The 121,188-nt window shown below is 26.5% G+C and overlaps 7 protein-coding genes and 1 pseudogene across 15 annotated transcripts; 5 read left to right on the plus strand and 3 right to left on the minus strand.

Annotated features, from left to right (window-relative positions):
• Positions 1-32,032: 32,032 nt before the first annotated feature.
• Positions 32,033-36,482, plus strand: LOC113554745. The gene is made up of 6 exons (XM_026958747.1): positions 32,033-32,104; positions 32,173-32,323; positions 32,491-32,633; positions 32,695-32,826; positions 36,186-36,251; positions 36,312-36,482. Exons 2-6 carry the CDS (start codon positions 32,287-32,289, stop codon positions 36,480-36,482), a joined length of 549 nt encoding a protein of 182 aa, XP_026814548.1. The 5' UTR covers positions 32,033-32,104; positions 32,173-32,286.
• Positions 36,483-39,337: 2,855 nt separating this feature from the next.
• On the plus strand, positions 39,338-46,014 carry LOC113549924 (COMM domain-containing protein 2). 6 transcript variants are annotated; one of them, XM_026951447.1, is made up of 6 exons: positions 39,338-39,629; positions 40,649-40,726; positions 41,443-41,525; positions 41,593-41,766; positions 43,162-43,361; positions 45,122-45,182. In XM_026951447.1, exons 1-5 carry the CDS (start codon positions 39,566-39,568, stop codon positions 43,357-43,359), a joined length of 597 nt encoding a protein of 198 aa, XP_026807248.1. In that variant the 5' UTR covers positions 39,338-39,565; the 3' UTR covers positions 43,360-43,361; positions 45,122-45,182. The 6 variants fall into 6 exon arrangements, with proteins under 6 accessions (XP_026807248.1, XP_026807250.1, XP_026807251.1 ...); XM_026951446.1 differs by lacking the exon at positions 45,122-45,182 and adding an exon at positions 45,608-46,014 and having other exon boundaries at positions 39,339-39,629; XM_026951445.1 differs by lacking the exon at positions 45,122-45,182 and adding an exon at positions 43,442-43,624 and having other exon boundaries at positions 39,339-39,629.
• Positions 43,150-46,951, minus strand: LOC113549923 (opsin-1-like). Of its 4 annotated transcripts, none has more exons than XM_026951440.1 (8): positions 46,717-46,951; positions 46,504-46,632; positions 46,200-46,438; positions 46,035-46,141; positions 45,843-45,949; positions 45,622-45,769; positions 43,636-43,913; positions 43,438-43,567 (listed from the first exon to the last, which is right to left on the minus strand). In XM_026951440.1, exons 2-8 carry the CDS (start codon positions 46,629-46,631, stop codon positions 43,438-43,440), a joined length of 1,137 nt encoding a protein of 378 aa, XP_026807241.1. In that variant the 5' UTR covers position 46,632; positions 46,717-46,951. The 4 variants fall into 4 exon arrangements, with proteins under 4 accessions (XP_026807243.1, XP_026807241.1, XP_026807244.1 ...); XM_026951443.1 differs by having other exon boundaries at positions 46,504-46,663; XM_026951442.1 differs by lacking the exon at positions 46,717-46,951 and having other exon boundaries at positions 43,150-43,567; positions 46,504-46,631.
• Positions 46,952-53,484: 6,533 nt separating this feature from the next.
• LOC113556121 lies at positions 53,485-59,621 on the plus strand (annotated as a pseudogene).
• Positions 59,622-71,412: 11,791 nt separating this feature from the next.
• LOC113558816 lies at positions 71,413-100,040 on the plus strand. The gene is given in 18 exon segments (XM_026964406.1): positions 71,413-72,288; positions 84,369-84,597; positions 84,656-84,854; positions 84,923-85,306; positions 85,812-85,950; positions 86,014-86,369; positions 86,434-86,940; positions 86,942-86,955; positions 87,040-87,142; positions 87,476-87,697; positions 87,799-87,880; positions 87,942-88,151; positions 95,008-95,113; positions 95,201-95,429; positions 96,116-96,315; positions 96,843-97,013; positions 97,530-97,700; positions 98,530-100,040. Coding segments are annotated over 18 exon segments (3,720 nt in total). The 5' UTR covers positions 71,413-72,164; the 3' UTR covers positions 98,804-100,040.
• On the minus strand, positions 90,018-93,238 carry LOC113558889 (zinc finger protein 551-like). Its single transcript, XM_026964498.1, has 2 exons — positions 93,120-93,238; positions 90,018-90,821 (listed from the first exon to the last, which is right to left on the minus strand). Exons 1-2 carry the CDS (start codon positions 93,131-93,133, stop codon positions 90,224-90,226), a joined length of 612 nt encoding a protein of 203 aa, XP_026820299.1. The 5' UTR covers positions 93,134-93,238; the 3' UTR covers positions 90,018-90,223.
• Positions 100,041-103,287: 3,247 nt separating the features above from the next.
• LOC113561201 (26S proteasome complex subunit SEM1-like) lies at positions 103,288-104,254 on the minus strand. Its single transcript, XM_026967490.1, has 3 exons — positions 104,010-104,254; positions 103,816-103,912; positions 103,288-103,429 (listed from the first exon to the last, which is right to left on the minus strand). Exons 1-3 carry the CDS (start codon positions 104,113-104,115, stop codon positions 103,390-103,392), a joined length of 243 nt encoding a protein of 80 aa, XP_026823291.1. The 5' UTR covers positions 104,116-104,254; the 3' UTR covers positions 103,288-103,389.
• A 329-nt stretch (positions 104,255-104,583) lies between these two features.
• Positions 104,584-107,064, plus strand: LOC113561200 (leucine-rich repeat protein soc-2 homolog). Its single transcript, XM_026967489.2, has one exon. The coding sequence runs from the start codon at positions 104,874-104,876 to the stop codon at positions 106,548-106,550; it is 1,677 nt and encodes a 558-aa protein (XP_026823290.1). The 5' UTR covers positions 104,584-104,873; the 3' UTR covers positions 106,551-107,064.
• Positions 107,065-121,188: the final 14,124 nt, after the last annotated feature.

Consider the following 121,188-nt stretch of genomic DNA (forward strand, 5'->3'; position numbering starts at 1 on the left):
ATCAGTCAGTGAGTCAGGTTCAACACTTGGTAATTTCTAACTTCAAAATCTTACATTATTTTATAAAGAAAATCCTGCATAAATCTCATGGTTTTACATGCAACATAAAGGAAAAATAGGGCGAATGGTGGTGCTACCTATCGCGCCCCACGGTACTATCAAACTGCCGTTCAAATTGGCATCACCTTATATTCTTTACATCGTGATTAAAATGTATAAAAATATGAATAAATAATAGAAGCGTGTACCAAAAGTAAGGTCTCCATAATTATAATAATCGAAATAAACTTTATTCAAAATATGTTTTACATGGGTATTTTTCCACATAATCGCCATTTACTTGGATGAATTTTTCAAGGTGGACTGAAAGTTTTTATATGCCAGCCTCGTAGAAACTTGCCGTCAGCTCCTTATTTAGATATTGGATGACTTCTGTCACCAGAGTAGTGTAAATTAAGAATTTAAAAAAATCGAACTTAAATTTATAAGGCTCAGCGCTTCTGAGTGTAGGCATCAATATGTATGTTTTGCAGGTCATTTTTAGAATGTTCGCACGTGCGTATTAAATATCGATTATTATATAAATTACAAAAGATGATAATTAATCTATTTTTTTAATTTTAATAAAAGTATTGTCGCAATGAACAACAAAAATATGAAATTAATTATTACAATGACAGTGATTATGTACCTATATTTTCCATGTATACTTATGTACACAACTGCATTGTCAGATTTATTAATCAAATACCAAATAGTTAACCTATTTATATACCTATTACTAATAATGGTGTAAAAAATTAATACATAACTTTAATGTCTAATTAGTATTAATTCAATATGATAAAATGAGTAGTTTAATGGTTAATATTTTTATTTTACTATTATATCATTTTGGTCAATGCCATTCACTGAACTAAATATATATATATATAACATATATATTTAGTTCAGTGATGCAACTACAACGTCTGGTAGTGCCTACTTAAACCTATATTCGTTTTTTTATAATCATTTATAGCACCTATTTACCAGTGTTTCAATGGTTAGGTATAATTCTATTCTAAACTGAATAGCATGTTTTATAATTCCTTGAATTAACACTATTTCCTACTAATAAAAATCTTTTTAAATGATCAAAATTTTCGTTTTTATTAGTTAAATTTTTTTGAATCTATTTCCTCACTTCATTACGAATTTAATAATCGCTTTAAAGATTTTAAACGATGTTCACAATATTTTTAATTATTCCGTTTAGCTACATATTATTGATGTCGATGATGTTCCTGTTGAGTTTCAAGCAGAAATAATAGATTTGCAATCTTAAGATATTCTTAAAAACGTATTGAAAGAATCGTCTTTACTTTATTTTGCTGAACTTACCCTATAATTTTCAAAAATTAAAAATATAGCTGTATGATATTAATGTATGTTTGAATCTACCTATGACGTGTGTTCTCATAAGAAAAAAATTAAAAACCTACACCGATAAAGTTTTTTAGATGACCATTTACACTATATGTTCAGAAATTATTAGTCTATAAGTATATATGTAACATGTAAATATGTATATGTTAGAGGCAGTAAATAGGAGATTAAATATTGAAATGGGAGTGTGTGGCCCAACAATTTGGACATATAAATTGCTTGAAAAGGGTATAAACAGACCACGATGTTTTTATAGCTCAACTAACTGTTGGAGGGAGTTCCCCTAAAAAATAAAATAAAATATACTGACCTAAATCGTTGATTATATAAAATAGTAAGTGAATATAATATAAGAATTGCATTGATTATTTAAAGGGAATCGCACATAATATTTCTTTAAAGTAAATTTAAATTTTATATTATTAACATTTTATTTAAAATATTATTCATTCATTTTACCTAATACATACCTACATTTTACGTTTTTTAGGAAAAACTTACTAGGAATACTGTTTTACCTAGTGTCCATTTGTGTAAATGTTTTAAAATGTTAGTAAGAATGATTTGTGTGGGGTTATTAAAAATATGTTGATGAACCAAATAATATAAATTATCGTATTTAAATACTTATGATTAAAAAACAATTTAATATCACTAAATTTATTTTGATCATAGTAGGTATCTCATCTATAATCTATATGTCAATATAATATATTATTATGTATATATGTGTTGTGTGTATAACTAATATCAAATTATAATTTATAGCAGATAATTAATGTATTTAATATATACCAATATTATTATTATTTATTACAGACCTCATAAAAGGACTTGTAGAATTTAGTTCTAATGTGTTTTTATTTTATGGTCACGATGATTTACAATATTCGTTTGAGGCGGTTGATCCCAGAAAAACTATAGTCGAGGCTCAAAAAGTGAAATAATTTATCGCCGATAATCCTGTTGCGGGATTGATTCTAAAAGGAATATATTATGATTATAATATTGTAAGTATTGTATTTATTACAACGAATAATTTTATTTACTAACTAAATATAGGTACATTCAAAAAAATAAGTTTTCATCCTGTTACGAAGACTTTTTGAGGTATATGGACTTTATTATTATTAAATTTTTTGTTATTTTACAACTACCCGTAGTTGTTTTGTCTGAAAAATATATATCTAAGTTTAATCGATCTCACCTAAGTTGTTATAGAAATTCAAAAATCTTAAAAATCCGTTGCTACAATATTGTTCTCTATTTTTTGTCTAATAAAATAAAATTTAAATTTACATTTTATATTAATCTGAGCCCTGTTATTACTAATCCTTATATAATAAAAGAACAGGCTATTTTTATTTTCCTATTTTGTGACGACATTATTTAAACATTTTTCAATTTTTTTTTCACAAAGTTGTTCCAAATACTCCAAATACTCCTATAAGTGATTTATTATTTTCTATTTCATTCTATTCGTCATTTCAATTATAAATATTATAAAATATAAAATTAATTATGAATTACACGGCTATACTTTAAATAGTTTAACTTTAATATAAAAATCAATTTATATATGAATCGATTATTTAACACACGAGTGAAGCCGGGTTATTGAGCTAGTAAAATAATATTAAATTAAAAATTTATTTATTAAGAAATTACGGGCATAGCTCTTATTTACAAAAGTACAATGAAGTAAATACTTGTCAATGTTAGAAAAACACCATACTTATTATCGAAAAAATGAACTGGACAACACATTTGCACCTAATTTGCATATCTATAACGCCGTGTGGTAAAAATATTGTCTATTGAAACGAATATAATATTGTACGTTAATAAAATACCGATCAATTCAAACAATAGTGCAGGTACCAAGAACCAACAGAGGAGAAAACGAAAATCACACAACTTGTTAATTACATATTAATTGTGGCCATTGTAAATTATTTTATCTTAAATGAATTAAATACACAACTACGTCATAAATAATGAAATCTTTGAAAAAAAAAACAAAATAATAATAAATAACTTGTAGACTCAACTAGTATAACCCAGTACAATATTATTTATATGAAATAATTCGTTTACTTTATAATATAAAATTTTAAATGTATTATAAAACATGTAACTAACTATAAATAATAACACAGGCATTTTCTAAATTAATATGTTATAATAATAATACTCGATGTTTAGGTCTACATAATAATTTAATTCACACATATCTGAAATTTTATTCAGTGTATTTTATAAAAAGCTCATCGTTTCAAAATATTTACCATAGTTTTAAGTATTCAGCTATTCATTTATACTACAAACCTATTTATACTAACTGCAGGTACTTTGGAATTGGCTTAAAATAGTATATTATGCAGTGCTTTTGTCACCTATCTATTTTTTTTAAATATAATTATTTACTAAGAAATTTGTTACAATTTGAAAAATAAGCTTAAATGATACAATAATATACAGCACAGCCATAACAGATTAAAAGTGAGGGTACTTTGTTCAGAGATAGTAGTTACACTTAATTTGATATTAATTTAAAAACATATTTGTAAAATAAATAAGTATACTCTCTTCATTGATAAATGAAACAAAAAGAATATATTATCAAAATTTACTTAACGAGTATCAATACATCAAATAAAAAACAAAACATAGAAACTAACTTACCTACTCAGTTGTAGGTACAATCGATTATCTCTCATAGTATTGAATCATGGGGATGTATTTATGATATCCATATAAATAATTTAAAATTAACACTTAATAAATAAATTAGATTTATATTAAAACTACCTAGTAGTTTTATTATTCATTTTATTCATTACCATCTATTACTATTTAATATTGACAGGTTATTTCAAAGATATTTGATATTGCTGTTATATAACCATAAAATATTTTAGAAATTATAATCACCAATTATTATAAACATAATGTACTAAAACTAATTTGAATTTTTGTGCTACTTTTGTATAGTATGTAATTATTATTAATAATCTAATATTTTTGATTTTTGTTATAATTATTACTACTTTCTTATGTAAAAATTTTCTTTTTTAAAATTTATACATGCATACAAACTATACCTTCAATGAAAATTCAACCTAAAAGAAGAATGTATTAAAAAATCTATTTGTATATGTCTATTGCTATATAAATGTATTTTTCAATAATAATAATCTATATAAAAATAAGTGTACATTTTGATAAATTTTATAACTCAAGATCCATCAAACCGATTTCGATAAAAATTTTAGAGCATATTAAGATTAATAGGTAGATGGTTTCTGTGAAGTTTGTAGGCTGTGCAATAAGTAGTTTCGGAGTTATGGCCTCTTAAGTGCGGACGAAGTGAACGCAAACCGCGTACGGCGCGCGTGTATCGTCCCGGCGTCTCCTAGAGCCATGCGACCAATGTGACGATAAATAATCGAAATCGGTTTAGTGGATCTTGAGTTATAAAATGTATTCAAAATGTACACTTATTTGTATATATATATATATATATATATATTATATCTACTATAATAGTGAAATATACGTATGTATTACAACAATAACAATTGATTGTTTATTTATTTGTTGAACGTGCCGCAGTGCCCGTAGCTGCGATCTATTTTCCGTACGTAGAGGCGATGAAAAACGAGCCTCCAAATGATTATTGCGCATGCGTAGTTCTATTTAATTAACCAGCCGCGTGCTTTCACGTACATACGCATGTCAGCATGTGTAATTTTTGTACACAAGTACAAAATCAGAGGCGACGTAAAACGGTGCCTCTCTGATGTCATTGGAAATACGCTGAAATACCGGCGTTCGTTTACGTACTAATTATTTCGTGCATTTCTCATCGGTTTATCGATATTTTTGATAATATACACGGAATGATAGGTATAATAAAATAATAAATAATAATTCGAATTAAAGTGAAATGAAGAAGAATTTTTTAAATCATAAATACGTTAAAAATTACTAGCGAAATATGTGCTATTGGTGAACCAAGAAGTTCACATTTTGAGTATTATTTACCACAAAATTTAAGATGAAGCGCCGCCTCACTTGCCTCACCACCAAATCCACCACTGTAAAATTTAATGTCTTCTTTTTTTACATTGAAATAAAAATTGTGAAAATTTGTTTTCAGTGCGGTTTATTTGTGTATGCCTCAAATGGACAAACAAAGAATATTATTTACCCAAATGTGTTGGATTGATAATAAAAAATTTGAAAAAAAATAAATGATTTTCTAGGAAAAATTATTATTTTTATTGCATTTTTGTTTTGGTGCTGCGGAGCGCACAGAGGTCAGCTTGTAATAATAATAATAATAATTCACAATTTAATATTCGCATTATGTGACCAAATTTAACATGGATGTATTTTGTATTTGCAACGAAGTACACGAAGATAACTATAATAAAATAAATGCAATGTTTTCAGCAAAAATTAATTCAACCCACTGTATTAGTATAATATAAGCTGACAAATAATATTTGCTTATAATAGTTTTTCATTTTCATTGGTTAATCATCAAATTTAAATTTAATACATACATTACAGTGACTTCTTTAATTACGAGGTACACTATAGATACCTAATGTACAATAGAGTGGCTATTGATTTTCCTCCCTTTTAATTTTTGTTGTATAATTCAATTAATAATATGTAATAAACTAATAATTATTATAAATTATAACCCATTTAAGCACATTATGGGGATGGTTACATTATATTTTTTTCTTTCATATAATAACTATAGTTGCATAACTTGCATCACTGATATTATAGATACAGAATATTATAGGTTTATAGCTTTTTACCTAACGACCCATAATATATATATATATATATATATATATAATATATAGGATAGAGTTTTTCCAATAGATTATAGGCATTATTTTTAAATGGGTATGATTGTTCACTATTAATTTTATCTTTCTCGTGATCACTAAGCACTTAAATATCTATGGCATAATTAAAGACAAAAATAAAAATAAAGATTTTTTTTCCATTCATTAAAACATATTTTATAAAGCAAAAGAAAAACAGATCCTATTTATCTTAACACTGGCTACAATAGAGTGGTTTCAATTCAAAACAGACTTTTTCCATTTTCAACAAAATCGAGTTAGGTAATGGTTCTAATAGAAATAATGGAGGGAAATCGAATGGTGAAATTAATTTTTGGCTAACCTCACTTATTCCCTATGAAATAGTGGATTGAAAATCGTGTTTTCTGCAAAACGTACCTTTTCTAGGTGTACGTTATATCAAAATGATTTATTTCTAATTTCCTACAAAATGCACTTTTTCCTCATATGTCAGCACAGGAGAAACAAATTTTTCATAACAAAATGTGCTGTTTCCTTAATTTCTGAGCAAACGTTCCTTTTACATATTTTATCAAAATGTTCTTTTTCCTTTGTAGTTGTAATATAATTTAAATATTTTGATTATGGATTTTTTCAAAACGAACTTATTTTATATTGTCTTCATCATGTAAGCAAAAAAAAGTTATTAAATTTTTCATACTCAAAATATAAATTTATACGCAGGGAAATTAATTATTTTTAATTTATATTTATTTTATATTTCAAAAAATTTTTACATATCATTCCTAACTTCAACAGAACTATAGAAATCATAAATAACAAGATCAGTTTTGAAGGGAAAATCGTGGTGGCCTATCCATCGCTATTGTTATCAACAATAAAAATAAAAAATCATTAAAATATAAAAGAAATATTGTGAACATTTTTAATTTACGTTAAATTAGTATTAGTAATAATTAATTACTTACTAAATGGTTGATATATTAATTATTTTTATTTTGTACTTTGTTTTATTATAACATTTGATGTGATGTACTTAATATGTTTCAATTTTGTTTTATTTTATTTTATTTAAGTATTAGTAAGTTACCAACAGGGGATTTTATTTTATTTTATTTTGTTTTTTATATTATTATTTTTTATTCCAAAAATTAAAACGTTTGAATACATTTTCAAATTGTTTTTTTGTTTGTTTATTATTTTTTGATATTTTGTGACTTCAGTACCTACAAATCATATTAATAAATTAATATGATTTGAGTCTTCAGTGATCTTTAACAAAAGAAAAACTAAGTACTTGTGGAAATAGTGCATTTTGATAAAAATATATTTAGTTTTTTCCAAAAAGTGCTTATTCCAGTTTTATTCATAAGGGACTTATTCCTGGTAAAGGAACGTTTTGTTTAAAATCAATATTTTTAAACTTAAAAATATACTAAAAAAATTTTAAGGAGAAAAATTTTGATATCAGAAATAAATTTATCATTTTCTTACCTATTTTTCAATATATCACATGTTATCTAAATCATTTCTAAGTCATAGAAACAATAAAAGAGCTGTCCTGAAAAATTAGAAAAATGGAAAAGGGTCCATTTTGAATTGAAACCCCTCAATTATAATTTAAATGAATTAATTATGGTAAATAGGTATAACAAAATTATAAATATAATATTATTATAGTAATAAGTCTACTACTTATATTTGATACGTAATTTATGTAATTTTAAACTAATTTACATTTATTTTCAAAATTAAACATATTTATTAAATTATTTATTTTACTGTTAAATTAAATTGTTTATTTATTATGTGAGACTTAAATTGTTAATTATTGTAAATAAAATTAAAAAAATTTATGTCGTTTTTAAGAAAAGTTTTTAAGTTGTAATAATATTGAATTTTAGAGGTAAAAAAAAATATTCGTATCCATAAATTTTCAAATAATAGTCTGTGACTTATGTGTATGATAAGGTATATAATATAACAAAATATAATACATATAATAATGTATATATTATATATATTACATAATTTGGATACATAATATAGATATAGTGAAATTATTTTAAAATGAACGTCCAGTGAATTATTTATAGAATTTTGTTTAATTAGTTTCTAATTTGTAGTGTAATTACCTATAGTAGGCATAAAATGATACTGATTGCTTACTAGCCGTTTTATCATTTGCGAATTATAGCATAATTACTGCTAAAAATATAAATACTAGTTTTTTTTTTTTGTTCATGTTTAGTAAAGAGCAAATAAATTGGGAATTTTAGACTCGGAAGCGGATAATGTAACATTTTAAATGAATTACAAATTAAATATAGACTATAAGTATAGCACAATTATGGCATTATTTATTATAATAGATAAGTACGCAATTAGTGTCATTGTGTTGACGTATGTTCACAACTGTGAACAATTTTCTAATTTATCGTTTAATACCAAAAAGGTAGCTATTTATATCATTTTTATTCGTGTAAAAATTTCATTTAGTATCACAAAATTAGATGTTCAATGTGTTTTATTACTTATATTTTATTGCATTTTATCTTTTAATTAATAAAATGAATATTTTAATTTTATTTTTATTTCTAAGCATTTTGGTTTATGTCACTACAGCAGCTGGTAATTACAAATATATACAATAATGTACCTACTTAATTGAATCATGGATAATAAAAAATCAAAATAAATATAAATTTACAGAACACTAGTTTTTAACAAGATACTAGTATGGATATAATATAAAAATTATGGTCAGCTTATGTGTTATTAAATTTTTAAGCTTTTTTACTAAGCTTAACACTTTTTATTAACACTTAAACTAACTATCTCTTTATTACGGTAACGAAAGTGTAGAAAGCCGCCTATAACCGGTATTAATCAAAAGGCTGCAACAACCATATGTGTTGTCTCCGTCTTACAAGTGCCCAACATAGCAAATTTACGCTTGGCAGATCACGTTAGCTCCGTTAATTTTAAAAAAATGAGTGAATCTGCCATTTATAAAACTTGATGGTAAGAGCATTATCTATGTTTGTATGTTGTTCTTTACGATTATTCAATTTTCAAGTGAGTTATGAGCATTTTTAATTTTTCGCTATATAATTTACGCATAAGTTGCTAAAAAATTGAACTATTGTAAAACCAACATACAAACACAGACAATGTTCTTACCATCAAATTTCATAATAGGCCGATTCACTCTATTTTTTAAACGAACGGAGCTAACGTTTATCTGCTGAGCTTATATTTGCTATGTTATGTATTTGTAAGATGGAGACATCACATGGGGGTGTGAAGCCCTCTTAACAGTGTTCCTATATGTCATACTGTATTCATATTATAAAGTATATGACACAAACTAATATAAACTAAAGACAGGTAACTGGTAATTATACGTTGCTTATTGGTGGATGCCATATTACTATCTTTACAAGGAAAAATAAAAAAGTCAGCATATTTAATGTGTCGGGTTCATAGATTCACTTGAATCATTTTTATTATAGGTTTATTAATTACAGAATTCTAAACTATTCTAGAAAAGTATTAATTTAATTTGAGTCAGTTATTTTCTTATTGATATTTTTATTTAATAATAGTATAAAGTAATAATTGATAAATTTGATTTATATTTTTAGATCTTGGTGTATCATCATGTAGGTATTTAGGTGAGGTAGATCCCGCCAATAAACGTTGTCACGTAGATGCAGTGAAGTTGGATAAAATTTCAGCACCATGTACGGCATTTGTGTATGATGGAGTAACATGTGATGAAAATTATTTAATTGGTCCTTCCTATAATCCAATGGGCTTAGGTAATAAGCTTTAATTTATAAATATACTTATCTAGTTATAGAGATATATATATTATTGTAATTAATTTAGGTGTATCCAATAAATGCTGGATTTGAAACTGTTATAGATCAAATTTACTTATGTAAAATTAGAAAAAAAAACAAGTAATTCTCTTCAGAAAAAGTTTTAACATGAAAAATAATATCGAGCATATGACCCACTACTAGCCCTACACGCGATCCATGAAATTCTTTATCACCCCAACACATATTGATATTTCATATATTTAAGATCCAATAAATTCCATTGTTTGTTCTAGTAAACTCGTTACTTAGTGTATCCCAATAGGAAAAAATTCCACAGTGCCAAATCGCAAGATCGAGGTAAAAATGTTTGGTGTTTGGACTTGTTCTCTACGAACTTGGTAGGGCAATAAGTAATCGGGCGATGGAGAATATCGTGGATTGAGTGATCGCGTGTAGAGCTAGTAGGCCCTTAACGCCCATTAACGATGCTTATGGTCTAATGTTCCTTATTAAGATTAATATGGTACGTCATTCAACACATTTATTATGTAATTATCACAAACGAGAAAATAAAATATATTTTATGATAAAATCAAACGGATTAAAAGTGTTCTAGATCATCATATTATTAATTGAAAGAATGGTTATAACTATAATTAAAAAATGTTTTAGAACACGTTACAAGTACATAGCGAAAATATAATTTATAATCACGGTTAACCATTTAAAAAGAGGTCAATGAATTAAAGATTAATGATCATAATTTTTTTAAATGTTACTTATTTTAATTTTTTACATAATATTATCACATCACTAAACTACATAATTCAACTTTAGATTTTAACTTATTTTTGTCATTAAAGTAGATATCTACGTTAATATATATTATTTTGTATGCATGTATTAATGACTTATATAAAATTATGATTCACATTACCTAAGTAATTAATGTATATTTATGATTTATTACAGATGTCATAAAAAACCTTGTAGATTTTAGCCCTAATGTGTTTATATATTATGGTCATAAAGACATACAAGCTTGGTCAAAAGCACTCGAAAATGAAAAAGATTTCAAAGAAGTTCCAAATATAAAAAACTTTGTTGTCAATTTTCCTGTGGGAGGATTAATTTTGAAAAATATGAATTATGATTATACAATTGTAAGTATTTATTAAAAGAAGAATTGTACATACCCGAGTGATGTATATTTAAAAATGGTGCATAAAAATCATTTTCATAGGTAACTTGCATTATATTTGTACTACATTTTTGATTCTCAGTGGAACAATTAATATATTATCTTATAAATTATGCGTTTTTTTAATTTATAATTTTTATGTTAGTTATCAATTTTAGATAACTATTTTATATACCTATTTACCAGTACATGGTCAAATCTTAAAATATTTTAGCTTTCCTTTAACTCTTTAATCTTGAAATCATTATATATATATATAAAATATACAAATATAAAGAATTCAAATTTATAACTACCAATCAAATAATTTATTACCATTGAATATATATAGTTAATACATACATTGGTACATTTTCATTTAACATAGATAGTTAAAATTATTTGATTATTAAATAATAATTTCTTTATCTGCAGACTCAAGACTTTCATATCCCTGCCAATTTTTTCATTCATGTATCTAACTATGTTAAATCAATCAAAGCTGCAATTCCTAATTTGAAAATTGGGTTGCATGTGGAAGCACTAGGCATGATGCATTATGATGATAATAGAACGTCTTCGGATTGTAAGTTTATTAACATTAAACAACAATAAACATTTCATTTAAATATGTATAAAATATAAATGATTCAATGTCTTAATCGCGCGATAGGTTTGATATTAGAATTATTATAATCTATTTTCTACTTTAAGTAAAATATAAATATTTTCTATGTTATGTCTTGTGTAAAAGGGTTTGATTTTACATCATTAAACGAAGTTATGGATTACTATGTGGTTGGATTCGATAATTTTAATTCCTGTACAGATGATTTTTTAAATGGTGGAGTTGTACCTTTTGATTCATCAAATCCTAGTGCGCTGACCTTAGTAAGTTTGATATAATATACTCGAATCAATAATGAGATTTAAAATATTATGCTTTTTTCAGTATAAATTTAAAATTGCTTTAAGTGGATCCGCCATTGCAAAGGACAAAGTTTATTTTGAATTTTCAATAAATCCTACAGTGAAGGAAGAAAAACAACAAGAATTTATCCCATGTGAAATATCATATAACGAGGTATAATAATGTATTTTTATTTTAATATATCTAACAGTTAGAAAAATTATTATTTATCCACATCACATAATTTATATGAGTTTATCTACTTCCAAAACCGATGTTATTTTCTCTATGTACGCATGTGACTAAATATAATAGGTATTTGTACAAGAAAGTATTGAGTTGTATTAAATTGTTAGGTAAAACTAAAGAAATAAGTTAAAATGACATAAATTAAGTTTCTCTTAGATAATGGTATTTTATTGTTAATTAATATGAAGTAGTTTGTTTAATGGTAAATTGGTAGGAATTAAGAGTCATTGTTACTTGCGTTGTTTTCAATTGTTTACATAAATTGATAGATTGTGGTTTTATTTAGGTTTTACGGTTTCAATTAATTTTTGCTGCCACAATTTTCTTCTTCCGTCTATCTCTAATATAATACACTGTGAGTGGATTTGATCATACTATTCTTGATTCTACTTATGCTATTTTGGCTGATGACCCCTAATTTTTCTTCTAATTTACTAAGGCTTCAACAGGCTGTTCGATTTAAGACATTTCCCCACCTACTTGAGTTATATCCTTTGTTTGTTGTAGATATCTTTCATTTGATTTTATCGTTATGTTTTTGTGTTGTTTCATATTTTTTGCGTTAACACCCATGCATTGAAAATATCTTATAATTAAATACTTTGTTTTATCATTAATGTTTACTCCCAAGTTCTTTGATTAAGTTCCTTTTTATTATTATTTCATTTTTGTTTTTACCTATTTGCCCATTACACGTGTTATCAACTATGACTATATCATCTTTGTAAGCAGAGAATGTGCTATTCAACAATATCTGCTAACCTTGATGAAAGTTTTTAGTTAACAATTCATTAATTTTTAAATTTTTATAGCTAAAGGTCGAAATTTTATTACAAGGTTTCTTAAAGTTAGTTTATACTGTAACCAAAGATTTAAAAGATATAGGTATATAAAAAATTATTTTTTTTATATATATTTTAAGAACACTGTTGATATATTTAAACGAAAATAACTGAAGATGTAAGTTATTTTTTGCAATTGGTATGATGCACCGGTATTCAGCAACCTACCTTTTCACATAATTTAAAATACCAATTTATGGTATCACGCAAACTTTATTTTCATTATCATAATTTTACTTACATATTTGTGGAGGAAAAATTTAATCCGGGCCGTAAGACTGGCTTGAGAAAGCGGGCGGTGACAGCGTTATCGGATATGTAGAACTGTGTCAATGATACAATACTTTAGGGGGAACTTATTATAGAATTGTATAAGATTGTGTCTTTATTGATAGTCCTGAAAAAGCCTCTTTTTTGATCAATTGAGAGAGTCATCACTGCCGCAACTACGAAGGACATTGCGTTATCGGTGACTTAGATGGGTCAACAGTAGTTGATATATTTTATCAACTAAGCGGCATCATTGTCGTTGATCGACGCCTCGTTCTTGCTTTTACTTCGCCAGGTTTGATCGTTTTTACGTTCTTGTGCACGTTTGCTGTCATTACTCGCCACTGGAATCGTTCTTCGCATAATACTTCTTCTGTAAGATCGCCGCCTCGTGTTCACGAGTATTACTGCTCTGTGTTTTCGGTTTCAAATCTTGAATTTTGATGTGTGAAATCGATATGCATAATTTATACGAAAATTATAAAACGATAACTATTTAGATATTACTTTTATTTCTCAGAAAATATTTAGATTTTATCGATACTTTAAAGCGAATTTGGAATCGACTTAGGCTGCTGTATAAGATATAACTTACCAGTTCATAATTGGCTGGTTGTTAAGAGCGCAATTTACTTGTATTGATTTGTATGGTTAATTGTCTTAGCATCGAATCGTTATTTTTAGACTTTAAATGTATGTTTATACCAATTTAATTGTTAGATGACGCTTCACCCACTTGTATTGTTTCGGTCCTACGCACGTACAGTATAGTGAATACTGTTTCACGCGGACAAAAACCACTATAAAGCTGTAGTCCAAATTAAATAACTCAATTTTCATAGTACAGAAAATAAAACATTGGTTATGCAACATCGTTTTTAATTTTTTGATATCACTATATACGAAGAAAGTTTTTATCGTTTTGAAATCCATTATTTTTTTGTGTTTTTTAAACTTGAATAATTTTTTGTAATTGTGATGTAGAAAAAATAAAAACGATATCTTGTATACCAATACTTCCTCTCTCTAGGTTAAATTGGGTTACTTAATTTTGACTACAGCCCGAGTGGTCTTTGCGCACGTGAACTGTTTTTACTATATTGTATGTCGGTATGGCGGAGACAACACATACGGGCGAAACATCCTCTTTTATTTTATATAAATGTTTACACTGTTTACAGTATTGTGAAAATCCAAACTATAAAGAGTTCATGTGTGTCGATAATCAGGACACATTCTTCGAAAAAGTAATATTATGTTATGTGTAATATAATAAATATTATTTACATTTTATTTTCAATTTATAGGGAAAATTTACTAAAGATAATTCAAAGGGGTTCATAGCAAGGTTTATAGATTTAGTTGATCGCGATCTAAAATGTGAATGTAATGATAAGTATGTAACGTTTACTATGATGTTAAATGGCTATAATAATTTAGAAAAGGTAACTTGTGCTAAATTAAGTGGTAGCTGAGTAATTAAATTATTTATTATTGTCTAATACTATAATCGCCGATATATTTTTTTTTTATAAATTATTTATTTGAATTAATACCTAACTATTGTAATGTACTAATTAAAACATAAGCATTTAATTATTTGATTATTTAAATTATTATATTATGTAGAATATATTTTTTTAAAGTACAGTAGAACCTCGATTATCTGAACTAATTGGGACCGCACCTAGTTCGGATATGACAAATGTCGGATATTGAAAATTAAAAAAAAAATTGTTTAAAATAATTAAATATTTTATAATATGTACATACATATTTATTATTATTAATATTTTATTAGAATTACATACATTACATTATTTGAAATACATTACATATAAGATAATGTTTGTTAAATTTTTTTGACTAAATTATCGATTTTTATTTGACGATGGACTGCAACGCGCTTTTTTGCAGCCAAGTCGCGAATACGAGTTGTTATGTTCGGATACGCTAATTGCAGTTCGGATAATAGATGGTTCGTATAACAGAGGTTTGGATAATCGAGGTTCTACTGTAGCTTGTTTATTTACAGTATAGGCTTAATCTAGTAATGGACAACTAAATTTGTAGAAAATATGAATTAACTCTTACACATATATAAAATTTACTATATACAGTTTCGGGGTATAATTCAAATATAAGTTTTAAAATAATTGTAAGATATAAATATAATAATCTTTTTAATAGACGGAGTAGAATAAATGTTATTGACTGAAATCATTTTTCACTGAAAATCCCTGGTTTGCGATGGATGTGCAGATATGGAATAATTGTGATTAAAATGGAAATTATATATTTATTACTTTATCAGTTTCTCCTATAGTTTTTTCTAATTTAAAACTACATTCTCCAATTTTAAATTATATTATACCTTACTGAGAGGTTTTTAGGTATTTCCACAAGTGGGAGAGTGCGTACTAAAAAAATAATTATAAATCCTATTGGAGGATTTATTTATTTAAAATATATAGCAGTATATTATAGTACGGCCAACGAAAAGTGATTCGCGATCGTTACGGACTTACCTGCCATTTTTTAATAGAGCTACTGCTACTCCAATCATTTTCTCGCGTAAAATGTAACTTAATCGTAAAACTTTTAATGTTTACAGGACGTTGGATTGTGGATTGTAGAAAGTTACTACATTAAAATAACAAGCGTATTCTCAAAACTTGCTAAAATTTAAAATACGCGACAACAATTTTGGCCGTTGTTTGTCCACTTGCAAACGTTGAGTCCCTAAATATGAAAACTATCGCGGCTCACTTTTCGCTGGCTGTACAATTGCTATTATTATTTACTGATTATTTATAACTTATTAATATCATACAATTCATCACACTTATAAAAGATTATTGGAAAAAATTAATCAGATATGAGTTATGAATTGCCTATCTTTAACGCCGTGTGTTTAAAATATTGAAACACATTATTTTACTTGCCGTAGAAAATACCAGACAATTACATTAACTGTGATACCAATAACCAACGGACAATAATTCAAAAAACACATTATTATTAAATAAGCTGTTAGTTATAGCCACTTTAGGCTATTTTGAACTTTAAAATATAGCAATATTAAAAAATGTTTAAATGTACTCTAAGAGAATAATACTGTATGACTAATAATATATTACTTACGTATATCTTGTATATTATATTAATTTGCTTTATAGAGTACACATAACTTCTCAGAATTGTTTTTTGTAGCGTTTTATCATTGAATTCAAATTTAACATAACTATTACTAACTAAAGTATCATAGATATTTTTACCAGATATATTCGTTAGTCATCTCTTGAAGTCAATAGACTATTTATTAAATTAGTAAATATTCTTTTTTATTTGTTTTTGTTAATAAGTAAAATAGTTACTTACTACTTATCTGGTTGTATTGAAACTTGTGTAGTAGGAGTATGTTTTTAATATTTAAAATTCTCCATGGTACAATTTGATATTTTGTAATTCATTATAGTTATAATTTATAATTAAATATAATTGTAGGTATCAAATGTATTAACTAATACATTAAATAAAAAAAAGTGCAACAAAAACCACTTATTTTTCTTATTTGTTTGAATATAAAAATCATATCAACGATACGTCTACTAAAACTTTGTTTTAAAATATTCCTGAATGTAAAAAATAATAATTATATTAATTGGTTATCAGCTATACTGCATGTACTTATACAATTTATGTTAAAATAATAAATAAATAAACAATCATTTTACTTTTGATCTAAGAAGTGTTATTTTTCTCTATAATTTAAACAAAAACGGATCCGGCTGCACCTTACAAACCAAGCATTCTTTTTCTCCAGGTAAGTCCCTCCAAACCAAAAGGGAATAAAACAAATAATGCTTTTCTTATGCTTAACCGATTCAAAGTCTTAAATGTTGATGACGAAACCAACGAAACCAAAGAAATGACCACCGAATCCATCCCTCAACCACCATTACCACAGACAATATTTATCACATCAACAATTAATTACATTGATTTCTGTAATCAAATAAAATATATTTCCGGCGATGAAGGATTTTTATTTAAATCTATATCTATAAACATCAACCGACAGTCCCTTGTAAACGCTACAACGGTTTTATAGTCACCACGAGTATGATTCCCTTTTAAAAATTCGTATATTTAGTTTTTTTTTTGTGAAAACGGCAAAAATTGATCAAGGGCCGTAATATAAAAACAGAAATATCGGTTATTTCGTTTTTTTTTTTTGCAGGTAATCTTTTTTGGCAACTTACCTAACAACGTATGATGTAAAGTTTAGAGTTCCAAAATAAATCCTTCACCACATAAAGTTGCATACTAGTATTTTTCAAAAAAGTGATTTTTAGTTGACATAGGTGTTAAGTATTCTGATTTTCACAAATTTATTGTTATACAATTAATAAATTCCTACGGTTCCTACCACGCGTAAAATGAAATTGTATCTTACATTATGTAATTTTAATTTATATGTGAGTAAACTTTATTTATTGTTTTATGTCAAGTTTGCGTGTATATTAAAAACATTTTATTTTTTAATTTTTAGCTCAAGAATTTTTGGATTCTTAATTCATTTATTATAATATAGTTGTATTTTATTATAATTAACCTATAGTACACACAAACAATTTTTGATTTTGTAGTTAATTTTATAGGTACCTATATTTTATATTTAATATATTTTTACCAAACCATGCACAGGAAAAATGTCTATAAAATTGCATGTACTACTACTATACTACTATTATTTCTTTTTATTTTCGTGTTTACACTTTGGGGATGTTATCATGTTTTAAAACTATTAAAATAATAATGAATAATAAAAATATAATATTTGTTGAGGCCGAATAACAACCAAATAATTTAGCTGCCGATAGCCTCAGATACCTTGTTCAAATACTTCGATAACACCATTATAATGTATTATTATCATTGTTTGAGCTACCATTACTCTTGAGTTGGCTCTACTGTCTTCAGCGGCCAATGCGGACGTCTGTGCCACAAGACATTATTATTTTTATCTTCCCGGCCTGTCTTGTGCATAGAGTACTCTATGTCCTGGTGCGGCGTACCGCTTTAGGGACGGACGCCATCGCCATTTTTTATTATCATTATTAATTGTTATTCATTTTTTTACTACGCGAGTGTTGCAACTTTGCAAACGACCTTTTTGTTTTGCGTGCCAGCCTTTAGAAGTGTGCGTAACTTCTATTTGGTTTTTGGCTTGTGTCGGTGTTGTGTTACACGTATACGACCTATATGGCAAGTGCTGTCGTTACGCGTTTCGTCAAACGATTCTAACACGGCATTTTGGTGTCGTCTTGCAGCGCTCTGCCGCGGCAAACAATCGGCTCTCCGTCACCACTGACGTGAAAGTTTTTTGCTGTTAATTTTGGCCACAGCTAAAGTAGCAGTGTTGCAGTCGAAGGTCTACATCGGAGATCCTGTATTACTGGTAATTTTTATTAAATATTTGTTATTATTATTATCTTGTTTTATATGTTTGTTGTTTATTGTATTTATTTGTATACATAATACAACATCTATACATATAAATATTTTATTTATTATTTTTATCTGTGTTGACATTTAATATTGCTCACATTGGTCACCCAACCTTTAATATTTATATATAATAATTACGCACCAACCTCGTGCAAGGAGTGCTAGTTCAACAATAATTTATTAATGTGTTGTTCTACGCATTAATGTAGTGAAATTGTCTGTACAATGCGCCGGAGAAGCCTAGTAATGCGATACACATAATATTATTAATATATTTATATTATTTGATCATTTTAGCTTAAAATGCAGGCAATATTAGTTATAGATAGTTACCATCATTGATTATAAATACTTACTATTTATAATTAATGGTAATATCTATTATATTACTATTATACATTTTATAGGATATCAGTTTTTTTTTTTAATGGTATTATTCCACATATTTGTTATATTTTTACTTACACATGCCGTCCATAAAAAATTAAATAAGCACTGAACTAAATAAAATATTTTTTTTTATAAATTCTGAAACTATTGATTTATAAATATTAGATTAATAATACATTTGTATAAAGATTCAATTTTTAGATTCAGCATGGTTTGCATTTGTTTTTCTATGTTAACTGAATTTAACAAATATTGAACTGTTTTATGAAGTCTTACACGAGTTTTATGTGCTAATAAATTCAAATCGTTTATTTTATAATATATTATTTTAAATGTATTATAAAAGATCGAGATGTATCCTACTATAAAACAGGTATTTTTTTAAATTAATACGTTCTAATAATACTACTCAATGTTTAGGTCTACCTAATAATATAATTTACACATGAAATATTATACAATGTATTTTATAAAGTTCGTCGTATCAAAATATTTACTTTAGTTTTAAGTATTCAGTTATTCATTTATACCACAAACATATTTATACTATGTGTAAATAGTTTGGAATTGGCTTAAAATAATATATTATGCAGTGCTTTTGTCAAAATAATAGATCGATCTATTTTTTTTTAAATATAATTATTTATTAAAAAAATTGTTATAATTTGAAAAAAAAGTTTAAATAATACAATAATATACACAAAAATTTAATTAATGATAATTATTAATTTAATAAATGAAGCAAAAAGAATATATTATCGAAATTTACTTAACGAGTATCAATACGTAAAAAAAAACAAAATATAGCAACTGATAAGTAAAATATCTTGTAAATCAACAAAAAGAAATTAAAGTTAATTATCAATCAAAAAAATCGCATATTGAGTGATAGTGTTAGTATTACTGATGAATTTTTTTTTTATCAATTTAAAGAAAGGTAACCGAAACAACATTTTAAAGAAAAATCTTGTAATAAAAAATTGGGAAAATTTAAAAATTAAAATCCAAAATGTGTTATAAATAATTCATTGTTTCTTATATCTATTACACAGAAATTAAAAAGTATTTGTTAGAAATTAAAAGCAAAAGGTATCAATACAGAATGGAACAATGAAGGTATATATTTAAATAACGTATTAACTCAGACAAATAGTAATTTATTCTATAAGACAAGAATGTATGCTAAGGAATTAACTATAAATATGTCTGGTTTAGAGACTGCAAAATATTTATGTGAAAAGACGAAAAAAATAAATTTATAGTTATAGAGGACGAGTATACTCTAAATAACATTGTTTAATATAGCAATATATATATATATATATATATATATTATATTTATATTTATACGATTAAATATCTAGTTAATATTTCTATAAACTATTATGCAAGTTATTAATATATTAGATAAATTTTTAAATTATAAAAAAAAATTCTTTGACTCTATTACTGAATTTGTTTATACTTATAATATAGAAAATAAGTAATGTATTAATACTTTATGTTGTAATATTAGGAGTATAAATGCGAATTTAGATGAACTACTTATGTTCATAGAAAATTATAGTCATAAAAATAATATAGATGTTATTGTGTTAACTGAGACTTGACATGATGTTAAAAATTGTAATATTAATGTATCTGGTTACAATACGTTTACTCAAAAAAGAAGAGAAATCAAAACGATGGAATTATAATCTTAATAAAAAATAGCTTTAAGTACGAATTATTCGATATAACTTTGATGAGGTTAATATTGTTAAATTACTTATTAAGGCCAATAAGACTCCAATTACTTTATTTTGTATATATAGGTCTCCGTCAAATGATTTTCACAAATTTTTGACCATTTTATAAGATATTTTATTAACAGAAAAAAATTAATGTAGGTTTACAGTGATTCTAGGAGATATAAATATGAACATAATTGGTATAGACAAGTTTGATAATAAATACTTAGATAAATTGTCAGTGTTTAATTATAAATCTTTTATTAATATATATACCAGAACTCCGACTGGTTTTAATCATTCTTGTATAGATCATATTTTTATCAAAAATAACAAAGAAATAAAAAACTTTAATGCCAGTGACATTCAAACTAATTTTAGTGATCATTTTTCAATGATTTTAATACCCGTATCGGAAACAATAAATACTTTAAAATGCAATGCATTTAACTAAATAGATATTAAAAAAGTTGATACTAGTTTAAAATCTGAACGTTGGGTAGGCGTATACAATAGTCAAAATGTTAATGTAAGTTGTGATAGATTTTATAACATAGTATCCACTGCAATAGATACGGCTACTACAAAAAAGATAGAAAGTTCTAAATATAAACGATTAAAAGACTGGATGACAGCAGGTCTCTTATGCTCAGCTCGTAAAAAACAAAAATTGTTTCTAAAAGTGAAAATGCAACTAAATAACAAATCGTTGGTGTCTTATCACACCAAGTATAAAAATAATTTTACTAGCATTTTACGACGAGCAAAAATTAACTTTTATCAAATTAAATATTTCGTGGTAGCGTCTAATCCCAAATTAACTTGGAAATTAATTAAAGAAGTTACCGACACTGAAATCCAAAATTCAAACGAAATAAAAACTATGATTATCAATAACAAGGCTATAAATACTTTAGATGAACCGTATAAAGTGATACAATACTTTAATGATTTTTTTATTCAGGTGGGAAATCAAAAAACTAACAATTGTAATAATCATATTAATACTGAAGATATTACTGAACTACAAAATTATTCTTTTGATACTGCATTTAAAGAAGAAATCAATGAACTGGATATTTCTCAAATAATAGATAAACTTAAAGAAGACATTTTAGCTGATTATGATAAAATATCGGTCAAACTTTTAAAATATATAGCTAAAAGTATTTTGAGGCCACTAACAAACATATGTAATTTAAGTATACACAATTGCATATTCCTCGATAAATTTAAAACTACAATAGTAATTCCATTATCTAAGAATGGAGATAAACAAAAAGTTAATAATTATAGACCAATCTTTATGTTATGTAATTTTTCAAAAATATTAAAAAAGATTATAAAAAACCGCTTAATAAACTACTTAGAAACAAACAAGTTATTATCAAAAAATCAGTTTGGTTTCAGACCTGGCATAAGTACCGAAGAGGCTCTTTATAGTGCCACTAGTTTTATTTATAATATACTAGATAAAGGAAATAAAACTTTGACAATTTTTCTATATCTTGCTAAAGCGTTCGACATAGTAAATCATACGGAATTAATTAAAATTCTACCTAGTTTTGGTATGAAAACGAGTAGTATAAAATGGTTTACAAGGTATTTATTTAAAAGAAATCAAATTGTTATGATAAATGGTGTTTTAAGTGAGGAAAGGGAAATAATTTGTGGAGTACCTCAAAGCAGTGTACTTGGTCCGATCTTTTTTATATTATACATAAATAGTATATGCAATCCAAAAATTGATGGGAAAATAATTACATATGCAGATGATACATGTTTGCTTTTTTCTGGTCCCACTTGGGATTCAGTATACCAAAAATCAGAAAATGAATTGTCAGAAGTTGTCAATCATTTAAGCTCAAAGAAACTATTATTAAATATTAAAAAAACAGTTTTCATGACTTTTACTGTAAACAAAGAAAATGTGCCTTCCGATAAAATCACTGTCCATTATTGTAGAGATAAAGAGCAATGTAATGATAATATTTGTAAATCAATTTCAAACGTACCTTTTACACGGTACCTGGGTATTACCTACGATGAAAATTTAAAGTGGAATGTATATATATAGATAACATAGTTATGCGTTTAAGAATATCAGTGTATACATTTTGTAAATTTAAAGACATTTTTCCTATTAACATTGTACATAATAAATATTTATCATTATACCAAGAAGTCTTTCAATATGGCATTCGAGTTTGGGGAAGTCTTACACAAAAAGGCATTAAACCACTACAACTGCAAAAAAATAAAATTATTAGGATATGTCTAAATAAATACAGTTTAGAAGGATCTACGTCTCAAAATTATAAAGAATTCAAAGTTTGGCCTATTAATTCACTGTATAAGAAATTTGCAATTATGTGGGTAGTAAAAAATATGAAAAATTGGTATAATATAGATAAATCTATGCAAACTAGGGAAAATATGGCATATGATGCTAAAATTACTTCTTTTAGTCAAAAATTTGTGGATTATCTTGGTCCGAAATTTTATAACTCTCTATATTTAGATTTTAAAAAAAATTAATCGAAAAACCTAAATATGCAACAAATATTATTAAAAATTGGTCTATAGTAAATATTGAATAAAATGTATGTCATTTATATTATTAAATATTATATAATATTATTACTTTATACTAATTACTATATTTTGTTCTAATCTAAATTTTATTTCAATTAACTTGTATAATTTGTATATAATTACTAAACGTGTATATCTTGTTATCATAAGTAATCTGTATATTATTGATAAGTAATATTAACTCTCTACTTCATCACAAGCTATGCTTAAAGAAGGTAGGTATAAATTTAAGAGATATTGTATTGTTGTACTTATAATGTGTACAATTAATCTTTTATTTTAATTTAATAAAAAAAAAAAATAAATAAATAAGTATTTAATATTGATATTTGACAGGTTATATTAAAGATGATTGATACTGGTATTATATAAACATGAAACAATTTAGAAATTATAATTATTAATTATTATACACATAGTGTACTAAAATCAATTTGAATTTTCGTACTACTTTTTTTTATTATGTAATTATTATTTTATTTAATCTTTTTGATTTTTGTTATAATTATTTCTACTTTCTAATGTTTAAATTTTCTTTTTTTAAATTTATACATGTTTACATATATTTTTGAAGTATTAATTTAAACCTAAAAACTATAGCTTCAATGAAAATACAACTTAAAAGAGGTGTGCATAAATATTTTATTTTTATATGCCTATTGATATATAAATGTTTTTTGCAACTATAATAATAATTTACACATTTTTAAATTTTTATTTATATTTTTTTAAATTTATGTATGCACATCATGACAACATTGTAATTTTAGTCTCTTTTGGGGATTACCTTGAATGGTAACTGACGAGAGTACACTAATCTACCGTGTTAATGACGAAAACATAAATTTATATTTATTAAATAATCTTCAAAATAGAGTCTGATACTCTGTCTTTTCACTCAGAAACCTTTATCTTTGAACTTAAATTCACTAATGAAAAAAAAAAAGTTTTATAATAATCGATTATAAAATATTTTTGTATATAGAAGCATACCGCTTTTTTTTTACTTGTTTGTGTATACAAAGACTTATAATTGAGTAATGAATTTAATCAAACTGAGTTACCAGGCTTGTATATGAAAATGTAAAAATGTAAATCTTTGTCACGCATATTCTTTGATCTGACTACTTATCAAATTATTTTGATTTTTTATTGAAAAATTGAGTTATCGATTTTTAAAATAATCGGAAAATACGCACATAAGGATATTTTTATTTTCATACGTGTTACCAATTATTAGTTATTATTAGAGACTAGTATTTTAGCGAATAGTTGATGTAGTATAGCAGTATAAAGCTCTTTTGTTGTTTTTTGTTCACTCAATTGAAACTTTATGAGTTATTAGTTTAAACAACGATGAGAGGGACAGCGATATGAAAACGATGTATCGAAATACATATACATATACATACATATCATTTATACAGTATACACCAAAAATATTATTTATCCACACGCCTTATGCTAAATGTTTAATTTTATTGTGTGACCAAATTTAACATGGATGTATTTTGTATTGGCAACGAAGTGCACGATGATTACTATTAGATAATAAATGTAATGTTTTCAGCAAAAATTAATTCAACTACTGTTTTAGTACATACTACTAGTAAAATAAATTAAATATTTCATAACATTTACTGAGTTTTTAGTAATATATATAAAGCTGACAAATAATATTTGCTTATAATAGTTTTTCATTGTCATTGATTTATCATTAAATTCAAATTTAACACATACATTACAGTGACTTTCTAATTACGAGGTACACTGCTATAGATACCTAATGTACAACAGAGTAGCTATCCATTTCCTTCCCTTTTTATTTTTGTTGTACAATAAACAACTATATAATATATGTATATATTATATTATATAATAACTATAGTTGCATAACTTGCATCACTGATATTATAGATACAGAATATTATAGCTTTTTACCTTTACCTAAAAACCCATAATATATTTAGACTATGAGATAGAGTCTATCCGATAGACTATAACATTATTTTTAAATGGGTATGATTGTTCATTATTAATTTTATCTTTCTCGTGGTCACTAAGCACTTAAATATCTATACCATAATAAAAGACGAAATAAAAATAAAGATTTTTTTTGCATTCATTAAAAACATATTTTTATAAAGCAAAAGATAAACAGATCATATTTAACTTAACACTAGCTACAATGAATAAAGGTAATTAAGGTATAAGAGGAACTCGTACCAGTTACTGTTCCATTTTTTTAAACTTACCCAATCTAGCGGTCTTAGAATATTATCTTTTTATTTTTGATATCAATAAATGAATGATAAAAATGATAAATGAATATTAGAATTTAAAAAAATGAATCTAAACAGGAATTGAGTACTAAATAATTGAATTAATATATAAAAAAATAAAAATGTATAATAATTAATAATATAGATTTAATTTGTCTTTATTTTATCTGATTTTTATAAACTAAATTAAATAAAAAATTAAAATAAAAATTTTTTTTTTAAATTTCAAGAGAAACTGATTTTTGTTCACGTTTCTCAATATAAAGAATTTGTTCATATTCTTTTTCTTTTATTTTTAAAGGAAGTAGTTCCAAGCTTCGTTCCTACAAAAAGAACTCGTTCCAGGAATCCGTTCCTTCCCAACACTGATAATGTATACGTTTATGTTATATGTACAGAATTTTATTTTATCAGGAATTACAAAATGATGGGAATTAAGTTATTTAATGTACAAAAAGAAATTAAATATGTACAATTATTATTATTATTATTATTATTTATTATTACGATTACAAACAACCTTCACACCACCAAATAAACCAAATAATATTTAATGTTAATAATGATTCATTCTAATTTTTTTTATAAATTTTTTTTTCTTCGCGTACCACTTATGAGCTTTCCACGTACTACTAATGGTACGCGTACCACAGGTTGAGAAGCGCTGATATAGAATAATGTACATATTATATTGTATGTTACATAATTTGGATATATAATATAGATATGATAAAATTATTTTATAATGGACATTCAATGGATTATTTGTAGAAGTGCTCATTGTAAACATGATTAATGTATTATAATGTTGTTATAGTCAATTAGTATCAAATCGCCTGTGTAATTGTGTAATTAGTAATTACCTATAGTAGGCATCCATAATATCGATTATAAAATGATACTAATTACTCACTAGTTGTTTTATGATTTACGAGATTGTAAGCGCTCAGTAAATTATAGCATCACTACTGCTAAAAATAAAAATCGTTTTTTTTTTTTGTTGGTAATCATTGACATTTGTTTAGTGGAGAGAAAATAAATTAGGTATTTTAAACTCAGTGGGGTATAATATAACATTTTAAATGAATTATACATTAAATATAGACTATAGGTAAGTATAACACAATATTATGGAATTATTTATTATAATAGCAAAGTATGCAATTAGTTTCAATGTGTTTTGCGTATGTACACAACTGTGAACAATTGTCTAATTTATCGTTTAATACCAAAAATGTGGTTATTTATATCATTTTTATTGACGTGAAAAAATTAATTTAAAAAGTAGATGTTCAATGTGTTTTATTAATTGTATTTTATTGTATTTTATTTTTAATTAGGTAATAAAATGAATATCTTAATGATTAATATTTTAATTTTTTTTTTACATTTAAGTATTTTGGTTTACATCATTACAGCAGCTGGTAAATATGAATATATACAATAATATGTGCCTACTTAATTGAATTATGGGTAATAAGAAATCAAAATAAATATAAATTTACAGAACACTTGTCTATGTTTGTTTGTTTTTTTATATATGTAACAATATTTCAAATTATTTTATTTTATTTTTTTATTTCAAAATAATAGAAAAAAATGGGAAATTTTATGCAAAACCACTTATTGGCAAAATAAATTTTATTCAAAAATAATAAACTAGCTGTAGAGTCTTAAAATACGTGACACAAACGATTATAAAATAAGACAGTATGACTGGTTATTATACTTTGTTTATTGGTGGATGCCATATTATTCTCCTTACAAGGATAAATAAAAAAGTCAGCATATTTAATGTGTCAGGTTCCTAGATTCACTTGAATCATTTTTGGTATAGGTTTATTAGTTACAGAACTCTATACTATTCTAGAAAAGTATCCAAATAAATCTATTTTTACTATTTTTTTTATTTGACACAAGTATGTAAATAATATATCTATTACAGGTATTTCGGTGTGTTATAGTTTGTGCGTAATGTGGTAAAGAAATTTAATTTAATTTTTGGTTTAAAAATTATTTTAATTTGAGTCAGTTATTTTCTTATTGATATTTTTATTTAATAATATAATAAAGTAATAATTGATAGATTTGTTTTATATTTTTAGATCTTGGTGTATCATCATGTAGGTATTTAGGTGAGGTAGATCCCGCCAATAAACGTTGTCACGTAGATGCAGTGAAGTTGAATAAAATTTCAGCACCATGTACGGCATTTGTGTATGATGGAGTAACATGTGATGAAAATTATTTAATTGGTCCTTCTCGTGATCCAATGGGTATAGGTAATAAACTATAATTTATAAATATACCTACCTATTTATATAAATATATAGTATCGTAATTAATTTAGGGTGTCACAAATAAACGCTTGATTTGAAACTGTAATAGATCAAATTTACTTTTGTAAAATTAACAAGAAAATAAAACATATTTATCTTCAGAAGAAGTTGAGTTTCAAACATGAAAAATAATATCAAGCATATATGCCCCACTACTAGCCCTACACGTGATCATACATTCCATGAATTCTTTATCACCCGATCACATATTGATTTTTCATATCTTTAAGATCCAATAAATAGCATTGTTTGTTCTGGTAAACTCGATGCTTAGTGTATCCCAATAGGAAAAAATTACAAGATGTCAAATCGCAAGATCGAGGTAAATAGGTTTGGTGTTTGGACTTGTTCTCTGTAAACTAGATAGGGCAATATGTAATCGGGTGATGAAGAATATCATGGACCAAATGATCGCGTGTAGGGCTAGTTGCCCCCCCCCGCATATCCTTGATATTACTTTTCATGTTAAACCTCAACCTCTTCTGAAGAGAATGATTGTTTTGGCACCGTCGGGTTCCTACGGAACCGGCGGTCAGGCCAGCGGATCGGGTGACAAAACTCTAGAGAAGTAGGTGACACCTAGTGTACGAGGTAATCTATCATAAAGTTGACAAGCCAGCCAAGGAAAATATAATAAAATAGGATATATTGGCGGTAATTACAATATATAACGTGTACCGGCGGAGACGTCTCTCCGTTTCGGTGTACAATAATAATAATATATCAATATGATAACAATAATAAATAATTTGCAACGAAACCGGCTGGAGGGTGACTGCGTGTGGTGGCGGCGGCGGCGGCGATTCGATCGTCCGAATAGCGTTATGTCATACGTTAGGCGTTACCAATATGGTTATGAAGATCGGATACGCACACACTACTACGACCGTGTCAATGACAGGATTTAACCGTGCGCGAACCACAAAATTGTAAGTACAGCTTACAATGTAATATAATACATAGAAACGGATATCGGGCCACGATACACAGCGCATGTTTACGCTTTAGCTCGGCATTAGCGCTCGATCCGCAAAGCACTGACTTATCGGGACCGGTTGCGGAGGCGGCAGTGGCGAATCTTGTCGCCGTTAGTATACAGTACGTTATGCCCGGGTCCGTAAATAACGTTGCTGTATTTCGAACAATGATATACTTTTTTTGTTATCTTTACATAAATAAATTTGATACATTTTCTGATTAAAAATTTAGCACTAGAAAATTTGTATATTTTATACTAATTTATTTAACGCCCGTTAACGATGCTCATTTTCTAATGTTCCTTATTATGATTAATATGGTACGTCATTGAACACATCTATTATGTAATAATAATAAACGAGAAAATAAAACATATTTAATGATAAAAATAAACGGATTAAAAGGGTTATTCTAGATCATCATATTATCAATTAAAAGAATGGTTACAAATGCTTTGGTACACGTTACATGTGCAGAGCGAAATTAATATAAGATCTAGTTAATAGTTTTGGGAAATTAAGTTTAATTTAGACAAAAGGAAAAGAGTATGAGGTAACAAATCCAAAAATCAATTTTATCAGTGACACTAATTTAACATAAATTTTTCTTTTCATACGTCTTGAAGGTAAGAAGCTTAATTAATAATAACCTTTATGATGATTGTTGGCATAAGGACGGTGGTCAATTTTGTGTATGTTAGTGATAAGTTTAAAAAAAAGTTACATATTTATTCTGCTTTAAAGACTTATAATTAATGTCTTTAGTATATTTTATAATTTTAACTTATACATTTTTTTTACATTATAATTTATATTATGTATTTTAAAAATAATAGTACGTTAATTTCTAACAACTTAATACTTAATATTAGCATTGCAGTTATGTTATGATTTATTATTTTTAACGTATTATGTTATATTACGTAGCCACGTAGGTACCTGGATTATAAATCTTTATTAAATTATATCAAACCTTGTTATATATTAAATAAATTATAATCACGGTTAACCCTTTAATAAGACGTCGATGAACTAAAGATTATTATTATATCGTAATTTTAAACAATGTTATTTATTTTAATTTTTTACATAATATTATCACATCACTAAACTACTTAATTCAACTTTAGTTTTTAATTTATTTTTATCGTTAAAGTAGATATCTATGTTAATACATATTATTCTGTATGCGTGTATTAATGACATATATACAATTCTGATTCACATTACCTAATTAATTAATGTATATTTATAATTTATTACAGACATCATAAAAAATCTTGTAGATTTTAGCCCTAATGTGTTTTTATATTATGGTTATAAAGACATACAAGCTTGGTCAAAGGCACTTGAAAATGAAACTGATTTTAAAGAAGTTCCAAATATAAGAAACTTTGTCACCGAATTTCCTGTTGGAGGATTAATTTTGAAAAATATGGATTATGATTACACAATTGTAAGTATTTATTATAAAGAATAATTTTACATACCTGAGAGATGTATATACAAAAATGATGGAAAAATCGTTTTAAAAGGTTGCTTACGTTATATTATGTATTACATGTTTGATTCTCAATGGAATAACTAATATATTAATCTTATAAATAATGTGTTTTTTTTTTAATTTTTAATTCTTATGTCAGTCATCGCTTTTTAAATTGCTATTTTATATACCTACATGCCAGTATATGGTAAAATATTATAATATTTTACCTTTTCTTAAATTATTAATAGACATTTGAAATTTTAGATTTTTTTTTCTATAAATGTAGACAAAAGATTTTCACTTGGTAAAAATGCTATATTATTGTATTAGGTCTTTCATCCTTTAACTTTTTAATCTTTAAATCATTATATATATATACAATGAGACGCTTCACTATTTGTGGAGCCCCCAATGGCGGACACTTGATATTTTAAAAAAGGTCGCCAACCACAAACCGAGGCTTTATTGAGCCAGAGTATCGTGAATTTATATACATATGAAGATGAGGAAATAGGAAGAAAGAATTTAAATCATTTTGAGGAGATATATAAAAGTTTAATTTTGTGCCGAGAAAGCCGAACGGCATAAAACTCGAACTAAAAGAAATAATTAGGATAATATTAGCGACATATACTGTTAATAATAATAATAATAATTTTATAATTTCTAAAAAACCTCACGAGGGGGCCCCAACACTCGTAGACGTCGAGGGCACACATTACAACCATAACTCGTTATGTATAATTCTTATAATATAGAAAAATGTAGTACTCATATACCAGCCGGATATACAAATACATATATTTACAAACAAAAACATAAACACCACGTCACTTATCGTTGTTGCTCACTCAGCATATCCGACAGAGGAACGATCATGGGCGCCCTACTCCATGATAATTGTGTGAAACACTATATGGCAATTTGAGAAGGGGCGTACTTGATGACCATCTGGTCAGTGCAAAGGAACGGAAGTGGTTTTTTTTTCTTAATTTATCGGCAGTTGCTAGCACAGCGGTTATCGTAACGCGTAGGGCTTCGCGCATGATAACGGCGTTAACGGAGAACTGTAAGCACGCGGCGCGACACGCTAGGAGTACTTTTATTTATTATAATTATTTAATATAGATCTTACGTTATAACAACAAACATATATTAAGAAGTCAAATTTATAACTACCAATGAAATAATTTATTGCCATTGAATATAAATAGTTAATACATACATTGGTACATTTCCATTTAACATAGATAGTTAAAATTATTTGATTTTTTAATATTAATTTCTTTAACTGTAGACTCAAGATTTTCATATCCCTGCCCATTTTTTCGTTCATGTATATAACTATGTTAAAGCAATCAAAACTGCAATTCCTGATTTCAAAATTGGGTTGTATGTGAAAGCAACAGGCATGATGTTTTATGATAATAATAGAACATCTTCGGATTGTAAGTTTATTAACATTAAACAACAGTAAATATTTCATTTAAATATGTATAAAATATAAATGATTCAATATCTTAATCGCGCAATAGGTTTAAAATTAGAATTATTAAATCTATTTACTATATTAAGTAAAATAAAAATATATTCTATGTTATATTTTGTGTAAAAGGGTTTGATTTTACAACATTAAACGAAGTAATGGATTACTATGTGATTGGATTCGATAATTTTAATTTGTGTACAGATGAATTTTTAAATGGTGGAATTGTACCTTTAGATCCACCAAATCCTACTGTATTAATATATACCTTGGTAAGTTTGGTATCATACACTCGAGTTAATATTGAGATTGAAAATATTATGCTTTTTTCAGTATAAATTTAAAATTGCTTTAAATGGATCCGCCATTGCAAAGGACAAAGTTTATTTCGAATTTTCAGTAAATCCTACATTGAAGGCAGAGGCAGAAGAAGAATTTATCCCATGTGAAATATCATATAATGAGGTATAATAATGTATCTTTAATTCAATATATCCAACAGTTAGAAAAATTATAATTTATTCACATCACATAATTTACATAATTTATCAACTTGTAAAACCGATGTTATTTTCTCTATGTACGTATGTGACTAAATATAATAGGTATTTGTACAAGAAATTATTGAAATGTATTAAGTTAAGTAAAACTAAAGAAATAAGTTAAAAAGACATAAATTAAGTATTTTATTGTTAATTTATATGAATAAGTAGTATATTTAAAGGTAAATTGTTAGGAATTAAGAGTTGTTGTTATTTGCGTTATGTTTTTAATTGTTTACGTAAATTGATAGCTTGTGGTTTTATTTAGGTTTTACGGTTTCAATCAACTTTTTCTACCACAGTTTTCTTTCTCCGTCTATCTTTATGTACGATATTTTCTAATGTAATACACTGTGAGTGTATTTGATCATACTATTCTTGATTCTACTTCTGCTATTCTGGCTGATGACCCCTAATTTTTCTTCTAATTTACCAAAGTTTCAACAGGCTGTTCAATTTAAGACATTTCCCCACCTACTTGAGTCATTTATATCCAATAGGTAGGTACCTAAGTATGCCACGTTTTTAGTAGAGTTTCTGATTTCTTTATATTTACTCTCATTCTAAACACACCATTTTCTAAGATTTGTCCATAACTCCGCCAATGCACTTTTCTCTAAAAACAACAAAACAACAAATATTTTATTTGTCTTCCATAGTTACTGCGCTCGTTTTAAATCTATATTTTATATTATATAACTGATTGTAAAGTAGTTAAGTAAAGGAGTTTGATTGAAACTATTGAAAATTCAAAGATTAATTTTTAATAAAAATTTTTTCTAATACATACTATCCTTGGTTCGTTATAGATATCTTTAATTTAATTTCATTGTTCACGTTTTTGTGTTTTTCATATTTTTTGCGCTATCACCTATGTATTTAAAATCTTTTATAACTAAATACTTTGTTTTATCTTCAATGTTAACTTCCAAGTTCGTTGATTTAGCTACTTTTTATTATACTATTTTTATTGTCATTTGCTTATGAGATGTGTAATTCACTATGTCTATATAATATTTATAAGCAGAGAGTGTGTTATTGAACAATATCTGCATACCTTGGCGAAATTTTTTAGTTAACAATTCATTACATTTAAAATTTTTATAGCTGAGGATCGAAAATTTATTATAAGGTTTCTCAAAGATAGTTCATACTCTAACCATAAATTTAAAAGATATATAAATAATTTTTTTTTTATATAGACATTTTATGAAAACTGTTGATATATTTAAACGAAAAAGAACTGAAGATAAAAGTTATTTTTTTGCAATTGATATAGTGAACCGGTATTCGGCAACCTATCTTTATACATAATTTAAAGTGCCAATTTATGGTATCACATATACTTTATTTTCAATATCAAAAATTTATTTACATATATATGGAGGGTAAATTTAATCCGGGCTGTACTACTGGCTTGAGAGGTCATATTATTAGGATACAATATTTTGGGAGGCACTTAAGTGGCTCGGAGCGAACTCCTGAACAGGCACGCCGGGTGTGCCTTTATTCATAGTCCTGATAAGGATTTTTTTATGATCAATCGCAATGGTAGATCAATTGAGAGAGTGATGACTTACGCAACCACGAAGGACACTGCGTGACCGGTGGCTAAGGTGGATGACAACCGCGTGTAAAGTTGCTGGTAGTCGACCGTTATTGCCAGAGATGCGTCAGCAGTAGTTGATATATTTTATCAACTATAAACGGCGTCGTTATCGTTGATCGTCGCCTCGTTCTTGCCTTTACTTCACCAGATTCGATCATTATTACGTTCTTGCATTCGTTTGCTCGCCGTTACTCGCCGCTGGAATCGTTCTTCGCACAATATTTCTTCTGTAAAATCGACGCCTCGTATTTACGAGTGTTACTGCTCTGTGTTTTCGGTTTCAAATCTTGAATTTTGATGTGTATTCTTGTCGAAGAATGGATGAAGAGTGATTTCATCTGTTCGAATACACCCGTATATATATCTCGATTGCCGTACCGAAGTGTTAATATCCTAGCTGGGCGGCCGATTTGGTATCTGTACAGTTTCTTATGTTATTTGGACGGTATTTGTCTTACAAAGGTTGGATTGATATCTGTGTGACGGGGACGACCTCCTCTATCCATAGATATCTTTTAATTATTTGAATAGATGGCAGGTAATTTGCCTTTAAAGTGGTGCTTATTTCTGGTTGATTGACATGGTGTAGTGATACATGTTACCTATCCACACAAAATACGCATATTATGTGTTGGCCCTGAAAGGGCCGTTTTCGTGGATGAGTGCTCCGTTACACAATTTAAAAATATTAATATATTTTATTATATATAAGGGCGCCTTATACAATAAGATTTTTAAATTTAATATTTGGAAAAATTAAATTAACCTGTTGTACTAACTAATAGTAAAATAAATTATTTTAATAGCAATATAAATATATCATTAATTTTACTTAGTAACATTGGTTAGCCGAAAGTCTTTTCACAATTTAACAAATAAATTTCATCGAATTATTTCTCAATAATGAGGTTAATTAGAAACCTACTGCCTCATAAGGCTTAGGCATATGCATACTGTATACAAAAATTATAAAACTATTATTATTTTTATATTACTTTTATCTCTCAGAAAATATTTAGATTATATCGATACTTTAAAATGAATTTGGAATTGACTTAAGATGCTAGGATATAACCTACCAGTTCATGCTTGACTGGTTGTTTAGAACGCAATTCACTTATATTGATTTTTAAGGTTATTTGTCTTAGCATCGAAACATTATTATTAGACTTTAAATTGATGTTTATACCAATTTAATAGTTAGATGACGCTTCACCCACTTGTGTTGTCTCGGTCCTACGCATGTACAGTATAGCAAAAACTGTTTCACGTGGAGAAATACCACCATAAGGCTGTAGTCCAAATTAAATAACTCAATTCTCATACTACCTATAGAAAAAAAAACATTAGTTAGTAATGAAACATCGTTTTTAATTTTTTGATATCACTATATATGAAGAAAATTTTGATCGTTTTGAAATCCATTATTTTTTTGTGTTTTTTAAACTTGAATAATTTTTTGTAATTGTGATGTAGAAAAAATAAAAACGATATCTTGTATACCAATACTTCCTCTCTCTAGGTTAAATTGGGTTACTTAATTTTGACTACAGCCCGAGTGGTCTTTGCGCACGTGAACTGTTTTTACTATATTGTATGTCGATATGGCGGAGACAACACATACGGGCGAAACATCCTCTTTTATTTTTTATAAATGTTTACACTGTTTACAGTATTGTGAAAATCCAAACTATAAAGAGTTCATGTGTGTCGATAATCAGGACACATTCTTCGAAAAAGTAATATTATGTTATGTATAATATAATAAATATTATTTACATTTTATTTTCAATTTATAGGGAAAATTTACAAAAGAAAATTCAAAGGGATTCATAGCAAAGTATATAGATTTAATTGATCGCGATCTAAAATGTGAATGTAATGATGATAAGTATGTAACATTTACTATGATTTTAAATGGCTATAATAATTTAGAAAAGGTAACTTGTGCTAAATTAAGTGGTAGCTGAGTAATTAAATTATTTATTATTATCTAATACTATAATCGACAATATATTATTTTTTAATAAATTATTTATTTGAATTAATACCTAACTATTGTAATGTACTAATTAAACCATAAGCATTTAATTATTTGATTATTTAAATTATTATATTATGTATAATATATTTTTTTAAAGTAGCTTGTGTACTTAGAGTATAAGCTTAATCTAGTAACGAACAACTAAATTTGTAGAAAATATGAATTAACTCATACACATAATATATAAAATGTACCAATTACAGATGTCGGGTATAATCCAAATTATAGTTTTAAAATACTCGTAAGATATCAATATAATAATCGTTTTAAGGAATGAAATAGTGTAAATGTTATTGATTGAAATTAAGTTTTTTCACTGAAAATCCTTGGGTTACGATGGACGTGCAGAAATGTACCAATTATGATTAAATTGGAAGTTATATAGTTATTATTTTATTAGTTACTCCCATAATTTTCTCTAATTTAAAACTACATTAACCAATTATAAATTATATTATATATTACTGAGAGGATTTTAGGAATGTCTATATGAGTCGGAGAGCGCATACTTATTGAAAAAAAATTATAAATCCTATTGGGGGATTTATTTATTAAATAATTATAGTAGTATTATAGTACGGGCAGAGCCGTGCCGTGTGGGGACTAGGGGGCATGCGCCCCGGGCGCCAAAAAATTGTAATGCATAATGATAAATAAAATAGGGGCGAATATTTTTAATTTTGCCCTGGGCGCTAAATCTTAACGGCACAGCTCTGAGTACGGGCAACGAAAAGTGATTTGCGATCGTAACGGATTTACCTGCCGTTTGTTATTAGGGCTACTCCAATTGTTTTCTCGCGTAAAATGTAATAAAATATTTATTAAAATAGTAAATATACTCTTTTGTTTATTTTTGTTAAGAAATAAAATTGTTATTCAGTACTTAATTGTTTGTATTGAAACTTGTGTACTTGAAGTATGTTTTTAATATGTAAAATGGTACAATTTGCCATTTTGTTATTCATTATAGTTATAATTAATAAGTATAATTGTTTCCAAAGTAATAACTAATACATTTAATAAAAAAAAGTACAAAAAAAATCATCAATCTGTCGACTTTGTTTTATTTGTTTGAATATAAACATCATATCAACAAAACGTCTACCAAAACATTGTTTTAAAATATTCCCGAATGTAAAAATAATAATTATATATTAATTGCTTCTTTGCTGTACTTATACAATTTATGTTAAAATTATAGATAAGTATACAATAATTTTACCTTTTTCTTTGATCTAAGAAGTGTTATTTTTCTATTTTTCCTTTAGAAATTAATCGGGTTGTGTTTGTTGTTTTTTTTTCAATAAGTTGTTTGGTATACATTTTATTACAATTAAATATAAACAAAAATATCAAAAACAAAATTATTATTAAAATAAAGAAAAAACAGTTAGTAAACAAAAACTAAGTCTTACGTTATGTTGTATACATATTTAGATACTAGATACTTACACTAAATTCAGCTTTATCCCGGTCTGTTATTTTTTCATACGTGACTGCTGAGATGGTACTTCAAATATTTTTCTTGCGTAAAATGTAATTTAATCGTAAAACTTTTAATGTTTACAGGACGTTGTGTTGTAGATTGTAGAAAGCAACTACATAAAAATAAAAATCGTATTCTCAAAACTTGTCAAAATTTAAAATACGCGACAGTAATTTTGGTTGTTGTTTGTCCACTTGCAAATTTTGAGCCCCTAAATATGAAGACTATCGCGGCTTACTTTTCGCTGGTTGTACAATAATTATTACTATTTACTTATTACTTATAACTTATTAGTATCATACAATTCATCACACTTATAAAACATTATTGGAAAAAATTAACCAGATATGAGTTATGAATTGCCTATCTTTAACGCCGTATGATTAAAATATTGAAACACATTATCTTACTTGCCGTATAAAATACTAGACAATTAACTTAACTGTGACACCAATTACCGACAGACGATAATACAAAAAAAATCAAATTATTATAAAATGATCTGTAAGTTATGGCCACTTTAGGCTATACATAACTTATCTTATAAGTTTTTTCATCCACATTAATACATACACATTTTCAACTAGTATAGCAATATTAAAAATTGTTCAAGTATACACTAAGAGACTAAGAGAATAATACTGTATGACTAATAATATATTACTTACGTATATCTTTTATATTATATTAATTTGCTTTATAGAGTACACATAACTTCTCAGAGTTGTTTTTTGTAGCGTTTGAATTTAGCACAATTATTACTAGCTACAGTATCATAGATATTTTTACCAGATATATTTGTTAGTCATCTCTCGAAGTAAATAGTATATATACTTTTTTTTTTTTAAGAAAATATAGTTGCCAACGTAGTATTTGTTATCTCTCTAACCCATCCGCAAAATAGCAAATTTTACGTTCACAAAAATTACTATAAATTAGAGTGAAAGGACCTATTATAGAATTTAAAGTTAAGAACATTATCTAAGGCATCTCATAAGCGTTTTATTATATTTTTATTTTAAAACGAGTTAAGAGTTTTTTAAGATGTATAAACAATTTACAATTTTAAAATACCATCGCCATACCAAGGTCGCTAGTCATACAACCATTTTTATATTTAGCCGTGGTAGCACTGAATATTTGGTAGTTACCTTATCACTGTCATTACGTAATCGCTATCATTATATTTAAAAATGTTAGGTTTAAAATTATTAATTCAACAATGTTATAATATTATGATAATAATCAATAAATAATAAATATTAATATATAATTAAACCATAGTATTCCTACCAAGTACTAGGTATTTTTTTTTTAATTTTGAAAAATTTTCATTCTAATATTTTCAAAATATAATATTAATTACCTAATAAAAATCATTTTATACTGTGCAGTTAGTATTACCCATAAGTATATTTTAGTGCAGATTTAAATATGTCTATTGGTTAAATAAGAGTTTAATTTTATTTCTTTTCTGACCTTGATTGTGTTTGCTAAAAATTTTATTCTGATTGCTGTGTATAATGTCATCAGTAAAGGAGGTTTTCAAAATTAGTTTTCAACTTTTGGCTCAACAAACAGATAATGGTAAGACAATTAGGATCAGTGTAATTACTAATTAACAGGGCTCGGGACTTTATGTGCTTAAAATCTTAAAAATATATGCGCATACATATGCATCAAAAAATATCAAAATATGCCTTTTAATATGCATTTATTTTTAATTAAAAAATACATACTTATTCAAATTTAATTTAAAAAAAACATATCTTTACATATTACTAAAAATTTCTATTTTATACATATTATATTATTAAAAAAAAAATGTCAAACTGTTGAATAGAAGGTCTTTGGATTTTTCAACACTCAGCATCTTTTATATCTAGCAATTACAATTTTTATGTATTAAAAAATAATCATTTTATAATTATAATTATGTACTTATCTGCGTTAGGTAAGTAAAAATAATATTATCTTAAGAGCTAAAAATAAAATGGGTTCCCCGTAACGTTATTGATTGTTGCCTTATTGCCGACAAAATCATGTAGATAAAATTGATTAATTTACTAAAAATATGATTTAAGAGTAAATAATCAAAAATTATTTTAAAATATGCAATAAAAATCAATAAATCTTAAAAATATGCATTTGTAGAAAAAAATTCCAAAATGTGCAAACATATGCACAATAAACTTTTAAACTTTAACTCCAAACACCACAACATAAATTTATACTGGATCAGATTTATTCTATTTACTTCCCGAACAAATATGCAAATGCATAAAGTCTCGAGCCCTACTAATTAACATACCTACCTGTTATAGTATTATGTTACAATTTTATAAATATTATCAATAGTACTACTATTATTTATAAATTATAATAAATGGTAATATTAATAATGAGAAGTGAAATATTAATTAAATAATTAAACATTTTAACAATTTCACTTTTTACAATAACAGCATATATATATATATATATTATATATTATACATATTTCATTGTTTAAATCTGTAATGTGCCTATTTATTAATAATGTATATTGTTTATGTAGGTAAATTTATAATTTTATTTTAATAATTACTAAAATTAATTATGTGTAGTTATCAAGGATTTCTTGAGGCTCACCAAAGATTTTATGGATAATGGACCTAATCTCAGTCTTTATAACAAAGCTGCAGGTATTTTTTTATTGTATTAATTATTTAAAATATTTGTCTACTGTCAATTGTAATAGAATTTTAAGAAAAAAAAATTAATACAATCCTTAAAGAAATAATATTGTTTAGTATTTATAACTTATCTAATCATTTAATTATATTTTAATATTATATCCAGTCACTAATGATTATAATTTATGAATCTGGTCAATAAGTATCAAGTGTAACGGATTTTTAAAAGTGCTGTAGACTCTTATAAAATCAATGATATAATATATATATTGTATAAAACAGTATACTAAGTTGATTGGCAAAATGGTTTGAAATAAATGTTTGATCCATTTTTTCAATTGTTAAATATTTCAGTCAACGAAGGAAACAATTACCTACAAAAATCAATGGCCCAAATTCAAGATTTAAATTATAAAAATTAGTAGTTAGCGTTTTAATATTTTCAGTTATTTAAATAAGTATATATAATTAGACAATTTTAGATTTTAATTTATTATGCAGTAATTGAGATAATAAATAGTAAGCAACTGTTTATAATGTTATAAATTCACTTTTTATAAGTTAATAAAATATAGTACCTATTATAAATTACAATATCATAATATTGTACTACAAAATTAATATATTATGTATTTTTTTATTATTGGTGAAATAAATATATTTTATTTTATTTGTTTATTTTACCTTATTAAATATAAATATTATAAAAATATATTTTATTAAAGAAAAGTTGCAGATTGACGAAGACAAAATTATATCAATCGTAAAAAGTATATGTCTCATGTGTGTGCAAAGTTGTAAACATAAAGTAAGTTAACTGAATAATTTAATTTGAGTATTTTACTGTTGTATAATAATAATTATTGGTTTTATAGCTAACTGATATGGAAATAAAAGAATCACTGACAGAATATGGTTTTAATGATACAAAATTAGACATGATTATATTATTTTATGAAAATCAAAAATCCCATTTACTAGATATTTTATCATCTAGTGCATTTGTATTCCCACACTTCAAAGAACTAGAGTGGCGATATGAAACTGATGTAAGTTATTAAAATTAAGTAAATAGAAATATAATTATTAATTACCATGACAGGCAATTTATTTTTATTTTATTAATTAAAAAAGACTGATTTCTAACATGATAATAGTAACTACACAATTTTTTAACATCAATATTTTCTCTATTAACCATTTTTTCAAGAAACCTACGAATTCAAAATAAATACTTATAACTATAAAATATGCTGAGCAAATTTTGCTTGGTATTAAAGATCAAATATAGGACTTTAAAAACTCAAAATACATTTAAAATTAAGTTTTGATAAAATTTGATAGATTGAATTATATTTTAGTTTAATTTTTGCATAGAGATAACAAAATATTATTCAGATTTCAATGTTTTTGTGTAGTTTCATGCACTATTGCATTCTCTATTTTTACGTGTAGAGTGTTTAATTATAAGTTTAAATTGTGCTTAAGTACTAGTATTACAAATTTTATGCGCTAAAAAATCTTCAAAAAATGCATTTAAATCTCAAAAAAATTAATTAAAAATCAAAATTAAGATTGTACAAATTTTTTTTATAGAGAAAACTATAATTTTAATTATTTTAATACGATTAGCAAAAACTAAAAACTAATTCATAAAATGCTTTAATTGATAAAAATTATCAAAAAAATATAATACAAAGGAAAAAGCCAAAAAAAGACCCACAAATTGTAATTAATGTATAGTAAAAGTTTCAAAATTAAATTTATTTGTACATAATGATTGTACATATTGATGTTCTGCAATAAGCTGAAAAAGAAGTTTCTTACACATTTTTAGCCCTAATTTTAACAAATTTAAAATGATTATAAATCTAATTACTGCAGACTTTGTTATAAAATAAATAAATAAATAAATATATTTTTTTGTTAATTATTATCATTTTACATAAAAATTATGAAAACTGCTACTTATTTTTATGAATTCTATAATTTTTTGTTATGGATTTAACTTTACTTCCTATGTATATTAGGTATTTTTTATCTTTATTATAATAAAATTAATTTCCATTAGCTAAAATAAAATCCAGTAAACAAAAACTATAACTAATCTACCACTAATAATGTTATCTACTAAAACACATTAATACATTTTGTAAATTATTATATTGAAATAGTATGTAGATTAAAATACTTACTTCAAATTGTATTTTTAATAATATATTAATGAATTCTATGTCGAGTAAATTTTACAATGAATACTAAATAGATTAAATAAATCTGTTGACATTCAAAAATTGAAATATTGTTTGGTATTTAAATAGGACTATATTTAAAAACCTTTAAGTGGTATATTTATATATATATATATAATATTTTGAAAGCATAATAATTTAGGAATAAATAATTATATAGATGCAACTAATCATAATATATTATGTATACAGATGGGATCAAGATCTTTATTACATCAAACAGTACCAGTTGTTACATTGAAATTAGATTTAGAAAAAAAAAATATTTTCGAATCATTATTCCTGCAAACAGATCCATTAAACTTGGTTCACATCAAAGATACTCTAGAGGCTGCTTTGAAACAGAACCAATCCCAATGGATACGGAAAATACGTAGAAAATTGAAATGAAGGTATAATTTTTATAAACAATATAAATGACTGATAGTTTGATTAAACATATTCCATGAGATTAAGTTAGTTCAATTTTTAGACTTTATCTTCAGATACAGTTGTTTGAGCAGAAGAAACTGATTTTGAATCGCTCCTTTCATCTTCTAATTTTCCACATACTAGACATGGGAACTTCTTATCTAATGCCAATCTATATTTTGGATGACTAAAATAAAAAAAATAATAATAATAAACAACATTTGTTGATATACCAATAATTTAATCAATACCTACCTAATTGCATATACTATTGGATTGTATACTGCATTTGCTTTAGCAAAAACTGATCCCCAGATTGAAAATAATGGATCAATTGTCATGAATTGAAATATTCCAGCAAAGTTGATAACCATGTATGGTGTCCAAGCCATGAACCATAATGATATTGTCATTAAAGCCACTTTAGCCAGCTTAAATTCTGCACTAGTATTGCTTTGGTCTCCGGATCTTAGAGAAGAAACATTCATTTTTTTTGCTTGTTCCCTCATAGATTTCTCATGCGATGCTACTGCCTATTTCAAAAATTATTTTAGGTTAATGTAATGATTGATTTTACAATGATGTATATTTTTTGTGTCTGTGTATACATGATAATTAGTATTAGTTTTCAAATAATTATATCTAGTTTGTACTTTAAAAAAGGATATAATTAAAAAATTAATGGTATTTTTCAAAATAATCATGAAACAAACAAATGAAACATTAAAATAAAAACAAAAATTTTTAGGCAAATCCAGCTTTTGACAAAATTGTTTGGTTTTTTGGTATAATTCAAAAACTAATAACCATAAAAACTTTGAATTTTTACCAAATATTTACACAATCATTTTCTATACATAATTCAAAACATATTGACTCTTTATAAGCTATGTATAGACAATTTATAAAATTTTATAAATACCGATAAAAAATCTTGAAAATGTGATACAGTTTATGTGAAACTATATGTTAATTTAAAGTTTCATTATAAATATTTCATTTCCTAATTAAAAAAATTACAAAAGTTCAGAGTGACAATTTTTTTTTTTTAAATAGTATTTAAAGTTAAAATTTTGACAAAATCTCAAAATTCATAAAAAATATTTTGTTTATACCTTAAATTAAAAAATTTAATACAAGGTTCTTAATATGTTTTTCAATGTATATTAAAAAAAAAAATGAACTAAAAGTCAAATTAGATTTTTATGACCGTTTGAAGTTCAAGTTTTAACGACATTGGATATTAACCCATTAACTATAACTATAGATAATAACTATTTTATTTAAAAAAATTTTAATTTTTATAGTAATAAAAATAACCGTAATTTACTTAAAAATTTGTGTTAAATGTTTATGTGTATTATAATTTTCTTTACGTGATATAATTTACATATTTTTTTTAAATAATGTCAAAAAAAAAAATTACGGGTCAAAATTCTTAAATATGTAATACAAAATGTCATATAAGCTGTTCTTATATTTGTATAAAATGATTAAAAATACATATGCACAATTTTTTTTATTTGCATTTAAACTAATTTTAAAGTTAATTACATTTTTACAACATTTTTCAAAATCAAGGAAATTACTATTTATAAGTATTTTTACTAAAAAAAATTATAAAATCTTTTTTTTATCTTAGCTAAGGTTTGAAATTGTAGTATAATAATTTGCATAAGATATAAGTATCTCATACTTGAACTAAAAAAATATACAAATACTATTATTTTTTTTTTTATAGATAATTGAAGTTCAAATTTCGACGAAATTATGTATTTTAATAATGAATAATGATGTTGATTATTTTGTTATAATTCAATAATATTATATGCGGGGACTTAAACTTTTACGTATATTATATAAATGTTAATCTTAGTTTACGCAACGACATTTTTGATTTATTTTAAGATATTGTATATTACCTAACCTATTTGTACTGTTTTACATAATTACAGAAAGATATTATTAAATGTTATATTAGTTTATATAACATGGTATAAATATATATTATTATAATAATTAAATACTTATAATAAAATAAATGCATTATTATCGGAAAAATGTAATGATATAGGCTGATAGACCGTCTCCTCTCAGAATCGTTTTTCATTTACAATAATATATCATTGAATTAAAATTTAACACACCCATAACAATAACTCGATTCCTCATGTATAGCAGAGTAGTGTCCATTTACCTACCTTTTTAATTTTTTTTTCTTTTACAGTTTTTAAAACTTACCTTCACAATAAAATAATATGCATAGATGATGACAAGCAATGGTAAATAGTATGCGAAAATTGCGTATATTAATACATAACTACGACTATGCCACGTCAGAGTTAAATAATCAGTGCCACATGCTGTCATGTTTGCTTCTGGTACATATCTACAAAACACATAAATTTAAATTATCCTTTAATTCAATGTATTTCATGTATTATTATTTTTTTTTAATTTACCGGCTCCATCCAAAAAAAGGGGTTAAAGTCCAGAAAAGTCCATGCAGATATATACAAAATATTTGTAATAGCGCTAACTTGGTTGTCATAGGTTTCGCAGATAATCCCTTAAACATGCAAATCGTATTTTATTTTTTATAAGAGTTCACTCAATAAATGATTTTATATAATATCTAAACGTTTTTTTTTTACCTTAACTATTACGTTATAACGATCTAAAGCTATAAAGACCATTGTCCATATTGATGTAACCCCAAATAATGATCCAAACATAGCATACAACTCGCAAGCAAAAGGTCCTTTAACATAATTTTCGTAATTAATTGAAAATATAACATAACGAAATGTATATAGTACCAAACATCCACGTCTCGTAAAAACAATTCCAAACCATTGCCGGACACATGGTGAACATTAAACAGAAATCGGAAAACGCCAAGTTAACTATCAGTAAGTTTGATGGCGTTCTAAGATTTTTTGTACAGGTAAATATATATATCACCATTCCATTACCCACGACCGATAATATGCCCAAGAAGAATATAGTAACACCTAACCATTTGTACCACATTGATTCCATTGGTGGAAATTGATACCTTTGAAATATGGGTACGTTTTAAAATTTGAATTATTTATTGTTATAATATTTTATTGTTCTTACCAAGAAGGATCAACCAGATGCATCATATCTGATGGAACTCGGTCAACCACAGTTTCATTTCCAAAACCTCCTTCAGCTACCCAGTTCGATTCTTGCCGTTCATAATGAGATCCAATTTTATCTAGCATTCTGTAATACCAACCCAAATAACCAGTAGGTACTAACTGTTTATAAGTATAATAGTTAAATTTAGATTACCTAATGCACACTTACTTTGCAAATGTAGGTATACTTAAAAAATTTATTGAATAAATATTTTTGGCGTTTGTGCTAAGAATTCAAGAAGTTCAACAAAAGTTTAAACTGTTTAAAGCCATTTATGTCTAACACGACTCTATCATCGGTACTCCAGTAGAATATGACCATTGAATTGACAGTTAGATATTGAAGTAGTACTGTCGACTGCCGTATATTCTCCGAGGGCTCGTCCAAGAAAGGACTGTAACTTTCTTACACTTCAGTTGTTCCTTTTTAAATAAGAGCCTAGAATTGAAACCCTACCGATGCCATCTTCTACCTGTCTTAAGGGTGTAGTACACTTTTAAATAGATTATTCTTAATGCTGATACCAAGGTTGAGGTTTATTGTAGGGTTTTACTGAACGACTTTGGACGTTATGTAAATTTCTTATCCCGTGAAATAAGTATTATTAAATTAAGTTCCGAACGTCTCAAAAATAATACCTTTTCACAATACAATAAATATGTTTTTGTTAATTTATCTACTAATAATTAGGGTTGCGTATAAAAATATAAAACCAATATTCTATCCAGTCATATGAATCTTGATATCTGTACCTATACGGCAATACCCATTTTTATAAAATTAAAAATTATATAATTCCCTATTAACTTATTATTGTTATTGTTGGTATAGGCTGTTTGAAAGTTCTTTAACCTATTGTTAAATATTTTAAATTAATAAAAAAAAAGGTATCCCTATACTAGCACCGTCTACAAAACAAGCAACCAGCAGACATATTTGAAACTATATTTACTATTTATATACCTAATTATAATACCTATATAGCGTATAGTATATACCATAAACAATACAAATTTCCCGTGTTTGAATTAAAAATGAAAACGGTATTTCGATTAACTAGTAACTACTGTTTAAAAACTAAATTTTATTTTTTTCTTCACACATGGAATATAGGTATGGAAATATTTTAAAAACTATTCTTATGAGAAGCCTTATTAGTACCTATTATGACTTATGAATATTAAAACAAAACATTGGTTTCTGTAGGTGAATAGATATGTCTACATAGACCTTCGATAAATTTTTTTATTTAAAACTTTTTTTTCTTAGTAGTAGGTATACCAATGAATACATTGGTTTTTTTTAATTTCATTTTTTAGCCGAATACTATGTACCGAAAAAATGTTACGTAATAACTAATAATAAATAATAAAACTGTTGAAAGGTGAAAAGCAGAGAAGGAGCTTATTGGTCTCGCCTTTAACACTGTTTATATTTAAGCAAGTTATTACATATTTACAGACGCTATACATAATATTTATGAAATAGGTATAATTTAAATGTTACATAGGTAGGCACTAAAATAAATAAATAATATTATTTAACTTATAAACTTCTAATTATTAACATAGTTAAAATGCAGGGCCTGACTTAATAAAATTAGGGCCAAGTGCACAATTTTTTTTGGGGCCCTCAAGTCAAAAAAATTTTCTAGAAAAATTCTACATAGAGGGGGGGGGAATGTTAATAATAAAAAAAAATATTTATTTGTTAAAAGTGTTAAATACCAAAATACCTATCTCAGAACTCATAAAATATTTGTACTATAAATACAATTTAATTACTTAATTTAGTTACTTGGTCTAGTAAATTAAGGACAATGAAAAGACAATACTAATTAAATAACATAACAAAACTATCCTATATTAAAATATTATAAATACTTCAAAATTTTATTATATAAATTAAAATTAAAATTAATTAATATCAGTCTTCCATAAAATTATAAAAATGGAAAATAACTTATTAATTTAATAATTTATTCTATATTATTAAAATTAAATAAAAAATGACCAATTTCTATTTAAATTTTATCATAAAATAGTTTAAAATTTAAAATTAGTTATTAGGTATCAAATATTTCTGATGTTCAAATAATTTTCTATTATTATTATTTTAATTTTTTGTGATAGTAACTTATTAGCACGGGGGTATGGAATGACAAAAATAACCAAAATTTAATATACTTAATATACTAAAGTCTAAACATTGACAGTTGGTATTACATTTTAGAAAATACATTTTTATGGAATTAATTAAAAAAAAATAATTTTCTACAACTTACAGAGCCCGGGGGCCCCCAGAAATTGGGGGTCAAGAGCAAGTGCACTTGCATAAATCAGGGTCTGCTAAAATGTTTAAAATATTTTGTACTTCTTCAGTATTTTAAATATATTACATTTTTAAATGTTAAACCTTAAACACAAATTATAGTTACTGAACGAATTTGAGCTTTATTTTCGTTTGTTAATGTTTCTTCGCGTTTTTTATTTGATGAAAATTGCTAGAAATCTTATAACTAATTAAATTCGCCCTTGATCAAATTATAATTCTTAAATTTAAGTTACAAATATCATTGGTACGAACTACGAAGACACGACGAGTTATTTAATATCTAGTTTTTGAAACCATATAATTTTAACATTCTAGCTAGTACTAATAGTACCAAGGCGCCCGTAGGGAAAATTTGACGTGTTTTACGCCCTAATTTTGAAGTTGCCATTCGTAATTAATTAGTTCTTATTTTATATTAATAAACTAGCGGCCCGTGAAACTCGGTGGAAGTGAGTACCCTAGGACGGAATCACGACTTGGGAGAAATTCTAGTTATCCATAACCACAAGACTAACTGAAAAATAGGGGTTCAAACATCACTATTTCATTGAAATTGTTCCCCTGATTGGCGCCTACATGATTAGACAACCTTTTTGATAAGTACTGTTATATATATATGTATATTTTTATACAGGTTTATAAAAATCCAAAACAATATAATTTTAAAATTATATCCCGTTTTTCTAATTGTCATTAGTAATATTTACTTACTACATTTATTAAATTTGTATTTTAAAATTTAAACTTATGGAAGAGGGAGAATGCAGTGGTCAGTGATTGACAGACGACATACTCTATAATCTGTACCAGTATATCACAGATTCTGTAGCTACTGTAATATTCGATCCAAATATTTTCTATTAATGTTTGTACTTATAAGTATACTTATTATACTTAGTATACTAATTTATGATTATCACAAAAAAAAAATTAGAATTACATCTAATCACTTATAAATTAAATGGATATTTTACCCCCAATATTTTTATGTGGACATTTCTCCCCCAATTTTTTTCAAGTTTATACTATTTAATAAGAAATTATTTTTTTAAATAAAACATAAAAATATAAAAAATTACTTTTAAAATAATAAATAAGTAAATAAATATAATAGGTTGCTGAAAGATAGTCTGCATAAGATATAATTAATAATTAATAAAAATGGCTGAAAATGATACATTTTGTAAAAAACATTTGATATGATTGAAATTAAAAATTAGATATTATTTTATAAAATTATTAAATAGTAAATAAAAAAAAAAAGTTGGGTAAATATCTGCATCAAAAATAGCCGAGAGGAAAATGTCCTATTATTCCGAAAATATTTGAGTCAGGTGAGATGTTCGCGATTCGCTTTTAACTAGCCTATAATATTTTGAGTGAGTAGCCGACATTTTTCGGTAGCTTGTCAGCCCAATTTGGGCCTGGGACTATATAACACGGACATGTTCAGTGGGGTGGATTCAGATTTTTGATTATCTTCGCGAAGATTAAATAAAAATTAAAAAATTAAAATATAACTAAATCACAAAAAAACAAATGCATATTTTATATTAATAGATATCGCGAATTAAAATATAGTAAATATTAATTCGTGATTTGTACCTATTTATTCGTTGACAAATGTTTATATTTGATTATCCAATGATACTAATAATATATTCAGAAACTATTTTCACCTTTTTTTTATGCTGAAGGCCATTTATAATAATTTAGTTTTTAAATTAGTATGACTGTATGAGTCATTTATTCATTACTCATTAATCATTATTCATATAAGCATTGTAGGTTAGTGATCTACAAAACAATGGTACATAGTCGCATAGATATTGTATAAGTATTAGGTATGTCATTTTAAACCTTAATCATCAGTGCGCCACTGTGGCTATATATTATTAAGATAAATGAGTCAAGATATATACAAATAAGATAAATTCTTTTAAATCCATTAATGAGATAGTAAGTACCAACCTCAATAGGTTGTGGTAATTGCACTATTATTTACATTATACCTAATATACTATACTTACACAGGTACCTTTAAATACTAATATTTTGACTTGTTTTTCTCAACAAAATAAAAAACTGTAATTTTATATAATTTTAAACATCATTGAATCCAGTAACTTATACACAAAAATTATCATACGTAGTAACAGCTGACTAAAATGTTCCATTTCGTAATTATTACCTATAATGATTATTATATTATATAGATTCAAAGCGCGAATGTATATTGTTTTGTAGATATCTGACGACACTTTAGGACAAAAAAATTGTTTCAATATTCAACACTGTTGAAGATAGTTTATGATAGACAATTTTATTCATTTCGTACATTGCACCGTTATAATTGAGAAAAACTAACGATGGAAAAACGGGAATATTTATAAACACTAGATTTTGTAAGAATGCTATTGAATAAATCACAAAATTTCTGGATTGTTTAATTCGATCTAATTTGTATTATTGATAATATAATATGATTAGTTTATAATAGTTAGATATTAAATTAATTTTTATTATTATTACTTGAGCCGAGTTATAAAATTTAAACATTTAACTTTTCAAAAAATTACGAAGTTTTTTTATTTATTACGATAATTGTTGCTATATTTCTTTCCTTGAAAATATCAATAACAATAATGTAAATTTGATTGTAGAATCCATTTGAAGAGAATTATGAGCAATAGCAAACATAATATATACCTATATTTCACTTAGAATTCGCCTTAATAGTTTTCACATGTAATATTACATTAGTTATGTTTAGTCTCTTAGAAATATAATAGATTATGAATTATGATCCACCCGTTTTCTTCACGCTTATTTTTCTTATACAATAATTTACTATTAAATTAAAATTTAACACATCCATTAGGTACACTATTACAGTGACACCTATTAAGTGACGAGGCACACTCATCTCTGTTACTATCAATCAACGGTTCATAACTTTTTTAGCCAGCGGATCCCATTTGTTGAGCCAAACTTAGGTATGGTGGCATGGTGCTCTTCTATTACGAATACTATGAGGATCATGATAAAAATGTACACTAGTTGTCATTAATAACCAATTAGGTATCATAGACGTGTGTTATTTATCCAACAGCCGATAATGTATCATAATACAATGTGTGCTAAGTAATTTTATACATAAAACAATTGTTTGTCTTTTTAATTACGACAAATCGTAAATCATTTTGATGTCTATAAAATGAGCTCGTGGAGCACAGGTTGAGAACCACTGTTATACATAAAAACGAATTCACAATTTGTTTTTTTAATTTTGTACATCATTATATTTTAAAGCAATTGTCAAAGATACAATACATACTTCTGAATAGATGGTTCAATTTTATTTCTCAGCTTTTACATAGAATTAAAGTGAAGTGTTTTTATTATGATAAGAAAAAAACTACTGCAAAAATATAATAATATATACTTATAATATACCCACTAAACATAAACCGGACCTTTATAATATTTATATTATATAGTATTATGTACCCATTACTTTGTTGATTAAACAGCATTTATCCATTTATAACTATATAGTACCTAGCCACTCATAAAAATTATTAATAAACAAATATTATACTAACAATAATTATAAAAGCATACTAAACTTAAATTATAGGTAATTAATGTTCTTACTCATAAATTTTTTTTACAAGGATGCGAAATATTGGAAATTTAATAATAATTTGATAATTTAATTGAAGTAGGTATTGGTAATTAGTAGATGCATGTAGGTAAATGCCTAATATTATTTTATAGATGTACCTATCTAAAACATTTAAATTATTAAAATTTGCATTTGAAAAGCAGGTACCTATTTATATTTTAGTATTTTTTAACTTAATTTTGTTTTCTTATATTACAAAATTATAACCATAAGTAGTGAAAATCATTTAATAAATCAATCTACCTTTACACAAATATACTATCGTCTATTAAAAAAATAAATAATAGCTTCAACAAAACATTGTTATACCTGAATTGGCTGAATATATTACATAAAAGATATTAATTTACATTAAAAATGATATAGACGATAATAGTTTTATGTATTGTAAAAATCTAAAATTGAAACTATTTTATGATAATTAAAAATAGAATTTGTTAACACACAAGTTAACCACATTTAGAGTGATAGAGTGAAATATATTTTGATTGAATAAACAAAGAATAAATACCACATTAACTATATATTTACCAACCGTACATAAAACATAATAATAAATAGTGATATCATATTTTATGGATTTCTGGAATGATGTAACAAAGCACACTCTAACTTATGAATTTGCATTAGATAATTATTTTTAAATATTCATTAGTCCATTACCAACTCATATTTAAAAATATGTATAAATGTTATTTTTGCGAGGGGTTTTGGTATAAATATTGATTAAAGATATATTTATTTCCAACCTATTCGTATCCTATAACATCATGTAAAACAATGCCACTGAACTTATATAAAAGCAACAGCATAGATGAAATAAATATAATGTGTTAGTAATGAGCAACGTATCTAATCTTATTAGCATTACAATAAACACTTGAGATTACAGATAAATCTACATATTCCACTCGGTCATGTACATGTTTTCGTGCGCACGAAATTCTGCATATGTCATTATTGTAGTGACAGTGATTAGGTATTTGTTGTTCATAAGTGAAGCTCAAAGTTGTGAAATTGTATCTTCAGAAGAACTATAAAAATGCTGGGTAAGTAAATCACTTAATCATTGTACATAATATGAAATTTTTTTGTCAGAATCACTGTTATACGATGTGCTCCTTTTAGGTATATCGTATATAGGTACTTGGCAGTTGGTGCCTACTTGAAATTTCATAAATTTTACCAAATATTTATAATAAAACATTGTAACTATTTCTATATTTTATTATCTATATACTTTAGTATATAGGCTATACCGGCGGTTATGGTTAGGTTATACGCCTATAACTTGTACAATGATGACATAAGATATTATATATTATTATAATTTTACTGCATTTAGTATAGTACCTTTTAACTAAAGATGAATTTTTCAACTATAGGTAATAGTCATTTTAATTCCATCTAGTCATTTAGAGATATAATAAATATAATATTACCTATCAATAAAATATAATAATTAGTGCTCGGAATATTGACATTTTCTACCGTCCAGTTCGTTATTTTGGACTTAGTTACCGTTTAGATTGGTATAAAAATATGAGTTAATTATTTTAGTTCAGTGTTTCCCAACCCGGAGGCGTGTACACACTGTACACATTGTTAGGGGGTGCAAACTGTTATGAAGTAAAATTTGTATTTATTTAATTACATTTTATATATATTCAATTTTTTCAATTTATGCAAGGAGGCGCGAGACTTTTGAGTCTTAACGCCAAAGTAGGTGTAGAATAGTTGGAAACCACGATAGTTTATAATTAAAGAATTCCAATTTATGAAAATATTTTATGAATGAATAAAAATACGATTAATTCGATTTATTACACATTTTCATAAGTATTACATAATAGAACTGGACATCGTGACAATAATTGTGCACATACGCTTTTATTGTTGGAATTTTAATTAAAATAAAAAAATATATAGATTTCTGGTACAGAAAATGCAACAACATAAGTCTGTAGCGAGTAGTGGTGACCAGGTTATTTAATTTATTCTGTGATTATACTACAAAACTCATCTTACATTTTATAGATAAATATATCAAACCCAATCATGCACATATGTGTAGATTGACTAGATTGACAATAATTTTTAACATTAATATGCATAAATACATATCGATAACTCGAACCTCGATAACTCAAAAACCTTGACAATTCGAATTTTTTTTTATTCCCATAGAAATATAAATTAATATAAATTCGAATTACATATCATGAAGCGAATTTTTATCTCTCTTTAACTTCGAATTATTGCGACTCGGCTGTATTATAAAATATAATATAATATAAAAAAAAGAACAATAAATTGGTAATCGCTCTAGAAATAGATATAAAGTACCTCGTCATTGAGTAGGCTATATTGTACCTAATGAAAATGTTAAATTTCAATTCAATAATATATTAATGCATACGAAAAACGATTCTGGGTGTTCCGCGCGGTCTGTCAACTATTAGCCTATATTACCTGGTATATTTAATTAATTTTTATTTATTTATATATCTAGGTACTGGTGTTTACTTGCATGTTGTATTCCCAACTTTGACTAGATTAAAATTAATCTATCTTTCTATCGTTTTCCATTTTGTTTCAGCTGAATTATTTAATACAAAAACAATAACAATAATTAATTTAAAGACTTCATATTTGAACTATCCATACCAACCTATATTAGGGTTAACAAATAAGCTATAAACACCCTCTTAGTCTCAAGGATTTTGCTTGGGTATTGACTTACTTTTATAAAAAACTATTAAGTAGTTTTGAGTCCATAAAGGGCCAAAAAGCAACATAAATACATATACATAGATATTACAACTGTAATCCTTTATTTTACTATTATTGTTAATAATTACGGTAAATTTAATTATTTCGAAAAAATTGCATTTATTTTATCATTAATTATTATAATAGGTAGACAGGTAGTATATAATATTTAAATCATACATTATTCTGGTACTGGCTTATCACAAAACAGTATTAATAGTTAGGTTAGTAGTATAAAATATAGGCATACCTTAAAATTAATCTAAGCACATTTTAAAAATGACATTATCCATAATAAAAGTAAAATACTAAAATATAATAATAATATTCTTAAAAGTTATAAATTACCGTGGATAATACTTTTGAATTACATATTATTACTAAAATTGTAATTCTTTGCTTAAGTACCTATCTAATTTTTATCTACAAAATAATTTGTAAATTTTCGTTATCTTGATGGATTTTGTCAAAATTTAAACTTAAAACGTTTATAAAAAATGTATGCATTTCAAATGTCTATATCTATAAAAATAGCATAAATAATAGTCAAATATGTCTGCGATATAATATACTTTTAAAATTATAACCAAAAATTTAAACAAAATTGTTTACTGATAAATTATTATTTTACACTTTATTACTTTAACATCCAATTTCATCAAAACTTTAACTTAAAAAAAATTTGACTTTTCCTTAAAAGTGCTATTTTTTGTTTACTGAATGCTTTTTGTTAATTTTTGAATAATTTTCACAAAAATAATATTTATTTATTTATTTAATTTATAATTTTAATAATCAGGTTACTTACTATATTATTGACAGATATAGGTGAAATTTTCATGTTTCGTAGTTAAAACCTCAAAACTATTCCGTTTATCGCTAGATTAGAAGTAATAAAATGAACTCATATGGCGGATAAAATAATCGTCGGAACATAATATAAAATCCTTGTTATTTGTGATTAATTTAGTTCTAACTACCTACTAATTAGTAGCGTTTACTCTATGCCTGTAACTGCAACACACTGTATGGATATGATTATGGATTAAAGGAGTCTTTATATTGATTCATCTATATTTTTTTTAGGATTTACAATTTAGATTTCCAAAATCATTTTTTTGACGATTTTCGATTTTGATAACCAATGATTTTACCAATGTCTGGTATGTATAAATTCTATAAAGGGATTATTTGTGAATGGCTGTACTTAGTTACTATGGTAGTATTTTTTTTATACATAATATAATTTAGGCTTGGTAGTTATTTTTTAAAAATGATTATAGAAGTAAAAAAACAAGTATATTTACTTTAATTTTCAACTACCTATAGGTGCATATAATATACTATGTACCTAAAATGTCTAAAATAATACATTATCTTAGACAATTAAAAACATTAATTTTTACTAAAATAATTTTATTGTTTTATTAATATATTAATAATTAAGTATTTACTTAAGTAATTAAACTAATAAAATATATTTTTAATTTAAATAGAAGAAAAAAACATATTATTTTATATCAATCTTTTGTAAAATATTTCTTTTATTCATTTTTCACAGGTGGTTATGGATGGGTTCCGATGGATCAACAACACACTCTGTTGTGGGTACCATGCAATTCCGGCGATCCATTACCCAGAGGAGCCGTACACGCGGGCACGGACAAGGGCGGTGACCCGTTGTACGCGGGTCGGGCTTTTTACGAAGGTGACTTGCTGCCAGCGAAAATTAACCCGAGTCATTCGTCGGCATACGTGTGTTGGGGAGGCATGGAGCATGCTTGAGCCACTTCGAGGTCAGATCAATTACTATTAATTTTATAATCGTTTAAAACCCGTGTCGTAAATTATATTACATATACATAGGTTATGTATAATGTGCCATGTATATATGTATATTAGTATATAGGGTGATTATTTTTAACACTTATTCTATTCTTATTATTATAGTAATTTTTAAAAACAATAAATGTGCTTATAATTTGTAGTAGGTAAGTAGATATCTATTAATGTTATACTTCCTTTATTACTTCTAACCTTTTATTATTTTTTATAATAACTCATATTCTTAGTCCAATATTATCATGAACAATTCGATGTAGGTAGGTAAATAGATAAGTGACAAATATTAAACGAAACTTTAATTAGTGTTATTTTATTTTCATTTTTAAACCTTTTTTTAGTTTTATTAGCAGTGTAAAGTGTTTATAAATAATAAACTCATATCCAACATAATAATGAAAAAATATCTTGTCCCAAAACATAAATAAATTTGTATGGTAGTCACAAAAGTAAAATATCTAAAATAGCATAAGATAAATGATTAGACTTCTTTTTAGTAATATAGTTAAGCAATAATAGTATTATAAGTATATTATTAATAAGTAATAATAAAAAATTTTAAATACTAAGCTTAAATACAACTATACAAGTTGAAACTTGTAATTATCAGTAGTCTATGTTCGAGTAATTACCCTGTATAGCATACTCTACACACTTGAGTATTATAGTGCATACAGTATACTCTATAACGAAACGGAAACCGCAAAACGTCCACTTGTTAGGAGGGGCTGTATGAATGTTCGATGCCATGCGTTATTTTAATTATTTCTATACATATACTCGTATTATTATGATGGACGTACAATTTATATTATCATGTGTCTAGTACTCTAGTATCTATTTGTATTATATTGTACGGTATACAGTCGGATTACATATCGTATATCATATTATACATATTTAGCATTAGACCTTATTGTACCTAATCCCCATTCATTATAAGTATTGTAATGCAAGATTTAGATGACCTGTAATACATTATAATATATAATATATACAAACATTTTTCTATCATGTACAATATTTTTCATTCTATTAAGTGTAAGCAAACATGTTTATAGGTATATAGGAATATTATATTTATTCCTATGATTCTCCTCATTTTAAGCACTATTAAAGATATACATATAAAATACTATAATGCTACTGTAAGCACTTAAAAACACACAGATCTACAGTTTACATTGAACCACATTATTTGTACTCGTCAGTTTTTAATATATCTGCGCATTTAAATTTGTATTTACTCATCGAAAAGTATTTTTGATAAGTATGCACATTTTTCCAACTGATTTTCTTTAAATCCGATTAATAAAAATTATTAACATATTATATTTGTAATGCATCGTGTATTACAGGATGACCTTCCATTCTGTGTGGAATATGCAACCTATATATTATAAATAGTTTATTATTTACAATAATATTTTTCAAAACTTATAAAATTAGAAGAATTGAGTTAAGATTAGGACAAATACAATGTATTAGTTCATACTTATACATTATTTTAATTAGTTGTATTCACAATTTCTATTGTTTTTACTTAATTGAGTAGGATAATATTACGTTTTAAATTTCAATCTTTTATATTGTATACAAATATTTATTTACATTATTTATATAACATTTCCATTTTTTTTCTTACAGGTTTTATGTCATGCAAACGTGGCATGGCAAACTGCTCAAGGAAACCATATTCCACCAAACGCTATTGTTATAGGTGCAACCGTTAACGGTGAAAAACTTTACATGGGACGCACGCTTCATGACGGAACAATAACTCCTGGAAAAGTAATATTTTACTTACAAACTTTAAGCAATTAATATTTTATCGTGACTTGTATTGAAATACCATATGCAAATTTTTAACACGAGTTGTTTGTCATTTGTATTTAATATTAATAGTTGATTTTCATAAACAGTCCTATACATTTTTCAATACTTTTTGTATAGTCATTCAATTACAGAAAAATAATTTTTAATATTGTTTTATTTTTTATTTATGTACAGATACATCCCAGTCATGGAACACTTTACATTCCATATAACGGAGAAGAAGTATCCGTCACTGAGTATGAAATCATGATTTACCGACCACCTATGACAATTAATTAAAAACCATAAATACAACAACATAATATTATGTGTAATATTATATAAATAATATATTATTCATTGTTTAAAAAAATAGAATTGCATGCACTATTAAATAATTAACTCAATAAATTATATATAAGAATATATTATGTATTTATACAATTTAAAATAGTTTAATTATAGTAAGATAGGAATAATGTCTCCCTAATTCCATATGTACTTATTACTAGTTACTATACCAACAACTATGTCATTATTATATGTATCTAAAATCTAAATAATACGCCATTTGTGTTTTAAAATGCTCATAATTGTAATATTAATTAATTATCACAAACATTTATCCTATCGGTAATTATTAAATATTATACATTTATAAATTTTTAATTCTTTTGGCTATTCCTTGATGATTCTAGACTGATGATTTTGAAATATAAATTATATAAATCTTATTTCATACTTATTTCGTGCTAAAAAATAAAATGTATTTATTTATTAAGGAATATGTCATAAATATAATAAAATACATTAGGTCGTGTGTGGTCACCAAAACAATATCTAGATATTATGAATTATTTTAATTAAAAAAAAACACGAAAATAATTTTCAATCGTGTATAGATATTATAGTTATTAATTTTTACTATATAGAACCTATATTATAGGTAGTTTATTATAATTTAAAATGTACGTATACCAAAACAGTACTAAATAAGTAAATTGTTATAGTCAACGACGACTGTTGTTCTTGTTCTTGACTTCATGGTTTTGGTTGTAACCTACAGATGTCGTTGTCAGTACCTATGCTAGACTATTTAAAAATAATTCTTTAAAAAAAAAATTAGATTTTAAAGATACCAGTAGTACGCTAATGTGTAACACTACTAACACTGCATTGTATATGCGTCTACATACAGACGACACAATTAGTCTATTGACGATACAAACCATATAACCCATAGTAGTGCTTTTATAATAATTTAGAATTTATCACTTTTGTCTTGTTCATACAGTCTGAATAAAATTCACTTGAGAATGAATTTTGAGCTCTTTAGTGATACACAATTAATTAATTATTGCTTAAACTAAATACAGAATAGATAATTTGAAATTGAATACACACAGAGTTATATAGATTGATGTAAAAAATCCAAATGAATATGCATTGATAATAAAATAAGTATTTTTTACTGTGTGTAGGAAAAAAATAAAATGTTAGGGAATGGGAATAATGTTTTAATGGATCAGTATTATTTCTGTTCTTGTGCAAGAGGCATGAAATAACTAGTACAATATCTTATCTATCAACACAATATACAGAGTGTAACAGATAGAACTGACTTTTGGAATAACTTCTGTTCTAATTAATATTTAAATTTTTTTTTTTTTAATTATCATTAAGAGACCCTAGCGTTACATGTATAGTTTAATTTTTTTTTATGTTTATTTTTAAGTACTGAAAATAAAAAAATTTTAATTTATTTGTATAAATTTAAAGTAGACAACTTGTGAATCTGATTATAAGAACAATTTTGATAGCAAAAAGATTTATCTAAGTCAAGTAGTTTATTATTTAGAATTTTTTTTTAATATTAATATTTTTTTAATTAAATTAACTTAGAACGTATTAACTTTATAAAAAATATGATTTTTGAGAATTTGCTGACATATTTTTGTCAAACATTAAGTATCATATATTTTTTTTTTCGGTCAAGTCTATTTGTTATTCTGTATAAAGTGCAAAACTAGACTGAAGTGAAATATCTTATTGCCAAAAATATGAATATCAAATTTTATACGTGATGGCCCACAATAATAGATTGAAGAATATATGCAAACTTGAAAAAATATTATTTGATAATAAATAAAAAATATCAGTAATTTGTTGTAATAATATTCAATACTAGTTAATGTATTTATTTATGAATATAGTGTATATTATACACATATAAGTAATGTATGAATGTACAAAAGTCGAGAATTTAGATTATTTTAATATACATTTTTTTGATCTTGTCATTATAAAATCGGCTAAACTCGCATACCATCCATTTCATGCATAATTATTGATAATGTCTTGAGAAAACGACGGTTATTATTAACGCGAATTTTTCTACGAAATGATAAATTCCAACCACTCAAAATCTAATATCTCTATATGCCGACGTTCATTCAAAATATAATATATAACGTATAGTATATTACTATATACATTCTATCCGCTGTGTCACTAGCCCCCTCCCCCGGCTTTTGGCGAAGGTATTCGGTGGGAAGCTTTTACAGTAATTAGTAGTACGTATAATATCAATAAATTCATAATTATCTCATATTTTTTTAAAACATTGCATCGTGGCTTTAATAATTTGCATAAAGCATAAACGATATACTCGTAGTATATACTATATCAATATTATATAAAATGTTAATCATTCATCATAAAAATTGATAAATGTTTGTGTTCCTTTATTATTTTTAGTCATAGGCGGTGTATGGTAGTAGTATTTCATTATTTCATCACTACCTAGTATCAGAAATCACTTAAACATTTTTTACAAATCCGTTAAAGTCGAACGCGCATTTTTTGCAGTCAAATAAATCAAAAGCCTAATAGTATATAGAAAGGCAGTTCTTAAACTTTTGAAGTACGTGAGCCCTTTCCAAACTTTCTTCTTTTAAATAACTTTTTTGTTTTTACAAAGCTGTTTACAATAAATCTCATGTTATAATAACCTATAATAACTATCATATATTACATTATTATAAATCACATGAGAAGGCATTTTAGAACATAAAACAATCAGTTATTTTTATTATAGGTACATAGTTTTACATAAAAATTTAATACTTCGTTTTTATTTATTTTATTAATTAATGTCAAGGATGGTGTTAAATTTAATTACTCCAAACATCAGTTTTGAAAATCAGGCTCAATACTTGAACGCTTTAATAGTAATTCATAGTTTGGTTTCTATGTTTTTATAAATGGATACTGGATATACCAGAGAAGACTTTTTCATATAAATATGTTGTAGGAGGAATAGAATTACAATTTTCAAAGTTTTATTTGTTAGCGCTTCGGACCTCTTCATCATGAGTATCGTGGATCACAGTTAAAGATCCATTGGTATAGACACTATCGTGCTCAACCCTAGATATACCATAATGATACGATATATAGATAATACTAAATACGAATTATATACGATAGGTACCTAGGTACATAAGAAATATGATGGTCGCGAAAATCGGAATTTTTTGTATTTTGTTATTTATATAATAGTAGGTGTTTTGAATTTTAATCATTTCCAGCTACGTAATTACTATAATTTATAATTATACGCACTATATAGGTACATCTTAGAGCGACCAGTTGCACCGTCAGTAGGCATATCGCATACAAAATTATAAATATTATGCCGTCGAGGAGAATTGCATCGAGGTGTACGTCAACCTCACACACAGACGCACATACACACGAATACACGAACACACGCTCGCGCTGTGCTATCGATCGGGGGCGCGCGCGTGCTACCGAGACGGCGGATACTAGTACCTAGGTACTACACAACCCGTGACAGCGTGTTCGGGCGTGTTTGTGTGTTTTTTTCTCTATAAAACAAAACTTGAGCAAGACACTCCATAACAATACGAAAAAACAATCATAAAAAGTACTACGACGAAAACAGCCGGTATATATATTATAGGTGCGTTCCAGCTCGATATATCGTGTGTGTAAAAATATAATACGCTATAAGTACTTAAATTTATAATACTCGTGTCGTTATAATAATAAAAATATATTATAAATAATAAAATCTGCAAATAATGTCTAAATAATATCACACCACCGTCATCCACATCCGCAGTGTCGTTATTCGCGCGCGCTTGTCACAGAGAGAGAGAGAGAGAGAGAGAAGAGATAGAGAGGATTACTGCTGTAATTGAGAAATTGTCGTACGTAAGACGCCCGTGGAAAACCTATCGACCATGAATTGGGCACGAAATTGTTTTCCCATCCGATCGCAACCACGGCGAGGGTTGCATGTTGGCGCTGTGTGCGGCTAGCGGATATCATGTCGGTTGTAGCAGCCGGTCGAACGCAATGAGTCACCGTCGCACCGGAAGCGGCCGCGGACCCGCGAATACGAATGCGGTGGACTGCACGGCTGAATAATTGATGGACGGGGAAATGGAGAAGCCAAGTGAGTTAAATGATATTAATTCGACGGAGCGATTTGATGTAATATATATGCATTCATATAGGTAGTATGTATAAAATATAGTGTGTGCGCAGCAATGTGATTAATAATAAAATATTATAATAAAGAATTCATAAGGACAGTAGAAAGAAAATTAAATAAATACATTTACAAGCGGCCAATTTTTTTAAAATTATATGTATCTATACGTAGTTTATTAATAAGATTAGTCTGCAGAGCAAGTCGATATAGATACGTACGACATGTATTATACGTATTAAATCGTTGACAACCGATCGAAAATTGACCTTATAACCGAGTTTTTACGCGTATACCTATTAGAAAGTCATACCTAATAGGTACATTATAAATTATAATGTACAATATTACCTAAGTACATTGTATATACTACACTGCAGTATATAAACACTGTACACATTAAACACGTTGCACATGCCTTATCGATTGATATCAGTAGTAGGCATATACCTACAGTATGTATATCATATATAAAACTATACAGATTGTATTTTATATTTTTATAATATACTTATATACTCAATCATGATGCTAACATCACAACCAGTTTGTCATAAAAAAAAAAACTTAACGCCTTTTTCGCCAAGTCGGAAGTGCGAGTATCATACACGCCTCGTCTGATAATTCTAGTTTTGTAGATATTGATTACGAAATGCATTATATTTAATGAAAAAAATAAAAAAAACCAATATTTTCTACTTCATAGATCTCAGTGGTGTAAATGTTAGTTTTGATATTTTCATCACAGTATAGCAATCAATAAACACAATGGGTCATCAGACATCTTGCTCTATTCTGACTCTATTCCCCCTCAAAATAGAACGTGTGAAATAAAAAATCAATAAAAACGTGACTATATATATGATGGCGCAATGGCGGATGGACCACGAAAACTTTAGCTTTTGCTTGACACTATATAAAATGTATATATATTAATTAGTCACTGCGTCTATAAGCGAATAAATTGTTCATACATTTAGACCTATAAGCTGGCGAAAATAAATATAATTATTTTTATTTTAAAAAAAATTTTGAACTTGTTAGCTTCTTTTCTATGTTTTGTAGCAAATACTTTTTTATTTTTTTGTCTTGTTAGCATATTAAAGAACATGTTAATTTTGAGAAATTAAGTAAGTTATTTAGAACCGTACTACGTAAATTATCCAAAATATTCAAAATATATTTTCCCCCCTTAAATAAGAGCCTCCTTAAATTAAAATTAAATATTATTCATTTTATGACTTTATGAGGTTTACGTTTACATGTGTAGTACTGTATAATAGTAATAAAAAATATTAAAATTAGGGAAGTCGCTTTGCTGTGTTGTAGCAGTCAGTACTTCATCATTGAGTAGGGCAGGGCATTATAATTTGATGTGTTAAATGTACATTAAATCATTGTATATGTACGATGAGAAGCATCAATATCAAAAATCGTTTGAATGGATGTGAGTATGTGACATCATTTGTAATTGAAATAGTTATATAAAATAATTTAATTAAAATTAAAAATATTCTTTATATTTTACAATCAAAACTGATGCTGTGTGACAAGAAAGTATTCGTTTTAACGGTAAATTCACGTCTGAAATTATCCCTGTCTTAGGTCCTATTTATGGGGTCCAACATTCTAACTAATGAGATAACTGGCATAATTTGTACCGTCTAATTATGACAAATTCTACATCAATATACAATTCTTGGAATCAATACACCTTTTACTAACACACCGGATGTCACCGTACATTAACTGAGCAATATATTTTTTTTATTTCTGTTATGTTGTATATTCTAAAATAATATATGATGCAATATGTGTCAGCGCCATATTTATGTAATTTTTTATAGAATTATTAGATTAGGATTATCTATTATTTTATTCTATACACACGTATGCGTAAAAATCATATATTATGTACATTATGTTTGATACTTAATGCTTGGTAAAATATAACGAAATACACTACTCAGAGTGACAATCTATCAGCCTACGTTTAAAATGATATTTTACTATATATTGATATTTATATAGCTATTGATAATTTATTTTTTTATTAATAGTAATACAGGTTAAACTAATTTTTGCCAAAAACAAAACACATAAAAGCTCTACGATAGAGCATTATATATAATCATTTTTATCATACAAAAATTTCAAATGTATAGTAATATTAAACTAAGTTTTAAACATGTTTGAAAACAATATCGTAGTGTATAATTATTTTTGTGAAATTCTCACAAAAATAATTGGTGAAGAATTTAAGTTTCAACAATTCTTAATTTTTGAACTACAGCAAAAAAATCTTTTTCTGTGTAAACCTTCCTGTATTTACTATTATTTTTACTTTTCCTCTATTATTTTAAAAAGTACTAGCATTGATTTTTTAATATTATAAAATCAATGGTCCTAGCAATTTTTTCTTTAGATCTTTCAAAAAATTAACTAAATCCAACTTGCTACCAGATACCACCTTAAAGTTGAAGATTAAAACACTTGTTAAAAAAGCGATGACACAGACATAAAAAATACATACACATTATTGGAAACCAATAAATTATTATAGCACCATTCAAAATCTAAATAAAAATATATTATAAAACCATTATATTTATTGATCTGCTCAGAATCTGGCTACCTAACTACAGTTGGTAAATTATTTCTTGTTTAATTAGTCAAATTTGTTTAGTCCAATAAAGATATGGTAAATGCAGATTTAGTTTGAAATACAAATGAAATATTTTCGTTGCACTTTGCGTATCTACATATTTAATAGTCTCACAAAATGTATTTAACATATTTCACATTTTCACCAATAACTAGCAATAAGTGTGAATTAAAAGTAATTATTTTAACGTAGGTATTATAAAACTATTTAAGACAAAATAAAAATTAAATTTGTATATATGTGGATTTTTATGGTTTAATATGTAGTTACTAGTATCATATTATAAATTAAATATTTTATAAATATTATAATATATATTCTACGAAGGTTTATAGTTTCTTCTTATAATTAATTATATAGTTAAAGAATTAAGTTAAATAATGAAGAAAAAACAATTAATATTAAATATTAAAGGAACATTATATGATTTTAGCTTAATTATTCACAATTTATAGGAAATCAATGCTTCCTAAAAGTAGAAAGTATAATAATACTTATAAGGTGTTATATTGATTAAAACTACTTTCGTGAAATATAAAACACTACTTATTAAAACTATTTTTTTTTTATTTAAATTAATATCGAAAGATTAATGGGCCTCACTGAGAAAAACTCGTGTAGAGCCCAATGGGTTATCTTAGATTACAAATAATTCTTATTGTTTCTAATAAGGTTTCTAATATTACATTTTTACTATATTATTATAGTTTAAATGAACCACCAAAAGAGAAACAACGTAAGCCACAAAATTGAGATTAGAAGTGTTATTTATAGATATAGATTTATCATGTGTGAACATTTAAAAAATATATATTTAATTTTAAGATGATGGGGTCAAATAATAACCAATAAAATTAGTTTATTGTAGTCTATTATCTTCTTTTCTGTCCTATTAGGTATTAAAAAAAAAATAATAATAATAATATTTTAATAATATTATTTGTAGGTGTTTATATTGTGTACAAACTACTAACACGGCATCTACCGACAACCACTCATAGAGCCTTTGTCACACCGCCACTGAATTTGGTACTGACTACGACTATTTGAGAATAAATATAAATTCAAAAGGAACCTATAGTAATTCAGCCGCGTATTTACACCACGTTGTATAGAAACGATGTAAGTCCAAGAACTTAACATGCAACTTCCCCAAGTCGAAATGTAGTTTTTTTTTAATTGTGTATCTCGCCAAGTTATTTCCATTAAACCTCTCGGTATATTCACCATAATAAATGGTAACATAAAAAGAGTTTTTTTATTATTTTCTTCGAATTACCTTTTATTGACACGACGTAATCGTTTCTCAAATAGGTGATTCAAATGATACTCATTTAATTTTGAAAGTAATAAGTAATACAATTCCGAGTCTCTCTTTTTATTATTACATCAATAATGTTTTATTCAACGTATCCTTTTTCTGTCTGCCTTTTTGTGGTTTGGTAACAAATTTAAAAACGGATTGAGTTTTTATGGTAATTTGCCAATTTAAAATTTTTTTTAAGAGGCAAGAAACTAAGAAACGCCACATTTAAAACAGTGCCAACAATTTTCGCTACTATAAAAAATACAATGCCAAGGGTTAACTACGTATATAGTTCATGTTCTTTCCATAACAAAATCTAAACACATATAAAAGACTTGGAATTCAAGGGCACACCTATGATTTTTTTTTGAGGAAGGAGAGTGCTCCTTAGAAACTTTTAATCATATCAGTTATGTTTAACATTAATTTTTGATTTCTGTACAAATAAATTCTCATAACACAAAATATAAGAATTTATAAGGTTTAACTGAATAGGTACCTGTAAAACAATTTCACAGCACTTTAACATTTAACTGTTGACAATTTTAATATGATTTTACAAAAAAAAAACAATAAATCTTAGAATAAGTAATTAAAACGTTTAATTATGTAAATTGTAAATATTTTAAAATTAAACACTAAATTTTCAATATTTTTATTTAATGATGAGTTCAGGTTATTATTAAAGTGGAAACATTGAACAATTTCTTTGCAATATTATCATTTATAATAATTAATAATGTTCTTACTTTCATAGGCGCATTATTGTTAAATCATTTTTGTAATCTCAAATACATTTTTTAATGTATATAATAATAAATTGAATATTGGTAATAAATAATAATAATAATAATATTAAAGGCTATTCTTATACAAAATTATAATGTAAATAATTAAGTGAATGAAAATAATTATAAAAACGAATTATGATAGCTTAAAAGAAAATATAACCCATTAAATAAAAATAACTCGATAAATTGTATTAAAAGACAATGATTATTAATTAGTAATTAATTAATAAATAAAAATTGCGTTTACTTTACCTAAAATTTAGTAAAAATTGTTTGAATAAGTAAATTAAATTCTAATTTTTTTTTCGTGTATTATAAATTATGTATAATAAATATGTGAAACTTAAATGTGTACCATATGTTAATATAATACAAAATATAAAAATAATTATATGGTATTGTGCCAGATGTTGGATTATTTTTATCCATATTATTTTTTATTTAGCGCGAAATAAGAGCGGGAAAATGTAGAAATAAAACATAATATTAATATTTTATATATTATAATTATTATATTATGATTTTTTACGAATGTAAATATTTGGTAATCACGATCTTCATTGGTTCGTTATTATTATACTTATTGCTATACTAACATACAACTGTAATAGATTATAACACTTATAATTTTTTATTTATAAATTATTACAATATTAAATATGAATTAATATTTAATATGTAAGTATTATTCGACAATATTATTACTCCACATTATACATTTATATTGACGACCAAAGAATTCCTTTTAATAATATAAAGTATCGTCATAAATATTGGTGTAAATTACTGATTAATACCCTATATTTAAGCTACATTGCGGGTATTTAACGATCAAAATTTATTGTCAATATTTGATATCTGATTCATATTGTTGAGGATTTTTATTTACGATTTTTCCATGATAACTGATGTAATTAATTAAGAAATTATAAAAATGAAATCAATAAATGTACATCTTGATTTTTAAACACGTTTTACGAATTAAATATATTTTATTATATGATAATCGTTAATTAAAAAAAAATATAAATATGTAATAAACGACGTAATATACCAAAAATAAGTACATGAAATTATTAACTAAGCTTCTAGAAGTCTATATTTTTGAATAATATTCACTACTCAGTACCTACCGGCTACCTAGTTAAAGTATATATTTTTTTGTACGTCATATAGCATACAAATTTCTACATAATGTGTATACTAACAATCTAAATTCTAATATATAAATATTATGTAAATTATAATATATAGTTAATTTTCTGTATGAAAAATTCAAAAAGATTATAAATTCATGTATATTAGGTTTTTTCTTTGTAACTACGATTATTAGTATTGTGCATTTCTATTTGGATATAAAATAATAGCATGCATGCCGTTATAAAAAACCAATCATCAATGATAAAAACGACAATACTGCGTATTGTTTCAATTTTCAAATCTACTCTGCTATTTTTGGACCCACCCTGCGTAATCAATAGATAATAGACACTCATGTCAAATAATAAATTTCTACTTTCAAATTACTTCCGTTAGATCAATCTTGGTTGATTAACATTTTTCCCTTAATAGTTAATAGCCTATTATGTAACAAAAATAATAATAATAATAAAGAAAACGTGAACTTGTTTTTATATTATTATCTTCATACACAATAAACATTTTTCATATCCATTGTAATCAATCAATTTTATTACGTATAAGTAAATAAATATAGTTAAAAAATATATTCATGATTAATGCTTATAGAAATGTTCTAAAATATCTATACTCTTAATCTAAAACGATTTAGACTAGAAAACATGAATTGTATCTGAAATATGAATAAATGGATTAAATACGTAATCTGATATCTGTATATATGTATAATAATTATTATTATTTTTGAATTACAAATAATTAGTGAAATGAGAGATTGACACGGAATTTCAAACGGTAATCTTCCGAACCCATATTTCCAACAATAATATTATAATAGTTGCACTCTTGTCTCTTAATTAATATTCATATTTCATATTTTCATTATTTCAAACATAAAGTTTTTGAGGTTTTTTTTTCATAATGCAAAGTTAAATGTGGGAACATTTTATTAAAATTTCTGACATTATTTTAATGTTTGATGTTTGATGTGTGAACAATAGAATAATACGTATCCGACTCATACGTTTATTTTAAGCTTCTATCCGACCTGCACTACAGCTGTGTAAAACGTTCTATACTAGGGATATATTTTGTCATTTTGTGATAGGCGTGCCTTATATTAAACACAGTAGGTACGTCAGTATACAAACACTATGCGCTATAGCTTATAATTTATAATATACTTATTTGCCTGTAGTGGCTGTTTCAAAAAAGATGGTGAGAATGAAGATGGTAGCCATTCTTTTTAGCTTTTCTTATAATAGCTATACAATATCCGTTTATAATACACTAATACAATACTTATTTTTTATTTGATGTATATATCATAAACAAATATAACTAATTTAAGAAATTGAAGATCTCTTTTCGAAACTACCTCGCTACACCCACGCCTCATTTGAAAATCATGACTAGTTTTAGACATTTTGATGACTGAAGAAAATAATATAATTTTAATTATTTCAATAAATAATAATATAAAAAAAATCAAAGTCGGCGACCGTTCAATACACAAATGACGACATAAATATAAAAAATAATATACCTAGATATAATAGAATAATTACTAAATACATCAAATGCTTCGTGAATATTGAATGATTTGTTATATACTAATATATTATAATTTATAATAAATACTAATCTAAGAGGTACTATACTGTATTGGCCAATGCAAATAGTTTTCCCGTATAGTCTCATCTGTATCTAGCGTACCAACAGTGTTCTTATTTTTTAATTATGTTATCAAATTTACTTTTTGTACTATGAAAAAGTAATATGTATTGTAAATATTTCTTTTAAGTGAAAAAAGATAATAATAATAAAATTAAAATAATCATTTTTAAACGACTCGATCCCCATGCAGCGCGCGCGATGAACGCACCACACTCACACGTCTATTAATACAACAACCAATGAGCTGTTCCGTTCACGATCCTGCCGACACATCTGCCTTGGCATCCGACCATCTCGGCACAATATATGACAATAAGTCGTCCCGCGCCGTCTCGTCGTCTCGTACCTACTACGTTCTCCAGTGACATTTCGTTTGTTTTCGATTTTTGATCTCTCTTTTGTTCGCGAACACAACAATTATTATTATCGTTGCATTGAGCTAGTATTATAATAACTATAATAACGCATAATATACGTATAGTATGAAAAATAATTATAATATTAACCGTATCCGATGTGTAACGTTATAATTTATTATAATACGTGTTATACCCGGTGTTAATTATAATAATTTATTAATATTCAGCCGCGTTTTTATCGAACTGATTTGTATTTTGTTTTGTTTTTTTCACTTGTTCTTATTACGCGTAAGCATATTATTTACATTATACAACGAAACAGTGTCCGCGCTTGTTATTAAAATTGTGTCGTTATCGATAGCGAATAAGTGCGCCTCTTTACACGCCCCACTGCGTAATAATAATATATATATGCCATCCGGACGTCGACGTCATCGATCATATTTTATTATTATTTCACAGATAAAACAATATAATATATTTATGATATAATTGCATTTTTTTTAAAGTTTTATGTGTCGGATATCAGAATATGTGTATATAGAAACAATAGACGCAGTAAAAAGAACAGAAGTATTATGGTGTAACGCGATATTTACGAATAAAAAAAAAATATTGGTTTAGTTTTTCGTTTTTATTTAGTGTCACGTAATAAAACTGGCTCGAGTTATTAGTGCCGTTGAATTTTGGCGGGCACCGGTTCGGATTATGATAATTTTCGGTTTGTACTACATTGTGAAAAGAGCGATTTACTTGTCGTCGAAGAAAATATTCAACGGCGGCGATCATAAACGTAAAAAATCAAAACGAAAAAACAAACAGAAAATGAAAGGTATAAATGAATTTATTTTTAATAAAAAAAATATAAATTTATAAAGAAATATAGAATACAAAGTGTAATAGAAAAAAATGAGATAATTGTAATTAACTACTTAGTACTTAATATGAAATAACTTTATTTCAAATAAATTTTTATTTATTCTTTAAAATATATTTTATTGTTATTAATTATTATATTTAATGTTATTTTTAATATTAACTATAGAACGAAAATTATTGCATACATAGTATTAAAGTTAGCTTATTAATTATTAATATGTACTATGTACATTGAACAGTTCTTTCTAATACACTCTGTAGATAATAATTCATACACGTATAATAAAACTACGGGTAAATAAGTAATTAAATAGTATACAGAGTGCGTCTTACATAGACACATAATATCATAGTCACGTCATGTTGAATTTAAAAATCCTGGTATGATTCCAGGACGTGTTTAAGGGAGTTAGTTAAAGATTATCCCGGATGGCCTTTTTTGATGATGACATTTTTATATGGAAATAACTGCATTTATAATTATTATAATGTCAGATATATAAATACAAATATTATACAATATACAGATAGTATAGTCGTATGAGCAATTATTATTTAACCTTACTATTTATGACCCTAGATTATTCTCTAATAAATATTTACTACATAATTTATGATACATACATGTATTGAACATTTAATTTATTTATATTTTATTATTTCTATATTTTCGAATTATGAATTGATCCATATTTTTGCCATTACTTATTAGTGTAAATCAGAAAATATCTATTAATATATTTTTCTTAGATGATTTTAATTTTTTAATTTTATAAGTGGTTTAAAATTAATTCTTGCTTTCAAAAAATGCATTTATACCGAAAAATATAGTAATAGTAAACTATATAATATACAGGTATAGAACTATAGAACATACAGTAGGTTAGATAAGTGTGCCGTCGTGTATCGGGCTGCAAATATATAGGTAGTACACAACGTTCACTCTCGATTAGTTTTTATTTAACATAATACAACTTAATTATTAGTAGAATACACAGATACAGATAAGCAATTCATAACGATAATTTACTGATTTCAGTGTTAAAATTCACGTATGTACCACTCGTGTAGTATCTACTATTATAGTATCTATACCAAATTATACAATAACTGTCGGCGTTGACAATTATTATTTATTATGGTTTTAAAGATAACTATAATTAATGTTTAGGTATTGCGGTTACTGGTTATTGTATATATGTGTCTTTTTGTCTTTTTAAATGAATACTCTGCCAATGATCCAATAACAATACTATTTTTATACAAATTATGCATATGTACAAAAAATCACTGTATATTTTATGCAGCATTTAATATAAAGTGATTTTAAGTACACACGAAGTGTTTTTATTTGATTAGATTAAACAAAAATATTAATAAATCATATTTTTTATGATATATTATAATATCTCCTAAAATTTGACAATATATAAGAACATAACGTGACTATTTCATCAAGGATTAACTTTAATTTTAGTATTTTACAAACCTGTAAAATGGCTATACATATATAATAGTATATAATAATATACATGTTATAACTTATAAGCTTACAAGTTATATCTGGACATTGGTTATACGTTAGCACGTTAGCTCAATAATAAAAAAAACGACTATAGTTTATGCAATAATACTTTATATTTATAAATTATTTCAAACTTCTTCATATGCAACTACTTTACAAAGATTTAATTAGGATTTTACAATTGCACCTAGGTATTAATAAAATATTCTAAATAATGCACAATGGCAGCTGAAGAAATGTATGTGTATTACAGTAAGGAACCTTACTTATGCATAGCTGACGCCTGACATGATATTAAATTAATAAATGTCTTACCTATTGCCACACTATTTTGGCTTTTAAGTTGTAATCATCGAGAAGCCCATTTCATCGGACCAGATATTAAGAGGCTAGCAAATAAACGAACACGTCTCGCTCAGTGATGGCACTACATAAGTACATACCGCACTCGTAGAAGACGGCACGAAAACAGTTTCATCCAGAATCGTTCAAAAACAGACGGCACATCACGAGATAAGAAAAAGACTAGAAAGTGTTGACCGTATTTTTCTATAAAACTAACTAACCAACAAAGGAAAATGTCGCTCGCGAGTACACCGTAAATATTATGGAACGTGGTCGCCAAATATGGTGGTCGGGGCGTTGTAGTTACTGAGGTTGAGGTGTGACAGACTTTATATGGCTACCGCGGTCCAGACTATTGCTATGTATCCACATTGTTTATATATAGCATATACCGTGTTCCTAATGTTTCTATTATACCGCAAGTCATGCAGAATATAATAATATAATCAGTTTGTATAGTACCTATAGGAAGAAATTCGAAAGCAGTTAACGTTAGAAATGTTTGATAACGAAGAAATTCGGACTCTCTGTTTACTATAAATAATGAAGTAAAAAATTTGCAAACGTATAAACTATAATTCAACGTTTAATCTGTTTGGTTCCAATAACCAAAATCACGGTCGATTTTGTTTTTACTTTCGCCGCCATGATCAGTGGATTAAGCTGAGTTTACAGTCATGTTGTCCGTCGTATCGTGTTCCTTGTATCGTATTCAGATAGGCCGCTGTAATCGTGATATTATTCGCTAACCACGATAAACAGCAAGTTGGACTGAGCTCAACTTTTGGACACGACACGACAGACGACTTATAGCTATAGATCCGGCTTTCACGATTTTCTTTATTATCACGGAGGACCATTAGAATAACTCTTATGTCTAATACCACTGCAGCAGTTAGCTAGTATTCCGCACCTTTCGTTTACGAATTTCAACTTTATCATAAACGTTTCAAACATTAATGACGTTTGTATTTGTATTCTAAAACTTAATCGCTATTGAATTTCCTCTAAGTAAAGTATTATTAACATTTTGTTACTAGCTACGTATATTGAATACTCGAAATGCGACACGGCATTGGTATAGTGAAATCTACGGCTACTTACAAACGGGTATTTTCCATGTGTTAACGGGGTCAACCATGATATTTTTTTGCGTTCGTCAAGTCATTTGATTTTCGTTCAAATTATTTTCGCGCCACCATTCGCAAGTACATAAGTCCTAAAGAGTTGTGCAGAACGGTGACATATTGGCAAGTCAAATCTTGAACGAGTTTACTTATTGTGAGATCTTCACTTCCAGTACAACGAAACGCGTCTCCTGTTTCCCAACGATAGCAAGATGATGGTGGTGTCAAGTTATATGAATTTTGATGTATGTAAGAACACATCAGTCACCTATTATACTGGCTATACTCATTATTCAAAGGTTAGTTATACTAGGAAACCCCTACGACCGCTATTTGGAATTAATTGTAGTTACACAAAATTCTACGAATACATAAAATAAGGTCATAATGGTTTGTAAACTATAAGTAAAATATATATATGTGAACATAAAATTTTGAAATTACGTGTCTCTAGATTCTATAGACTTTATAAAACATACCTACCAAACTATATTTAAAAATTCCAAGTTAAAATTTGTAATCATAAAAACTAGTTAAACATTATTGAATTTATTTTTCCTGTACATTTTAAAACATGAATAATTTGTAATACAACTAGTAGGTTGCATTGATGTGATAATAACAATTAGCATTGCGGCACAACAATTCTGAATACGTCTGTTAGTAATACGCACTGTATATATCATAGGTATGTTCGTTATTCGTATTAAATTTATGTAATCCAGATGACCGATATATTAGAAATAATTGCAGTGAGGAGACAATTATATCTATATTCATTGGAGAATACTTTCGTTTTATTAAAATTATTGTGCTAGGGGAAAATTGTTTTACAATGATTGTTGTTAAAAGACAACCCTTTATATATATTAAAAAAAAATAAAAAAGACGAATATGAAATACGTATATAAAATATAATTTATAGTAATAGTCTGCACTACCTACCGTTAGAAAAGAATAATTAAATTATACCAAACTCAAAAGTTCATAATTTTTTCTAAGTTTTTACAGTTTTACTCTTAATTTTTCTTTGTATGTGTTACGGGTACCTCTAATACTTTTTAGTTTTTGATCAAATAATTGTTATCAACATATTTTTGTATAAGCCCCTATTTATAACGTAAAAATGTAAAATACAACTAGATAAAACGACAAATCATTAATCATTTATAATCTTTACAATAGGTATATTAGTAACATAATATTAATTTTAAAAATTTAAATAAATTAGTTAAGAATCTTATTATTTCAGTTATATAGTACTTCAATTATTTTAAATACATAAATTGCATTTATTTTTAATAAAAATTGATAAGTTTAACAAGTTCCTTTACTTAGATTTGAGAGGTCTCTTTGCCCTGATATTTTTGTTATTATGTATTTATATTATCAGCTGACATGATTGTTTAGCATCTAGCTATAATATATGATCTAATAAAAACGTATGTTAAAACAAGTTTGATCTGAAAAAGATCTGTTATCTACAAATTAAAATTGTTAATCTTGGTGTAAAATATTTCTAGATAATATACCATGTTATATTTAAGTTCTAAAACACTAAAAAATAATAAATGCAAGTTTATTTGTTTTGTTGAAAACTTACAATCTATCTATAGACTGGCAAGTATCACAACATTCTCAACATTAAATACACTATTATATCATAAAAATGCACTTCTTATAAATTATTTCTCAGTGACCTCATAAAAACGCTATACTGATCTATAAATTAAAATAATGTTATTTTCGTTATTGAAGAATAGGATTACATATTTATTAATAAAACATTAATACAATAGGATAAATTGAACTATAATAATTATTTTACTATAAAACTTATTAATTTACAACATTTATAAAATAGTAAATAATAGACTGTATTTCACGGATTAAATAGTGATTAGTGAAATAATGTAATACACCATCGAACAAAACTTAATACTTATATTAAGAATATTCCTTTATTTGTATATATATATAACGTACACAAGTACGCTGTGTTATTTTTTTCTCCCGCTAAGAAAATTCAAGTTAAAAATAATAACAGAAAACAAAACATATGAAATAGTATTTTTGACATTTAAAATAATAAAAATAACGCTGCCAAGTGTTGATTGATTGATATTTTTTTATTCGTTAGTATTATAATATTAAATTTAAATTTATTTGAATCATGCATTTTATTTTGTAATTTATTACTCCTTGGTGAATAAGTTGATTTGAACTGTATAAGGTTAAAAAGTTAAGTGATTCATTTTACTACTTTAAGTACATTAGCCTAAAAAATCTACATCAGTCCAAAAACAAATAAATTCCAATGGTCTATTCAAAATCTTAAATATTAAAAAATTAAAAGTTACATAAGTGAATGAATTGGTTTGGATTATTTTAATAATAATACTGTCATTATTGTATTTATTAAATATTAAACTAAACATTATACACAGTATAACTAATACAAGATTGAAATGTTTAATGTATTATTTATGTGTATATATCATTACGTTATAACCTAATAATTACAACAATATAATAGTATATAAATATACAATAATAAAGACAAACAAAACAATAAACTTTTCATAAATAAGGTAGCCTAAGTAGCATCTTATTGGCTTAATATTTATTATATCTTTGGTTTAATGGTTTCGCAGTTGATACCTATTCACATTAATACATAAACAGCCAAACAGGGACGTTGTCTATTATACAAATAAAATTATATTTGTTGGTGGTAAGTATTCTAAAAGTTTCTGATATAATATTTACAAGGATCACGTGAGAATTAAGTTAATCTATTGAATATAAAGTAGATATCTATCATATTATAACTAACTTTATTTAGAAAAATAAAACATCTCACGTGTGGAGTAATATTTTATTAAAAGTAGTTCATAGGTGGGATTTAAGTTCGTATGAACTTTTTATTTAACACGCAAAAATCGAATTTCAAAGTTTAATCAAACTATTTAATAAGTATATAACTAAGTATTTCTATAACAGATAAGTAGACAAAAAGGTAATATAGTACCTACCATATTTTATACATTATGAGCGGTGTGGGAAAATTATTGTGTTTTAAAATTTAAATGTTCTGTTATATTTTTTGGGAAATATTTTTTTGGGGCAGTACCTAAAATGTTACTAGTAGAGTTACATATTTGAAATATATAAATTTTATATAGATCAATTTTTTTTTAAAAATATTGTTGTTTATTTTTTTAATTAACATTTACCTACTTTTTAAACAATTAGGGAAAATAATGAGAAAAATGATGAATGTAGTTATTGGAAACACCCATTTAGCACCCATTAATTGTTTATGAGATAAATGAGAAAATAATTATACATATTTTTTTAATTGAAATACCTATAAAGTATACATATAAAAATAAAATAAATAAATAATTAAATAAATATATAATGGCTATGAGTAAAAATATTTTTAAAATGTAGGTAATTAATATAGAAATGAACTATTTAGTATTTTGTAGCATAAAATATTTTATTGAGTACCTTAAAAACCTTGATTCCAGTGATTCTATATACATAATTTTCGATGATAAATATAATATTTTTATCATACATAAGGGTTAGAAAACGTAACTCTAATTATGAATATTAACCTTTATTTAACATTTAACACGTTTTGTAGGGTAGGGTTCTTTACTTCTTAGTAGAGAATATTTACACTATTTACAATAATGAGTCATCACCTACTACTTTCTAGTATGAGCGTATGGCTAATGCAATTCCTAAATAATAAATAAAATCCCGTTGACCATTCAAACAAATTTATCTTATGATCTATATCCAGACTAAAGACTAAACATATGATAGTAATATAATATTATAATTGAACACTCAACATTTATTTTAATTTTCACACGATTATTTTGTTAACTTTTATGCATAATATATTTATTTTATATTCATACTAATACAAATAAAAATAGCATAAATAAATTAAGTTTACACATGTTTTTCAATATATTGATTCTTGATATCTTAAATGTTTAGGTTTATACTCTGACAGTTTGGAACTATATATATATAGTTGCCTTCAATGACAATAAATAATAATTACTATTTAGTATATATGTATGTATATAATACTCATATACTATCTTTGTTCAATTTCATATTATTTTTATTGTATACCTATTATTATTACGATTATAATTTAAAGTCTATTGCACATTTGGATGTAATTACAAATTTACAAAACTATATATCTATGCTAAATAACTGTATTTTATTTTATTAAACTCACTCATTATTTGTTACTATATAGTATATATAATTGTTTTTAATTATTTGTTGTAAAATATAAAACAAATTTAGCAACGCTGTGTATAACAATGATCCATATTTCCCATTATATTATTCAGTTTATATAGACATTGTAGGTATACTCGTCCTTTATTGATTTATTTGTCTAGAACACTGATGCACTCTATTGTTTGGTTAGGTTAGGTTAGGTTAGGTGAAGAATATTTTTATTTTATATAATATACATAGATGAATAGACGATAGACTGCTTTTAAATTTCACCTCACATTTTAGTAATGGTATTGTAATACAAACATTAAAAGAAGTTTGCAAGATGTGACCTTTACTCTATTTTGACGAAAATAATAAGGTACCTAATTTATTTTAATTCGTGTATCTTATACCTATAACTGTTAGGTGTGGTAACTTTAACACCCTTTATATTTTCTTACAATGTGTGTTTTTTTATGTCCTGCACATAATTAGTAGAACTTCAGAATGGGCCGAAAGTTTTGTAAAATTGATTCCTGTGTGTGCGATTATAATACAAATATACAATTACTTTTTGTTCTAGCAGTTACACAATCATATCATATATTTCGACTTTCTCAGGGAACAATATAATTGAAACCCGCCCAAGTCTTGAGAAAGTCATCTAAAGGATTTATTAGTGTCTAACACGCAACGAGTAGGTACCTATATAAGTACATACATGAGTATAAATCTGTAGCGACAAATAATACATTAATACTTATACCAGTTATATACGTACGTTACAATACTACCTAGGTACATACTGCATTGTGAACTGTGATAATTAAATGTTTCATATAGCTATATATTCTATATATTTCTATAATATACCTAATATTATGATTTTTTATGAATTTATAATGCTACGGCTACTGCGTGTTGCATGCAGGAAGCGTAAATGCAAGTAGAAACTGTACCTATAAACTAGGTATTAAGACATAAGTATAATATTGTATAAACTATACCTACACTATTATGAATATTATGTATTTTTACTTTTTAGATCTCTAAAAATAGTAGGACTAAGGTAATAAAAATTAAGATGTTTTAGATATTTATTATTTTAGAACTATAGACAATAGGATAGTAGAAATATGATAATAATTAATATTATATAAAAATAGAGTGCATAAAAGATATAATATCTTGTTCGTACCTATGCAACGATCTTTCGTATTATTCGTATAGTACACTGTACACACCACAGAAAAGGATGTGTCAAATAATGTATGACATTTAAAAAGTATTAAAAATAATAACAATAACCTACAAGCAAAATATTTTTATTATCATCGTCGCGAGCCGTGGCTGCTGCTTTCGCATTCGGCTGCGCGCGCGGGGTACCTTTTTCGCCGACATCTGTTACCGCGCGCGTCGGCCGTCGCCTGACGGGTGTCGCCACTGTTGTCTGTTAGTTTCTATTTTTGCGCGATTCCGTAAACACGTCGTCGCGGCGGCGGTGATAAGGAGAACAATTCTAACATTTTTGACTAACAATATAAATAAATATCGTTATCTACTTGTTTCCGCATAATGTAATAAATATTATATTAATATAATGTTTGCGATATTGTTGGACGGAGGGTACGTATTACTTAATACATACATTTGTTGTCAGTCGTGATATAAATATTAAATTGTAATAATATTACCTTTTTTTTTATCCACCGAGTTCCGTACTAAATCGTTCGACAGTGACTCGAGTGTTTTTTTCTCTTCAACTTTATCTATTCGCAACGGTATCGCAGTGCTTTTTTATGAGTACCGACAATCTGTTGTGAACATTCCGTCGCCGCCCGAAATTCCTTTCCGCGGATTCATCAGAAACGACACCAACTGTTGACAGCCCGAATAAGTGTTTGCTTATTCGTAGTGCCTGTTCTGTTAAGTATTGGTTGTCGTTCGGTCCGACACATCTGACCGCAGAGTCTTAATGGTTCGTATATTCGTTTTAAATAGTGGTTAGATATTTTAGGTATTTTTGTAGGCATTGAATAATAAGAATTATTATATTTCACATTTTTTTATTTATATCGTTATCATTATAATTTACTAGCCCTGTTGTTGATTCCCACTGTAGGTAGATATGACAACAGCAATGCAGAAATGCTTGCATTAGGTTTTAAACTGTTATTGTGTGTTAATGATAATTTATTTGGTTCAAGGTTGACATTCAATAACTACCCACAACAAGACCCCCGTGACTAACATTTTATTATGTTTCTTTCATTATTGTCTACTGTGCTGTATTAACTAGTACCGAGGTCATGTGTAATTGCTTAAAATATATTTATTACATATCATTTTTAAACATCGATTGGATAGTGTCATTCAGCTAACACTATATACTCACTTAACATTATAACCTACCTAACCTTTATTAATCAAATTAAAGTCTACTTCAATTTGGGTAATATAATATAAAAATACCTCATATTGTACCACCTTGTGTAAAAGCAATTTGATTTTTAATCTAATCAAACCGTATAATATTATGTTTGTAGACCAACTAACACTATTAGTAGTGAGTTTAATTAAATTTTAAACAAATTGAAGTACATACCTACTTAAAGTTTTTTCCAGTATAATCAAAATAGGAATATTATTTTATAGGACGCTTATACTCGCAACCTGCATAGTTGTTTGTATTGTCTACATCATACAAATATATAATATAGAAATTGTATGTTCTAAAGAATAGAGGTAAGGTAGGTGATAGCAGTTCACAACTTAGTAAGTATGTAAATAATAGCCAATAGGTATAAATTAGCAGATATTTATATAAATATTCAATTGATAATTGAGCGTTTACTAAATGTAGGTAAATGCCTAAAGTATATAGTACGGTATATAGTGAGGTATATAGGTAGTAAGTTGATCTACCAAATAAGTTTTAAACAATTTTCTTACTAAACATTCCAATAAATTAAATCATGAAATGTTATAATGTTACAACATTTCTAAATAAATTGAATATTTATATTTTTGATAAATATAATAAAATTTACTTTTGTTTTTAAAAAGAAAAATTAATTTTTATCGAATTGAATATGCATTTGTATTGTACCTATGTTTTTTTAAGTATAAATAATTTTTGAATTTTCATTTACAATAAATACTCAATATAAAATGTATAAGTTCCTATTTAAATTCTTTATTAAATATTTATTTGAATTATATAAAATTTAAAATTATATTAATCAACTTTATTTTAAAAAAAAAAAACAAGACATTTATGAAGAATCTTACTTATGGTTTAATTTATTATATACAATTCAAAAATCGCCTGTTTTTTGCAATTTATATTTATCAGTTTGAAAATTATTATATAATCAGTTATAGGTACTAAATAACAATACATTTTTGTATTATTTTCCAAGTATAAAATGAATGTAGGCTTATATATTTTGATCGGTAGTATATGTTTATTGATACTTTTCAAATCTTGTTATTATCCTCGTTATTATCTATCAATTTACAAAATATTATTATGCCATTTTATAATCTGATTTTGCATATTATTATCAAAGATTATATAATATGCGGATAGGGATACCTATAGTACATAACATTGTACCTAATATATCATATTCATATATCAAAGAACTTTTGTATAATTTATAAATTTTATTATATACTTATGTCTGGTTGAATAAATACTAAACATTTAACAAATTAATAATGATTTACATGATTTAGTGACCCATGATTGGTCCATTAAATTTTATTGAACTATTGTATTAATCAATTTTTCATATAACTCGACTCTATATTATTTAATTTTAGCTCCATAGTTATATTACTATTATCAGAGACTTGAGAGACTAGAGTATTACAATATCTACTAAATTTATTAGTATAAATTAATATTATTTAATATAATATAATTCTTTTTAGTATATACTCTATTATGTTTATTCCACTATGCTACACTATTATGTTTATACTCCATTTTTCTTACTTACTATTTGTTACTTCTACTTTGTTATTACCATTGTAAAAGCCGATTGGCGTTTATTTTATAAATAAATAAACAAATAATAATATGTAGGTATAAATAATAGTATATATGAAAGGGTACAGGGTTATTTTTATATATTATTATATTGGGGCTAAGCAATGTGAAAACAGTTTGGTCCCCATGTAGTGATTTACAAAGGAAAAAAAGGAATATTTTTATGATTTATTATTGTATATTTAAAATAATCATTTTTTTAAATTAGTTCTTAAGAGAATGTGATGCCCACATGTATTGTCTGCAACAAATATATTTAGTTTGTGTTCTTTAGAATCTATTTTTTGCTATTAGTTTAAACTTATCTAAACACAATTAAAAATTATAAATATTATCTATATTATCATTCATCATGTTTAATTTATGTCTTAGATTTAATTGATCATAGGTAATTTAAGAATTTGGATAAATAATTATAACTATACATTTATATATTTATAATCTTTAGATTCTTCTAGTGTATTCATTACCGTGCATTAAAATATGAGTATAAAATCTGTGTTTAACTGTAGGTCTTTGTGTATGTATTTCTGTCACCCTGTTGCAAGTCTGGCAACTGGCAAGCATCTGTTTTTGTTCACTAAATTTAAACATATACTGCTGCCAACCATTTGTCTTATACTGTTAAGAGTCCCAAATTCAATATATTAAAAATTAGTTCATGTTCTAATCTTTTTACTATTCCTCGGTGAATGCACTTAATTTTTAAAACTTAGTGTTTTTTTTTACAGATTCTATATTAGGTTTATCTTCTACCACATATTGCAGTGTTCTTCAAAAATCTGCAATGGTTGAGGTGTTTGCTGCCAGTCAAGGCGACTGCAATTCCAATAATTTGGAAGTGCTAGATGCCACCTTAAGTTCATATAGAAGTAATGCATCATCTCAAGATAATGCAGATTTCTTCCAAGATTATTCAGATTACCAATGGTTTGCCGATTATAGGTAAATCTCATGCATTTATTTTTTGTAATTATTTGATTATTAAATTATGTTCACTTAGGTATCGTGATTCGGACAATTTTAACCATCACACAAGTATTCTATCATCTATATCAGAAAATTATAATATTCCATGTTATGAAGAAGTTTCTAGAGATTTGGATGTTAATTTGGCTCAAGTAGACATGGAACATCTGAAAACTGAAGATATACACAATATACTCAGTACATTGCCATCTATGTGTGGTCAAGATTTACAAGTATAAATAAAATCAATTATTGATTATTTAGTATTACTTAATTTGTTAAATAACTAATTTTATTTCAGAATGTATCAACTGAATCATTTTGTAAAAATAAACAGCTATTCTCTCCTGTAAAAGAACAATCACCGAATCCATTCATAACATTTAGCACTGATTCATTAGATTGTAGTGATGACATGTTAATCACATGTAAGGCCAATAATAAACATAACTATACAATTGCTTTTGAAGAACCAGCCATGGGTGTTTCGGAAGAATTTCAAAATAGTGAAGCTATGAGTACAGGAGAGAGTCGTAATACTGGTTCAGGTGAAGCATGGTCAAGTGATGGAAGTGTTCCAGTCAGTGTTCCAATGATATCTTCAGATACTACTTTTACCACATGGAATAAGTTAAAAAAATGTACCACTTCAGCAACCACCAATTGCACTCAACAAGTTAAAGAGGTATTAATTTGGTTGTTTAAACTTTTTTTGTATTAATATTACATTTAATGTCCATGCTCAAAAAATTGCTTTAATTAAATTTAAGTTAGGTGATTGTTGAAATAATCAATCTAGAGTGCGGAATTCGGTGTTCGTTAAATATACCCATACCGCTTAGGGTTAATCTTATATAAGACTGAGTATAGATCTATGTTTTTATCATAGTAAATATTTAAGTTAATACAATTCCAAACCTGCATGTATTGTCTTATAAACATAAAACATTTTTGTGTTAGTTAAAATATTATAATGAATTAACCTATCATCAAACCTCAAAGTTAGAACATTCATATCTGTAAAAATTGTTACATTAAAAACCCAACTTTATGTTGTCTGTTGGCTATTGCTAATGTTTAAAATAAATATAGAATACAATTGAATTTACTTTTCCATAACATACATTTTGCCCTGTATGTGTACTCACTAATATATTGGGGTTTATTAACTTTTATTTTATTCTTTATAGCATACAAGTTTATCATCAAGTGTGAATGAAAAGACACAAAGTTTACCTGACCTAATGCCATTAAGGCTATTATGGTTAAAGCAAAAGAAAAGTCATTATGACTATCTAGTCAAATCTACGCAATCTGAAGGAGGAAATGGTAATATTTTATAACCTTTTATTGAATAATTTTAAGAAATATTTATTATTTATTAATTTATAGAAAGTAGAGCTAAGCTGTACGATGTATCTGGTATTAAAGATCAAACAGATAGTGCTAAATTCAGCCTTGTCAAAATGTTTATTAGTCAAAAGAAAAATCGTCAGTCAGACGGTAGCTTAGTAATTAGCGATAATGATGCTACTGCTGAGGTAACTGAACCCAGTAAAAATGATTTGGAAGATAGTCTAATGTGTGAGAATGAAAAAACTGAAAGTAACAGACGTGTAAGTAACAATAATGGGTCCAACAATTCATCTATTATACCTAGCAAGCATTTATGGAAGGGTTCTAGTTTAAATAAGAGTATGCAAACTTCATCATTAGATGAAATAAGCAGTCCAAAACCAGAAATCAAGGTACGCTCATATTTTAAATAAATATTATTGTTTAATTTAATTTAATTTTAATTTTGTTTATTAGTGTAAGAATAGTCCTGTTTATGTGATGTTTCCTAGTTATACATTACCAGATCTCTCATTTCTGCAGAATCCTAAAGCTGCATTGGATATAAACAATGTATTTCTTGTACCTCAAAAATTTTCACCCATGCCATCTCCTGAAGTTGAAAGCAAAAAACTTAACACTACACCTGTACATGAACCATCATCAGCAGAAAATTCATTTGATTTAAAATCAATCTGTGCTAAAGGATTTGACCATGTTAGTGATTGGGATTCACTGGCTTTGCTGTTACCACGGAATGTGTCTATAGCTTTATCCAAGACTCCTGAGCTTAAGGATCGTTTTAAACACATTGATTTTGATATTAAAGAACCATCATTTTGCCAAATTGCATTTAAACCAGTTGATAAAAAAGATAACATGTTCGTTTATCAATATGATGATTTTAGTCAACATCAAAAACCACCTGTAGGTCGAGTTAACTCAAAGATTCCCATTAAAAATGAACAGAAAAGACCTATACACTGAAGTGCCAAAAAGGTAAATTTTCATGCAATATATTACTATTGATCTATTGTATACTTGAATAGCTTAGTTGAAACTAAAAATAATTATTTTTTATAGATTTAGTATGTATGACATGAAGTCAGAAACATTTCAAGAACAGCAAAACAAGAGACGTTCTCTTCCATCACAGTTGACCATAATTCCTAATATCACTCCTATTGTAAGTAATAGCATATTATAGCTTTTAATAAAAGATTAATTTTTAAATACTGAGCGAAACAATAAATGTATTGATTTTACAATATTATTGTACTTAATTGTATACAATTGTATAGCACTATTCTGCTTTTCCAAATTTAATAAATGCTTATAATATAATATTAAATATAATATGTATATAATAAATAATTATTTATGAATTTACTATTTCTTTATCAAAATATTCAGATTAATAATGTGCATAAAAATTTTTAATAAAAAAATAAATTCTGATTTGTTTGTCTTAAGCTGTGTGCAAATATTTCTAATGATAAAACAAAAATACTTTTTTAAGGTTGGTTCTGATGTTGGTACTTCTGAAGATGAAGGAGTTGAATGTTCAGGGAGTAACTGTGACAGTCCTAATCCATGTGTTGATGAAGCTAAACGATTAGACTCATTGTTAAGACAAAATAAACAATCTCGTATTAATTTAAAAGCACAAGTCAATAAATATTTAAACCGTGCCAGTGGTCATCACACTCCGCCTAATTCACCTAATCAAATAACTATTCAGGTAATATTATCTTATACAATACACAATTAAAATATTATATTTATTGTAACTTATAATTATAATTAATGTATTTATATATTATTATTCAATATTTATTTTAGGCAAAGAAAGGAACTGATAACATAGATAGATTTGAAGGATGTGAAATAAATAAATTGACAGATTCTATAACACATAAAAAAGGTATATTTTATTAAAAAAGTTTTTACTACAATTTTATCTAATTAACAATTTATTTTTGTAGACCTAGTAAAAAATTGTTGTTTTGGTGCTGAAAAAATAACATTTTGTCTGGACAATGACTATACAGAAGATTTGCATACAATTGTCCTGGATGTTCTTTGTCCAGCTCTATATGCATTGTTCAGTGAAAATCTTAAATCAGTTTTAGAAACATCTTTTGGTTCTGTTAATAACTCTGTATGGCAAGTGATAGAAGCTTCATCTCAACAAGGTTAGTTAATTTTTGTTAATTTTTCCATAATTTCATTGCACTAGAATAGTGGTAGCCAAACTATGGTCCGCCATCATTTAATATCTGGCCTGCGAAAAAACTATAATATTTTATATTTACATAAAAAAAAGGCCCGCGGTAAAAAAAGTTTGGCCACCACTGCACTAGAACTACAGCATAGCATAACTAACTTAATATTTTAATTCAAACTGATTGGTCATGATTTAATAATTGTTATTTAAATCATTATAATATTAATATGAATAATGGTCATAGGTATAATGAGTTAGCCATCTCTCAACATTTTTTAAGAGTTCAAAGTATAAAGGCTCTCAAAATGCAGAAAAAAAAATATTAATGGTGTTGAGAAAAATGTTAGAATAAAGTATAACAGCATTTCCCAAACTCTTGTTTGAGCTGGCCAGGTAATAAATATTTTTCCCCTTTGTGACCCACCAAAATATTTTACATTTATCATTGTGTAAAAAAAGGAAAAATAAAATACATATGAATGTCCACATACCACATAGAATTTTATGATAAAATTGAAGCGTTAATTTGTAACAAAAATGTAATCATTAAAATATAATTACTAATTATATCAAATTATCAAACGAAAAGATAAATTATAAAATTTAATATGAGAATTTCATTAAATTCTGCTACCCACTATTTGGGAAATATTGAAGTATAATATTACAGTGGAATTAAAATATGTATAAAACTTAATTTTTCAGTATTCTTCTGTGCTTAGAAAATATATAGCCCTTAACTTATTGGTTAAAATTAATCCCTTAAACAACAAGATAATTTAGTACGAGTTGTTGACCAATTGAATTGATCCTAACCTAACCTAGTGGTTTGAAATATTATCTTAAAGTTTCATAAACATACCGATCTTTAACAAAATGGCATTTTACATTATAATTTATAATGTATAATATATAATTCTAACAATACAATGAGTTTTTTGACATATCTAAATCTTTATATTTCGCTGTGTACATAAATATGTAACTTACTCTTGACCCAGGTGCCAGGTCGTCAACACATTTAGTATTCGACACTAGATCTTCCTCCTATAATTGTACAACTATGATCGGGACAATCAGATAATAAAATAACATATTTTAATGTTCCTATTCGTTATGAGCACATTGCATAGACGCGGTATAATTTATGTTGTATGGCATAATGTTTATACGTCATTGATAAAAAGTGATACAAATAATGTTGTTTCTATAGTTTATTTTGATATAGTGTTATACATAATATAATATTTACTAACGACAAATAATTATTTGTGAATTATTATTTTTTTGAAAACTTAAAGACATGTAAAGAACTCAAGACACGTGTGGGTGATTATTTGTACGTATGTAATATCTAACTATAAGTATCGAACTGTGTATATACCTTTTTACTTACTCTTAAACTTAACATAGTATTATATATTCTCATATTCGTTCTATCTGTATTAAATTTACTTATAAAGTTATAACTATTGTTATAAATCCTATAGTATTTTTACGAATAATATACGTACTTAAGGTTTTAAATTTTAATGAATGTATTGTACAAAAACAAAACTACTTTTAAATTTATTTTTATATTTTCATTATGTAAATACCATGTCAAATTATGTAGGAATGCGGGTGTTGATGTTTTTCTTAAAATTAGAATAATTAAAACCAAGTGTATAAATGTAAAACAAACAAAGATATATTTTTAATTAAAAATCTAAGATAAATGTAAATTTAACTTTGTTTACTTGTTCGTGGTGGCTTAAAACGACAAGTATTTAAGTGTAATATATAATAAATAATACTAAAATAACTGTTCAGTATTTAAGACACCTGTTCGTAGAATAACATAAAAATAATGTATGATCACAGAATCTAGTAATAGGATACATTTTATACTTATTATTATTTTTTATATTATATTATAATAAGTTGCGCGTCTTAACTTTTTTTCCGGACCTTCGGGAGTGAGACGTACGCCGTGATCTGTTGATAATTATAATAATACTGATTAGTGATTATGATGATGACCAATTAACCGCGATTCTTTTACTGGCGCTGAGATAGCGGGAAAGCTGTTTCCGGTGGCAAAGGACCACGAGAAACGGATTCGCGGTGTTTCTTTTGATGTCTAACTAACTGGTATTGTTGGCAGTACGACAACCGGCACTCGTTACACGCATACGGCTTGTCAGCGTCGTGAACGCGTTTGTGCGTGGCCAAGTTGCCCATTTGCGTGAACTGCCGGCCACAGACGTCGCACTCGAACGGTGTGTGGCCGGAGTGGACGCCGCGGACGTGCGTGCGGAGGTTTCCCACCTGTGCAAACGACTTACGGCATACTGCGCACGTGTACGGCTTTTCGCCCGTGTGCACGCGCACGTGGTTCACCAGGTTGCTAACGTGTCGGAACCGTTTGCAGCACATTTGGCATTTACGTTTGTCCGGCGCCAAGTGCTGGGCTATGAACCTCTTGGTTGGGAACATCCGCGCACACCTGTCGCATTCCAAATCCCTAGCGCACTCCAAATTCCTCTTCCTGGTGACCGATCGCCGTCGTTCCGGTGATTGTACTGGTCGCTGCAAAAGTTGTTGTGGTTCCGGTTGTTGTGGCTGATTTTGGTGATGCCACCGAATCTGTTGTGCCCTGCGAATGACGAAACGATCGTTTGATTTCCATCCCCGAATTAGTGGTGGTGATCATTGGTGGCCGGCGCAGGATTTTTTTCGTGGGGAAGGGTCATGATCCGTTTTACACAGTGGGTGTTTTAAAAAAAATTTTAAAATTATTTAATAATAATAATAATAATAATAATAATGATTTATACGACGTTATACCATATTATAAAACTTATACAAATATTTTTTTCCTGGCTATAAGTTTTAAAAATATAGTAACTAGATTTATCCAATTTATATTTCCGGTAACTTAATTTTTTTCATATTATATTTGTAAAGCTAATAATTTTACGTTGGCTAATGAAGAATGATAACTAGGGCTAGGAAAATGATGCATTGAAAATCTACAATAAAAGCATTAAAAAATTAGAAATAATGCTACAAAAAAATGTATTTTAACTATGAAAATGTTACTAAAAGATGACTTTAGAATATAAAAGTTCAGCTGAAAATAATTTTTAAAATCGAAAAATAACTTATTAATGAACAAGTTTTTGTATATTGTTTTGAACTAATTCTTAAAACACCTAATACAATTTAGTTTTCAAATTACAGTTTATTTGAACTCAATAACGTATGAAATGGATTTTGTATTTGATTAACTATGTCCTGGAGTGCTATGAAAAAAATGCAAATGCTACACAAATTCCTAGCCTTAATGATGATCATTGACCGTGAAATATAATTGTTGACTCTTTATAAAAATACCTTTCTTCACAAACATTAGAATTTTTATATTTTAAATATTTAAGTTAGTATTTAATGTTGTTCCCATTGTCTATTTCCTTTGTTTGTAATCAGTTAATAAAATCCATGTGTATTATTGGGGTTTTCATTGAACTCTTCTAATGAAATATTTAATATAGATATAAAATTTTTAAGCAAATTAATTACAAAAAAATTATAAATGTATCTTTTAATTTGAAGACCCTTTTGCTCGGTTGCTCCCTCACCTTCTTAGTGTAGCTCTGATTGTACTGTATTATTATATAATATACTGTTTATATTATAATAATCAAAAATTGCAAATAGAGATTTCATTTAGTAAATATTTTTGATACATTTTTTATTTAATATTGTTCGTCGGCGTTTTTTGATTACGTAGAGATAATAAAATAAAAATTAAATAGTAAAAAAAGTGAGTCAGTATACTATTTTTACTAGGTACCGAAAAACAACGTTTAGTGTTAAAGTAGAAAAGACGTAAACCTCCTTATAATATATACACACAAAGATAGACCCTTACATAAAATTGTTAACTTTTACTGTTATTTAGAGCTATCTCTTTTAATGTAACAAATTCACACAATTGATTGAGAATTTTTTTAAGCGTAGCATTAGGGATTTTCGAATTCTTGAAATATTTAAGAGATATTTACAATACATTAAAAAAATATTTATTTACAAAATCTGGATTTTTTTATTTGCCACCCAATAGTGCATTGGCTTCGTTCTCTTAATACGATCATAGGTGTGCGTAGATTTGATCTTTGGGAGATATCTACAATAATTTTGAGCCTTTTTAATTAATAGTTTTTCTTGAATCTATTGTGTAATTCTAAGATAGTTTCAATATTTTTTTTTGAATTTTGTTTAATATCTAGGCTGTTATATTATAAGTTTTTTCGCGTAAATTTAAAATATTTAAAAAAAATTACATTTTATTTTAATAACATCAGTTTTAATACGTCCCCCTTCTTCTGCTTTAAATTTTATAACTCCAATTAAAAAATGTCGAGAGGAGGGGTGTCAATGCGCGCCTATGAGTCCGATCCTGCATGTAACAAAATATATTTTACTATTATATTTTTGGTATTGTTATTAAGCATAAATTGTTAGCTACAAGTATTTTTTTTTCTATATCCAAATGAATAAATTTATAGCAGTATTATTAGTCCAATAATACTAATAATATTAATTCAAATAAACATATTTTTGTCTATATACTTGCAAAACGGTTGCCCTAAAACTCTCATAGTACTTACTTTAGATTCCCAAATGCTTTAGTAAAAAGTTAACATGAAATATCAAAAAACTAAACGTCTATATCTTATAATAAATATAAAAATGATAAATATCATGTTATGGTTGAACACAGGTTTTCCAAATTAATAATCTATTAAATAAAAATAAATTTGAAATCTAACAAAAATAGAGGATCATAAAACAAACATCTTGTTAAATAAATAAATCGTACAATTAGCTTAAAAATGTTTAGTAAAATAATAATTTCCTTGCTAGTGTATTGAAATATTATAACACTTACTGGCCGTTAGACATCTCAATCTGTCGTGGTAATGATTTGGATTTCTTCGAACAACGCTATCCTGAAGAGGTGGAATGTCGACTCAGACGTTTCGCTACGTCCGCTAGGTGAAACTCATGACTACAATATGTGAGCTGAGTACGTTTGGTTTAAATTTATAATGGTCTGCAGACAGAGGATCGTGCTCAGCTGTTTATCAGTAATTACAAATTTATTAGACTTTACCCCGCTACAGGAACCGATTTATACTTTATTGTCTTTATCAATATAATAATAAATTATTATATCTACCGCATCGATTTATTTCTATTTTAGTCTCTATTCTGTTGGTAATCATCGGGATGTTTTTAGATATAATAATAATAAATAGATTATTGCGGATAGCGCTGCCTTTTGGTGTAATAATATATTATATTATTATGTTATTAATTTGTTACCATTATATGTCGATCGTCAAAAATGCTAAATTATTACTCGTTATCGACAATGAAGAGTAATACTATTATATACATAAATAATTTGTAATCAGTCACTTAAAAACAAACAGTAGGTTAGGTTTTATTGGTCGTATCTTATGGTATAATCGATAGATCTATTTTATCCGATCTTAATTGTGTTATTATTATTTATTTTCTATTTATTTTTTTTTTTGTGGACATACTATAAAATAAAAAATAAAAATAATACTTATTCTCATTTTCAAAAGGAAACAAACAAAAAATTGTTATGGTTAACTTAAGATTGTACTAATCTAACGTTTGGTGTCGTTCAAAAAGTCATAAGTAAAACTAATATTAAACAATTTTATGTTATCTATACAATCCGTTATCCATTATTTTAACGTAAAAATATAATATGGATACACCCATATAATGATTAATCATAAATGACACTTCTACCCGCATTTTGTTAATTCTCGTTTTGATATTTATTTCGTTAATTACAACGATTCTGTATTATGTATTATGTAATATTAAATAGTTAAATTTAGAATTATTTAGTATAAGTATATTATAACTAATAGACATGCAATATGAAATATAAATTTTTAAATCAACTCTTAGGTATTGGTACATTTACATTCTAACAGTTTAATAAGCAATAATATGGAAAATAGTAAATACAATTTCGTCAATGTTTATCATATTAATCTATTAGATACAGTCAATACAGTCGACAATAGATATGAAGAAACTTGGTTTTAACTGTTTTAAGCGATTAATTAATATATTTTATTTTTTTCATTTATTTTTTTTAAGTTTAGAATATATATCTCGTCATATCAACTGCCGTAATCTATTTTCATTAGTTTTTTTATTCTAAACACGTTTGTTATTAATTAGGTATATAATATAGCAACAATAAATCGCTTTTTCTTACTAAAATACTAATTGACAAAATTAACAAATTTTAAGTTATATCATGAACCATAGCTCCATAGCCAAAGTTGCTACAGCATGAGATGAAAAACCCATGTTAGTTTTACATCTTACAATTATATACATGCATATATACATTTACTTTATATATATTTAACATAAATTCAAGACTTATTACTAATATTTATAGTGAAATAATAGGCTGTCCTTGTCCTCAAAGCTCAACTAGGTTTGTAACGTTTATGTATACAGTACATATATAAGACGATTTTAGTTTAAAACTTCTTCATATACAAAAGAATTACATGGTTATATAAAAATATTTTAGAATACTGTTGAGAGATGTAGTAATCCTCTTTCCCTTGGAGAAATTGGAAATGGATCAACATTAATTTATAAATTTATAATGCATTTACAGTAATACAGTATTACAACTATGACTTAAATGCAAATGATTTTGGGTTGTCTGATTTAAACATATCTATTTATATATTTATTATTTGTTTTAGGTGTTCTTTCTTCAGCGCTCAATGAACTGACGGCAAAGGTCAACAATGAACTGGCACTCAACGAGGGTGTAATGAAGTTCAATGCATTTATTTTCGGCCTGTTAAAGTGAGCATCGATAAAACTTAAAAACGAAACGTATTATCGTAAAAAAAAAATATCTTAATATTGTAATATGTAATATATTCGTTTTAGTGTTGGAGGCTTGGACGCTTGGTTGAGCTATATGAGAACTCGCGAATCTGTATGGCAAAAATACTATAACCGGAACGCGCTATTTGTCCGCGCCAATTTTGGGTGCACCTTACACAGGGATCTCGTGGATCGTTTGATTGCTTCCGCCAGACCTTTGGCCAAGTACAGGCCCGCTTTCGATCCATTGTACGAATGTCGAAAACTCCACGAAAGCTTATCCAACATAAACGCAAGTGTTTTCTGCCAACCAATTTTCGTATAATTTGTGTATTTCTTTTTATCGTAAGCCAACAACGCAATTTTATAAAACTTTTTTTGGAAATGTGATTTTGGTAATTTATCATAATTATTAATGGAATTATTTTAACATTAGCGTTTTGTTTATATGGTTTTCAAATATGTTACTAACGAATTATTATTGTTTTTTTTCTCCTGAAATTGATCTGAAATGATTCCACACAACACGATTGATGAAAAAAAAGCCTAAATCAAATTTACTTAAAATTTTATTGAAGTACATTTAATTCTTTATACATTATTGTTGGTCAGCGATAAAAAAATAAAATATTACTATATTGTCTTCAATGCATACAAGTATCAGGGGCGTAATTAAAGGGTAATGAGTGAGCAAGCACGTATACAAAATACAATTTCAGGGGGGTTACAAAATATAGCAATACAAATTGTACCACAATATAATAAAAAAATTTATTCCTCGTTACTCGAAATTATTTCATGGGGTTTATCCCCCCCCCTACCCGTAAAAGTGCCTGTGAGTGGGATAGATCACTCCAAAACCTTATTTTACTAATAAAATACCCCGAGGGCCCGAGAAAAATCTCTAATTACGCCACTGACAAGAGTATATTGTTTCGTAAATAACGTTCGTATTTTTTGTTTCAAAAATAAACACAGAACCGGACGTCGTGGTTACTGAAAAAAACCGCGCGGACGTTGGAAAACGAAACTTCCAGGCCTAGGTCGTACGTCGATTCAGCCGCTAAAACAACGGTAGACGTCGCGGGTACGGCTAGCAAACGTTGGAGTGGCGTGCACATGGGTTCTAAGCTGGCAACGGCCTTCGAACGGCTGGACAATATTGACGAGAGGATCCAGTGAGTGTAGTATATATACTAAAATATAAGAATAATCGTTTAAACAGTTTAAACTAAGAATAAAATATAATGTAATACTAGGAAAGTGAAAGTATAACATTTTAAGAAAAGTTAAGTTTTAATTTTTACATCAGAACCTCAATATAAATTTTTGCGTGAAGACGTATTTTTAACAAATAAAATAACATTTTAACAGTGAAACTTAATTGCTTATTTCAAAACAATTCAAATTTAAATTTTAAAATAATTAAAACAACGGATTTTATAACGATATTTAACTTTTTTCTAGCCTTATAATAGTAATAAGACAATTCAGTTTAGGTGCAACGACATGGTGAGAAGGAGAGGTCAATGATTTGATTATTAGATATTTAAAGTTTTTCCATTCTCGCGATTACTTCTAAATTATAGTATATAGTGCCATGAAATGTTTAGACATTTCTGATCTTTTCAAACTTCAATTCCTCTCCTGTCTCTTTTATATGATTCGGTTTGCATAATTTGTATGGCTGATATGTTCGTAACAGACCGGAAACGACCGAGCTTTGCCACAGTAGCAGTGACGGCATCAAGGAGACGCCCGTGAAAGGACAGCGGTTCAGACGGCTTCAGATGAAATGGGAGCTGCTTAGCACCAAGGACCTGACGTTAGACACCCCTGATTTTGATGGACCTCGGGGCGAGTCGACGAGCGCTAGGTATTTATATTGTAATACATTTTTTACCTGCTACTGGCGTACTGATTAGTGTATACCTAGTAACTACATATTGATAATGAATAATGATATAAATGCTACACTGATGTTTGGATTTTTGAACAATTGTTTAATATTTTCATTACGTTTTAATAGTATTAACTATCAACTACGTTTTTGATAAATTCATTGTTGAACTGCGTTAAACACACATATTAAAATCTTATCGTGGACTTGTCAAACCTTCAATAGTATTATCCTCTACAATTTTTTAATAGGTTAATTTTTCTAAAATTACACAAAAATCATAAAAACTGATTTTACTTGAATGTTTTTTTATAAATTATGTTGCTTGTGAGTCTTAGACAGAAAATAAATATTGTGCTGAAGGAGATGCCAAACTCGTGTAATAACATAAAAACTTAAAAAGCATATTTATGCATCAAAAGCAGTTGTCAAAGTCAAACTGCTATCTATTAAAAAAATGTTTAATCGAATCATCGATTTCGCCCTACACAGGAGAGCCGCTGTCAAGTCACGCATACCACGGCCAGTTTTATCGCCGGTCCAACAACCTGGTCCCGATGCATTCAGCAACAGTAAGCGTCCGATGACGGCCACTTACAGAGCCGATTCCCCGACATCACCGTCTGGCAATACCAACAATAAAATCGAACACACTTCTAACAGGTCGGTGTACACCACTATTATACTCGCCTACTATATAACGTACATTACTTATTTGGCGATTTTAAATTCTGTGATAGGTTGGGGAGGGATTGTATAATTTAATCAATTGTATAAACAGCGGAGTAGCGTGAAACTTAGTGGTTCTAGAGCTTATAGATGACGGAGGTTTTATTAAGCTAATAAATAATAAAATAATAATAATAATTTAAATAACTTACTAATTATAAATATATTTAAAATAATAGAATTGTAAACATAAAAAGGAATTTTTCAAACATTTGTTTGATTTAAAATTATATTATTATGTGCCCAAAGTAATGCTCAATAACATAGATATTCAAATTTTGAATATAAGCATACATTTGTATAATTTTAACCTTTTCCCGTCGCCCGCAGTTTATATCGCTTCTCCTTAAATAGTTAAAAAAAATCTAAATAATTGAAAATTAAAGTCCTTAAGTATACTTAAAAGTGCCAAAAATCAGTATAAGAATAAATTTATTATTAAAAAGGTAAAAATGGAGGTGAGCTTCAAGCTCGCGGTAAATCTTTCTATATTTAGTGTATTTAATTGTGAACTAATATCTTAATTTTCAATTTAGAATCTAAAACCACGTTGTGGTTAAATTTTTAAAATAATTATATAATATTATTTAAAAAAAACTGACCATTTTTATAATTTAGGGTTAATAATATGCGGATTTTTTTGTGTAATTAATTTTAATTTTTTGGATTTTTTAAACGAATGATGGTCATTCTATTACAAACTTCGAAGACCCTATAGTATTATTATCATTTACCGACTTTGACTGTTTCTCTGAATTTTCAGAATTAGAAAACCGCCGCCAGCGTCCGCTTCGAAAGCTACACGACCCAGCAGCTTATCGCATAGGACGACGACGACGACGACCTGTAGGGGGGAGCCCGTTCGTTACGTGCGGACCCTTTCACACCGGCTGTCGGCCGACAACGGACATTTGTCTTTCAACGAAGGAGAGAAGTTGCAGCTCGTCCTGGACGTGGACGACAAATGGATACTTTGTTGTCGCGGTGCGCGCAAAGGTCTCGTGCCCAGGTCATCCGTACTGATGGTTTCTAAGTGAGACTCACCGGTGGTTGTCGTGTATAGTGGCCGCCCGGCACATTCCGCAATGATATTATTATAATAATCGACTTTGATTATAATTGCGCGTTTAATTTATCGTCTATTAATATGTTTCTCTTTCGTTTTTAATGGTCTCATTTTCCTTGTATTTTGTGTTTATTTCCGTGTATAGAGTACTACTACGATAATATTATGTATATTTTTTTTGTTTTTGTTTAATATGTTTTGCAAACTATTACATTAATATTGACCGACGGTTCGTGATTATGGGATAGTGTTATGATGTTGTGTGCATATCATAATAATATAGGCGTCCAAGCGCAATCGTCGATTTGCTGCTTTGTTTGTTTTTCTTGATTATTTTTTTGTTTTGTTTTTTTATTCTTAACAATTTACACCAGTCTTTTTTTTCTTTTTACGAAATGAAATTCGCACTTTACAAAAAATAAAACTATTATCCGCAGTCGCACTTATGTGGGGGGACGTGTCGTTAGGTGCTTTTTATGATATGTTGTCGTGTTGTGTTGTTCTTGTGCACTGTGAAAAATTAATTTTTATGTTCTTATAAATCATGCAAATATTTGTTATTCAAACACATAGCCCTTCTTGTAATTTTAACTAAATTTCTTATACATACCTAATAAGTAATAGGTATGTATATATTAATATATATTCTAGTTACAAGAGTCGATGCCTTATTTATAATGCTTATTTACAAGAAAACTACTTTTTGTAATAAAAAAAAAAAAAAGTAAAAGTATTACTATTACATTAATACTTAGATTATAGAACATATCTTTTATTTTTACAACATTTTTCTACTATTGTTTTGTTTTGTTTTTTAAATTTTAATTGACGTTGAGACCTTGTTTGTTCGGCTCTTGCGCAACAGATATGAACAAAAAAGGTCTCAACATGTGTGTCGAATGACCCATGTCCTATATACTGGACGTCGTATGTCTTACTATCCACTGTGCTCTTGTATATCCCCAAGCTTAATATTTGAAAATAATTATTCCTTCATTTAAGCAAAAAAATAGCTTTGATTAATATTATGTTGCTTTATATAAGTATAAGGTTTATGATATCTTATTATGTTGTAAATTATCATTTTTTTTTTATTTCTATCATATTTCAGTTTATAGACTTTAATCATAGGTCCTTTAAGATTTTATTTTTGTTATTTTTTGTTTAATTAAACAAATAAGACTGCTTTTAAACACTTGGTATTTTTATTTTATTTGTGTATTTTGTTATTATTTACCGTACATCTAAACATTAAAATTATATGAACAGAGTATCAGCATCAATTAAATATAATATTCTACATTATGTCCCAGTTTTCCAATGTTAAAGTATAACATATTTAAAAAAATATATATTAATATATTTTAAATTATAATACATAATAATATAATACTTAATGTTATATTAAAACTAAACATTAATCACTTCATATTAAGTATAACATTATTATTACAAACTTGATGATTGTATGTTTGTTAAAATTATATTAATCGTAATCAATAGTGCAACAATGTGCCATGATTGAAAAAAGTTTGAAACAGAAACGTTTACTAAACATTTTATTATGTTTATATGATTATACCGATTATTGAGCAATACATGTATAAATAGATGACATGTGTCTGTTGGAATAAAAAAATAAAGATAAATAAATAACATAATTTTTTATCATTTATAAACAACCAGGTGGTTACAAACTCGAAGCGCTCTATCTCTGAAGTTGTGTTTTATTTTTGCTCATGTTTAAACATGTTTGAAACTAGTATTAGTTTAAAACTTTTTTGTAAATTATTTCTATATAAAAATCGCATGGTATATTTGCATAACAGAAAGTAGGATAGTAGATAACTTTGATGTGCTTACATTATTTTTGTCTTTACAGCTAGTAAGATGAACAGTCGTGTATCTATGAATTTTAAATGGCAGGGGGGGGGGTGTTATTTAAAATTAATAATTTTACTTTATTTTACAAATGCATTACAAGTGAATAGATAATGGTTTATGAAAAAAATTTAAATATTATTATTATCAGTCTTGTAAATTAATAAAATTATGATGTACTTCATTTGGATCAATGTTGAGTAGAAATTACTACTAGGTTTTCATTTGTTGCCAAGCATTACTATAACAGTACCTACCTAATAATAGTTATTAAATATTTAATTTATTGGTATACAAATATAATATTATGTAAATAATATAATTACAGACACAATATTGTGTGGGGTATAATTCTTTTTGCAGAACGTCTTATGTATTCATCACATTTTTTATTGTTCATACTTATTATTCATTAGTCTGAAGAATGAAAAGAAATTATTTATGTTCAAATCTTAATTTTCATTTTATATAATTCATCCTGATTCTTACTTGCAGTTAAAATAATAAAAAGCTGTAATCCTAAAATGCTTTATTGTGTTCACGGTTCTTTGCGTTTATTAATGAATTGTTAATAAAAATGGGCTTAAAACTTTTTTATAACCTCATATTTATTGTGCCAAGCAGCCAATTTCAGTATAATCATTGACCATCTAACATCTTTAAATAAATACAGATTTCAGAGTATAATCCATATCAATATTTTATATTACAATTGTATATTATACAACCAGGGATGGGCAAGATAATTGAAAAACAATTTTTGGATACCAGTTAACAAATTCATTTTCATAAAGATACTAGGTATTTATTTGATATTACTTATTATATTTTAAATAATTAATTGTATTTGTATAACAAATAAAATTGTATGTCTATACAACTTACACAAAATCATTATCTGTCAGTGTTCAATGATGAAATATTTAGTTTTATAAGCAGACCCTTACTATAAAGGTGTTTAACAATTAATGTTGTGATTCTATCAATTCTATGGAAATAATAACACAAAGCAAATTAAAAATTGTTTTGGGATAATTTTTTTTTTTTGATTAATTGAAATACATACACGTATATATATATATACATAACCTTACTTGTGATCTTTTAGCAAAAATAGAAAAAACGATATAAGACACATTCAATGAATGTCCAAAGATACTTGGTAGAAATGTATTTAAGATATGCATAACTTGTTTATAGCTGTAGGTTAAAATACTTTTTATGTATGCACAATCTAGTATGTCCACTTAAAGATTTAAAAATGAATAATTTACAATCAGTTAAGTGCCATATTAATTTCTTATAATTTTATAATAAATACAATTCATTTTTTGAACGAGGTGAGGATTAAATTAATGTGGTCTTTTTTAAATGTTATATTATACTGTGGACACTAAATATGTATTGTACCTACTAATGGTTAAAAAATTCAGTATGAAATATGTAAGTAATAATTATTACATAAAATATAAAATGAAAATACAATGCTTACATTGGTAAGATTTGTATGTTAATTTATAGATTAATTTTTAAGCTGCAGGTAAGATAAAATACTGTCTATTATCTAAAAATTATAAGAATAATTTAAAAGTTTTAAGTATCCTTAAGGATATGAAAATAATGAAGTCTATCATAAATAAATTAACTGTAAAAAATGTGTTCAAAGGGTAATATGATTTAAGAAGATAATTTTTTTCCATGTTTACATAATAATAAAACCATTAACACTTTCCAATGCTGCCCATGAATTCTAACTAAAACTAATCATTACAATTAAATTTAAAATTTATTGTCTATAGCCTATGTAAGTTGCAGAGTTTATTAAAATAATGACTTAATTATAGCCGATACAATTATATTATTTGTTTCTGATACGTAAATGTGTAGTGGGCCTGTTGACATATTTAAGCGCCAGCAGTATTGTATTATTGAAAGCGTTAAGAAATTCACTGCACTTTTCTCCATATTGTTTGACATGAGTTACACAAATCATTATGTTATAATTTGTGACAACACCTTTTATCATGCAAAAGCTCTACTTTTGAAGGGAACCAATTTATGGGTACACAATAAAATTATTTATGTAGAAGACAAGTGTTCTTCTAATTAAAATAAGCCACAATTCTAAATTGTTGCATTAATAATAATAAAAAAAAAATAAAGAATCTCAATTAAAATTTACTTATTCTTAACAATATTCTTGTCATATGGAACGTTTGAATAGACAAGAGCAACTTATTAAGAAATTACAAAATACTGTACAGTCCCTTTGATCTGGACTTGATAGGACAGAATTCTATCCAGATTAAAAGTAATGACGTTTTTTTATAATAGATTGATATTGATATAAATCATTTTTATATAATATTTATGTGTATGTATATACAAATAAATACTAAAGTACAAAATATAAATTATCCGACTAGCGATGACCGGATAAATGAGACTACTGTATTATACATTTTAATTAAAAACTTGGAAATACTTTTATAATGTAAAGATATAATATTATATTTAGTAAAATGTACATATTTAGAAAATATTCTATTCCAAATTACAAATTAAACAAAGAAATATAATAAATAGTAATAATGCTATATTAACTGTATGAAATTATAATTTTTTATTTGTACACGTATTTAACGAAACACACCACATTATGGACCAGCAGATGATTTAAAAGGTAGCAGGAATATTTTGCTTTTCAAATTCAGCTCTGTAAAATATAATAAAAATGTGTTAAAAATAAATAATAATAAAACAAAAGCATTTAAAATCAAGTGTTTAATAATGGAAAAAACATAGAAAACTATTAAACACCATCAGATTTGAAATGTTTTTTAATAATAAGCATACAATATAAACTGAAAATAGTTTTCCATTTATAAAAATCATTAGTATCAAGTATATTATTATGCAATACAGTAAATTTTTTAATTTATAAATTAATTTTTTTTTTATAGAACTAAAATAATAACCATAATTTATATTAACTATTTTACTATATACTTACTATCCTAAAATAGTTGGATCAAAATAAATACTAAATTTTTAATACAATACAATATGAATTAATATACTATAATTGTCAGTCATATTTACCTTAATTGAACACTGAAGTCATCCTCGACATTGTCATCGTCCCAATTATCTTCCCAAACATTAGCCTCTTTATCTTCTTCATCTTGGCTAGTCCATTCTTAAAATAAAAATAATAATAAATATTTAATAGTCAGTTTTCAATTATTATGAAGATATTAACATAAATTCATTACCAAAAGTAATGAATGGTTTACCTTCTACTGGGAACTCTTCGAATTCATCGTCTTCTTCCAACAGACCTATGTCCAAGGTATTCTTTTGCTTATCTCCGTCGGATTTGGGTTCGGTAGATTTACCCATGGTTTATGAATAAAAGGTTGACTGTTGGACAGAAAATTTAAATTATTAATTTTCAATGTTTTCGCTTCTTTAGAGCAATTATTAATGAATTTACGAACATAAAAGATAATGACTAATGAGATAACTGACTAGTGAAATTTTAAGTTTGTTTTTGTTTTACACTCCAATGAAATTTAACAGTCATGCCTCTAACCTTAAAATACATTTTTATTGGTGTCCAAAATTGTTGTTGTTAATATCACAGATGATAATATTATCAGTGTTGAAACCTTAAACCTATTGATTGATTTATTAATAAAATAATAAGTTAATTAGTTAATTATTTATTTTTATTAACTAATCAATATTTAATCCCATTAATCTAAGAACGTGAGCTGAAATATTATTTCACTTGATCGGTTACGGAAGAGTTGTTCGATCTTATTATCTAGGGTCGTGGATTTCACGAAGTATGCAGTGGCAGCGCGGCGAATGTTGAGCATCACTATTCATTATTCATAACTTCTTCAGTGTGGTCAAGTATTTCGATGCTTAGTCATGGCAGGAAAACTGCAACCAATGTTTTCTCACCCATGACCTTTTTTTATCTGAAACTATAATCAATAATAAATCCCGAGAAAAACTGTATACTATTTAATAATAAAAACACAAATAATAATATTTATATTAAAGTGAACGTTTAAGTTCATAATGTTTTTCCTTTCTCCTCGTTAATTGAACATGTAATTTATTGTAAATAGTAATTTAATATCGTAACGATGAAGTCCAGCGAAGTAGACGTGGTCAAGATGATCGATGCTAACAAAATGCGGAAGGAGAAAAAGTTGTCGGTAAGTTCTATCAATAGCAGTCCGGCTTCGGACTTGAAACCTCGAGTGGTGACTGTCAAGCAACATGATTCAAAAAAACTGTACACGCCGACTGCTAAAAAAGAAAATACAAAAAAAATTGTTCAAGATGCAACAAAGGAAATTCAAAACTGCAATGATAGTTCTGAATGGCGCCTAGATTTGAGTAAATCAGGATTGACCAAAGTGCCAATAACCATTAGGGATGCTACACAATTGACTGAATTGTATCTGTATGGTAATAAATTGATCACTTTGCCGTCTGAAATTGGATGTCTGACCAACTTGCAGACTTTAGCACTCAGTGAAAACTCTCTGACCTGTCTACCGGATTCGCTAGCTAATCTTACTAGTCTTAAAGTCTTAGACTTAAGGCACAACAAACTTACTGAAGTACCAGATGTTGTCTATAAGTTGGATACATTAACTACACTGTTTTTGCGCTTCAATCGTATACGTACAGTGAGTGATGACATTAGTAAATTAGTCAATCTAGTCATGCTCAGCTTACGAGAAAATAAAATTAAAGAACTGTCATCTGGTATTGGTAAACTGGAAAGATTAATTACATTTGATGTGTCACATAATCATTTGGAACATTTACCAGAAGAGATAGGAAATTGTATACAATTGTCTACATTAGACCTTCAACATAATGAACTTGTCGACATTCCTGAAACTATTGGCAATCTTACACTTCTGACACGTTTAGGGTTAAGATACAACAGATTGAAAATTTTACCGAATTCATTGAGTAATTGTAATCGAATGGATGAATTTAATGTAGAAGGTAACATGCTAAGTTGTTTGCCTGATGGTCTACTTGTTAACTTAAAAGAAATGAACAGTATAACACTAGCTAGAAATAGTTTCACAGCATATCCTACTGGAGGGCCTGCACAATTTATTGCTGTAGACTCAATTAATTTTGAACATAACAAAATTGATAAAATACCCTATGGGATATTTTCCAAAGCTAATTACCTAACAAAATTAAATATGAAAGATAATGCCTTGACATCACTGCCATTAGATGTTGGTTCTTGGACCAATATGGTGGAGCTAAATGTTGCAACAAACATGATTACCAAATTGCCTGATGACATACAATATCTTCAATCATTGGAGGTGTTGATCTTATCCAACAATCTATTGAAAAGACTGCCAGCTACCATAGGAAATCTTCAAAAACTCAGAGTGCTTGATCTTGAAGAAAACAAACTAGAAACATTACCTCAGGAAATTGGTTATTTGCGAGAACTGCAAAAATTAATTTTACAATCAAACCAATTGCTATCTCTACCTCGAGCAATTGGTCATCTCACAAATCTGGCATACCTTAGTGTCGGTGAAAACAAGCTTAGTACATTACCTGAAGAAATTGGTACACTGGAAAATTTGGAGGCACTTTACATTAATGACAACCAAAGTCTTCATCATTTGCCATTTGAACTTGCCTTGTGTTCCAAATTGCAGTTGTTGGGAATTGAAAATTGTCCATTGAGTCAACTTGGAGATGCAGTCAAAGGAGGTCCATCTTTAGTAATGACTTATCTCAAGGTAAATGGCCCATACCGTACTCTGTGAAATCTTTTAAACTGGTGTGGTATTTCCATTTGATATCTCTAACACAATATTGCAGTGAGTCTAATAGAAGTTTGTTAATATTTGTTATTGTGTTTAAAAGGTTTATTTTAACACAGATATTGAAACTATTTTAATGGATCACTATACAGTATTGTGAATTATACTTTGACTTCCATTATGAAACCAAGTAGGAAAAAATGTATTTTTAATTCTTGGGGTTTTTGGTAGGAATAATATTATGTTCTTATAAGTTGCATCAAACATGCGTAAGTATTTGAAATCAGAGGTGTTAATAATTTCTTTCTAGAGAAATTATTTTAAGATGAGAGTTTATAAATAAGTGATATGTTTTATTAAATAATTTTTCAAGAAATATTTATTAAACGATACATAATAGGTATATAGGTACCTATTTTATTTGTGTACAATAATATTATAACTTAAAATAAAGTATGTATTAAATATTAAGTTAAAATTTTTATTTGTTAATGATGAATGTATGGACTTGACCGATTATTTTCAGTATTTTATTAATTAAATTTAATAACTTTATATAAGCATTCGATAAATAGCAATTTTGGAAGTACAGTTAAATATAACTACCTATTCTATATGTTGTCACAATTTATTTAGAGTTAAACACATTTATCAAAAGATAAATACGTAGATAATACATTATGCTTTAATTAATAATTATTATTCTTATACTTTAAATTTTAAATTATAAATTGTCAGTATATTTACATAGATTTATATTTCATAATACCAAAAAAAAATTTACAATTATGCGAGTTTTAGAATTTAAGATGATAATATTGATTCCATGATATTTCATTATAAACTCTCATCAGATTCTGAAATTTGATATCATATTTTAGATAATGCGTATTTTATATTATCATAAAGTTATTAAAATTATTTACCGAACTACTAGGAAATTCAATATAAAATAAACTTTATAACAATATCCATTGTTTTATTCAGCATGTCAACTGGAAATTTCACCACAATCCCAAAATTGTATTTAAACCATGAATATCAGTGTGTTAAAAAATTCATTAATTTGTTTAGTTATTCATAATAGGCAAATGTATAGTGTATTATTTAATATTTGTTTTAATTGAAAATTATAAATGTATATGTATTTTATGTATGTATAATATACATATATTGCGTATGTGTATATTATATATATATAATTGTTTCAACTGTTGATAAAAAATAACGTAATATTATTTTTGTGTGATAATTATTATATTATGTTAATGTTAAAAAAAAATTGAAAACTAATTTATTTGAAAACAGTTGTCATATAAATATTATGATTACAGTTTTATGACATAATATCTATTGGTTATTGATTAACCTATATAGTATTAAAGTGTAATCATAATAAAATACGAGTAAATTGTATTAGAAACATTAAAGTTCTTAGATTGGTACTTGTGTCAAAATCCACCTTTTGAGCTTGTACTACTTATAAAATTGTTTTTGTCATTATTTGTGCAATATAATGAATTTTATTTTAAACTCAATTTTGTTTTTTATACTATTCACCTAACGGCTCTTTTTTAAATCATGGAAATTTTTTTGTCGCGAGGTATAAAATAATATTTATAAAGTTTATTTATTTATTTTACTTAAATAAATAAATTCAATGCGTTTTTCTTTTTTGACCTGAAAAATTATTGCACTATATTTTGCGTCTATATCGTAATCTATATCATTTTACAATTCAAGATAGGTCGACCAGTTTCCTTGTTGACAATTATGTACAGCAGTTCTATTGTTGTGCTTGCCTATATACGTGCCGTATACGGATTGACAGTTTGATACATAATTTTTGACCAAGGCAACTATGATCATTTGCTTTTAGTCCAAATCCTACAGGATTTACCTAGCTGAATTGAAAAAACATCATAACTTCATGATTCATTTTTATTGAGTAAAAATATTATGAATACTATCGGTTCTTAATTTTTTTAATTGTTTATTTTAAACACAGTGTGTAATATGTACTTTTATATATTATAATATACACAACTTTGTTGTGTACCTAATCTGTAATGATTAGAATATATATAAACAGGATATATGTGTTTATATCTTAATTGATATTATTAATTTATATGTGTATATACTATATATATATATATGTGTGTGTGTATTGTTGTAATCATATGTACATCGCGACAGTGTGCGAAAATCTCACAACATCACCTTCGTTCGCGATTACCCATTTTAAATTATTATATTATTAGTTAAATTTTCAGTCTCCTATCAATTTTTTTAACAGACGACGATCGGCTAGTGATGGCCTGTCTGGCTGTCTAATCCGCTCTTTCTTCCTTTTTCCCACGACGCACTACGGACAAAAAAAAACATAGTTATATAACTATAACATAGTATGTTGTGTACCAAATTGTAATTTCCATCACCCCGGAGTAGGGCATCAGATAAAACTTTCCCCGGCGACGTCTGTTGGGAAGAACAATAATGCGGGAGATCATTGAACATTTGAACATCAATTGGTGTCTTGTCATTTGGTTAAGGTTAGTGTATATTAGTATATTAGTATCATTATGATACTGTCATGTATGTATGTATTATTATTATCATCGTATTATTACTGATTATTACCCATTATTAACGTGGACCAATTTTCTCAGTAGACATAGTTAAATAACTCAATAATACTGTTTAAACTGAGTTATAGCTATGTTAATGTAAAATATTAAATCTTTAAATTCCCATAACTCACTTTGTATAATTAAAATATTAATAAAAGCCTTAGTGATATCCTAGGTAATATTCTTACCTTTAAGTTTGATACTAATATTATAGGTCAATTGATTCTAATATTAAAGTTAACTGCATAAAATGATTCTGCTGAACTCGATTCGTAAGTTTGCGTACAATGTCCTCTTAATGCAACGAAATAAATGTAAAATAAAAAAAAATTTCTCCGACTGTTTTACGAGTAGGTACTCATGTTTTTCTACTACCAAGCAATGTATATAAATCACGTAGGAAATATAAATATGTAAGTACAGAAATGTGACGTTTTGACATCTGGAGGTTGATTTAGTTATATCTACACATGCTTCTGCAGTTATGGTCTCATAACCGCTTTAATACATGAACCGAAAAGCCAATTAAATACATGGTTATATATTATAGGTAGGTATATATTATGTAATGGTAGTACTTTGACGTAGTACTTCATAGTATTTTGACGCTCATTAGTTTTAGCAGTAGGCATTTTTAATTTTGAACTGTTTATTCAACGATATATTTCAATTTATATGTATTTTTTACTCCATAATTACATGAATTACATTTCTTTACGATTAATCAGCACTATAGTAAAATGAAAAAAAATATTGAAAACACCATACATAATAATTTTTGTTCAATCGTTCTATGTTAATCGTTTCTACTTGACAAAATAGTATTTTATACATTTTCAAATTTTGAATTTTGCCAAAATATGCAAAAATATGCAATAATCTTTAAATATGCAAAAATATGTAAAAAAAAATTTCACCATTAGCTTCAAATTATGATGATTCGTGGAGATAACTGACAAAAATCCAAAAATATTAAAAGGAAAAAAATTGCAATTACATAGAAATCCGCGCTCTAATCATAACTAATGATTAAAAATAAACAATAAACGTATTTGTAACGTAAAAAATTGCAAATAATGTTATTTGAAAAACGTTTGAGCTTTTTTGATATTCAACCAAAATTAATTGTTTTTTTTAAATCTTATAGTTATGAACAATTGAAAGTTGGCTAACCTATGTTGACAATAATTTATATTTTCCGAATTAATTTAAGGTTTATTTATAAATATTGAATTTATCTTATTATATAAAACATAAATGTTGACGCGACCCGCCGATCGCTGCGCTGCCTGTCGTTTTACGTCCGGTGGTGTGCCCCTTTTTTACGTATTTGTTTTTTTTCGAGTCGCTATCGCGTCAACGGTGACGGCCGCCGACCGACGTTCTCGGCGATTTCGTTTCGCCTTTTTTCGTTTTTGTTGCCCCGTTTCGCGATTTTCTACCCGGGGATGGTGTTTTTCGAGTAACGCGTGTCTTTTAGACGCCGTACGTGTGCCGTTTGTATGCGAATTCCGTCATCAAAGCAATCGTCATAGAGCAGAGACATTCAGTGTTGATTTACTCATGTACAATACGATATGGTTAAATTACTGTTTTTGATTCAATAAATTGCATTATATAGTTTTATTTACATTGTCTTATCCTTAGTAGCCCAAGCCTAACACCATTAGATTAATATTTTACCTCAGGTTGTGCTTGGTGGCACAGGAGTGTTTGTCGACAATATAGGTCCATTCGCACAGTACAGCGTATTAATGTACTTTTATGGAGAGTATATTATTATTTTATATCAAAAAATATAAATGATTTAAGACTATCGAGGTGAATTGTTTTATTAGAGTTAGTTAAATATTCACATTTATACAACTCCAGATAATTACATTTAATCAAATGTAAAAAAATTTACAAAAATTTCGGGCGGCCATGTTACGACATGCTCCGCTGTTATATCTAACGGAGCGGGAATTCGTCTTGCTACACCTACCTATCTTAATCATGTGGTCTATGGGGACTTAACGCTTAAACCTATCGACTACAGTTCGAGTTGTTGAATACTATCAAATCTCAAGTATTTAAACCGTTTCCGATCCATGACGAATTTTGCGTTAAGCACTGTTTTTCCTATGAAATTTGTATATTTCGTGTGTAATGAGACTTGGATATTCATATTAATTGTGTTTTTTGTGTTTGTACAGAATATTTGTTTATGTGTATGATGACATATATTTATCATCCAATATTAAATATAGTATTGGTACCTACATACATTTATTAAAAGAATTAAATATTAATGCCCACACCTATCAATATAATTACATATTATTATCAAAATACATTAAACAAATGCTTCTTAAAATATTACAATATATTTTAATTACAAATACATGTATTATGTTTAATTAGGTAGGTATCTATTTAACAACATTTATTAATTTATTCAATATTTTAAATCCTGTAAAATTATACATGAATATTCAGTAAAATATATTTAAACACTATAATTTATAGTCAAACTCAAACTTATTTTCTGTTATTATTAATATTATATTTGATTAAATATTTATATTCTACATTGAATGTAAAGTTGCTGATTAATACTGTTATATTATGTTTAGTATAAAATATTTTTTACTAAAAAAAATTACAATATACAAATAAAAAATAAAAAATGTATATTTAACGTTTGCAACTTATTTATGGTGTTCTCGATTCAAAAAAATAAATATTAATATATTCATGATACATCAATACATAAATTTAAGTTTTTATACACTAAAAGACTACTACTTTTAACATTAAAAGTATAGTTAATTAAATTTATTTTAATCCGTTATGGATTGTAAGTATAATCAATTGTATAATATAATATATATATATATATATATATATTGAAATTAAAGACAAAGCCATTTATTATTTATTATATTATTATCATATAGGTTTGCATACATATTGTGTAGTACTGTTGTATACATTACTCTTTATAAAAGTTCAGTTGAACGCCAGTATTAAATATTACCTTAAATAAGTAGTGTATGTATAGTATATGTGTATAACTGATCAACTACCTCGACTCAATTAGGGCCTGATTTAATAAAATTAGAGCCAAGTGCACAATTTTTTTTGGGGCCCTCAAGTCAAAAAAATGTTCTAGAAAAATTCTACATAGAGGGGGGGAGGAATGTTAATAATAAAAAAAAATATTTACATGTCAAAAGTGTTAAATACCAAAATACCTATCTCAGAACTCATAAAATATTTGTACTATAAATACAATTTAATTACTGAAATTAGTTACTTGGTATAGTAAATTAAGGACAATGAAAAGACAATACTAATTAAATAACATAACAAAATTATACTATATTTAAATATTAAAAAATACTTCAGGATTTTATTATATAAATTTAAATTAAAATTAATTAATTTCAGTCTTCCATAAAATTATAAAAATGGAAAATAACGTATTAATTTAACAATTTATTCTATATAATTAAAATTAAATAAAAGTGACCAACTTCTATTTACATTTTATCATAAGAGAATTTAAATTAGTTATTAGGTATCAAATATTTCTGATGTTCAAACTATTTTGTATTATTATTAATATTTTAATATTCTGTGATGGTAACTTATTAGCACTAGGGCATGGAATGACAAAAATAACCAAAATTCAACTGAAAATTTATTGATAAGAATATACTAAAGTCTAAACATTGACAGTTGGTATTACATTTTAGAAAATAAATTTTTGTTGAATTAATTTAAAAAAAATAATTTTCTACAACTTACAGAGCCTGGGGGCCCCCAGAAATTGGAAGCCAAGTGCAAGTGCTCCATCTGCACATTCATAAATCAGAGCCTGGCAGTGCCTGATTCAAACATGTCAATAGCACCTTGGCCATGGACCGTTTGTCCAACGCGCTTTTGGAAAAAAATTGTGCCATTTGTATAGCCTCGAAAACATTTTCAACTGCACATTTCAGACCGGGATTGGTAAATTGCGGGAGTAGTAAACTGAGTCCCAAATAATTGGGTGGATATTGGGATTTATTGGGCCCATTTCGCCGAATCCCATCTCGCCGAAGCATAGTAAAATAGAATTTTGTTTCTTTAAAATATATAGTCAAATAAAATCATGATATAATAAAAAAATAAATGAAATAATTATATAAAAATAATTAATATTTAGTAAAAATGTATAAAAACATTTGTCAAAAATGTATAATTTTATTCAAGATGGAAGTGGTAAATAATCGCATCTAGATATTCCATAATAGATATTTGTCCATTTCAAAATCTGAATTAAACATAAATTTGAGGTATTAATATAATATTATAATATATAGTTAATTATTATTTACCGCTCTTTTGCCGTTTTTAATCGGTCTTATAAAGTTTTATTCTTTTTCATCATTTTTGGAGCTTAGTAAATTGAGTCCGGAAAACTTTAACGTGCTAGGTAAACTGAGTCCCGAGTAATAATTTTTTTTCGAAAGAATAATTTATAAATAACGACGATGTACTTATTTAAAAATAAAGTCACTACATTCAATGAGTACTGTATAGTGATTAGTCACCAATTAATGATTATCGATTTGCTTACTTAAATATTACATTCAAATAGATACATATATAAAAATATATAATAATTTTAGTCCTATATGTAGTTGTTTTGGTCATAAGTCATAAGTTTTCATGTCCCGCCAAAGGTATTAAATGTCATAAATGTAATTTATTTAATCATTTTGCCAAGTATTGTAAGACAGAGATGGTTAATCAGGTGACACTTATTGAAAAAAATTCTAATAATGATAATTTACTTTTTATTGGTTCTGCAAATAATAATAATAAAAATAATGTTTGACAAGTTATCTTAAAAATTAATAATAGAGATGTGAATTGTCAGTTAGACACAGGTGCACAAGCTAATATAATGTCAATTGAAAATTTTAATAAAATGAATCTAGACTTCAGTAGTATTGAAAAACAATCTAATGTAAAACTAATGGTTTTTAACTCGAATAAAATATCCACTCTAGGTAAAAGCACTATTACATGTTTTTACAAACAAAAATATTACTTAATTGAATTTTTTATAGTTGATTTTTCATGCAATACTATACTTGGGTTGGAAACTTGCAACAATCTTAATTTAATTTCTAGAATTAATGTCATAAATAATAGTAAAGAAATTTCTATTTTAGATGAGTATGCAGATTTATTTGAAGGTCTAGCATGTCTACTAATTACTTATCATATTCATTTAGATACTAATATTCAACCTAAAATTGACCCTCCTAGAAGAGTTCCATTTAAAATTTATGAAAAATTAGAGTCTGAATTGAATGATATGGTTAATATGAAAGTAATAGATAAATTAAATGCACCAACTTCTTGGGTAAATTCTAAAGTTATTGTAATAAAGAAAAATAATAACCTTCGAATATGTTTAGATCCAAGAAATTTAAATAAAGCCATAAACATTCATACTACCCACTTCCTAGTTTAGTTTTATAAACGAGTTCCATTTCCAACGTAACAAGCGATTGATATAATGAAGTGAAAAAAATTCTAGGAACAGATTTGAATTTGTTGTCAAGTCTACTTTAGATCAACTTTCCAATATTTTTGATTTTAACTTCAAAATTGAAATATGTCAATTTTTTAATTACTCTTTTTTAATATAACAATTTTAAATGGCTTTTTTTAAAAATTATTAAAAACTGGTTTTTTGGTTGAAAAACCGAGTGTCGACAAATTGGGAATCGGCAAGTTGGGAACAAACCAATTATTTTGTACCCAAAATCATTAGAATTCGTTACATATATACAGACGTACAGAAATTATCAGTAGATAATAATTGTAAATTGCGCAGCTCGATTGTAATGTATCGTAATAAATACTTGTGCCATAAAAACAAAAATATAATATTAATTTTTCACGAACAGAATAATAATATATAAAAAAAGGCATTGTACTATAATGGAAGCAGTCAAACATTCACGCGCGTATGTGAAATTTAAATAACCTTTTTTTTTTCAAAAAATAATATTATGTAAGACATAACACAGACGTATGAATATCGGCTTGTATACATCTTAATACGTAATAACTAGTATTGACTATTAAAGCGACGACATCCAAATTCGTATGACAATACGAATACAACACACAATTTTACGTTGAACAATAAATTATTGAATTCGTTTCTTATGACAATTCTGTTCCGAATCGATGTATAATATATTTAGATTATAAAAATAAATAGGAAATGATTACTTTGTTATAACCTGTGAACTCACGATGTCGCTTGACAATGCTTTATACCGCGTAAAATTTTACGAAGTGTTCTTGTAGTATATCTATGTGATTAAGTTATTATGAGACAGTAATCACTAACTATAATGTAACAAAATTTACTTTAATAAGTGATATTATATTTATGTCGATAAGTTCGTATATTAAAATAAAACACGTAAACATACAACAATTATTTTATAATGTAAGTTTTAATCTTTCAAACAACAATTTACGGTCTCTAAGCAACAATGGATTTGAAATGAAGTACGTTTTATTTTTCGTTATTATACAAACATTTGGAACATTTATTAATCAATACGCATTTTAATCAAATAATATTTTAAGCTTGGCTACTTGATAACTTATTATTTTGTCATAGCTATGAATTTATGATGAAACATTAGTTTTAGGAAAATTCACTTTACTATATAAAACATACCATAAACGTGTAATATTTAAATAAAAAACAGATAGTCTTAATAATTGTTTAACTTGTATCAGTTGTATCTTGTTATAATAGAAGATTTAGAGAAATAAAAATCTCAATTATTAGATGAAATAAAATAAATCTTTGTTAAATAGTCTTTACAATATCCAAAATTTATATTTATTATTGTGTATTGTAATGATATTCACATTATTACGCCACTCAGCTTCATAATATAATATCATCATAATATTGTCAACTATTAAAATACTAATGTTTAACAAACAACAGTATTTATTAACAATAGTTTCATAAGTCAAAATCCATGACATTATTATACATACCTAAGCTATTATTAATTATATTTCAAAGACCAACATATTAAAAATAAATAACTATTTGTACCTTTAAACTTCAAAATTATATAAAACTCAATACCACTTGATAATTATTATTTATATAGTTAATATTTATAAATCTGTATCAAATAACATGTTTATTATTCACAAAAATACTTTATAAAAATATATGATAATAACTTATTATGGAACAACAAGTCAAAAGGTCAATACTATAAGTAGAGCCCCCTTTTTCATTTCTAATTCAGTCTGCTTCTATCACACAACTAGTTCAGTGCAACTAATACACCGTCTTATTTTAAAAGCAAAAAGCTTACTAAATTTAACTTTATCATCGATCTTTTTATCTTGCTGTGAAGTAGTAAGTTACTGTTCAAAACCGAAATATAATTGCTTTGATTCCATTTAAATATTCAAACATATTCATCAATACCAAGGTGTCCGTGCAGATTCTACTCATCATATTGTCTGCAGCGAAGTATCAGGTAGGAGAGTATATCAATACGTAATTATATATCAAGGGTAACAAAATCATCATCAAATAAGACAACGCAGACTCTGGTGTAATATTCAAAGGTGTGAAATAATAATATTTATAAATCTGTATTCACGATCCCGATTAATCGTAATAATATATAGGCTTAAACTAATGATAATAATGAAGTTAGGATAGTAGCTACTCCTAGCTACACCAATTATTATTCGTTGAAAGTACTTGACCGTACCAACTAGGTTAATATATTATTATAAGGTAAAGTCTCATTAATAGCAACGTACGAGCTTATTTTTGATTCATTACAAAGTGGCGCCCAACAAAAGTGACTCCCATTCAAAAATATAAGATTTAATAATATAGTTGTTTTACATAATATAATTCTGATCAAATTATAAAAAAAAAAAAAATAAGGCCAAAAATATATATAATAATTGACCAAAATATAAAAAATACATAATAAAGAATTATAAATTCTGAATAAAAAGTCGAGAGGCGACCAAAATATTATATAAATTAATAAAACCATAAAATTTTATTACAAATTCTAGATAAAATAGTCGAAAGGCGACTAAAATATTATATAAATTAATAAAACCATAAAATTTTATTACAAATTCTAGATAAAAAAAAGTCGAGAGGCGACTAAAACATTATATAAATTAATAAAGCCATAAAACTGTATTAAAAATTCTAGATAAAATAGTCGAAAGGCGACTAAAATATTATAAAAATTAATAAAACCATAAAATTTTATTACAAATTCTAGACCAAAACAGTCGAGAGGCGACTAATAAAAATTTTTTTAACATAATATATAAATTTATCATAACATAATATTTATTGTTATAAAAAATTTTTATTAAAACAAAATATATATATATACAAAATTCCCTTCTTATCAAAATTTTTTTTTTTTTAAACTAAATGTCTAATGACAATACTGATATAAATGAAGATACAGAAACTTCAGATAATACAGTTTGTATTTTGTTGGCAACAGGCGTTAATAAACTACCTAAGGCCCAATTAATATATGAGTTAAACAGAAGAGGATTAATAACTACAGGTCTAGTTCCCGATTTGAAAACAAGGTTACTTAAATATCTTAACGGAGAATCATTACCTACAGATTATTCTGCATTCGAAGAGCATAATTTCGCTCCTCTTATTAACGTGGGCAAAATAAACAGAATGGAGACAAAGAAACCATATTTTGACCCAGGCAGATTCTCAGGATCAATATCCGAAAATGTCGATTCTTTCTTAAAAAAATTCAATAGGGCAGCTGCTATAAACGGTTGGTCTAAAGAAGACAAAGTACAATATATAGCTGCTTGTTTAGAGGGCTCTGCCCTAACTTTTTTCGAAAATTCAGAGGATAATGCATTAGTCAAAACCAGTTGGGAGGACTTAGAACTAAAACTAAGAACAGAATTTGAACCCATAGCCCAAACTGATATGCTCCGAATCCTATTAGGAAAACGAAAACAACTTGATGATGAACAAACAACTTCATATATAAATGACGCAGAATCACTATGTAAACGCGTAGATCCATTAATGCCACAACCAGAAATGGTCCGAAATATAATTAAAGGACTGAAACCAACTGTTGCCAGATCTATAGGCATATTAGAAAATAATACTATCAAAGATTTAAAAGCTAACATCAGAAAATTCGAAATGGTAGAATTTATGATAACAGGTGAACAAACTCAATCCCCCTCTGAAATACAAAATTCAATATTTAAAGAACAATTAAATAATATAAGCAACCAGATTGATGAGAAATTAAAAATAATGAATGACAATATAGAAAAAAGAGATTCTTTCTATAAATCCAAAAAAGATTATCAAAATAATAAAAAACCACCTTATAACTCAAATAAAAATTTTTCAAAAAATAAATCCCAACAAGATAGTCAAAAAAATTCACCAACACAAAATCATTCACCTAATACACAGTATAACCAAACCACAAATAACAATAAAAAGAAATGTGACATTTGTCACTACTCTAATCACAAAACTCATGACTGCCGTTTTAAAGACAATCCAATAATATGTCAATTATATGATAAGGTGGGACATGAAGCCAAATTATGTTGGACATATTTCCCTGAGTCAAAAAACTATTAGCTAGGTTAAACAATGAAGTAGATACCCATTGTTCCCCTTATCATATGTCTAAAAATAAGTCCATAATTAAACATTCTATCAATAATATTCCTAATGGGCTATATATTAACGCATATTACAACAATAATAATATTCCGATAACTATTGATACAGGTGCAAATATATGTTGTATCAGACATACTCTTGTACCGCCACACCAAAAAATAAATAAAGTAATTAATATGAAATTAACAGGACCCAATAATAAACTTATATTTTAATAGGGTCCACGGAGCTAACAATATACATTAACTCTCATGAATTCAATATATTAGCCTATATTGTACAAGACTTATCTTGTGCATTTATTCTAGGGAACAATTTCTTATCTAAAAATTTAGCAATAATAGATTTTGAAGGTAAAACTATCACTTTAAATAATAAACTAACAATTAAAGCCTATACAAACATCATTGATTCAAAAGTTAATCTAAAAATAGAAAAACAATTAAATATATTTGACCTAAGTAATGATTATTCAATAGCACACTGCATATCAGCAGATCTACTAATGAATAAAGGAATAGCTAAACTTATAAAAAAAAAAATATGGAGATACCACTTATTTGCCATCACAATTAAACCCAAAAATCGGCGATGCAATACCTATTAAAATAAATAATAAACTTATATATCATTTAATAACCAAAGATATATACTATCAAAAACCAACTATTGAAAATATAAAGATTACACTATCTAACTTAAAATTATCAATGAAAAAAAATAATAATTTTAATCTATCTATTCCGAAAATAGCTTCAGGCCTAGATAAATGTGACTGGGCCATTATAAAACAGCTTATTTACTCAGAATTTCAAAATACTGACATTGAAATAATAATCTGTCATATAGATAATACCAATTTAACAAATAATAAACATGAAGACCTAACGAAAACTGCCAAATCATTTTCCCATGATACGACAAATGAATTAATAAATAAACCAGATAATAATGACCATATAGCTTATACAATTTTTAAAAGCTATAAACCAGGCGAAAATGTCATCGGAGGTAATAACTGTGGCATTCATGGATCACTTCTTAACAAAACAAATCCTACCACACAACACAGACCTCATGGCTTTTGTAAACACTAAGTTTGTATATATTGAAAATTTTCTAAAGACAACAATTACATCTCTGTATGCAGACCTCCTCACAAAACAATGTGAGCTGGAAAGAAAAATTTTAATCCAAAAATTGTTTTTAGCTTCTTATAGCCTCTCTGAGTTCGCATATGCCATGGGAGAAGGACCAGGATATACTGCCATAAAAGCAGGAGAGATAATATACCTATTAAAATGTAAAGCAGTAGATGTGGAAATTAACACTCTAAAAGCCTGCTTCAATGAATTACCTGTTATACATGAAAACAAAACCTATTACATGGCCCCCAAGACCCATACCCTACAGAACTACGGTACTGAAATAGATTGTAATATAATATTGCCATCATCCTTTTTACTAGAAGGAGAATGGTTTGGAATAGCTCCGACACTGAGAGAAATAAAAAAACCTTTAAATTTGAAACCCTCAACAAAATGGACATGGACTTACAAGAGCCCAGAGAATCTCATGGTTGCAGGAATTTACAGTCACGAGATAATGAGTGCGTTACAAAAGCACCTTCTATTTCCTCAGGAGATCGAAACTGCCCAAAAAAATATTGCTAGGCAATCTCTAGGATATGATTATACGGATCAAGGCCTCAGATTACAAAGCTTAATAGACGAAAAGTCCATTGGAAAAATGGTGGAATACAAACTCTACAAGATGTGGGGCTGGTTTTCCACTCTTGGCAACTTTGTATTTGGACTACTTGGAGTATTTTTCATCATAAAAATATTAACCAACATACTAAATACAGGGCTTAATATCTCCCTCCTGTACCAAACATTTGGATGGAGCCTGAAGATGTTAGCCGGTATCTTCTCGAACCTCACGCAATTTATTATGCATAAAGAGCATAAAAAAAATTCCAAAGAGGGTAAAGATAACAATAAAAAACAAAAAGAAGATATCGAACTACAAATTCCAACAAACAAAATAAGGAATATATCTATATAAATATATAAAAAAAAAAGCCATTAACCAATTTCATTTATATTATATAAAACCATTTAATAAAAAACTATTTAACCAATTTTATTTATATTATATAACACTATTCAATCAAAACTATTTAATCAATTTTATTCATATTATATAAAACTATTTAAAAAAAAAAAAAAAAAAAAAT

Source organism: Rhopalosiphum maidis, chromosome 1, assembly GCF_003676215.2.
Source record: "Rhopalosiphum maidis isolate BTI-1 chromosome 1, ASM367621v3, whole genome shotgun sequence".
NCBI classification, from domain to species: Eukaryota; Metazoa; Arthropoda; class Insecta; order Hemiptera; family Aphididae; genus Rhopalosiphum; species Rhopalosiphum maidis.

Excerpts from the sequence above, each read along its gene's own strand:
- LOC113554745 (XM_026958747.1), top strand. The coding sequence starts at position 32,287 with ATGATGTTTTATGATAATAATAGAACATCTTCGGATT. Across the intron at positions 32,634-32,694 it reads CTGTATTAATATATACCTTG|TATAAATTTAAAATTGCTTT; the intron begins GTAAGTTTGGTA and ends TGCTTTTTTCAG. Across the intron at positions 32,827-36,185 it reads GTGAAATATCATATAATGAG|TATTGTGAAAATCCAAACTA; the intron begins GTATAATAATGT and ends CACTGTTTACAG.
- LOC113549924 (XM_026951447.1), top strand. The coding sequence starts at position 39,566 with ATGTCATCAGTAAAGGAGGTTTTCAAAATTAGTTTTCAACTTTTGGCT. Across the intron at positions 40,727-41,442 it reads TCTTTATAACAAAGCTGCAG|AAAAGTTGCAGATTGACGAA; the intron begins GTATTTTTTTAT and ends ATTTTATTAAAG. Across the intron at positions 41,526-41,592 it reads TGCAAAGTTGTAAACATAAA|CTAACTGATATGGAAATAAA; the intron begins GTAAGTTAACTG and ends TTGGTTTTATAG.
- LOC113549923 (XM_026951442.1), bottom strand. The coding sequence starts at position 46,631 with ATGCTAGATAAAATTGGATCTCATTATGAACGGCAAGAATCGAACTGG. Across the intron at positions 45,770-45,842 it reads CCTTTTTTTGGATGGAGCCG|ATATGTACCAGAAGCAAACA; the intron begins GTAAATTAAAAA and ends TGTGTTTTGTAG. Across the intron at positions 43,568-43,635 it reads CCAATAGTATATGCAATTAG|TCATCCAAAATATAGATTGG; the intron begins GTAGGTATTGAT and ends TTTTTATTTTAG.
- LOC113561201 (XM_026967490.1), bottom strand. The coding sequence starts at position 104,115 with ATGGGTAAATCTACCGAACCCAAATCCGACGGAGATAAGCAAAAGAAT. Across the intron at positions 103,913-104,009 it reads CGAAGAGTTCCCAGTAGAAG|AATGGACTAGCCAAGATGAA; the intron begins GTAAACCATTCA and ends TTTTATTTTAAG. Across the intron at positions 103,430-103,815 it reads GACTTCAGTGTTCAATTAAG|AGCTGAATTTGAAAAGCAAA; the intron begins GTAAATATGACT and ends TATATTTTACAG.
- LOC113561200 (XM_026967489.2), top strand. The coding sequence starts at position 104,874 with ATGAAGTCCAGCGAAGTAGACGTGGTCAAGATGATCGATGCTAACAAA.